This window comes from Phalacrocorax carbo, chromosome 1 (assembly GCF_963921805.1).
Source record: "Phalacrocorax carbo chromosome 1, bPhaCar2.1, whole genome shotgun sequence".
Classification (NCBI taxonomy): Eukaryota; Metazoa; Chordata; class Aves; order Suliformes; family Phalacrocoracidae; genus Phalacrocorax; species Phalacrocorax carbo.
The window spans coordinates 147,555,203-147,698,078 of NC_087513.1; the positions used below are offsets into that span (position 1 = coordinate 147,555,203).

The 142,876-nt window shown below is 41.0% G+C and overlaps 4 protein-coding genes and 1 long non-coding RNA gene across 9 annotated transcripts in view; all 5 read left to right on the forward strand.

Annotated features, from left to right (window-relative positions):
• The first annotated feature begins 4,583 nt into the window (after positions 1–4,583).
• On the forward strand, positions 4,584–8,933 carry LOC135310646 (uncharacterized). Its single transcript, XR_010370729.1, has 3 exons — positions 4,584–4,688; positions 6,153–6,235; positions 8,853–8,933. It is a non-coding gene; the product is annotated as an uncharacterized LOC135310646 (long non-coding RNA).
• Positions 8,934–9,026: 93 nt separating this feature from the next.
• LOC104039648 (interleukin-1 receptor type 1) lies at positions 9,027–32,608 on the forward strand. 3 transcript variants are annotated; one of them, XM_064439271.1, is made up of 11 exons: positions 9,027–9,122; positions 10,212–10,293; positions 11,993–12,224; positions 14,257–14,446; positions 15,525–15,699; positions 16,899–16,964; positions 22,331–22,451; positions 24,795–24,940; positions 26,608–26,751; positions 27,794–27,958; positions 29,195–32,608. In XM_064439271.1, exons 2-11 carry the CDS (start codon positions 10,233–10,235, stop codon positions 29,569–29,571), a joined length of 1,677 nt encoding a protein of 558 aa, XP_064295341.1. In that variant the 5' UTR covers positions 9,027–9,122; positions 10,212–10,232; the 3' UTR covers positions 29,572–32,608. The 3 variants fall into 3 exon arrangements, with proteins under 3 accessions (XP_064295341.1, XP_064295333.1, XP_064295324.1); XM_064439263.1 differs by having other exon boundaries at positions 10,227–10,293; XM_064439254.1 differs by lacking the exon at positions 9,027–9,122 and having other exon boundaries at positions 10,203–10,293.
• Positions 32,609–47,485: 14,877 nt separating this feature from the next.
• On the forward strand, positions 47,486–65,353 carry LOC104041835 (interleukin-1 receptor type 1). 2 transcript variants are annotated; one of them, XM_064439292.1, is made up of 13 exons: positions 47,486–47,915; positions 48,424–48,563; positions 49,319–49,379; positions 50,175–52,239; positions 55,598–55,841; positions 56,163–56,349; positions 57,145–57,307; positions 59,279–59,344; positions 59,930–60,050; positions 62,139–62,287; positions 62,588–62,731; positions 63,941–64,102; positions 64,608–65,353. In XM_064439292.1, exons 4-13 carry the CDS (start codon positions 52,176–52,178, stop codon positions 64,994–64,996), a joined length of 1,689 nt encoding a protein of 562 aa, XP_064295362.1. In that variant the 5' UTR covers positions 47,486–47,915; positions 48,424–48,563; positions 49,319–49,379; positions 50,175–52,175; the 3' UTR covers positions 64,997–65,353. The 2 variants fall into 2 exon arrangements, with proteins under 2 accessions (XP_064295362.1, XP_064295371.1); XM_064439301.1 differs by lacking the exon at positions 49,319–49,379 and having other exon boundaries at positions 52,170–52,239.
• Positions 65,354–88,295: 22,942 nt separating this feature from the next.
• On the forward strand, positions 88,296–117,123 carry IL1RL1 (interleukin 1 receptor like 1). 2 transcript variants are annotated; one of them, XM_009501166.2, is made up of 12 exons: positions 88,296–88,445; positions 93,677–93,772; positions 94,654–94,724; positions 96,960–97,161; positions 97,462–97,630; positions 97,718–97,880; positions 100,475–100,543; positions 102,346–102,478; positions 102,569–102,726; positions 110,172–110,315; positions 112,219–112,377; positions 116,170–117,123. In XM_009501166.2, the coding sequence occupies exons 3-12, from the start codon at positions 94,658–94,660 to the stop codon at positions 116,514–116,516; spliced, it is 1,611 nt and encodes a 536-aa protein (XP_009499461.2). In that variant the 5' UTR covers positions 88,296–88,445; positions 93,677–93,772; positions 94,654–94,657; the 3' UTR covers positions 116,517–117,123. The 2 variants fall into 2 exon arrangements, with proteins under 2 accessions (XP_009499461.2, XP_064295392.1); XM_064439322.1 differs by lacking the exons at positions 110,172–110,315; positions 112,219–112,377; positions 116,170–117,123 and adding an exon at positions 104,324–104,901.
• Positions 117,124–126,052: 8,929 nt separating this feature from the next.
• The window catches only part of IL18R1 (interleukin 18 receptor 1), a 20,426-nt gene continuing 3,602 nt past the window's right edge, over positions 126,053–142,876 (forward strand). The window contains exons 1-9 of the mRNA XM_009509785.2: positions 126,053–126,209; positions 127,196–127,436; positions 133,246–133,423; positions 135,096–135,249; positions 135,765–135,827; positions 138,079–138,235; positions 138,413–138,546; positions 139,969–140,130; positions 141,707–141,865. Coding sequence (XP_009508080.1) covers positions 126,161–126,209; positions 127,196–127,436; positions 133,246–133,423; positions 135,096–135,249; positions 135,765–135,827; positions 138,079–138,235; positions 138,413–138,546; positions 139,969–140,130; positions 141,707–141,865 — 1,297 coding nt within the window. The 5' untranslated portion in view covers positions 126,053–126,160. The remainder of the gene's footprint in view (positions 126,210–127,195; positions 127,437–133,245; positions 133,424–135,095; positions 135,250–135,764; positions 135,828–138,078; positions 138,236–138,412; positions 138,547–139,968; positions 140,131–141,706; positions 141,866–142,876) is intronic.

The window sequence follows — 142,876 nt, forward strand, 5'->3', positions numbered from 1 at the left end:
CCAGCTTCCTCGTTCTTTCTGCTCATGTAATTTTAGTGGTACTCTAGCAAGGCACTGTATAATCTGATTATAGCTATGCAGCCATTATACAGTTTGTCCAGATTTTATTGTACACTCTCCCTTTCTGGCTGGGTGAAAAGGCTAATTTAGAATTCCAGGTTCCTTTTCAGCATCTTGCCCTTTATTGTACAACATTTAAAGACAAACTCTGAGCGCACATTGTACATAGCAAACTGCAAAAGCAGAAGTTAGAGAGCTGCTCCATGATAACAGCAGACAGATCGTAGTCATTAGAGACACGGACATTTTAAAGTCACGCTAGATATATATGATGGATAAACCACTGCATCCATCTTACACACCTCACTGCAAATTAATTACAGCCATTTCAGTTGCACTTCTGCTGACTCCAGGAGCTCTAACCCACAAAACAGGATAAGATCTTGAGGTGGCTGTGTGTCAGGCAGAGATACCCAGTTGTGAAACTTGATTTTCATTTCAATGACTCAACTACCGGCTAGCAAAGCCATCACTTGCTTTGGCTCTGATGAGTATTGTTAGTGCCAACATTACTGTCTCCACCTCAAGGAAGTCCTAAGGAGACCAATAATAACCTTGAAGCCATTCCGGGATCTGCCTTGAGAACTGCTTCAGTTCAAACCAGAACTATTCAGGTAATGTCGGTAATACACGCATGGCTGATTTACTTATGTAGTAATGTGGTAAAGACAAAAAAGTGGGGGTTTGGACCTACTTAGTCACATTGGAAATGAACAAGGCTATAGAGCTTCTGTGTGCTGAAGGCAAAAAGGAAAAATTGCCCAAAACTGTCACCATTGCTCTCAGGAGGCATGGAAAAGAGTCACAGAAAAGATCAAAGAGAAGCATCTTGTAGAGAAATCCACAGTGATTCTGGGTGGACAGGAGGAGAAAAGTGCTCCTAGCATGCATTCCTGGTTCAGTGTTGCAGTGGTAATCACATCATGCAGAGACCTCCTCCACTTAAGCTGCAGTTGCTCATGGAAGCATGTAGAACTGATGAAAGACCTTCTAACCTTTTTAAAAAGAAAAATTAAACATCTATTTTTATTTTCAATGAGATTCCAATTGCAAAAGCTGTCTTTTGGGAAAACTGGTATGTTCAGGTTTTTCACTTACTTAAAATGTCAATTTGAGATCAGTTGCTCTATCTACTAAAAATTTGCTTTAAGTGCATATGGATATACCTGATCAAATATGAACTCTCTCTCTTTTGTGTGGAAATGCCAGACAGTGTGACTGAACATGCTTCAATACATGAAAACGTGTTTCAAGTTACTGCTGTGTGTACAAAATAGGTCTGACATGCCTTTGAAGGAGTAACACCAAAAGCACTATTCTGAGTGCAATGTGATGCCTGTGCCCTTGTGTTTCTGTTGCTAGCCTGTCCTCTCCAACAAGAGAGACCTTTGCATAAGAGGTCATTATGGGAAGGGATCTAGTGGGATATACAGATACTCAGTTTTGATTTGGACTTTGGACTTGGCTGACTAGAAAATCAACCACCTCCAGATGTAAGATTTTCTGAAATGAGGATCTTGGTGGTCACAAGCTCTGCTGTTGTTCTAAAACAGGTGGGTTCAGACTCAGAATTGGTTTGTATTTTCAGGGATCTATAGCTTTTGGTGCTGCAGCAAGGTGTAGCAAGAGTTAATTCAGTATAAATAGGCTCTTTGGCATAAATTTGCGTTTCTTGCTTGCTTTCCACATTAATCTTTATTAAACGACAAGTCCAAAGAGCCCTGTGGAGTACTTCAGTGGAACTACCAGACTGCCTTTGAATTAACTAGCATGACACAGACATCACTGTCAACATCAGTGGTCGAAGTGCCAGGAGCTGTACCTTTCAGAGCCAACTGGAACAACTTACTGTGTTGCTCTGAAGTTCACCCTGGCCAGTTACTTCAGGATACTGAAGGACACAAACCTCTGTCTGGCTTCTTGGTGCTGACTGATGTCTGAACAATTTGGTCTTGCTAGCAGCAATCTGGCATTGGCATAGCCTCAGAGGCCTGCAGTTGGAAGCGATGACGGGCTTTTCCCGATTACGTGTGAACTCGGCACCTAGGTACACTCACACAATTGACTGATTGAGGTAACAGGTCAGGTCATAAAACTCATTTGGGAAAACAGCTCTACAGTGGAACAAAACCAGAAATTAGCAAAATTGTCTCTCTCTAACTGGAGTCTTACTAGATGTTTCATGATCAATTCATCCACAACACTCTTGGGAAACTCTAGGAAACATCCTCTACTCTGAGAAAAATGCATACTTTGCTACTGAATCACAATTTGGCAGTGCTGACACTTACGTGTGTTCTTCTGGAAGTGTACTTTTGGTCTGGAGTGCTTAGTTTCTCTGAAATGAGTGCCAGAGAATGCTTTGGGTTTTTACTTTAAAAGTGTGGTCATGGCAGATATGGGATATCAGAATTATGGAAACAGTGATGTGTGCCAGATTCTACAAATGACCATTTAACCTTCAAAACTTAACAAGTATTAAATACATCCAAGATATAAGTATTACTCTTCCTTGAGGCCGCTGGTTTTCTGGCATGCTCCCCATTCTCTTGCTACATGGTGGAGAGCTTTCCTGGTCATTGCTAGCTACTGGGCAACACTTTGTTCTCTGAACCCCTCTGTGTCACCCACTTTCAAACTTTGTGCAGCTTAATGGGAAGCATTGCTATTATCCTTTGGATATTGTAGAACAAAGTATTGGGCAGATAAATACTTAGAACACTCTAATAGCTTTGTTCTTAAGATTGGTATGGCCTGTGAAGTTCCCCTAATTTAGTCAGTCACCTTAACACCACCCTTGACTCAAAAACAGTGAAGGCAAAAGCAGATTAAATCATTTAGCACTGTTAAGAGAGACATGAGAGTTTGCAAATGCTTACAAGCACACACAGCAACAGGAACAGACATGTGCCCATCCAGCTCATAAAGGGGCCTCTCCCCCTTTATATCATCGGATAAGCTGGTAAGCATTTCACAGCTTTCCTCTCTGAGAGCTCCGAGGCTCAATCCAGCTCTTCATCCTGATATTGTCAACATGGAAGAAGCCCAGTATCCCTCTAATTAGTGTTAATGAAACCAAGAGGCAAACGAACTAGCCCTTCTACCCAAAAACACCCAAGCTTCCCACTTGGGAAACAGTAATGGTTCTGTGGGTCTGGAACAGAGGACCTCCTCTATCATTTAGTAAGATAAAACATGCCTTCCCACATTTTTCCAAACCCTTAAGAAGTTGACAGTCCCTTCACATTGTTTTGGGAATTGTTCAAACCCCAAGGTGAAGCAGCTTCTTACATTACATTATTATGATTCATATTAAAATGTACATTTACTTCAACTGGAATGTAAATAAAGTGCATGTGGATCTTTAATAAAATCAGAGATGGGGATAAGTGATCACTCTGAGTGCCCTACAGTCATGCCTCTGAGGAGTGACTAAAAGTAAGTCTGTGGGAACCACAATGAAGGAGGTGAAGGCAAACTCGAGGAGAAGGCGCTGAACTGAAAACTATGGACGAGGAAACAATTCCAGAGAAACCTTTCCCTATCTGGAAAAATTTGCATTTCTGTGTTTGAACATGTTTAATTTCACCGTCAAGCTAAACAATGAGAACTATACAGAGTTACTACCCAAACCGTGAAGGAAGAAACTATTGTTTGAACTGAAAAAGTGATACCTTAGCGCAGTGGAAGGGACAGCTGACCAAACCAGACAAAAGGTAAACAGACACATGACGGAAAGCAAAGTTCTGCTCCGCATAGAGAGGCCGAGCAACTTCAGGCGATGGAATATGGGAATGCTGGCACCGGGCATGCATTTACGTGTTCTGGTAAATACCAGACAGAAGTGATGGCCCCTTTACTCACTTCGTGAGTGGGGTGCCGGATTCACAAAGAACTGGCTTCACTTGTGCTACACAGGTCCCCAGGGCACGTGCAGTTATGTCCGGCGTGTCCTGGACGCGCTGTGGTGCACAGGTAGGATCTGGTTATTTGAAGACACAAAACATTTCTTCTCCCACTGAGCTGCCAAATGGGTGCTGGCCCCTCGCCGCGGCGAAGCCGGCATGGTGAGCTGGCCACAGGGCCCTCTCATGCTTTGCAAGATTGGCCAGGTCAGGGCTTGCCATGAGGGCATCCTGAGGGAAAACTGGCATCTGCACAGCGCTGAAGTCAGCTCGGCCGCCCCAGCACCACAGCCCGAAGGGAAACTAAACCCATGTGTGGCGGCTTAAGGAAGCGGGTTGATGCTGGAGAAAAGCGGGTTAGCTCAAAACTCGGGGAGATGCCCCACAGGAGGCCACCACGACAGCCAGCTCGCCTGCGCCAGGTGCTCGCACGCCCCCGCGGGTCGGTGGGGGCTGGCCGGCCCGCCGAGACCCCACAGCCATTCAGCCCTCCCCGAACCGCCCGGCCGGGACTCCACAGCCGCCGGGGCGGCGCCGGCCCAGCCGCGGCCCAAGCCAGCCCCACACTCGGCAGCGGGCCGTGACCCGGGCGGCGCAGGGCGGCGGGGCGGGCCGGGGGCGGGGGCGGCGGCGGCGACGAGGCGGGGCCTGGTGCCCGTCCGCCCGCCCGCTCGTTCGCTTGCTCAGTGGCGGCGGCCGGCGAAGCGCGGGGACCGGCTGGAGGTGAGGAAGGGTGGCGGGTGGCGTGTGGGGGCAGCCGTCTCTCTCCCTCCCGGGGCTCGGCGCGTCTTCCAGCGCCGCCGGCCTGACGGGGCGGGCAGCGGGGTGCCGAGTTGCGGCGAGGGCCGGGGTGGGCGGCTGGGCTTTTCCTTCGCTGCGTGTCTCCCGCCGCTCCGTGGGCCGTTTGCCTCGTGCTTGGCAGCGTGGGGAGCGGGCGGTGGCGTCCCCGGGCCGGTCAGGGTGCCCGCGGGTTGGGGCCAAGCGTGGGGGATCAGCTCCCCGGCAGGTGGGCTGCGGTGCCGATGATTTCCAGAAGGAACAACCCCCAAAACCCTCGGTTTGCTGTTAATTTCAGACGCTGTTTGAGGCCGTTCGTGCCGATTGTGCGTTGCACAACGCGGCTGCCTCCGCGCGTGGCTGCTGGCTTTGCAGCTTGTATGGCATCAAATCGCCTCCTTGGAAGTCAGCTCTTTATTTTGCACTAGCGTCTGCTTCCACGTTGCGTGCCGCGTTATACAAACCCAGGTGGGGAGGACGGTGTGAAAATGACGGCTGTCGGAGTGCTGAACGCTACCACATATTTTTTTTTTTTAAGGCACCAGGAAGCAGGATAAAGCTTGGCAAAAATCTTCTTGACCCGGCAAAACGCTACAGAAACTATTGGTTGCATAACCGTGATCAAACGGGGGCTCTTTTTTTTTTTAAACTGTTCGTATGACAAGAGCGCGGTTTTGGGTGAAGGAGCTGGCCGCAGAAGTAGCGGTACCAAACCGAGCGAGGAGCTCTTCTGGCGGTCCCGGACCTGAGCTGGGCGCAGCCGAGGCGGCGCTCGGCAGCGGCCTGGGGAGCCACGGCTTGGCAGGACAGAGCTAACCGCTGAAAGCTGCTGAGCTTGAACCAAGGTTCAGGTTTGTTTCCAGCAGCAGCTCTTAAGTCTGGAGAGTTTTCATCAGGGACTTGAGCAAAATGCTGGATGTGTTTTGTTTTTCTTCTTCATAAATTCGGCAGCTGTGTGCTTGTTTGGCTTGGGCCGTCTCTGCGTGCTTGGGTGCTCAAAAAACAGATTGGAGTTGCTAAATGAACACGCTTGCCTTTCATATAGATTGCGAAAGTGCTGTAGAAGCTGAGAAATTGGCATAAAACTCTTGCACAAAAATTGTTTATTAACGCAGAATCCGTGATTCAGACGTTTCAAATTAATCCTTAAATGAGAAATACCTATTACTTTTGTTTTTACAAAAAACACTACTGATTTCCTCCCTCCCCCCGGAGAGTAATACATCAATTTTTTAATGCTTTGCGTCACTGTATTTTTTGATACATGCAGTTTTATATGCATGAGCCCTTTTGGTCCTTTTAAATGCCTCTTAACTGTACTTTGAAAATGTTTGTGGGAAAGCAGTAGTTTACTTTGGACTTAAAGAAGAAATATTCTACTTTAAAGCCCACATTACTTTATACTGACAGGTATCAGGAGTTGAAATGACATAGAAAAGTCTTCAAAAGTGCTGACTGCGAAATGAGCTCCTTCCACTTGATGCTGAAAGGAGGTACTGTTTTCAATTGATTTGAATACTGATAAGATCGCTACTTTGAAGGTGGTTTGGATGCTCTCATTGCCTCCAGTTTGAGGTGAGGTGAAAGGGGGTGGGTAGGTTGCTCTTCACTGTACTAGAATCAGCTGGTGGTGGCCAGTTATGTAGAGCTACAGATGTCCATCTTTTCTTTTTTTTCCTTCTATCCCCTTCTCCTGTGCTTTGGTGAAAGGTGAGGCACTACCTGTAACAAACACTTTGTCCAGATTCAGATTTAGAGCAGTTAATACTTTGTCTCAAAGTTGAACTGGAATATAGGTTATAAAGGTTTAACTGTTGCAGTCCTCTCTGTGAATATTCTTTGATTTTTGTGACTCCATTTTGATGTAGCTTCAACAAAATGTCTTGGATAATGGGCTTTCCTTAAAGTTATGACTTCTCTGTAGTCCTGTGACTTGCAGGATTGTCTAGAAGGGAGGCATTTAAAGACTAAAGTTTGTGGTCATCACTTCAGTGTCAGAACACCACGGTGGATAACCAGATCCACTGCTAGAGAGTGCTTTTGTGACTGACTCAGTGTTCATGGATACCCCAATAAAATGATCAGCCGCGTTTGTTTATATATTGAGCATGTCAGACAGGAAAGTTGGGACCTCAGGAAAGTGGTAGACTGGAAAAAAGGTACAGTCTGTTAGAAATTGTACCTTGCTTTGCTGTCATAATTTAACCCTGGTAGGCAGCTTAACAGCTTACTCTTGTTGATAGGAGTAAGCACAACAAGGAACAAGGTGTGAGGTGTATGGGTTGTTGTGGTGGGTTGAACCTTGTCTTGGTGGCTGTACTTTGGAGCAAGTGGTCATCCATGGGTTTGGTTCTCCACATTCTGCCCCTCCTTCCTCCATTTCAATTAAAGCGTGTTTTACTTAAAAAGTTATTGCAGTTCCTTCATATAGATATGCCACTAAATTGGGGTACTTTACTCCTCTATGCTATTATGTTGTTTGTAGAGATGATAATGAGTTGCCTTTGAACCACAATTGCAGTGTTCTGTATGGCTCAAAGGCTAAAGGTCTGTCGGTTGCCTTTGCTGTAATAAGTCCCCATAGACAGCCACTTAAATTGACAGTGACATGCTGATATGCAACTGAGGTGCTTAGAGGCTTTCTGTGCTACTGTGTTGAGCGGTTTTTCATTGTGTTTGCCTTTGTAAGGATCTGTCACGTCCATGTATGTATAAATTATTTACAAGTATAATCTTTTAAAAATTGGAGACAGAAAATTTGGAAGACAAAGATACAGTTACACGTTTTGCACAGCTTCCTGAAGGACAACTTTGCTAATTCTGCTGCATGCAGACTTAGGGACCCAAAAGCTCTCTAAACCTCTTCTTATGGCATTTAAAGTTGGCTGTGTCTAAGGCAAGTAAAAGGGCAAGTTCTGCAAAGATAAACATCCCACAAAGAACAAAATGTCAGTATCTTAAATTAGGTCCAAGTTTTCTACTTCTGTTTTCAAGATGGTAATTTTAGAAATTTGATGGAGCCATAACAAGTTGTATTTTAACTGTGGGAAGATTAATATTAGGAATGTAACTTGGAAACCAAACCTTTTCTTTTTATTGTAGCTTGAACCTCAAACACGATCGATTGGTCATGTGGGGTTTTACTTGTTTTTCTTTCCTTATTTCTTAGAAGACTTCACATACATTTTTCCTTTAAGCCCAGCAAGCTTTGAGCTGAAACAGTTTTGCAAACTAAGCGTATAGGCAGTGTCATCAGTGAAATCGCTGTTCTCTCTACCTAAGTGAGATTTTGGAGCTTCTGTGGTTGTATCACAGGGGCATTTCATATTGCTGAGACAGGGATAGAAGGCACTACAAGGCTAACGTTGTTAGGTACGTGAACAAACATCTGCTTTTTAAACAAAGTGCTGTTTCACTTTTGTGCATTTTGGGTAGTGTTTTTCTGTATATTCTGCTTAAGAAAAAGTATAAAAACCTTTTGTGGTCACTTGAAACCATACTGACCAGAATAGAAATGCTCCGTATACTATGAGGTATTGCAACTACAAAAGCTAGAGGCTTCTTCCCTTCCTTCCAGAGTTTTTAAGGTTTACCGCTGCAGTATTTGAAGGGTGTGTGTGTGTGAATTTTGAAAGATCAGAACTTTAAAAAAGTTGAGCTTTAGCACACAATATTAGAAAGACATCTACCCTTGGTACTGGAGACCAGTAATGGGTGCAAAATGTAAAGCTTAAACTGTTGGATTACTTAGTTATTTTTACCTTGCTCTAAATTTAAATATTCTTTGTTTCCTTTTAGTGGTTAAATCTGTCTTCCCAAGTCGCTACTTATGTCTGGTTTTGTTGCTTGCTTCACACCTGTGTAACGTTATCTGGTTTTTGACAGAAGCTGCATTTTACAAATGTCGTTGCTGGAACTCTTGGTCAATCTTTACTGCAAGTTTTGTTGTTGCTCTTTTGTTTTAAGTCATCTCTCTAGTGTAGGTAGAGGGACGCTCTTGCTTTTACATTTAGGGTGTCTGTAGAAAATTTGGTTTTCTGTGTGTATGCTGCTGTCCAAAGGATGTGTTTACATTGTAAAGTCCTTTTTCCCCTTCTCCACTTCTTACAGGTAAACTGAAACTCCAAGAATGATGATCAGCTCATTGGCCAGTTACAGGAAAAACACATACAAGGCAACTAAATAAAGACTATGGTATGAGTGCTTTGTCAGTTAAACTGTCCAAAAGAAGTACATACTTGGAGGCTGTTATATTAAAGTGTTGAACTCTGCTCCCCGGGTTGCTCTGTACTACCGCAAAACTTCTGCATATGAAATGTTTCAAAAGAAGGAGCTGGTGTGGCTTATTTGTCACTAAAGTGAACTATATTGCATATAAAAGTAAGTCAAGGCCATGTGTGTTTTTCAGGGAATACCATCTATTCTTCCAGCCATTTCTAGCTGGGTAGAAGGCAAATATTAACTAGGACCTGTGCAATGAATGTTTTGTAATGGACTGCTATGTGCGAAACCAGAATGCTTTAGAGTGAGAGGGAGCAGCATGCAAAATAGTGAAAAACTGAGGAGAGGCAAGGTAGCTAAATGTAGACCTTAACCTACAAGGAGCTGTTGGAAGGAAAAGGGGTTAAGCGTTTGCCAGCTGGCTGACAGTACAAGGCTTGGGAAGGGCTCTGATGACATCTTGCCAAGAAAAAGCAGGTGCATTATAGAGGGGAGCAGGACTGGGTTAAGGTTTAGAGGTTTCATGGAAGCTACTTGTGGGCCATGAGGGCAGTTGGTGTCTGTTCAGTCATGTCTTTGTGGGAGAAAGCTGCAAAGATGGCCTGAGGTGTGAAGTGAAACTACAATTTTTGAACACTTTGTCTTGTGTCTGACCACACCAATTCATATCAGCTGCGGTTTCCACACAGGTTTAGATTTTAGATGCCAGTTTAAGTGGCAGCTCACACTGGAGTTACAGCATGCTTGTCCTCTTGCAAAGAACTACAAGTTCATCTGCTCTTAAAAGCAGTGTTGCCTCAACTGTACAAGAACAGTTCAAAGAATGAAACCTCATACATCTCTATGATTATATCTCTTGTAAACATGCGGAAAGAGGAGTATATTAATCAAGCTTGGTTTATACAGTATAGCTTACATCACTGTATGCTAGCATAACTTGTCTGTGCTAGAGGATTGGGGGTTTTTTTGGCTTAACTATGCTGGCAAAAGAAAATTACACTTTATGCAAGAGCTATTCCAGTAGAAATTCGGAAAAATTCCACTAGAAAGCTGAAAACTGAGTAGCTTTCTGTGGAGGCTAACAGTTGCTGTAGCTGAAATCTTCAAAGGCTGGGGCTGAATTACCAAACGCATTTTTTTCCCTCCTCAAGATGACTAATGCTTCTCCTGATTTTTCTTTTTTTAAGGAGTAGTGCAGGGTGCACAGGGCAGTGTAGCTTGAACGCTCTTACCACACTAATGGAAAAGTATTCTTCTTTGCAGCAAAAGATGACATCTACGTTTTTGCTCATTGGTCTTCTCATTCTACTGATACCTCTGTTCAGTGCTGGTAAGTGAAATACATTGCTGAAATTGCCATTTTAAAAAGAAAACCTGCAAGAGACAAGTTGTGTGTATTTAGCAGAAAAGAGGTACTGAGAGCAAATAGTAGATTTGGGTTTTTTTTTTTTTTCTTCAGCATGTTGAAGATATGCTGAATGCCTCCTCTTGGAGTGAAGTTGCACTGGGGATGGAATGGACAAACTGAAAAATATTTTTAAATCTAGACACATAAATTTAGAGAACTGAGGCTTTGATTAGCCTCTCCCTGATTCCTATGAAGAAAGTTCAAAGAGATTGTCTTCCTTGGCTTAGCTGTTGAATGCCTTCTTTAGGAGACATGGTGTAGCTCCAGTCCTGAAAGCAGTAGAGCTCAGTTTCCTTTACAGTTAGTTAGTAATATTTTTAATGGTAGATCTAATTATTCAGTGCAATTTAGGACTTCATAAATTAATGGTGCTTGTCTTGCTGCTCTTGGTATAAGCAGTCTAATATTAATGTCTCTGAATTAGTTTAGGCAACATAGGGACCTACTTGTAAACCTCTAAATTAGGTGATGGGAAGGTGGTGGGACTGGAAGGATTACTGAAGACTTTTTTATTTTGAAACTTAATACATTAGCTTTGTACTTATGCAATCATTCATCAAGATATGCAAAAGCAGTTCAGTCAGACGTTTTGCAGCTTCATAGGAATTCAGCGTTGCACATGCATGCAAAAGATTGGAAGCTTTTAAAGTCTGCTTTATAGCCAAATGGCCTGCTCTGTGCTAAACTGGTATTCGCTGAGCAGGTTTTGCTTTTAGATTTGGTTTCTTGATGACTTCTTGCATTATCTGCCCTTCTTTCTCTTGTATTTTTTTCGGCTGGTATTTATAAAAAACAGCTTGCTAAGCTGCATAATTGTATCTTGTCAACTTGTTACATAGCTATAACTGTAAAAATTCTGTTTATGCTCACCATTTATTTGGTGTTCAGATTAATTTTCATAATTCAAAGGTCTTTCTCGACAAAGATGACAGAAATTGCAAATGTAGTAAGGAAATAATACATTATAGTCAAGACTTCTTAATCTAAATACTGCACCGCTCCAAATTCCCTTTGTATGTTGGTTCACAGACTTCTTTGCGTTGAGGTCTTGATCTCATTCCATACTGTCTTTTGCTTCAGGTCAAAACCCATGGGTTTTTTTACACCACCTCCTCTCCCCCCCCCGCCCCTTTCTTTTTTCCTAATTTGTTTTTGGCCACACAGTTGTAATAGTCAGAGTACTGTGAGGAGCTCTGCACTGGTACCGTTTGCACCATGCTTCTCATAGGTAGTTTCGACATTAAGAATCTGGTAATTTTGCAGAAGTACTAGTATGCTCAAATAACAAGGACAGAACAGGTGAGCTGTGAAGCTCATGTTGCCTGGTGAATCCCGTGTATCTTATAGCCTGGTTTGCACTGACACTGTTGGACTTGCTTAGTGCAGACAGCCTTAATAGAGGGAAGTTGTGGCTTAAGCTTTGTAAAATGTGTGGTTTAGATCCTCAACCAGAAGGTGCTAACAAACAAAAAATGGTAGCCTTGTGATGTTTTAATAGTAAATTGTTACAGAAAATTTATTTTCTAATTCTGTGTAACTTGGAATGGATGTTAATATTTGTAAAACATATAAGTGTATGGATGAAAAGCATTGATAACTTTTTCTTGTTTTTATTTAACAGAAAAATGCAGTATTTGTGATTACTTTGTGCTTGTTGGAGAGCCTACAGCTATTAGTTGCCCAATAATTACATTGTCAGTGCTTTACTCTGACTACAATCTGACGTGGTATAAAAATGGTAGTGCTACACCAGTAACCACAGACAGAAACGCCAGGATCCATCAGCGAGAGGGCTTGCTTTGGTTTATTCCTGCAACGCTGGAGGATTCTGGGCTTTATGAATGTGATGTAAGGTAAGGAAGGGAGGAGGGAAACAACTGGGTTGCTAATGCTTACGAACGTGATAATGTGTTCATGGAACTTGAGTGTACAGAATTTTTTGGTTTGGGTAGGGAACTTAGGTCAGTTAAAAGCACTCTTTTGACCATGCATTTTGTTTCTGCATGCTGCCTTTTTTTTTTTTTTTTTTTCCTTTTCTTCCACACACTTATGATTGCAAAACTGGTTTGTACGGAAGACTGTTTATCTTAAAGCATGATAATATTAACAGTGATCTGTGTGGACTGTTTGTTTTGTTTGTTTGGATGAAGTGTGAGGTCACAGGGAAAAGTCTTAACTCTTCCAGGTTTTCCTGTGTACAAATTGCTGTTTGATACTGACAGATCAGAAGAATATTTTGGTTTCTTCATTGGACATGGTTAAATGGAAGAAGGCTCTAAGAGGACCAAACTCTGCATGTTATGCAGTATCACCACATACAGACTTTCTGGAGAGCTTAGCAACTTTTTGGGAATCCTTTTAGAAATTTACAAATTAAAAGGCAGAAAACCATTCTTATGTTTTCTTCTAAAATATTACCAAATGTTAGTGGCCAAACATGAGAATGCATGTACAGAGCAAAGCAATGTGCTAGACAGCTTTAGAGACAGTGAAAGTAATGTGTCCTCAGTAGCGCTCAAAAGACCTGAGTGTACAGAGAAGAAATAAAAAAGAATAGATTCTTTTCACCTCTTTGGTACTTTAAAGCTCTTGCCATATTTACAGCTCAGATTAGTGTACTGGACTTCATCACGTAAGGTGGTCAAATCTTGCTTGTAATGGCTGAAGTTCGCTGTGTGCTGAGCAGTAAATTAATTTTGGAAAGGCACACAGAAATTTTTTTTTCCCCGCATGGTCTTGCCACAGCATGCTGGGAGCAGCGAATGCAGGCTTTGTTTTAGTGTGCAGTTACGTGTACTGGTGTGCATACAGTACACCAGTTATGCTGAAGTGGTTTGGGTTGTGAATGTAGTAACAGTGATCAGCAAAAACTTCCAGCGTAGGCACAGGTCTCAGGCCTTCGCACCTTCCTGCTCCAAAGTCAATAATGAAGCTAAGATTGGAAGCCAGAAGAAATGTAATCCTTTCAGAGCTACCCCGTTAAATAACTTCAGTCTTGCCTGCTATGTTTCTTGTTAATCTAGCTATGAGATGTGTTCCCACAGGCACCTCCTCACATCCCTGGCTTGCGTAATGTCAGCAGGACAAAAAACTTGCTAAAGTTCAGTTGTGTTAACTGTAGGCTACATTTTGTGCATCAGTCGCTTAAACCTTAATTACAGAGCTTGTCAAGGTGCAGTATATAGAAGTTGAAGCCAGGACTGTCAAAACATGCCGTTTTCTCTTCTTGAAACTTCTTCCTTAGCATAGCATTGAGAAGTGAAGAGTTAAGCAATGAATTAGAGAGTATTCCTTTACTTCTGGCATAGGCTTCTGGTTTCCACTCCCATTGTTCCTCTGCTCACAGGCTCTTGTGAGCTCTCGGCGTGAAGTGGTTTCACATTAATATTGCACCTTGATGTATATGTTGTTCGAAAGCTAAGAGTTACAGCCTGCTTGTCTTGATATGGCCCTCCAAGGAATGCTGAGATGAGCCTGTCATCTCTCGTTCATTTGGCACTGAGGGTGTTCCAGTGCATGTATGTTTTGTGTTACCCTGCATTACTGTGTGTTGGCAAGCATAGCACTGAAAATGGCAAGGCTGGGTTGATGCTGTGGGCTCTGCGTAACATCAGCTGTGCGAAGTCCTGGCTTTCCCTCTGGTGCTTGCAGAGCAGACCCCACTTCTGTTCACAACACAGAATCAGAGCTTATTCCCATATCTCTCAGTCTGGAACAAGGGGTGAGGAGCTGAGGGTGGTGTTTAAGAGCTAGGGGGGCTGTAGCGAGGGTGTTAGAGGCAAGGCTAGTGGGGATGCTGAAGTCCTTCTCCGTAAAGTCCCTGACTTGCTGGAAACAAGGAACCTTATTGTTAATGACCTGGCTTGTCTGCTGTTCTCATTACAGGACCCCTAACCACTCTAACAAAAAAACTATAAATTTAACAGTTTTTAAGAACGACAACAATTTGTGCTTTAATGGAAAGATGAAGTTTGAACAAAAAGTGACAAGCACAAACACCGGAAAGATTATATGCCCTGATCTAGAATATTTTAAAGATGAAGACAATGATCAGCCTGAAGTACATTGGTATAAGGTATTGTGCATGTGTATTTCAGATATACATGTTAGAAAATATTCTACTTAAAATGTGTTATGAAGTAACTGTGAAAAGCAGCTTTTGGAAGGGAAGGTTTATTTTCTCTACAGTTTGAGTAAGGTGTGTATCTCGCCACACTACTGGGGAAGTGTAAGGAGGTACGGGAGGCATATTTAAAAAAAAAACACAAAACATTTGTCCATTTTTGGATTGCAGATTTTTTCAGAGTAAAAAACATGTGGTTTCGTGTGTTGATTTGTGAAAATCTAGTTTCTCTGATTATTTTATGTAGATAATAAGTTTAAAAACTTGTACGTTTCCTTAAATACAAGGCTCTGCATAATAATTTCAGGTTCACAGAATATTAGGCTTACCCTGTCTCTTGATCATGGTGTGCTTTTCTTATGCCTCTTGCTCTGATTCTGCCAAAACACTCTGTAGACTATGCAAGCTTAGAAACGTGTATTTTGTCTGTGTTAAGGTAAAATTCCAAAGCGATTCAACTCTTAATTCTGATGCTGGTATTAAAGTAGCTACACGGACCTGTACATGTAAAATAACCTTGGTGCTGCATCTATCTACATTTCTTCTTTAGAGATTAAGTGATTCTAAACTGCTTATAGGTCAGAGAAGAGAAGGAAGTTTTTCACTGTTCGTGCATTGCCTCAGAAATGGTAATAGACCCAACAGCACGAGGCACTGCTACAGCAGCTCTCACTCATCGCAGTGAAGTAGGAATGCAGATGTGTATTCTCAAACTGTGCTACATGCATAATAACTTTTATTACACCTGAGATGTTTAACAGCTTGACAGTTATCTGAAGGCAGTGAACTAAAACACGGCATTTGAAAACTTAAAAAATTGGCAGCAGTGACTTTTAAAAAGTGCAAATGCAGCAAGATGTCATCAGGCTTCACGTTATGGTGTAGTGATGTTTGAATAAGAACCCACATAGTGGCTTTGAAAAAAAAATCAGTATTTGGCAAGTATTTTAATAATCAGTAGAGTTCAGTAACTTATTTAATTATGAGGTTATTAGTTCCCTTAAACCACAGGTACTTTTGATATATTTAGGAGTGCAAGCCTGGATTTCTTGAAGACAAGAGACTTCTTTTGGCAGAGGGTGAAAATGCTGTCTTGATTCACAATGTAACTGTACAAGACAGAGGAAACTACACATGCCGTATGGTATACACCTATATGGGAAAACAATATAATGTTTCACGAACCATAAGTCTAGAGGTTAAAGGTGAGTGCATTGAGGCTATTCTCTTCTCCTTTTGGCTCTGCTGTAAATGTTTGTATGCAGGCATAAGCTATTTGGCACGTTACTTTTCAGGTCGGTGAAATTAGACTTGCAAATCTTCTTTAATTAAATTTTTCCTGAATGCTAAAATTAAAATACAATAATGCATGTTGCTACCCTTAAGCATTGCTTCTAAGGAAGAATTGTCATGGGGAAATGAGAAATGTGGGGTTAGGAGTGAGAATTAGAAGGAAGCAGTAGTTACTGGGGTGGGGTGGTGTTTTTGCTAAAACAAATAATGCACCATTAAATTAGGTGAATTAAAAAAATTTTTTTTTGCTGAGACCATCACAGCAAAACACCTGCTTGTGGCCCTATTAGTGAGCTTGTTTATAAAGTTCACTAGAATCTCATTTGATAGGAAAGGAGATATGACAAGCTGTATAAATACTATAAAGTTAATAAACCTTCCTCTGGAAAGGGTTGGCTTAATGTTGGCACTTGGTTGTGCTTTTCTGTATCTAACAGGACACAGAACTGGCTGTCTCACTCCCCCAGTACTGTCATTTATTGCTGTGATGGTTGTGACTGCATCTTTGTAGGCAATGTTACTGATGACCTGACCACTAACATGATAGTAGTCTTGTCAGAAATGTTGGATGGAGGTAGAGTGTCCAATTTCTTAGATTAAATAAAAATTCTGACTTTAGATAGGTGATACAAGGACAGTGGGTTGTTAGCAGCGTGTCTCTGTATCATGCAGAACGATACAATTCCAGCCCAGTTTAAGCGTGTACTTGTTTACTCTTTTACTTAAATACTTACCTGATCTAGGAAGTCGACGATACAATCCCTCTTTCTCTTCCTTATCTATGTTCCTGACAAGGTTAATGGCATTTTTTGTTTTGTTTGTGTTTTTTGGTTTTGTATTACTTTTATTTCAACTGCCAGTAAATTTGAGATTTTCTTTTTGAAGTATTTTTAAGGTAAGCTAAAGCCTTTTGTTCATTTGGAAGCTAAAACAGAATAATTTGGATAGAGTACAGCAAATATAATGAGATATTTTCTGTTGTAAATTTGAAACTGGTAGTAAGTCTGGAGCTACAATGGTACCAAACAATAGAACAAAAAAACCAATCAGTTGAAGTAAGTTGTGGAACTCCCCTTACCTGAAATTTTAATTTTCTCTTTGCTTCTTTTAGAAGGACCACGGCGGATGAGACCAGAGTTTATTTATCCGAAGAACAATACAATTGAAGTAGAACTTGGTAAGTAGTTACTATTTAAGACACCATTAACATTCAGTAAAACAAATAAGCTCCTGGTCTTTCTGAAATAACGCATGAACAATTCCACTGACTTCAGCAAGAGTGGGAGATAGGCATGTGGATTGATGATATCTGGAAGACAGATGATAAAACATGATTCCCATAAGTAATTTGTGGGGGGAATAACTGTGTGCCTAAGATTGGAGTCTTAACCAGCAGTGTCGGGTGGATGCATATATTTATTTTTGCCATCTGTCCTTTGTACCACTTCTCAGTGTCTGTCTTGACATATACTCTCTATCTGTGGAAATAAGGTTACATATATGTAACGTGGTAGGGTAGTTACCAGTTGACCAATTCAGCAGCGTTTCCCCCTCCTGTGTGTTTCCTCTATCCCTTTCCCCTCCACAACCTGGACTTTATTCCTCATTCTAGGGTACTAAAAGGTTTCAGATACTGATCTTTTGTGAAACGGTGAGCTGCTAGTTGGTGGATATTCCAGGTATTGTTTATCTTGGATGTTTCTTAAACAAGAGATTCTCGGTATAATGATTAACTTTTTCCCAGTGAGTTCAGCCAGGCAGTGCAGCAGGCTCCCCAGGGAAGTTGTGCAGTCTCCTTTCTTGGAGGTTTCGGAACCTGACTGGATAAAGCTCTAAGCATCCTGGTCTGACCTCAGAGCTGGCCCTGGTCTGAGCAGGAAATTGGACTAGAAGTCTCCCATGGTCCCTTCCAAACTCAGTTACTCTGTGATTCCATGAGCCAAGTATATGGTACACAAGTCTTCTCCTAAGCAAACCTATATGGTGCAATCTAAACATGTATGTGGGACACAGTTGTGTTCAACTGATGTAGCCCAGAAGAATGAGTTTTGGAGCTGCTTAAAGTGTAATTTTTTTTTTTTTTTTTTTTTTTCACCAGGGACAACTGTTTCAAACAGTGTTTGATTAAAAAGGGCATTAACTAATTTTGGAGAAGTGTGATTGGCCATTTGCTAGAATTTCCTAGTACAGGATCTAAGCTGCCTTGTAATCTTTTGGGGAAGGATTATTACCAATTAGGTCATTAGAGAAGCTCTGAGGAAAGGTTGCGTTGCGGCTCTGGCACCATATGGTTGCTGAGGCCAGAGCATTGTGGATTATTCTTATGTACATTACATTGCTGGTAGTCCCACATAATGGCTATGTTTGCTGCTGGGATTTTTTTGACATTAAGCTTGTAAATACTGTGTATATCAGGTGTTCTTTTCTCATGTTGAGGCTTCATGTTTCTTTTCACATTATGTGAAACATTTTGTCTGGCCCAAATTCTAACTTTGAGTATATGGTATTAAGCTAAAGTGAACAGCACTGAAGTACTGGTGGGTTTTGTTTGGGGATTTTTTTGTTGCAGTTATTTTGTTTTTTTGGGTTGTGTTCTTTTTTTCTTTTCTTTTTGACCTCAACAACTTGTGAAAGATACCTCATTCTGAAGTTGCCAGGTTCTGGTGAGGATGAGTAGATTGTGAGCAGAATAATGAATGAGCTTTAATAGAAATTATGTTCCTCCAAAGTCCAGAAACCTTTGTTTTAAACAGTGGGAATATTCAGGATCTGACACAAACAGTATTATTTTATATAGTCCTGCAGTCTTCAGATGGTTATTTAATTCTGTTGGAAATATTCAGGAATGGCTCATCAGCCTCTTATTTTTTGGTAATTACATCTTCTTTGTCTTCATTACAATTACATGCCTGAAAAGCTTTGTTTGTGCTCTGCCACTAATAAGGAAATTTGTTCACCAGATTTTAGACTGAAATAGGGAGGCTTGCCACAGTAATTTTTTTTTACCTCACACAAGCCTAATCTTTACGTGTGAAAACTTTTCCTTTTCCTTTGTTATTGTAACTATGGAAGAAATGAAGTGATATTACAGTGGGTTTCCCTGTACTGCGTCTCCCACCCATTAAAATATCACATAAATCTCATCCCCAGTTCTGACTGGCAATTAGTTATGACTTCCCATTTAATTCAAGTCTTATGAGGAGAAGCTGAGGGAACTGGGATTGTTTAGTCTGGAGAAAAGGAGGCTGAGGGGAGACCTTATCGCTTTCTACAGCTACCTGAAAAGAGGTTTTAGTGAGGTGGGTGTTGGTGTCTTCTCCCAAGTCACTAGCGAAAGGACAAGAGAAAATGGGGGAGGTTTGGATTGGATGTTAGGAAAAATCTTGTTAGTGAAAGAGTGGTCAGGCATTGGAACAGGCTGCCCAGAGAGGTGTTGGAGTCACCATCCCTGGAGGTGTGGCACTTCAGGGCATGGTTTAGGAGGCATGGTGGTATTGTGTTGACAGTTGGACTTGATGATCTTAGAGGTCTTTTCCAACCTTAATGATTCTATGAATTCTTACCAACGCAGTCTCTACTCAGGAATCTGATCTGCTTAGGCCCTTAAAGGCTCTTTAATTTACTGCATACATCCTTTAGGATTTTCTTAATCCTTGGTAGTACTTGCTGAGAAAATGGAAAACAGAGCAATTATTAGTCCAGGGGCTGCCTGTGACTCTCAGCCTATATTAAGATATGTTATGTGACAACTTGTTTAGGCTCCTTATTTTAGAATAGCATTTGGTCCATATTTGTTATGGCTTGAACACTGCATTAGTTAAAACTGGATGCCTTAGACCAGCTAAGACGAACAAACCCAGCTTTGATTGCCTTACAGACATTAGGAAAGCAGTCACTTGTGAGACTAAAAGGAGATGGAAAGCCTTCACCCACAAAGTGGGTTTATTGCGGCTACTGGACAACTACAAATGATTCCCTATTACAGGGGGACCATTTAAAGGAAGTTGAAGGTTTTTGTTTGTGGGGTTTTTTTTGTTGGTTTGTTTTTAAAAAAGGTACTGCTATTCTGTATTGGGTTTGCGTGGCAGGATTTTGGGGGGGGGGGGGGGGGGGGGCTACGGGGGTGGCTTCTGTGAGAAGCTGCCAGAAGCTTCCCCCATGTCCAATAGAGCCAGTGCCAGCCGGCTCCAAGAGGGACCCGCTGCTACCCAAGCCTGAGCCCATCAGCGATGGTGGTAGTGCCTCTGGGATAAGGTATTTAAGAAGGGGAAAAAAGTGGCTGCGCAACAGCAACTGAAGCCTGAGAAAGGAGTGAGAATATGTGAGAGAAACAGCCCTGCGGACACCCAGGTCAGTGAAGAAGGAGGGGAACAATGTGCTCCAGGCACCGGAGCAGAGATTCCCCTGCAGCCCTTGGTGAAGACCGTGGTGAGGCAGGCTGTCCCCCTGCAGCCCGTGGAGGTTAATGGTAGAGCAGATATCCACCTGCAGCCTGTGGAGGACACCACGCTGGAGCAGGTGGATGCCCAAAGGAGGCTGTGACTCCATGGGAAGCTTATGCTGTAGCAGGCTCCAGGCAGGTCCTGTGGCCCCGTGGAGAGAGGAGCCCACGTGGAGCAGGTTTGCTGGCAGGACTTGTGACCCTGGGGGGGACCCACGCTGGAGCAGTCTGTTCCTGAAGGACTGCATCCTGTGGGAAGGACCCACACTGGAGAAGTCTGTGGAGTCTCCTATAGGAAGGACTCATGCTGGAGCAGGGGAAGAGTGTGAGGAGTCCTCCCCCTGAGGAAGAAGGAGCTGCAGAAGCAACGTGTGATGAACTGACTGCAACCCCCATTCCCCATCCCCCTGCGCCACTGATGGGGAGGAGGTAGAAAAATCAGGAGTGAGTTAAGACCAGGAAGAGGGGAGGGGTGGGGGGAAGGTTTTTTTAAAGATTTGGCTTTATTTCTCATTATCCTACTCTGATTTGATTGGTAATAAACTGATTTCCCCAAGTTGATTCTGTTTTGCCCATGACAGAATTGCTGAGCGATCTTTCCCTGTCCTTATCTTGACCCATGAGCCTTTCATTATATTTTCTCTCCCCTGTCCAGCTGAGGAGGGGCATGACAGAGTGGCTTTGGTGGGCACCTGGCATCCAGCCAAGGTCAACCCACCACACATTGAAAAGTCATGTTTCTGTCTGGTACCTTTAATGAGATGCTGGGGAAAAAAAAAAAAGACTTTGCTCCTCTTAAATGCCTGCCTGTCGGGGCAGAACCTGGAAAAACCTGTATTTTTGAATGAGAAATGGCAGGAGAAGGTTGTGCAGAAAGTTAACAGTACATTCATGAATGTATAGAAATCGAGGGCATGGAATACTTAAGGGGTTTTCTTCCCTTTGAAGATTGTGCAATGTACTAAACCACATCTTAAGAAAGAAAAATTACTTTTGTGGTGGAAGGACATGAGGGAAGAGATTGGGGAGCATCTGTGATTTCTTTGTGAAGTCTTGTTCAAGTAACTGCTTTGCATGTGAGCTAAAGGTTTATTCCATACTTTTGGTAGAGACTATCCCTTGGTGGAAGCTTCTAGATCTGATGTGGTTCTAGAAAAAGAAACACTGAGATCTTTACATAGGTGAACTGAGAGCCCACCTTCTCCTATCAAATCATAACTTCCATGGGTAAAATACAGAAGGAAAGGACTCCAAGAAAGCTGCTTGCCTTCCTGTAAATGGAACCCTCTGAGGTACATTGGCAATAAATATATGCTGCAACTTGGCTTGCTTTCTTAATACTGAGGCATTCTCTAGGTTCTGGACTGTTGATGGCAAAGGAGCTGAGTGGCAGGTGAGCTTGCTCTGGGAGCAGAGCGTGCGGGTATTCAGAAACCATCTCAGTGGACAGCGTTTGTCAAAAGACTCTGATGTGGAGTAAAGATGAGTGGTCACTAAGAATGGGATTCAGCTCCAGGGTGTAGTTGTCTACACAGGGGTACCTGCACATGAGCTAGGGGCCTTAATTCGTACTATTACCAATGGGGGCTCCATTCAGTTGCCTACACATACATGTCTAGTGCTGTTTTGGGTGGTCTGGCTACTCTAGCAGTGCAGGTTTCTTGAAGATCTGGAGTCCTATCTGCCAGCTCCATATGGATGCCTTGGATGCTGGAGAGCGTCTCAGATGTCACCATACTGTGTACATGCAACTGATTGAAACCCTAAGGTCTGACAGTGGAGTGTGGAGAGCCATTCGGTTGATAAGATCCAGGTGTCTACTTTTACTGTGAGTGGAATCCGGGAGAGCTGAACTCTGTTACTAGCTTAGACATCTAGCTCGCGTGTAGACATAACATTTAGACACCTACATTTAGGGTGAAATTTACATCCAGATTAGAGACACCCAAGTACAGATTACAAATGAATGAGTTTTAAGGACTCTGCTTTTCATAAGGTAAGTGGGTTTTTTGATATCCCTCCTTTTCCCAGCTGTTCCCTAATCACTTGATCCTTCTTCTGTTACAAGACGTTCAGTTGCTGTATTTAAATGTTTTTTGTAGGCTCTCATGTAGTTATGGAATGTAATATATCAAGTGGCATAAATGGCTTGATTCCGTTCTGGCAAGTTAATGATGAGGATGTTGATAGCTTTGATAGCACCTACAGGGAACAGTTTTATGAGTAAGTATCCTTATACGTTGAATTGTAAGTCCATTTCTAGGTGAAGCAATCTGCAATAGTTTGCAGTGAATTCACCATACAATTGACTATTGGTCAAATGTCAGTAATCGTTGAAAGACTGATTAGAAGTCTGCATCAAGTACATTATATTCTTATTGGTTGGTTTTTTTTAAATAAACACTTTATTATAAATACATCAGTATCTGATACAAATGTAGTGAAGCAATCATATGTCGTTTTTTATAGTGCCATTGCGAAACATAATTTTGTAAGGCTTGCTTATGCGTTTGTTCTTATGTAATCCTTTTTGCTAATAGATTAAAGCCTGCACTCTATCATTAATATGGGAAGGATATATTGTTCCAGGACAGAAAGTCACCCCACTTACTTTTTTTGTGAAGTTGGTCCTTTTCTAAGTAGACATAGCTGCTAATCCTCAAGAACACAAAGCAGAAGTTCTTGTTGCAGGATATTTAGGGCTTTTTTATGTTCAGGAAAATTAAACACAAATTAGGCTGATAAAACCAGTAATTTATTTCAAGAAAGTAGGACTTCTGTTACTCAGTGACTGGCCTGTGCTGTAGCAGAGTGTAGATGTACCATTTGCTTTCTCACTGTATCAGTCACTGCTGTAAAATAGAACCCTTAAACGTAGTGCAAAGGATCAGTTCACACTGGTGCAGAAGTATTGCTGTCTCCACAAAGTGCCATCATCAGTGCAAAATATGGCTGCAGAGTTAGGTTGAGGTTGCAGAATGCTTTTAAAATTATCTTTTTTGTTCATCTGTATCTGGCTTCCAGAAGGAATCTTAGTTCTATTTTGTCCCCAGCTTCCTTTAGGGGGAATTATTACTGTCATTATAGATCTGTGTACTTGGTGGTTTGCCTGTAAATATGAGGAACCCAGCTTATGGTCTCTAAAGCAAAATTAAGTCCATTATTCTTTAGGGAATGAAGTTTCTCAGCTTCACCAGTTAAGACACATGTGCAGCTCTGCGTAGCTATGTTTAAAGTTACTATAACTGCAGCTTCTCCTGAAACCAACTTGGTGCTGCTATTAAATAAATCTTCCTGAAAATCATTTAATATACTTAACTTTAAAGGAATTCTTTGTTAACAGTTTTGGCTTGCATGGAAGTAATCTCCATTTCTAATCACTACCCTGCCTGATAATTTTCCCATGCCAGAGACGGAGATGTGCAAAATACATCCTGTGCAAATTCTAAGTAGGATTAATAGCTTGAAGTAAGTTATCAGAGAAATTAATCTAAATGCAATCAGAATGTTTTATTTCAAAAAAATAGTAGCTATTTCTCAGCAATTAAATTTATGGAGCATTTGTTAGTTGCAAAGCACACTGTAGGCATGGCCAACATTATGGACTTGAGGGCTTACACCTTGGAGGCACCTCTGTCCTCTGCTGGGAAGAAAGTTAAAACTGACTTGAACAAATCTGAACGTGTTGCAAAATGATGAGGTTTGTATTGGCATCCCATGAGAGAAGTTGCTGGCAATCATACACGTAATAGAAACTGGTTTTTCCAGATGTTCTGCAAAATGAGTTTCCCTCCTTGAGTACGTAAGGTCAAGTCACTTTGGTATATAGGGTAGGATGCCAGTTTGTAGGTACCTTCCTAGTGTGGCCTCTCCCACCTTATACTTGCACACCTACCTTAGAGCAGGACTGTATTTAGCAGTATAGCATATTATATCTCTAAGCCTCCTGTGGCAATAGATATCAGACATTAAGGCAGTATCACCATGTTTGTTGTCATTTGACACCAGCGTTACCCAGCTTTTGTGAACTTTGTACATTATTTCCCAAGTTAGTTGGTGCCATTGACTGTGGACAATGTGGGCTTGGGGAGTCTGTTAGTACGCTTAGAAAAATCTCTGCTGCATCATCAGGATAAAGAATCCTGGAAGATTATTTTCCTCTTGACATTTTTATTACTAGTTATTACTTGTCTGAATAGTCTTTCATTCACAGAGTCATTTCAGTTGGAAGGGACCTCTTGAGATTGTCTGGTCCACCCACCCCGCTCAAGCAGGGTCAAACAGAGCAGGTTGCTCAGGGCCGTGTCCAGTTGGGTTTTGAATATCTCCACAGGTGGAGACTTCACAGCTTCTCTGGGCAACCTCTTCCAGTGTTTGACCAATCTGACAGTTACAATCTGCTTGTTACAGGGGTGATATTTACTGTGCTTCACTGGCTTCTTGGGTTTATAGAAGTAAAAAAAAGAATGTTCTTGTATTTGTGGATGAATGAATCTATCCCATATTAAGCACTGGTATTTCAGTTTCTTTACAGATGTTTCCTTTTTACTCTTTTTTTAATGACAGAGAGGCGATGCCTCATGGACTTGCTGTATCTGGAACAAAATTTAATATTTCAGAAGTGAAAGTAAAGGATTATGCTCATAAATTTTTCTGTCACGTCATATATGGTTCTCAACAATTTACAGCCTACATCAAATTGGATCGCCCGGGTAAGAGATCGCATCGTGATAAAATGGTGATCAATGATGCTTACTTCTCAGTTACTTTGAGAACATCCTACTTAGAGCTAAAACTGCGTGATGTATACCATTGTGCAAAATGGGCAATGCAGCTTAATACTTTCTTTGATTATTTTTTTGTCATATTCTTAGCAAAATTTAAAAACATAGCACTTTTAATTTGCTTTGTCTTCTCTCGTTCAGTGTTTTAGGAAACACTAATGAAAGACTCCAACTTATTTGAAGCAAGAATGAGACCTCAGGGAAATATTGTGCTTAATTTTACACAGTTGTATTGAAGAAGCATGTGGATCAGAGGAGGTCATGTGTCTAGAGCAGTGAAAATGGCCAATTCTCTAAAAGAGCTGGGGGAAAGACATAATTAAGTGTGGAACAGGTTGTCAAAAGGACATGAATATATATGTGGCCCGGTTGTCCTATCCTTCAGTAACGAATAATGGGCTCAGATTGCGAGGAGAAAGAGGAAACATCTATTTATATAGTAGGAGAAACTCTTAACACGATGATAATGAAGGAATGAAATAGATTGCTTGGAAAGGTTCTGAACTTTCCATTACTGATGCAGGTGCTGTGTTATCACCTTTTGGACAGGCTCATGCATGTTGATTGGGAGCATCCTGACACCTGTTGGGAGACCCCAGTCTTGTGCTCAGAGACCCCAGTCTTGTGCTCAGAGACCCCAGTCTTGTGCTCAGAGACCCCAGTCTTGTGCTCAGAGACCCCAGTCTTGTGCTCAGAGACCAGTTTGACCTGTTGCTGGCTAGCGTTAAATTTTCTTTTTTAGTAGATGAACTTAAAGGTAAAGTGAGCTTTAAAAACTCAAATGCAAGGCTGAAGAAATTAATTTGTTTCATTTAAAAACAGATACACAGAAAAGCAAATCATCAGATATTATAAATGCCCATATTTTTTTTTTTTTTTTCATTTAGCTGCAGAAAAGCCTCTGGTCTATTGAGCTTATATTGAGCTGGCTTTGTCAACTGTGAGCCAATTCTTTGACAAACGTTATTCTCAAACTTACCTTTAACTGGCCACATTGTAAGCAAATAATTGACTGAAAGTGGATCTGAGGTGTAGCTCTTGACTTAAGTTCTTCATAAAGATTGTCAGAATAGGATCTAACCTCAGAAATTCTTTAGTATGCATAAACTAAAAAAGGTAGTTTGTGGAGAGTCTTTGTTTTAAGGATAACAAATCTAGTAAGGACAACAAATCAGTAGGTTCAGTGACAGATCTGCAAAGAGGCTAGAGACAATGGGAAGCTGGTTGGTCTGGGGAGAATAGCATGGCCAGGAAATCACCTTCCCGCGTCTGACTTTCCAAAGTTTTGTACCAGAATTCTCACTCTACTGCTGCACTGGGATGTAGATCAATATTTTGGTGTTTCAGCTGAAGAGCAGCCTCATTTGTCACATTGCTAAGGTATCTTTTCTTTGAAAGATAGAAGTAGGGTTGTCAAATAACCATCTTTGCAGAAAGCATACATGAAAAACTTTCAGTCCTATTCAGTCATTTCTTTTTTTTCCTTAAAAATACTTCAATGACTAAAGAATTTTGAACTTACCTTGTCTTTCTCTGATTCAAGGGTGTAACTGTGTTTTGTTTGTTTTCTCTTTTCTTATTCCACTCTACTGCAGCTCAGAACATTCAGGGTTACTTAATTGGAGGAGGAGTTTCTTTGGTATTTTTATTATTTTTTATTCTCTTCATCTACAAGATCTTCAAAATTGATATTGTGCTTTGGTATCGGGACTCCTGCCACCCTTTCCTGGGTAAAAAAGGTAGGTTTGTGTAACAGTGCTGTGTGTTGTAATGAACCTCCACCTTCCCTTGCAAAGCAATGAGGTAACCTCATGGAGTGTGATTGGTCTTCCCTGGGATATTTGAAAGGATGACATGTTTTTAGGATGTTTAGAATTAGTTCAGATAACAAAAGCATCTACAGGGGAAAAACCAGCAACTTTCCAGGAATCCAGTACTATCATTCCTTTCCCTGAAGACCCACTTCAGTGGTTTGAATGCTGTTCTGACAGCAGTTGTTCAGACTTCTTTTAATTACTTACAGAAAGCAGTAATACAGTGGAATTGTTGTGTGTTTTTTATTTTCCATACATGAACCAGGACAAATTTCACTTTATTTTGTTTTTTATTGGAAAGCACTTCTGATTCTTTTACTTTCTGTAAATTCCTGTCATTCAGAAAAATGTTGATAGGGGCGCTGTCTATGAGAGTATGCTGAAGCATGGGTCATTTCCAAACAGGAGAGGAGGTACATGGCTAGAGAAACAGAAGATATCTTCTAGAGGTATTGAGGTTCTGTTAGATTTCTTTGAAGTCTTTTAAATTTGGTCACTCTGGAAAGTTTGTTCCAAAATATCTAATACAATTCAGACCTTAAAGTTTGTTGAATACTTTGGCTTTGTTTTCATGGCTAAGTGGTTGCTGTGTTTTGAAACTCCAGGTTACAAAAATGACCTGAATTATGTGGCAGCTGGAATTTTAAGTATTCAGTTCTACTGGAGCTGCTATTTTCCAGATAATTCAGTGACAACATTTTTTTACTTAGAGTTAAAAAAGAATATTCAAACCTACTTTTGCAGGTCTCTTGCGTATTCAGATCCAGCATACTGTATTCTAGAAGGCCTGATGCTACAAATATTTCAGGCTTAGTATAATTATACATGCTTAGATAATAGCAGGATTAGAATGTAAAACAATTATTCAAGTGAGGAAAAACCAGTTTAGAGGGTTTTTTTTGTTCGCTTGCTTGCTTTTGTGTCTTTATAATACATTTTTATATTACTCCTATTGCTCACTCTTTAGTTTCAGATGGGAAGATCTATGATGCTTATGTTCTGTATCCAAAGAACAGAGAAAGTTGCTTGTATTCATCAGATATTTTTGCTCTGAAGATACTGCCAGAGGTCTTAGAGAGACAATGTGGATATAGCCTCTTCATATTTGGGCGAGATGATTTACCAGGAGAAGGTAAGCTGTCTGAAGACAAATTACACTTGAGGTGTCTCATTGGCAGCTGCAAACACAACTCAGAAACAGCCAATCAATCCAATGTGATTCTAAATATCTCTCACCATCGAATGAGCTATGATTTTGTATTATCTCTGATGGAGAATGAGAAATACAGCACTGGGTGCTCCCGTGAAATCTGTTTATCTCAGCCTTTCCCTTGTCATTATTTAGCTATTTCAGGTTTTTTGTGATGTCTGGCTAGCCTAGACATCTGGAGATGGAAGGATGCTGAGGGGAAGAGGAGTTGAAATTGTGGTTGTGAATGATCACTAATTGCAGAAAACATGGAAAAGTATGTCTCGCGAGTGGTGTGCAAAGAGCCTGTTGCCTTGAGCTGCCACGTGACAGGATGACCTCTCTACTGTTTCATTGGTACTTGCTCTGAGAACTGCTGTCAAACCAGCAGGATGCAATAAAGGGTATAACGGATGCTTAGACAGTGCAGGTGGAAAAAAAAAGAACACAAAGCAACACTAAGTTATCAAGAACAATCAGCTGTATCAAAGACTACTTGTCCCTAGTGAAAGTTCTTACAAAGCATTGCCTTCCTTGCTGGGCTTTAAAATCCTTGTGGCGGTTTCCTCTCCGTGCGTAAGCGCATCAAATTTAAATTTCTAGCATCAACACTGAAAACTGCAAAGTCTGTCCCACTGACTGCTTATGTGAGGTGAAATGATGAAAGTGTCTGAATCCTTCCTGGTCTTATGGCTTTAAAAATATAATACTGAGACTGAAAAAAATTTGCAGAGCAGGCCTTAAATAGAAGTTGGGTTTTTTTTAAAAAAAAAAAAGTTGGGTGCAAACAAACCTACATGAGGTGGTTCGTGGATTGCTTTTTTACATCTGAAGGCTTTTGGTAATGGTTTGAGAAGGAAGGGTTCCCTGAGAAGTAGAATCTAAAGTGCTGCTTTATTTTTCCTGCTTGAAAAAACTTGGTTTTTTGCAATTGCACCTACAATGGCAATAAAATGGCATTCGCGAGAGAAGTAGTAGATATTAGGTTTATGCAAAACAAGAAGATAGGGTCAGATTGTGTTGCACTGGCCAATTCTCTGCTTGCTCTTATTCTGTCCCTTTTGGTGAGGTAAAGTGTGTTGGCTCAAATATCAAACAGTGAATGAACCAGCATCAACGTGTTGGTAATAAAAAGTAGGAACATACAGCCTTAATTTTGCACAACCTTTTTCTCTACAGCTGTGATCAGCGTTGCTGATGAAAAAATCCGTCAAAGTAGAAGAGTGATAATTGTGTTAGTACCAGAACCTTCCTGTTACAATATTCTAGAAGATGTGTCTGAAAAGCAGCTAGCCATGTATAATGCTCTTATCCAAGATGGCATTAAAGTGATTCTCATTGAACTTGAAAAAATACAAGATTATGCAACCATGCCAGAATCCATCAAATATGTTAAGCAAAAGTATGGTGCTATCCGCTGGAAAGGGGACTTCTCAGAAAGGTCTCACTCAGCAAGTACCAGATTCTGGAAGAAAGTGCGCTACCACATGCCATCCAGAAAAAACGGATCTTCACCAGGATTGCATTTGTTACCACGAGACTTTAATTCTCCCTAAATAACAAAAGAAAAATGGCACTTAATGACTAATTCAGTTCACATAGTAAGTGATGGATTGATTGAAGGTCACATGTATCTGTTTTGTGCAGACAATCTTATCCAAATTTTCTGGATTGAAGGTACTACAACTTCGTCTACAGAAGTGGATATTTTTTTCTTCTGGCCAGATCAACAGACCGCCTTGAAATGTCATCAGTAGCACAGCGATGACATGGAAACCATGTAGGAAGCACATGAGGCCTTTTCCAAGAATGGCACTGTGATTTGTGGAATTCTGTTAGTATTAAAAATGGAGGGGGGGAAAAAAACCCAGAAAACTTGCTTTTTTTGCAATTAAAGGTTGAATATGAAGGGAACGATATTAATTATGATTGTGATACTATGTAATGGGCACTGTTGATGCCAGTATATTTTTTTGTTTCAATTTTTGTAATGAAATTACACAAAACTTTTGTTACAAGTTCATTATTTGCCTAGCTCAGTTTGCTGAAAGATAAATCCCTCTGTTACTGAATCAGTATGTTATCATCCAAGAGAAAAGACAGAGGCAATCCTAACCCCCCCCAAAAGTGCTATTGAACCTGACAAAGCATAAATACTCTTTCCTGATCTTTTTTACTTTTTTAGTCACATGTCCCATGCAGACATTGTAAAAATACCATTGTAATGCTGTACTGAGCCAAAAAAATTAATCCCCAGAGGATGTTTTTTTCCAGTTAAGTGGCTTAATCTATTTGCTCTCATTTTACCCAAGTGGAACAATTAGCTTATGACACAGACTCCCTCATGGGGAGTACAAGACGGTCGGCTTCATCCGCCTTTACCTTAAGGACCAGACCAAGGGGCTTCAGGGCACCCACTTGTCATGGGTCGCTGTTGCTGAAGAAGAGCAGGTCTTCCCTTCTGTTCTCAGCCAGAGTGCTGGCTCTAGCATTTGTCAGCTCTGAAACCTGAAGCTGGCTGAACAGACTAATGTGGCAGAAATAATTTTTTTGCTTGGGATAGTTTTCTCCCAAATTAGTGAGTTTATCTGGTTCCCAGAGGTTTCAGAGTGCAATGGGAGAAGAAATGGGTGGTGGAACCATTCCTTTTGGCTCCAGATGTGTTTAGAAAGTAGACCTAAAAAAGCATTGTACTCCTTAAAGTGAGAGAGGGAGGGAGAGATGCCCTGTGTTACCCCCTGCAGCTGCTTGCTTTTCTCCTTTCTCTCTGCCTTGATGATATAAGGAGTCTGAGCTGACTGTACTGAATTTGGCTGAGGCTGGATGAATTGAGGCTGGAGTCTCAGCTTCCAGACAGCTGCTTGGTAAAGGAAGTTGTTAAAACTTACCGTACATGTTGAATCCTTTCTCTTGCCATGTTTTTGTTTTGGTTTTTTTTTAAAAAAAAAACAAACAAACCCAAACCAGTATTATGTATGCCACAACTATTAACTCTGAAGTTATGTTTGACTTGTGTGTAGGCAGTGATGTAGTTTATAATGATCAATTCTTTTTTCAGGGGAGGGAATTGATTTGACTGATTTTAAAAAGTTTTCAAATCTGTTTAATACCATGCTTATAGCTATGGATTTTGCAGGAGCAGGAGATGTGAGAGCCAAAATGCCTCTACTTTTCAGTCTGTCCTTGAATGTTACATTTTTAAGTTATGAGATCTAGTTGTATATGGAAGCCTCAGGATTTGACTGTTACTGCCCTTAACTGCTGCTTGCAGCTCTGAATTCCTGTGTGTCCTATCAGCTTCTCTCTTGCTGCACCTTTTGCTCTGTCTTTTCCTGTGCAGCTCCATTATCTTGGAACAAGCAATTTACTATTGTATCAAACTCCATCACTTTCCAAGCTGTCCTTGAAGGCTGTTGCTAATACAGTATTAGGCAGGAATTTTCATTTTGAGTTGGTCCTTTGATAACACCACTTGTTAATCTGAAAAAGCTCAGGTTCTGCATTCTTCACAATTTGTCTCCTCATTTTGACGCTGCAGTGTTGCCTTTTTCTTCTTTCATGGCTCAAGCATTTATCATCTTGTGTCTTTCTCCTCGACCAAACAAAACTGAGAGTGAGGTGCCATCCCACAGAAGAACTGCCCAGTGAATGTGGGATGGTGTAACTCTCGTGTTCTGCCTGATAAGTGACAAAACCAGTGGAAATAGGTTCCTCTCCTGCCTAAAGTGCTTTGGTTACCTCGGTGTATGGTGGAAACTTGAAACTCTGGTTTTGAGTGCCTTTGAGCTGTGTGAGTTGAGTGTGTGTTTGGCCAGATTGGAATAAGAATCTCTTCATTTCAGGATAGGAGGGGGAAAAATGCATTTGAAACATCAGACTGTTTCAGACTGTCATGGTACTGGAGTGTTTTACTGATGACTGGCATGTGTGTATAGACCAATGCACGTGCTTGTGTTCTCTTCTCATTCTGTGCTTTAGTCAAGACAGAAGTGTCAAGGGAGGATCAGTTCTGGTCATGAAGTGCCACATTCACTTAGCTGTTGCACACAGTCTGCTTTTAAATACAGTGGTGTTCAGTGACAGCCTGTTGTAGGGTAAGAGAACCTTGAGATCCATCTGAGCAAGGCCAATTGTTACGGTTCACACTGATAGAAGAATTTATTAGGACAGAAGCTGTACGGTTTGGTCACAGAACTCTTCTGTAAGAAGATCCCTATTTCAAATGTGAAGACTAGACACTGGAAGTATGGTATTTGTACTCTGACGACTAGGGTATAATACTGACTTTGCGCTTCCACCATGACACCTCGCAGTATGCAGGCCGACCAACAGCGTTCCAGCGACCTCGGGCCTCCTGAATTATTTTTGCTGACTGGAATAGATGAATGAAAAACTGCTACTTGTTATCCCTACTTTTAGGGATAGAAAAGTTATTTTACTGAGCCAAAATACTGTTTTTTATAAAAAAATATTTGTTCCTTTTGATATATTTATACAAATGATGCTAAAGTTTTCATGTGTGTTATGTAAAGGCACTTTGAAGAAAGGTCCATTTTTTAATTCAATAAAGGCACTACATATTTTTTTCTTACAGCACTGCTGTTTTTTTTTCCTCATTCCTCCACTAAAGCATGCTGAGAGGGAACAACAGCAAGCAGCACTCTTGACTTGTGTCTTAAACAAGACTGCTATATTAGGTCTTTACTCAGGCTGCTGAATATGTGTTGGGGAAAGGGTCTCATTAACCATTTTGTTCATCTGGTCTTGGCACGACATTAGGACTAACCACCTCGCCCTGCCTGGGCTAATGGGAGCTGTGAGCTTGCAGTGGGGTGAAGCTAGAGCCGCCCCAAGGCTGCTGCCTCACTCTCTGGGACCAGCACGGTCCCCAGCAGTGCCCCACTGAGTGACCTTCTGCTGCAGCTCCTCAAGAGCTGGGGAGAATGCAGGAGGCCTCAAATGGAGGAAAAGTGAAGGGCTTCTCAGCAGTAGCAGAGAGGCAGCCTTCCCTGCTTGTCTCTGAGCAAGCCCTGACTCTGATCTGCTGCAGGAGAGCCAGAGCCTTGGCAGTGGTGTAGGGGCTGGTCTCGTACGAGGTGTCATGTTGATTTCAGAGGGGCTAACGTGCTTGGCATAGGGTTTACAGAATAATTTTCAATCCTGATAGATAAAAGGAGCTTATACAAGTGAGAGTTTTAAATTTGGTCTGTACTTTTTGCATTCTGATTGCTTTGAGTTTCATGAAAGCTGTTACTGAATACCAGTTCTGGCCCTTTTTCTAGTACAAGTAGTGCCAGCTCTGCTTACTTGCTAGTTTAATCCTGGGCTTGCTTTTTCTTGCAAGACAGGTATGCAGATAAGAAAGCCAGTAAGGACTTCTTCTGAAATGAGTTTTTATATACCTATGTAACTCTCACAGTAGTTGTTTTTCAGAATCCAAGAACTTTTAACTTCTGTGTAACCAGCAGCACTAAGTCTGATTCTGTACATAGACTCTATCAGCATTTTCATGTGAAATTTCCCAAATTAAGTATTGTCAAGACCTGTGCTGATAATGCTTTTGCTTTTTTCAGGCCTAATCTATACTATACACCTGTCTAAAATGCAGGCAAGGGTTCAGGCTGTGAATTAATGTGTGTTTGAAGGTCCTATGCATTTGTTTCTTCCCCTTAGGAAGGGGATCACTATAAGCATCACTTCCATGCTGACAGCAGCACAGCACGAATCCCTTTTAAACAGGAGGTGGTGGATGATTTGCTTCTGCTAAGGTGCTCTTCATTCCCTACCTCTTCCAAGATACAGCACCTTTGAACTAAGTCTGAATACTTGGAGAATAAAAGACTGCGGTGGGAAGAGTCAAGCTGGAGAAAATTACTGTTCCTTGGTAACTGGACTCAGCATGGTTTACTGCGAGAGCTGAAGCCAGCCTGACCAGCAGGTTTCCTGCCTAGACTAGAGGAACAGTACGAATGTGGCCAGTACTGTGACAAAGCCCTCCCATGTGAGCTTTTCAACTCTTCTACATTAGTTTAGCCCTGTCCTCCTCAAAGCCATTGCAAGCAAAGCTCTCCACTCAGTAAGGAAAATAAAGACCTCCATGCGAGGTGAGTAATGCTAATGTAGTTCTTGGATGTGTTTACTGGTAAGTCAACCAAACCCTAAGCTCCTGGATGAAGCAAGAGAAAGAAAGGTGGGTGGAAAATGAAACGCTGACTTCCGGAGGACACTAAAGCAGACATCCAGAGAGTCAGTCTAATTTCTGCATGTAAAATGAACTCGGACCTCAGCTGGGAGGGAGCTGTGGGCCCACGAGGCATCCTGGAAGTTAGGTAGTGAAATGTCTCATTATCAAATGAACTTTAGCTTGTCTTGGTACAAGCCAAATTCCTGTGGTGAGAGGGAGCCAGGCCAGAGCACATCCCTGTGAGACACTGCTTTGGTTTGTTCTTGCAGGTGCAGACTACAGAGCCTGTGCAAGTGTCACACAGGAGGGAATGTCTCTCCCTCTGATTTAGATTTTGTTCCTAAGTACAAGAAAGTGAAACAAACCACCACCAACAACAAACCCCCCGAAACCCCCCCGAAACCAAAACCAAACAAAAAAACCCCCAACTCCCAAAAAAACTAACAAAAAGAATTCTACCCAAATGGATTTTGTGGTGGTAATTCAGGAATGCTGCTGTGTTTCTGCTCCCAAACACTAGTGGAGCCTTCTGTTCTGATTTTAACACAGTTAATTTTGCTGCGGCTGGTACTGTCAGAGATGAGCATCTCTGACTAGCTTAAGAATTAAGCTGGCTCTATGGTGAGAGATGTTTGAGCAAAGTTATGGTTCCAGCAAAGCTGTTTAAAATTAAAGGTGGTTTTATTTATTTTTATTCCTGGCAAGTTTGCTATTGTTCTCCTGATTGTTTTAGAAAACCAGGAGGAAGGTGATGACTGTTATGAGCATTTAATTGCATACTGGAGGTTTGTGTCCCATTTTGTGAGCATGCAGCTTCTGGGACATTCCTTGGGAGCTGGAGCTCTCAACTCCCAATCTGCCGTTTGATAGGCTTACATGGTAAGCTTCAAAGGAATGTGATAGATGACTAGCAGACTTATCCAAAACACCTTCCAGTCATCAGCAGCCCAAAGAAGGTAGCCCCGATATCAAGACCATTGCTCGCAGGAGACCGTAGCCTCGGACCGACAGACCAGCAAGGACAAGCAACCTGGCCAGCTTGTCCTTGCCACCCGCCAGCTTGAATCTTGCACAGGGTCATGCAGCTTGCACAGCGGCTGCGGTGCATAAATATGGAGCAGTGCAAAGGAGAGTGCTGCACTACTTCTGCACCTGCCTGCTCTGCAGAGGGTTTCATTGCAGGATTCAGTTTTCCAAGGGGTATGAGCGGTTTATCCCAAGTTATACCTGATCCTGTTTTACTTCTTTTGTCTGAAGTTTCTCACACGATAGAAAAAAAAATAATGTAGTGAAACCAGAAAAATGAAACTGTGAGAGGGAGGGCAGGATGGCAGGAATGGTAATTACTCTTTTTTATAAGATTGCTTGTCTTGTCTTGTGTTGGTACATCAGACAGCAGAGAATTTGCTTTTGAATGCAATGCTACTTCCCTAACCTTGTGCGCTGATGTCATGAGAAGTTAATGACAAGACAGTATTTAGGAAACAAGGATGCAATAATGCAAATGCCAGAATGCTAATTCAATGGTTTTGTTTTCATTACATGACAAGCAGTAACAAAATATGTTCAAATGTCTTAGTACTTAAAAATACTGCTGGCTTCTGTTACCATAATGGATTTTATTATGATCAAGTGATACCAACACTGACAAGCTTGAATGTTGTGTGTCCTTAACAGCACTGTTTCGGAGATGAGAAAGAATACTTCACCCATTCCCTGTTATAGGGTGTAAGACATTACTGTGACTGCCCCTACTCAATTTTTAGTTGTGGGATTTATTTTATGGTGTTTAGAACTCGAAACAGGGACAGCAGGGGAAATGAATAATCATATGATTTTTTTTTTTTATAAATAGTAGAGTAAAATATTTTAAATTATTTAAATGCATTGTGATTAAATTGAAACTAAAGTTATTTTCTTTTCAGCTTATGCTTAAATAGTAAATGCATCCTATTATAAAAGGCAAAGATGTTGATGTAAGAGGGGACTTTGTATATCAAGTTTTTATATGTCTGGTTTTTTAGATATGCTCAGTTATTTTCTCTGCCCTCTTCACTTTCTAAATTACATTTTAAAAGGACACCTTAATTATATGTACATATACCTACACAAATGTGGGTAACAAAGTGCTACTCCCCTTGGCTAGAATGGCTCTAGAAGCGAAGGCTGCTCAGTTCATCTGGGGCACATCACTGAGCCTCAGTCCCCTTTCCCACATGCCTTGTCTTGATGGACTGCTCTGGCTTTGCAGAGTTTGTAGCAGGTTTGTCGGCACATCGTAGGCAAAACCAGCAATTATCTATGATATGCAAAGTGGAAAATAAGGGAAAAAGTTTTCAGAGATGTCTTAATGTGAAAGGAATGATATTGTTACCTACAAAATTACTCTCTGCATTCTTGAGAAGGAATGTTCTAGATTTTGAGTAAAGTTCTTTATTTGTATTATCTTTCCCTGTTTTAATAATTAATCATTATTGCATTTAGGAATATAATCCACTTAAAGACAAAAGGGCTCTTAGATTGAGAGAGGGTCTTGTACTAACCAATATGACTGTAAAAGGAGTGGAGGCAATTAAGCAAAATCACATATGGTTGCTTGGGAAAACAATATAACAGTTATGTAAAAGTTATCAGTCTGCTTTTCAGTCTTTTGTGTAACAAAGTAGTGCGATTCTATGGATTTTCTATCATTTCTTTATCTAAATCCAAAAGTTGGACATGATGATTCTCTGTATTAATGAGGGATATTGAATTGAAGCACCTAAGAAAATGGTTTTCTTCAATTATAGGAATCCTTTCTAAAATAGGAAGTTATAATAGAATTATTAACAGTCTGTTAATAGTATTGTGTTTTGTGTGTTTAGAACCATACTAATTCTCAAATTCAGAGCCCAGGAACCCGGCCATTACCCAGTTACTCTTATTTGGTGCTCTTGTTAGCAGCTACTCCTTCCTAGTCAAATGATGTTGGTTATGAGCAGAGCGTGAAAATTTGAGGTGAAAATCACCAGCCTGGAAGTTTTGTCAGTGCTTGTGTGTTCTTTGAAAGCGAGTGTGCTGGGGAAAAGGCAGGTCAGAGTTTGCAGCAGTTCATCAGGCTGTGGAGCGTGAACATGGGCAGCTTGGACACCTTTCTAGCATGACATAGCACCTTCTTTGCTTTGGGAACGGAAGAAATGCGAGTACAGGCAGGTAAGTCTTCTGGGGACACGCAGAAGGGAAAATAAAACCTTTGAGAGCTCTCCACAGCAATAGCTGTATTACAGGACATGTTAGTTCTTCAGTGCTATTGAATCTAGGTGCACACCACAGCTGTATCCTGACCCCACACTGGGATGTAATGTAGATTCAAACCTGGTCTTTGTCTATCCCTGGAAGAAAAGCCAGTCTGCAGCTAGAGGGGAGTGATGAGCACGCTCTGCCCAGGTCTCCAGCAGAGCCCCAGCACGCATCCCGGTGACGAACAGTCAGTGCTTCGAGAGGCTGAACTGTTACGAGAAGTTCCAGTGCAAACACTTTATTAATATTGAGTTAAAGTTGCCAGCCCACGCTTCCCTCTGACCCCAAAGGAACAAGCAGCAAAGACATGTTCTGTTTGCTGTTGGTGCTTCATTCTACAGTTCCTCCTTTCAGAATAAATTATTGCTTTTATTCACCCAGGAGCCCTGGATGTTATTCCTTCCCAGAGCAATCTCTGTCCTGCCTGGGCTACCAGCATAAATATAAATATTGTTACTGTTCCAGTGTCCTGGATTTTTTTCCAACAAAGGACTGCTATGATCACAAACTTTGAACAATTACTAATGTAAACCAGCTGTTGGCAAAAGTCTTCCTTAATATTACAGAGAGCACGCGTGTTTTCAGTTGGATCGTTTACATGTAGCTGACAAAGGCAACAGGGTGTTACAGAAGGCTGCACGTTGTATCGGTACCGAAAACCAGATGATTATTCAAACAGTAATGGATGATGGTAAAGGTGCTTGTTTGTTTCTGGCTTAAAAAGGAAATTATGGAAAGGCAGGAGCTGGGTTGAGATGATGACTGATGAGCAGTTGAGGTACTAACCAGCCAAAAGGCTATTTTTTTAAATTTCCTTTTTTTATTATCTGAATAATTTGAATATTTGTCTGCTACACAGGACAGGTATTTCACAGAAAACTTTATTTTAATTGAAAATTATATTATTCAGGTATTTCTAGTAATATAACAATGCTTTCTTCTCTTCTTCCCTAGTCCACAATACTCGTTAGACAACAACAGAAAAAGAAAAACAACACAAAAAAAACCTCGATATGGTTGAAATTACACTTGGTAACTAACTTATTTCTTCCATTGGCAGGTCATAAGTTATATTTATCTATTTCAGTGATGCACTTGATACATTTATTGTGATAGTTCAGACTTGCTAATATTAGAAAACCTTTTCCATAGTCTTTCCAAATTCTTGGATTTCCCTTTGTGTTCACAGATAAAAAAGGTTTCTTTGATTATGTATCTTGTGACATACATACAAAGATAGGGCATTTGTGTAGGCCTCTTGCACAACAGAAGTATCTCCAAGACATCCTTCCCTTGACAAATCTTCTCTAAAGGCCAGATTTAATACTCAAACCTGTTAAATGGGCTTATTTGTGCATTAACTTCAAGAACTGGACAATGTTTGCCTGCACAGATACTAAAGCAAAGCAAAGCTAGTGATTTTAAAACAGCCCCATTGTATTAGATGCTGAGCCTGAGAATTTATGCAAGTAATTCAGGTTATGTGTTAACGTATTCTTTTGGTCAATCTTCAACAGCAGCTACTTGTACTAGGATGCTCGTGTTTGTGCACAGAAACCCTGGGTCAGTCATGTAGGATTAAAGGATTGCAAAAATTCAGATTAGAGTGTTGGGCTTCCTCAGTGTCCCTTTAGCACTTAGCTACATGAATACCATTGGTTCTGGGTTAGGTGCCAAAAGAGGCTTTCTGACTCTTATGTCAAATAGGAGAGCAATTTGTGGGACTGGGGTCTCAAAAAGCAAACATAGTCTGACAAGGGAGCTAGAAAAGCCTTGTATTTCTAAAAATGGTTCCTTTGTTCTGTGAAATTCCTCTTCGGCTTCTTGCTGTTTCCTATCACTTGAACAGCTCAGGCTATGGAAAATTAAATATTTTTTAAGACCACACTCTAATGGTGTTTTTTAGAGTATAGTCTCTATAGTATATACTCTATGGAGTATAGATAATAGAGTATATCCTCATAGATGGCAATATATCAAGCTTCAAAGATAATTTACTTGCTGAAAAGTCAATAATATACTCATCAATTTTTTTGTAGAAAGGAGAGTCAGAGAGGAAGATTTGTAACTGTAGTTGTATGTGGTTATCACCTGTTTCTGAATAAAAATATTTTGCTTTTCACTTTTGTCTGTTTCACAGTGTTTGAATTGGAGAAACACCATCTCACTGATTTATAAGACTCCAGCAGAAACTAACATGATACTTCAGAAGGTGTGGCTTTATAAGAGGGCATTTAACCAAATAAAGGGTGCGACTTCTGTGCATTATCTTTCTGCTCTGCCTTCACCCTTCTCACTCCGCCTCCCTCACACATTCTGTTAGGCTTTAGCAGTCTGACACTCCTCTTCATGTAAGGATTTGGTTTGACATTTGCAGGCACAACTCCTGTGTACAGCGGGGCAGGCAGAACAGCACTGGTATCACCAGTTCTGGTGGTGCTATTTACCCCAATGCTACTAGCACCAGCATGCAAATTATTTTTAATCTGACTTAAATAAATTATTGTAGATTTGGATTCATTTGTCTTCAGATTAGCGAGCATCAGCTGTCCACTCAACTTATATTTTTAATTGTTTGTTTGTTTTTTTAAAGGAAAATCTAGACACATTTTGTTGTCTTTGAGAGAGAGAAGAAATTTCTAAGAGCTGGACATGTGGTGAAATCCCAAGAGTGTCAATGTTGCACAAGACAGTTTCTCAGTCTCTTTCATCATTGGAGTACGATAACCTGAGACTTTCGACTATTTTGAATGCAGTCTGTCTGAGACAGTGGCTGTATGCAGCTATGGAGTACCTAGCCACAAAAAGCTCTGCTCATGGTTAATTACTTGTGGGTATACTACTTTAATAGAAATATTTAGTATTCATAATCTTGGTTCTCTGTTCTCAGTATGTTGTGAAGGGATTTGAGTGATTTTCAAGTACTTAAGATGGTAAAACATGTCTTCCCCACTGTGCTCTCAAAACAGAGCCATTTTCCTAGCATCAACTTAATTGCTTTCCTTTTTATATACATGATTCTTTTCTCGATAGATGCTGCTTCTCTGCAGTGAAGCTCAGTATCACAGTATTGCAGATAGAAGACCACAACCGTTGCTTTATGTGCCATACTGGCCATGTTGCAGCATACATTGCTTTAAAATGACTAAGTTATTAAAAGAGTGAACACTTCCCTAGTTAGGAACAACAAAGTTACCCCTAATTCTGCTAGCGTAACTGAGAACAATTTATGTGGAGTGTTGGGCAAGTGGACCTCTAGAAGGAGTTTTAATGAAAACCAGAAAATTTTAAGTCATGCAGTTCAGAATAAGTATAGACAGAAAGCATTGAAGTTGTACCAAGCACTTGATTCTAAGTCTTATTTTTCCCAGTAAGTGAACTGAAACACTCTGATCCTTTGCTTCTGCTGAAGAAGCTCACGTGTTTTAATGACCTATAGTGAAGTTCTTATAAAGGAATTTCTTGACTACTTTTAAATAATAAAAAACGCTACCACAAGTGGGAGATTTGACTCTCTATGAATTGCCCAGAGAAATCCCTTTAGGCAGCTTAAGGAGACCTAAATTTCTGTGTCTTGCATTTGCTCGAAGGTTCCAGTGAGTGATGCAATACTTTCATTATGTCTTTCTTTTCCTTTGCTGGTTTAGCTCAAAAATTCTTGTGGTTGTTTGGTTGCAGGACTCCTTGTACCGGCATTTTTAACTGTTACAAGACGGAAGTATTACTCTCCACATTTTTAAATGCTGATGTCATACCTTGGCATTAAAACCCCTGTTATCTTTGCCTGCAGAAAGGGGGTATGCTTGCATAATCACAGAGATAAAGTGCAGTATGCACTCCTAGGACTGCTAAGAACTTTCTAACAAAGTAAGCAATTGTGAAGACTTGCAGAACATGACCTCATGGGAGAATTCTGTTTGGACTTCCCTGTGTTACCTCTTCACCAGCTAAACTGTAAGGCCCCACTCTGCCCTCGAGTTTTTAGAGGGCTTCATCTCAAGCCCCCTATACACAACTTTCTGCCAGTGAGTGTCACACATATGTAATTATAAATACATTTTTTTCCTTGTCTTTGACCAAGAACTTGGTTGTGTATACCTGTGCAATGTATATGTAGCACCTAGAGGGCCTGAACTTGGGAAACGCAAAATGGGAAGGGGCTTCCTTTGCCCCTTGGCTAGTTCATTCCCATTTCATGTGTTCAGTTATATTGTTCTCTCTGTGATTTATCATGCTTAATACTAACAAAGTATTTAGGTTTCTCATCTCCATTACTGCTGTTTAAGAATCTCATTCCATCTGATTCTTAGAAAATTAAAAACTTGTAGCTTTAATGTATTAATTGACAGGTGAGACATATTATTTTCCTTCATTGGTATCTACCAGATGTATTATTTATAGACAGCACACAGAATCAGAGGTTGGAAGGGACCTCAGGGGTCAGTAGTCTGTCTTCAATTTAACCTAGACAAGTCAAATTAACTTAATCCTTCCTGAAAGGTAAGCTTCCCATTTTCCCTAGTATACTAGAAGCCCTCCTCCCATAAGAAGTCTCTTCAGATTTGTTAACATGTTGACCAGTACACCACACAGCATTTCAGCCGAAGGTGGCCCGGTACCTTGAACAGCGTTGTCGGGGTCCTAAACAGCAGACCTGTGTGCACGGAGGAGTTAGCGATCCACGTGAGAGCCCATGCGAGTAGGTGCAGGCCTGAGCTGTGCGGCGCAAACCACGTGGCTGCAGGACAACCTGAGCCAGCTCACCCTGATGGAGAAGCCTGTAGGCAGCTCCCACCTGGCACCTGGCGATGACTCCACCTGCATGTCTCAGCTTACCTTGAAAGGATACAGCCTGTTTTCATCTAACATCCTTTGCTTGACAGTAGAGATGATGAATGGAGTTGTCTACGTCTAAGGATACCTCGTAAAAGCTCTACGGGCTTCAGCGCTGGCAAATCTCCCCACAGACAGGACATGCGCAGCATGCCATGCCCTGACTAGAGGTCCAGCCAATGCTGCACAGCTTCAGGTTCCCAGCACCTGAAGTGACATAACATTATCTGTGTTATCTCCTTTAACCTTCTCAAGTTATCTCCAACACACCAAATTTTAATCGATATCCCATGGTGTCTAAGCGCCTTTCTTACTGGGATCTATAATGAACACTTGCATCAGTGCATTACAGGGGCTTTAGGTACTTCTGTAACTCTACTGGAAATAGTTCACCTGATTTAAGACAGCATTTGCTGCTTTTTTTAAAAATAGATATACTGGTGAGTCATGGGAATGTTGACACCCAATTCTTCTCCTTAGTCTGTGATTCTGAATGGCAAGCTGTTGTTTAAATTATATCGGAAAGCTTCAATATTTTTTGTGCTGACAGCACTGATGAAAACATCGATATGAAGGCAATGCAGATCCCCTGGTGAGTTCTCTCCATGACAGTAACTACTGCCACACCTTGGCTCTTCCCTTTTCCAGCATCTCCCATCATCTTTCGCTAACTGGCTTCTCAGTCAACCCTGCAATTCTGGTTTTACAATATAACTCAGTTTTCTCCACTCTACTGTGATGATCATTTTCCAAGATGAAGGCGATAAGGGTATTGAAACAGAACAACAGACTAATGTGATGTAACTGAACGCTACAACGCTACTTCTGTATTTTCCATTTCCAGTTTCCAGCTCCTGTTCTAACCTTTCTGAATCAAAAGTTTCTGCATACCCTACAGCTTATGGTTTGATTGCTTTTGAATATTTCTTCCTCAACAGAGGATTTTCTGTTCTCCAATTGTATAATATATACATTTTTAAAAATTACTGTAGAATGTTTTTTTCCTGCACAAAAGCTTGTCTGTTCCTCCAGCTATTTTAGATGAGCCAAAGAAAGATATTACCTCTTGCAGAGGCTCTTGCCATGCTACAAGATATCTAGCTACTGGGTCTGCAACTTCATACACCAGTTACTCTGGAATTTAGGATAGAAACTGCTTGGCCTCCCTCAATGAAATATGCAGAAAACTTAAGAATTTTGCTTTCTTCTCAGTTATTGCAATTTCCTGGATCATATCTCTATTTCTATTAGCCTTGCTGCCTTCTCCTTCCATAGCTGCCACTATATTTCTCAAAGGAGAGGATTGATGTGTTTTTGTGGCCATACGTAATTTGCTCAGATTGCAGTGAATTCCTATTTCATCGGTCATTTTTATAGCTAAAGAATATTTTATAAAATGTTTTAATTTACCTTGTGAAACTAAACTCCGCCTGACTTTTGCCAGCACTCGTGGTTATGACCTTGAAAACAGATCTTTGTTTACCAGTCAGTCTCACGTCCCATTTCTCTGATGTTTTTTGCCAAGACAGATTCCTCCAGCTAAGTTGTAAGCCTTCCAACCTGCAGGTACAGTAGGAGAAAGTAAATTTGTTGGAAACATGAAAACCAATGAGCCTGGGTTTTTTTTGAGGGGAAAAAAAAGGATAGATTTTGCCATAAAAACTGTACCTGGCTTTTGTAATAGAAACCTGCTAGAAGTACAAATTACTTCCTATGCTCTACTGGTGAATAATTTGTAATTGCAGGATGTTTGATTACTACACTTGCAAGCTCAGAGAAGTTCTTGTAAGATGGATGTCTGCAAGATGTAAATGCTAAGCTAGTTTATTAGTGTTAAAACTGAAAGTGGGATTGCTCAGTAAAATGGAATTACACATTCTCAGCACTGCAAGCACATTTAGATGGCCTTGTCACTCCTAGTATTCTGGTTTGGGATGACAGGTATCAAAACAACCTGTTTTATGCAGCTTTAACTGTATCTAAAGAATTACCTGCCATTACATATCTTAATTTTTTTTCTTACAGCTTTAAAAGTTTTGTACATACAACAACACTCTTAATGTCTTCATTAAAGTTATCTTGTGCAACAAAGCTTACAGTAGAAATGGCAGAAAAAAAACATATACAAAGGGCTTTAAAATTCTGTTAGGTTTTTATTTGCTGGGCTCAGTTTCAGACAAAAAAAGGTATACGGTGAATATGTACTGCAGCCAAAAACAAAAAATAAGATTGTGGCTACAAACCACATAGTATTGCCCTAAATATACTTCCGGGTGTCTTAGAGACACAGTGTGACCATAGTCTCTTTTCACATAGAAGGGATGATTTACCCGGAGCAGGGAAAACACAAGATTACTGAATTCTGTAATTTCCTTTACAAAAGTAGCAATTACATTTGCTTGTCACTGTCACTTGTCCTAAAAAAACCACCTAATTTTATCAGGTTAAGTCGGTGTGGAGGACCTGGTGACCACACAACGTGTGCTTCAAGAGACTTCATTTCAGGCTAACTGCTGTCAGGTACTGTTGACAACACACCCAAGTAGCTGGAGCTTGTCTTTGAGCTTGGCCTCTTCTGAAAGGAATCTGTTTCATGGGCTCCAGGATTATTTGGTGATACAAACTGTGGGAGGTAGGGTTGAGAGGGAGATCAGCTTTAAAAGAGCTCTCCTGATCCAAACAAAAACGCTAATGCAGCTACATGCATACGCCTAAAGGAGCTGAATATATGTGAAAAGGGAAAGTTGCCAATATTATACATTGAATAAGACAAGTGATCCTGAAAGCTGGAAGAAAACTACTGGAGAATGTAGAAAAACAAGAGGTTTGTGGTAATGAAAGGCAATGGTCTAAATTCATGCCAGACAACTTCCATCCCATCCTTACCTAAGTGAAGGCTCTCACTCTGATTTCCTTCTATGCACAAGTCAAAAGGATTGAACTATTTATTGCAGGTAATAGTCTCCCTTCATTGGCTATATAACATTTATCAAATAAATAAAGCAGATGCATGCGGCCATCTGATGGAGAAAGGACTTCACAGCGATACCTTATTTAGCAAACGCATTTTGGAAAAATGCGATACACCAAGTGCTACCCCCAAGCCCAGTCTCTTCTTTTGCAGAGAAGTAGCCTTCTTCGAACACGTCCTCAGTTGCAGAAAGATAGGCCATGTCATGATCATTGCTCTGCTGCAATCCACTCTCAAAGATGGTACTGATGAGTTGTGTTACGGTCCTCCCTGTGCTAATTACAGCAGAACACACTATCTTAGACCTTCATGAGACAAAATACTTCTGAACATTTGTGTAGGTTTAAAACAAAAAACTTAAATTCCACTGCACAGATCTGATCAGGAGCATTTTGGAAAACTTGTTTAGCACCACTTTCATTGCTGGAGCTAGTGGTTCTTTGTCTGCTTTGAAGTGTTCCTGGTGACCACATCAAATGTTCAAGCAGACTGGGGTTAATGTCCACTTTCCTTGGACACCACACTTCTCTGCTCTTCCATGCAATTTTTGTCTTGTGACTGCCATATTCTGTATATTTTGATGTCTCATGAAACGCAGTCATTTCATTTGATATTCCTTCAGCTTTACTATAACATGGTTTTTCTGAATTCTGATTTACATCAGTCACTGAATAGTTGAATGATTGAATAATTCTCATGTTACCTCTTCATTTTGGTAATGTTTTAACACCATTTTTCATACGAGAAATATTCTTGCCAGAGACATTTTTTCCACGATTAGTGGTATTATAATGAAGATATGAGAAGAAAAATATTGTATGCAGCAGAACTTCTAGTGTGTATGACTCAGAAAGAATTATTAAAAAATGTTTTGGTTGTTTTTTTTTTTTAAATCAGTGCTTCTAGAAAAATGTAGTAGAGCAGGTCAGGGAACACCTCACTTGCCTTTCTGATGATCAGATTTAAACTCATAGATGTTTTGTGGTGGCAGAAAATAACAATACAGAAACTAGAAATCTTGCATAAAAATTATTTGACCTAATGCAGCGGGCTCATAATCAACATTTCCAAAATGAAGTACGGATATAGTTGCTGACTGCATAAATCCTGTTGTCTTGCTGAGCCTGGAATGAATTAATGAATTCATTCTGTGTTCCTCCCAACAGCATAACGTCTGGTGCTGTTACAACGTGCCCCCAGCCAGCACTACATACCTTGTATTGATGGAGGACAATACATGCAGGCACAGCAGTGCATAATCTCTCAACTCTGCTTATCTGTGGCTACCACTTGGTGGGCAGGATGGCTGAACATGCTTCCATTTGGTAAATAAAGTAGTACCAGAAGGTGGAATGAAAGAAGTACCAGAAGTAGAATGAAAAATGAGAGTGGAAGGAGCAGGACATATCTGGATTATTCTGCAGAGTTTTTGCAGAATACTTGCAACTTTCTTAGCAAATGTGTTTATGATGTATTTTTAACAATAATGGTATCACCTGCCTTGATAGTTCTAAAAAGTCCATGATTGCTGCCTACTTTGGGAGGAACCCAAGAGCGAGCATTCCCCTACCTTACTATTTTAGTAGTTAGTCAACAAGTAAATGACAACGCAGCCTTAAAAATGCCCATATCCGACTGCGTTCACTATGACACATTTGAAGAACAACTGCTTTGAGGAACCTGGGACTCCAGCCATGACGTGCGAGTGAAACAGAGAACAAAAACCCAACAGATTATAGCAAACATACTGTTCCCAGAACAGCCACAAGTTAAGTAACCTCTAAAAAATGTCAGGGCTACTCAGTAGTTGTTAAGTTTGTAAGTAAAAACGTAGGGGCTAAATGGGACTAACCCTATATGTTCAAGCTTCAGAGCCAAATATCTCAGTGACATGTGGCTGTCTGGGGACTTTAGACCAAACTGTGAAAGCAGCCTGTGGAAGCAGCTCGTAAAACTGTCGATGGCCCCGAGATGCTCCTGCCAGGAGGCTCCGCAGCCTTGAGGGGACCTTTCTCTTCCAGTGACACGGTCTCCTCAGCTGGGGATGTCTGCAGGTGCCCGCACTACAGAAGGAAATGGGGGGGGGGGGGGGGGGGAAGTCAGTCATCCCAAACCTTGCAATACTTACTTGGAGGATTTCATGCCAGTAGCCCCCGCGCCCGCCCTGGGCGGAGGCCGAGCCCGGCCGCCTCACGGCGGGGGCACGGCGGCTCGGGCGGTGGGGCCGCGCGGTGGTTGAAGCGAAGCGGTCGCCTCTCCGGGCGCCTTCCCCTCCCCCCCCCCACAACAGAAAGCGGCTTTTTGCTCAAACACCATTTTTTCGCAGCCTGGGTTTAATCAGCACGTCCTGCCTGCGCCGGGACACCTGCCGCCCTGCGCTGGGGCGGGGTGGGGAGGCGAGAGGAAGCAGCTCAGCTCCGCCCGGCCCGGCCCGGCCTCGACGCGGGGCCGCCTCACCGTCGCGAGGGCACCCAGGTTTGCAAGCAGTAGCCGGGGGAGGGCGAGGCCTCGCCGGCAGTAGCGAGGAGGGGAGAGCCAGCAGCGGCGCTGCCGTTCACGGGCTGCCGTGACTGCCTAGGAGGCGGCGGCAGGGGCTCCCCCCGCCTCGCTCCGCCCCGGCAGCCGCGCAGCAGGTAAGCAGCAGCTGGGATTCCCCTGAGCGCTAGCCCGTCCTGAGGGAACCTGCCTCCCCTCAGCGACGGCCCTTTCGCACCGGGGGCAGCCGGCGAGGGTGGGGGTGACCTCCGTGGTAATGCCGGCCGGTGGGGCCAGGCCCCCCCCCTCCCCAAAGCCGGGGCGGGGGAACGACAGAGGGCGGCGGGGAAGGGTCTGCGGTAGCAGGGACAGCTTTCCTCCGCCGGTCGTGTAACGGGGCTGTCGGGGTCTGCCAGCTTGGGATAGCGCGGGAGGAAAATCCGTGGAGATGCGCCGACAGTCGTACTTTGTTCCGATGTCCCCTTTTTGGGGCCGTGAGGTGGCTCAGCCCCAGGTGGTTGGTGTCTCTTGAGGGACCTGAGGGCTGGGGAGGGTTTAGGAGTGGGAGTGAAGTTGTTTTAAAAGGTCAGCATTTTCCTCTGCAAGCCGTGCGTGTGATGAGGCTCAGTTTCTAAGAGAAAGCATGAGAGCACCTTTCCTTTGCAGTTACGTCTTGGTCCCTGGGTCTGGTGGATGTCCTGCGAGCTCACCGCGACTGGCACGCCTCGCCCTGCAGATGCAGGGACCACGGTTCCTGCGGCCCTGAGGAGCTACAGCCCCTTTCCAGTCGATGTTTCCAGGAATACGTAAGAATTTAAATGAAGAATACTGAAAAATGTTTTGCTGCCATACCTGGTGAGGTGGTCACCAGGTCAGGGTGAGCCTCTCAGCCAGCGATTGATAGAAAAAATGGCTATCGAGGTAGTCTCAGTGCTGTAACTACATCCCAATGGGGTGGCTAGCCCAGCTGTTCAGCACCATTTAGGTGTGCCTCAACACTAAAGGAATATATGTATTTGTTGTAATAATTTTTCCTAGATCAAAAATGAGACACTTGATTGAGTTCTCTTGAAGAGGCATGGCATACCTTGCAGTTAATAGAAGGGTTTAAGGTAATATGAATATGTATATTTTTATGATTTAAAATGTTAATAGGCTTATGTAAAAGAAATGGTGCAATACTCTGACTTTCTGTCAGTTCTCTCAATTCTGACAACAGGACTGTTGCATGTTTTAATCAGTCCATGTTTTTGAATCAGACATTGAAAGAAAAAAGTGCTACAAGCATGCAAAAATTAGGGAAAGCCATGGTTCTTCAAAGTTCTGATGGGACTAGTTTTTTTTTTTAATTGAGTAGATCAACTTTGAAAGGACTAGAGAGCGGAGGAGAAGGTGGCTGTACCAATTGAATGACAGTTTTTAATGAGAATTATGCTTTACTATGTGCTATCATGGATGCTGTAATTGTAACTCAGCTGTGTGTATTACTGAAGACCTCTTTCAGACACTTGTCCTTTTCTATTTTTTTTAATCTTTAATTGATAGAAATATTTCCTTTCAGGGTGAAACTTTATGGACATGGCCTCAGATACATGGAATTTTTTCCCCTCTGGAAAATTTGGGTAAAGTTAACTCCAGCTGCATTATGTCCTGAGTGGTAAAGGTCCACAGGTTGATTGCAGGCTCAAGATGTGGACAAAATGGCTGGGAAAAGGGAGAAATTTAGCTGTTTATCATGGTGGAATGTGGTAGGAAAAACATTAGCACTTGGCTCTGCAGTCATACGTTTTGTTATTTTCATCATGAATTATGTGAATGCATTCACATAGCAGAGACAAATTTTGCTGTTGGATATACCTTCCACAAAAACAGGTTTTGTCATTGTGAAAAGTCAGAGACAAGAAGGAGTGTCATCAGAGTAGTTTATGTGGATGGTTTTACACATGGCTGTATATATATGCAGGTCTTCCATGTTAGCAAAAGAGCAAGTTATGAATTTAAATAGATAGGAAGAACATTGAATTTATAGAGAAGCAGGAGACTGGAAGATTTTCCTTCAGAACATGGCAAAATACTTCTGCTGTGTTTACTGAGTCTACTGATAGGGGTAAAAAAACTGCTTCAGAGAGTCAGAACAGTAGAATAAGGTAACGCTGTAATGGAACAGAGCTTATGATAAAACAGTGATTTAGAGAAGTCATAAGGAAAACAGCTGGTCATAAGCAGAGTCTATTCAGTCCCATTTTCTCTTTAAATTATTTCCATTACAATATTTTAATCTTCTTTAAAACTGAAAACTAGAGATTTTAAGAGTTACTGTCCATCACAGTTAGTGAAGAAAGTTAGAGCTTTTGTACAAACACACATAGGCCTCCTCTAGTGATTTCAAAGTTATGTGCGTTTCTTTTTATGCTCAGCATTCTTGCGGGGACTCATTTCTTCATTCAGCTAGGCAAGAAAAGACTTGCCTGGTAATTTGCAATGAGGGAGGAGGGAAGAGAAATGGAGGAAGGAAGAAAGCAGGCAGTGGAAGAAGCGGTGTGGATGACTCAGTCTACGGCTTCTGAGTCAGTTTGATGAAGTAAGACACATCAGCCGGAAGTGTCACCTTTGACTATTGTAGAAATTGGTGATCAGCTAAAGGTTCTTCACAACGTCCTTCAGTTTGAAGAATTGCATTTGTCCTTTCACAATGCTGTGAAAACTGTGGTAGGCTGAATAGGGAAAAAAAGAAAAGCAGTAAGGCAGGCCAAGGTAAGGAACATCTTGTCAGAGGCATGGAACTAATAGATCCTTCTCCAGACACATTGGGGATAGCAAGCCTGTCAAAGAGTCCTGAGAGCCAGTGGATCATTCAGGTATAAGAAAACCCTATGGGATGGCCCATGGGAAGATAGGAACGTAACATGCTGCTCTTGGAAGAGCATGGATTTCAGTGCCAGTACCTTTTCTTAGGGCTAATCTTCCGTGGAAGGATCTGTCTCAAATTGAAAAAGTCAAAGGCAGTTATAGAACAAAATGATCCATAAACAAAGCACCATGACTGGCTGATACTCACTCTTCTGTTCTCTTGTTGTAGATGTCTCATTTAAAGGAACTTTGGGACAAAAAGATCAGAAAGTAATAAACGTGGTGGTGCTTTTTTTTTTTTATCCTCCCGAAGTGATTAAAACAGAGCCAGGAAAGTAGAGACCAGTGAGCCTGTTGTCTGCAGCAGGCAGCTGGGTAGAAACTGCTTCAAAGAACAGAACCAGTGGAAGTGAAGATAAATTACGTAAGGAAGGAGTCAACAGTGACTTTTTTAAAGGGAGTTCATGGCTCTAAAATACTAGAAGTGTGTTAGAATTGTATGCGTGCATGTGAACACATTGCATACAGGACACATTTTTTGATACAATCTGCCTTAATTTCCAAAAGGCATTCAGCTGCCAGTGAAGCCAGACTGCCATATAATATACTTATTCTCACATGTGTAAACAAGTAGGCAAAAGATAAATGCTCACTTTTTCAGGTGGAGGAAGGTCACTGTTGGAGTCCCAAACAACTCTCTTCTGCTCAGCATATATTTTTAATGATCTGGACAGAGGGAAACTGTTGCAGTGGCAGAATTTGCCAACAATACAGAGCTATTCAGGCTAGAACATGGAGGTGTTAATTGCAAAGAGTGGCAGAAGGATGTCGCGTTAGTGAATGACTGGGTAATAACAGCAAAAGAAATCTGTTGTAGATAAATGTAAAGACAATTTATAATGGAAATATGGGCAAAATCCTAACATCATGCGCTCAGCGGCTGTCTGGGTTTACCTGATTTTTAACGCTCAATGATTAGATCGTGGGAATTTACTACATATGCCCATGGAAATATCAGGTCAATACTCAGTAGTACTAAAAGAACAAATAGATGGTTAGAAAATATTAGAAAAAAAACCAGAAAAATTATTGTTTTTAGTTTATAAATCCATAGTGCACCTACGTTTTGAAGACTGTATGTAAGTTCTCTTCTTTCTCCCCACCTCAGACAGGCTGTAGCGTAACGGGAGATGGTACAGAAGAGGGTGGCAAAGATAGTCAGAAATATGAAATTGGATTCCATCTAAGGAACAGTTAGATGAAGACTGTAGCTTGGGAAAGCAAGAACTGGGGAGGAGTGTACTAGGTCTGTAAAAAATCCTGAGTGCTTGACAAGCTGAATAGGAAATGTTCACTTTTTTTTCCTCTGGTATAATTAGGAGCTGTCAGGAAAAACAAGCCGGTAACAGGCTCAAAACAGGGCAAAGACAATTCCTATATTTCCCGTGTCCTGTATTAACTGTGTAATTCCTATTTTAACAGTGTAATGCAAATGTTGACTTCAAATTGTGGAAGTTTTTATTGGAAACCAGTAACTGAAGGTTTTCTTCCCATTTCTGCAGGGAAACATGACAGCAAAAACATTGTTTTCATGTAATATCACAACAGCATTTCTGTCTTTAATTATTGCAGGTAAGTTTATTGATGGCTATGGAAGGTCTCATTCTGAAACTTATTTTTTTCACGGAAGTAATGCCATTTTCACAGAAAAATTAGTTGTAAAAGTCAAGTTTATGTGCATGCCAATGAGTTCTTTAAACAGTCCTAAAAGCAGGAACTTATAAAACATCTAATATGTGATATTTTATGTACTATTTTACCACAGAATCATTTAGGTTGGAAGGGAACTCTTGAGACCATCTAGTCCAACCTCCCTGACCCCACACCAGGACCAGCTAGAGCAAGTTGTCCAGTACTGTGTCCAGTTGGATTTTGAACTTCTCCACAAATGGAGACTCCACAACCTCTCTGGGCAACTTGTTCCAGTGTTTGATCACCCTCACAGTAAAATAATGTTTTCTTGTGTTCAGATGGCATTTTTTGTGTTTCAATTTGTGCTCATTGTCTCGTGTCCTGTAAGTGGACAACACTGGCAAGAGTCTGGCCCTTTGTTCTTAATTTTGCTCCCATCAGGTATTTATACACATTGCTAAGATCCGCCCACACACTCCCCAACCAAGCCTTCTATTCTCTAGGCTGAACAGTCCCTACTCTTTCAGCCTCTCCTCATGTGAGAGGTGCTCCACTCTCTTAATCATCTTTGTGGCCCTGTGCTGGACTTTCTCCAGTAGATCCGTGTATCTTTTGTACTGGGAGCCCAGAACTGGCTGCAGTACTACTCCAGATGTGGCCTCACCAGTACTGAGTAGAGGGGAAGGATCACCTTCCTCAACCTGCTGGCAGGTCCTGATGCAGCCCAGGACAGTGTTGGCCGCCTTTGCCGTGAAGGAGCTTTGGTGGCTCATGGTCAGTTTGTTGTCCACCAGGACACCCCAGTGTTGTTCTCTGCAGAGCTCCTTTCCAGCTGATGCCTGGGGTCATTCCTAACCAGATGCAGGGGTTCGTGCTTGCCTTTGTTGAACTTCATGAGATTACTGCCAGCCCACTTCTCCAGCCTGTTGAGGCCGGTCTGGATGGCAGCATGACCCTCTTGTGTATAAACTGATGAAATGAGCTGTAGTTTTAACTTTACAGAGCGTGTCCTTAGGATTTTTTTCATATTGGAAAATACAGCCATTTGAAAATAATATAACCTCTAGATGTTTGTAAAATTGCTAGGCTACTCAGTTGCAGCTGCTTGTTTCAGCTCTTCAGCTGTGAACCAACAATCCAGTTCATATTTAAAACATTTCAGATGGTTCAAATGAGTTGCTGTCATCTTCTTATCGTTCCACCTGGAATCTTGCAGCAATGCCAGACTTAAAAGAAAAACTTAATTGGTTTCCCTTCCTTGAGTTTCTAGCAAACTATTTTGTTGGAAATGGTTTGGTTTTGGTTTGGTCTGTTTTTTTTTGCCCATGGATGGACAAGCTGTAAAGTTTACCAATCCATTGGATAGTCTGTTTTTTGGCTATGCAAGTAATCATATGGAAAGGTGATTATTTGACTGCTCTCCCACCAATAGCAGAGAGTTCTACTACTGTCTGTTTAGTTATGTGTGTACCTTGTAATTCTTTCTTGCTCCATGGAAGTAATGGAGGGCATTGGGGGAGAGGGATTTCAGGGAAACTGGGGCAAGAAGTGTGTGGAAAAATGACACTGTTTTGGAATATTAGCATTTAGTGGCAGAAAAGGGTTACTAGTTCCTGCGGCCACAGCATTTCATAGCCATCAAAGTTGTTATGGGGCATTCAATACAGATATCTGAGCAATTCAATGTTTTGGTAAGTAATTTGGAAAAGATTTATAGTGAGGTGGTGAGAACTGTGGAAGGTACAAATGATGCCTTGGTGGTCAAAACTAATGCTCAGTATGAAGAGAATGTCTGGATATTGAATATCCAGAATTTAGTGATAGAATGTCAGTAAGTAAAATCAAATGGATGTGGAGGGGCGTGGAAGGGTCATGCGTGTATAGCAGAAACATCTATACCGTGTGTGTGATGTGAGCATTAAGTTAGTTAATAACCACTTGGGAAAAATACTACTTTGACATTTCTGGGTGCTGTCTGGAAGCACTAGCTCTGTCATCAGTGGTGGCCAGAAAAGCAGAATTTTTGGGATGCAGTAGAGCAGAAAACAGAAAGCTTCGTTATGCTACTTTATAACCTCATGATGAATGTGCATCAATTGAACTCTGCAGTTCTGGTCATTCCATGTCAGAAAGACTGTGTCTGAAGAGGTAGAGAGATGAGTGACAGCATTGTCTGATATGGGATGGCTTCTGTATGAGAAGTCATTAAATGAACGAGAACTCCAAGGTAAAGAAAAGAGGCAGCTGGGGGAAGATGTGATGGAGGTCTATAAAATGATAAATACCATGGAATAGACAGATGAGGGAAAGTCAACTTTGCCATTTCTCATAACAAGTAATACATGATACCCAGAGAAATTACAAAAGCCAGTGAAAGGTTTTTCATGCAGAACATAAGAGGAAAGGAAGGGGCCGAAAGCAAAATATTACTTTACTTGTTCTGCCCTATGCTCTATTTTGTGGAAATAACACATTTGCCACTTGATGTTATCAGAGGCAGGGTTTTGGGCTAGACAGACACTTAACATGGCTCTGTGTGGCTGTTCTTATATTCTAACAAAACAAGGTATTTCAGATAAATATAATACTGAGTCAGGAAAGTGGCCGTGGTATCCAGAGTTGGTACCTTTTTCATCATACTTTTTTTCTCATATATTAAAAAAAAATCTCATGGTGTTGCTCTTTTTATTCATGAATCTCCTTGGGTCAGGAGGAAAAAAAGAGAGCTCATTGGTAAGTGCTTGTAATAATTCCTCTCTAAATGCTCATAAAATGAAGGGCAAGTTGAAATTTCCATAGTAAACTCAATATTTGTGCAGCAGCAACTTTAACTTCAGTGTCCTCTTAGGATATTCGGGTACTAAAAGCATAGTCTGTCTTGAAGACTTAATTTGACTACAGTTAAGTGAAGTTAACAAAGACACCAAATGTGAAATTTGTGTGTGCATATGCGTGTTTGTGTACATGCACATGAAAGAGGAGAAACACAAGTCCTTTAGTAATTTGCATCTGAACTAAAGCATAGAAATGACAGTCTGCTGCAAATGAAGAGATTCTACTGAGCAGAAAGGTTGCATTCATAAGACAGCATTTCATTCCAGTGGCGTAACTATATGTGTATATTGCTGAGTAGTACTCTCAGCCGTAAAGATAAGGGATTATGATTGTATTTTTAGTAGATGACTTGAGCATGGAGATGAAAACTCCAGTGAACTTTGTAAATGTAATCAAGAAATGAGTTCAGTATATCCTTTTACAGTGTTTGAGGTTTCCTTTAATGCTTATCTCTTTCCTTTAGAGAAATGTGAAGCCTATGATGTGATGTTGAGGCAAAGTCTTGTGCCTGATGGGCAGCCTCTTGCTATTAAATGTTCACTGGAAAAGACCTTGAAAAGTGGAGACTACAACTTAACATGGTATAAAGTTGGTAACCGGACAGCTGTGCCTAAAGACAAACTTTCTAGAATTCATCAGCAGAAGAATTTAATTTGGTTTCTTCCTGCAATGTTAGAAGATTCTGGAGATTATGAATGTGTCATAAGGTGAAAGTTAAAAAAAATATTATGTTGTTCTGGAAACGAGTTGCAAAGGGAATAACTTATAGAAAGCAAGTAGAATTTGGGGGGTAAGAGAAATACTAATGAAGAAGGGAGAGTGCGTTCACAGAAACTAACTTTAGGTTGGGGAAAGTAAGTCTAGTTTTGGGTTCTTTTACCTAGAAGACAAAAGTAAATCTATTAGACAAACTGTAAACTTCTCATCCTCTTCTCATCCTCACTCTCTTCTCCAAAAAGAATACCATATATTTTTGAGTTGGAAAATATGGCAAATAGGTTAATTTAATTATGTTATATTAATTGCAGGAATTTGACAAGCTGCAGGAAAATGCGTACGAAAGTAACAGTTTTTGAGAGGATTGATGGCTTATGCATAAATGAAAAATTTGCTGTAGAGGAGGTGATATTCACATTATCATCTGCAAAGGTTGTATGTCCACACTTGGATTATTTCAGGAATGAGAAGAATATTCAGCCTGTTTGTTGGTATAAGGTGAGAATGCTGTGTTTTGTACTCTGATAATTGTCCATTATTTAAAATACAGATCACTGATATTTGTGAATTTTAAGGGAAAAGCTAAAGGATGGGAGAAAAATGCTTTTAAAACAAATTGGGAGGGGATTAAGACTTCTTACCTTTTAAAGGTTTATACAGGGGTTTTGATTAGTGGGTAGAAATTCAGCTTAGATGTAGGAGACGTTGACCGATGTATCCACCAGGTGGCATCTTTTTACCTGCTGCTGAAACACACTGTCGTGAATTTCTTTTCTGCAGAAACAGTTTTAGTATGTCATTTGTGAGAGGTGGCACATCCGTTATGTGCTCAGTGTTGTTCTAGTAAATAAGTGCCATTTCATATTGTTCATGCTTATTTAAAGGCTCTTTCTGTTACAAGAATGTAGTGCCTTCTGCAGCATTCCTGCCTCGTGCCCACACAGTCGTGTGGTACCATGACTAAATGCTTTAAAAAAATTAAGTCTAATTGTTAAACGATTCTTCATTGATGGATACTTTTACAAACCTGACACCTGCATTTTACTTCCTCATTTCTCTAAAATTGAAAACTGTTTTGTGTAGGAAATTAACTGGAGTTTCTTTGAATTGAAAACTCAGAGCCAAAATGAAGTATGTTTTGCTTTTTATTCCACCCCACTCACGCTTCCACAGCATCTGCAAGGCACCCATCCTTATGCTGTGGTCCATTGAAAGTTCAGATTGCATTAAAGGGAGGTAAACCATAGAAAGAAGTAGTGATATGAATTAACAGAGTTCTCTACACACGTTTAGGACTGCCAGCTGCTGCAAGGGAAAAGGTTTGCCATCTCAAACAGTGATCTTATAATTTTCAATGTGACTGTACATGATCAAGGAAACTATACATGCAAAACAACATATACCTACAATGGAAAACAATATAACATTTCACGAGACGTCAGCCTGACTGTAGAAGGTAAGTAGATAATTTCACTGTGTTCATGTTCATAACAGTGACTGAGAATTTTTGTCTGAGCTTCTAAAGACTAAAGCTAGAAGACCAGATTTGTAGATAGACATGCTTAGGGCTACTAGTTTTCCTCTAAATATGAGGAAAAGGAATGCTGACTGCGACCTTAAATATTTTTGTCTGTAGTTGCCACTGTATTGGAGATCGGTTCCCCTGTTCAAAGTTGCAGTATGTCAAAGCTTCTCTGCCCAGACCAGCTGCCAGGGTCCTTAAACAGGTGCCCTGTAAGGCTTGGTAGTCATGATACTGTCTGCTGTAGCTGTACCCTCTACCTACCCCTCTTACTTCTCTTTTTGCATTATCCTCTTGCTGCAAGAACAACAAACTAAACCAGCCCAAACTGTAGTGGTATCTTGACTCCATGTGTCTTATCTGTTTCCATCAAACCTTTCTCTCTTCTGGTTTTGGTTTTGAGCTCCTCAGCACAAGAACTGCTGATCTCTGATAGCATGTGTCTAGCTCAGTAGACCCTGATTTACGTCAGGGGGCCACCAGCCCAACAAAAAGTTATTGAAGAAGTCCTAGCTGTAAAATGTGACCTCCTTTGCTAGTACAGCATTATGAGGTTGGTATTAGATTGCTGAAAAGGCTGTGCTGTATCAAGGTATGAAGTGCCAATACTGTTTTTACATTCCAGCTGATGAAAGACATTTCAAGGTTTACTAATAGATTGCATTGCATTGCTTTTAATGATCTCTCTTTGTGCTTGCTTATTTTGCTCTGTGTGTATATACATGCATACATACATATGTATAGATATGTATATGTGTGTATGTATAGATATGATATGAATACTTATATTCACATAATGTCACATGTATATGATGTGGATAAACAAAATACGAGGAACATAAGGTCAGATCAGATGAAATTATCATTCTGGTCTTAAAATCTGTCCCTAGAACTTCTCTCGGGGTAATTTCAGCTCCCACTGTTCAGAAGAAGCAAAATCATATCACTCCTTTGCCATAAATGAATGAAGGCAACTCAGTTGTTTTTAAAGTCTCCAACTGAGCAAGTCTACACTAAAAAGGGTGTTTTGGGGTCCAAACAATAGTGCAGGCCCAGTTTGCAGAAGGGGAATCCTCTGTGCTTTGCTAGGGTGCTAAAAAGGGATGCTTTATTACATGATTTCTTTTTGTTAATTTGTGCTCTTGGAGAAACTTCCTTGAGCTTTGAGTATCTAATAGTAAATGTTCTGAAATGTCCTACAGCTGGAAATGTTCGGTGTTCAGTGAGGGACCCTCCAAGTGGGATTCATTTAGCCATACTGAGACATTTTTAACGTAGATGTCTAGATCTCCACCTGTTGATTACTCTCCCTTTGTAGCCTGTAGAAAGAAATAAGCTTTTCAGAGTGTCACATATCTAATCCTAATGTAAACATCTAAACGTGGCCACTGGCGTTGTACTTCCTTATAGCCAGTGATGTGGGAAGAATTGTAAGGCCTTCTACTATAGTACAGAAACGAAAATCCCCTTTATAATAGTAAAAGTGTAAAATAGATGAATTGTACTCCTAAGTGTTTGGATCAAGTTTGTATGTGTGGGGTGCTGGGTGACAGGCTAGAGGGGTGTAGAGGGGTGGTACTGTAGATATTTACCCATACCCTTCTCAGCACCTGTGAATGCAATATTATGTGATTTTTATGCTATGGAACACCCAGTCTACCATGAGCGTGTTATTTGTGGCACCGCATTTTGGAAGAGGTGGAGCAAAGAATACTATAGCTTCAAGTCAGAAGAAATAACTACCTGAGATACAGTACTTTCAGTTTGAGTGATGTCTTTTATGAAATTGCTGACAACCTTGCCCATAGGACAGGGGATTTTTAGGTTGTACTTGGGTTACAGAGCACAGAACAGGCTACAGCTGCCCCAGGTTTTCTGAAAAGAACTTTCTTTTTTTTTGGTTAGTGAGCCCACCAAAAAAGCCCCCGGAAATATCTTACCCAAGAAACAACTCCATTGAAGTGGAACTTGGTAAGTAGTTTTCTCTGTAACAAAATACAATTTTGCATCGCAGTGAAAATTCATACCCACTGAGTGACCTATTCTATAGTTTTTTGTATTTGCTTTTTGACAAAAACTAGTTCAGTGAGCAGCTCAGTTTCTGTATGTTGATCTCCTGAAGGAGTGTTTGGGCTGAGAGGAAAAGAGATGAGGCATGTTGCTTCCTTGGAAGCAACTTAGAAGTCCTTGGAAACCTGTAAGGAAATTTCTCACATGCAAAGAAAATTATAGGGAACCGAAGTGATTCTCTATCACATTTGTTGCTTTCCATCACTCTGAAAGAGATTCTAAGAACAGATTCCACCTCTGATTCTGCAGGGAAAGCGATGCCTCAGGGAGAGGTGGCGTCTTCCTGGTTTTAGCCTCTTCCATCCTACCAGTCTCTTTCTGAACCTGCAGATCACTTAAGTGATACAGACCCTTTGTTAGAGTAACTTTTCTGAAAGGGTGTGGGACCATCCATAGCTGGTCTGCGTGCGAGTCTGTGAACAGAATTGTATAGAGTTTAATTAGAGTATGGAAATTAACTTTTCACTTTGTAACACAATTTTGTAGGCTCACAGGTTACAGTGGATTGCAATACAACAGGTGCTGATGGGTATGAGGTGTTTTGGACAGGCAACGGTGTGTATATTGATGTAATTTATAAGAGCAGAATTTTTGCAAGTCATTATAAGTAAGTATATTTTCAGATTAGAAAATACCATGTTGGCAACCAAAGTGGAATTTTCTCCCTTTGACATTAAAATATTTAGCAACATTTTTCACTTGCTAAATAGCTTTCTTTTTAAAAACGCTAATGCTTTGCCTCTTCCAATTCACTGTCTGCTTTGAAGTAGAAGCTTGTTACATAGTAAGCACATGGACTTCACATGTGATTGTGCACTTTTTGGTTGTTGTAAGAATCTGTCTTAATTTCCAACCTTGGGCAAAAGTGTGCTGTAGACTTAGTCTCATAATTGTAATGATGTCTATTGAGCAGGCTCTGGCCTGGCAGAGACCTCTTTCAGTTGGATCAAGCATGTCCAGGCACATGATCTTCAGACTGTCTCTTTCTTCTGTGTTCTCCTTTCCCTTACATCTGCCTCTCTGAAAGGTTGCAGGAGGTCAAACCTGTGCTTTACAGGAGAAATTGAGACTTCCAGGTTTAAGAGCCTTGAGTTGGAGCAGTATAACTGAGATCAGGTGAAGAGCTAATGGAAGACTGTTGAGGACATTTGTAGTGAAGCTTAGTCGGGTGAGAGAAGAAAAGGGAGACAGATTTCCAGTGATGAGTTGGGGGTTGGGAGGAAAATGGACTTGGACTGAGTAAAGCATGAGAAGGGCAACTGGGAGATAAGGTGAGGGTGAAAAGCAGATTAAATGGAATTAGGAGAGAATAAATTAGACCTGACTTGAAAAGGCAACTAAAATTGGAGCAGAAGGCAATCTGGCAGGTTGGGAACTAAAAATTGCAGGGTTTTTTTCACCCCTCATCTCATGGTGGTGCTATGAAAACAAAGTTATCTTATTTTTAAAATTCTCAAGCACTCTCTAGGAGTGAGAAACTGCTAAAGAAATGAGAATGATATCTTCAAAGTAAGAATATAGTTATAAGTCCTTATCATAAAACAATGGGGGAAATAAAATGCTGAATTCTTTGTGTGCTTTCCAAGAGAAAATCCTATACAGAAGTAATACATTATACTGTCATAAAGAATTGTAGTGCCATAAACAGTTGGGCCATAATGCAGAGGTACATGGTCACTGAACTGATATCATAAAAGCAGCGTTATTTTTTGTACTTCCTAGCATTTAAATGGTCAGCTTTGCAATCATTAGTCATTTTCATGAACGATGATTCCTTAATGCTTTGTTACAGTGTTCAAATTGCTGTAACTTTTTGCTCAGGAAGTGATTCATGTGGACCTATATGCCCTTTATGATATATCTCAAGCTTTTATTTTGCATTTTAAATGGTAACTAGAGTATGTTTTCAGGAGAGAATAGTGCTCGGCTAAGTAGACTAGATAGTTAATTTTGCATTTGAGATCTACTGTTAACATGGCAGTGGTCCCTCATTTTGCCGGTGGTCAAAAAGTCGTTTAGTTCACACATCAGTTACGTGTCACAGTACACAAGACTAACAGAATGTGCAGCTTAATGGGCATTTTTGTGTCCTTGTACAATGTATGGGGGATAATGGGTGTCTCTTACTAGCACAGCCTGGCACTAGCTGTTAGTAGTCTGTTCTGATCCGTGGGGTGAAGCAGCAGTCTAGACTGCACTCTGCAGCTGAGTTGGTGTTGTCCACTGTGGGTCACCACCCTTGATTTCTTCCCTGTCCCAGAGCTGCTTACCCCAAGAAGATGCCCTTGTACAGCGGCCTCTTTCTGTGTCATATCATGTTGTGGAATTTCTCTTTCGCCACGCACTGGGACTCTCCACCTTCTCTTAAAGGGGCTGGGAAGCCCGTAACAAGGGTTTGCTTAGATTTGTAGGGTATATTGTTGTACTTTAGCCTATAGAACACCTTATATTCCTTTGGAGAAACACAGGTCCAGATAAGATAAATTCTTGATGTTTTCCAGTGTTTATGCTAAATGTCAGTAAGAGGCCTGAATGTTGTTTGGATTTCCTTCATATAATGTAATTGCTCATCTATTCTGAAGTGTGATTGACATTTGCAGATGAAAACAACCATTGTCTTGCTGCAGCTGTTAACGGTGAAGCCATTCCAGAAAGGGCAGTGGTTTTATGGCTCTGTTTGTTGCCTTTTGGGTAGGGAGGAAACTTCTTATGATGGACGCCCTATGCATTCTGTGAAGCTAATAATTTCAGAAGTGAATAGTGAAGATTATGAACAACCATTTGTCTGTCAAGCTTCAAATGCTTTTGGACAGATTGCATCTTATATTATATTAAAACACAGAGGTAAGAAATACTGTTATTTTTGAGGCCTGTGTTTGTCTTGACTTCCCCAGAGGGGTTTTGATACCAAATGCTCATATATCATGTTGATAGAAGACAGATGGATTACAGTTTGCTGTATGTACGCACGTACCTGTGCATAGGGGAGGGGTCACTGTAGTACTGTATTTATTATTATTAAAATAATAGTTAGATGGAAGTGAAAAATACGATACTCAAATTTGTATTACATCTGTGTAAAAGATCAGATTTGGACAAATTCAGCCTTTAAAAAAAAAAACAACTCTCTGTATTTTTGTGCAGTTCCTGACATACGAAGATGGCTGACTGGAGGGCTAGTCTCTTTGTTAATTATAACATTTATTACTTTAATAATCTACAAGATTTTCAAGATTGACTTGGTGCTTTGGTACCGTAATTCTGTCTGTGCCTTTGCAAGTACGGAAGGTATGTGAGTGTTACCAGGTATTTTAGTGTAACTAGCCTATTGTTTTTTTTTCACTTGCCATTACTTCTAAGCAATAATGTGATTATTTAGTTGAATGCTTGTAGAATTTCCTTGAGGAATTTTCAGATACACAGAAAGACATTTTGGGGGGTATTTTTTTCAGTGACATGAGTAAAATACATAATCATAGTTGAGGTAATAAACACTGCACAATATTGAAGGCAGTCATGGTGAGATAGGTCAGAAAGAACTCCAGGTTTTCCCCAAATTAGCATGTTGGGGTTTTTGCTTTTGGGTGAAGTACTTTCTTTACACGTAGATTTATGGTCACTCTGCTGATGATCAATAGGTGTCAGCAGAGCTACATCCTGTAAACTAGCTGTTTAAAGATGTGCATTAAATATTTATGTTGAAAATCAGACACTTTTTCTCAGAGATTAAGCTAGTTGGGTGGGGGGGTTTCTGTCTGTTTGGTTGTCTTTTTTGCAACTTCTGTCTTTTACCCAGTGCTTTCCTTCTAAATTCTGTCAGTTATAATGGTTACATGCCAAAGAGAAAAAACGCTACCAGTTCTCTATTCTGTGATTCTTACATGTTTTTATTGCTGTGGTGTAGACAAATACATTGGACAGGTATGAAAATGAAAGAAACTATGTTTGTAGCTTGTTGAGCTAAACTTGTTGAGTTAAATCTGATTTTGGTTTGTTCTCTTCATTTCTGTTTATTCTGAAGTTTTAACTCTCAAAATGTCAGCTGCCTTCTGGCCTTTTTCTTCTACCTACCTTTCCCTCACAGAATTATTGCAGGAAAGAGTTGCCATTTTCCACCTTCTCTCTTGGTTAGTCAGAAGTAGAGAGAACTGCTGTTGAGTTTGGTTCAGTAGGGGTGGTGAAGAAGGTCCTGCAAGAGGACACGTTCTTAATGTCTTGGCACCTCTGGGGCTGGGGGCTCCTTCCTGGAGGTCACAGGTCCTGTGTCTAGCTCACTTGCTGGCACACTTGTCCCCATGATGGGAAAAGAGGTCAGGTTCTGTGGCAGCTGATCTTTCTTTTGATTTAAAGAGCATTTCAGTGCTTTTATGTTATTCTGTCAGACAGGTGAATCAGCCCCCCATTACTATTTTTAAACAGTCCAAAATGAAACCTTGCAGTAAGGGCATGTTGCTGAATTTTAGTTTTTTTAATTATGAACATTTGTATTTGTTTTAGATGGGAAAATCTATGATGCATACGTCCTGTACACAAAAAGCAGTGGAGGCAGAAGCTTCTATCGTCTGGAAACCTTTGTTCGTAGAATACTCCCTGATGTTCTAGAACAACAGTGTGGATATAATCTCTTTATATTAGGAAGGGATGATTTACCTGGAGAAGGTACGCTTCTTTAGTTAGTAGAGTTAATAGGTTGTCTTTTGACACATTGTTCTCAGGGTAGAAGATTACATATACAATTAAAAAACACCTATTTTTGGAAAACAAAGCTATATTTGTTTATTTTTAATGGATAACTTGTCCATTTGTCCAATGGGCCTTTTTATTTTAATTTTTTTTTGTTTCTTGTGAAAAATTCTGTTCTGATGTTAAGAGGGTCTGCACTTTCTTTTTAGTGATGAACAAATGAGGATCCAGCAGCATTAATAATGTTGAGGTTCTTTGAACAGTATCTGCTCCTGGGGACTGAAGAAAACAATTTTTATCGGGAATTTCATGCAATGGATCATGAATCATGAATGACAGTTGGGAGATCTTAAACCTACCAGTCCTCTGAGCTAGCTGCTGCTCCATATATATATATATCTGCAATTTTAAAATTAAGAAATATTTTACATCAGTTGTAAAGTTTCTATGCGAACTTTGATTGTTCCTTCATTGCTTACAGCTGTGGTCAGTGTTGCTGATGAAACCATTAAGCAAAGCAGAAGACTGATGATTATTTTGGGATCAGAAACATCTAGTTGCTGCCTGTTAGAAGACACCTCTGAACAACAACTAGCTATGTATAATGCTCTCATCCGTGATGGTATTCAAGTGATTCTGATAGAAATGGATGAAATACAGGACTACGCAAGCATGCCGGAATCGATCAAATACATTAAGCAAAAACATGGAGCTATCCAATGGAAAGGGGACTTCTCAGAGGAATCTTGTTCAGCAAATACAAGATTCTGGAAAAATGTGCGCTACCAAATGCCATCCAGGAAAAAAGTCTCTTATTCTGAAGTGTGTTTGCCCCTAACTTTGAAGAATTCTGCAGAAAAGAGAAGTTAAAATGCACTTACTAAAATAATACTGAGAAGGTAATTCTGAAACGTGGGGTTTATTTTACATAAATTCTTTGTAATATAAAGCAAATGTTTTCTTCAAGGTGTAAAAACTACTCACCCCTTCCCCAGATTACACTGTAAAAGAAAAACTCTGTGCAACTTCAGTTTTGTTCTGGGTTTTGGATAGTGACACCATTTGTTGTGTTAGTCTCATGCAGATAGGAGAAGTAAACGCTGCCTGTGGTGGTAGGCGATTAAATAGTCATGGTCCACATAAATGTAATATCCAGTGAAAAAGCAGGCGTGAAGTCCATTTTTTAAAATTGAAACTACAGCTGATAAATTAAAAACCTGTTTCTATGTCAGCGTTTTCCTAGTCGTTCTCTTCCTCTTCTTGTTGCGTCTCCACGATTGTCTGACTTCCTCATTACTGCAGAAATCTGCACTGTGCAAACTTTGGGGTCCCCTCCTGAGCAGCATGCCTTACTCTTGCTTCTTGAAAGGTCTGGGGAAATACATGACAGAGCAGGTATATTTAAAATACCTCACAACACTAAATGTGTTTTAGCTGAACAGTTGGTACCAAATGTGTTCAGCAAATTCAGGGGAATCCATGGCCTTTTAGACATTTGGTGAGTAATTCTGTGATATCTGGTCTATGTGGTGTTTCTAGACTTAGTCTCTTGAAATGGTCAGGAAACTGAAAATATTTCAGATTTCTTGCAAACTGGAAGCTTTCCAGACTGTGCTGCTACTCTGGAAACCAGATGTTCTCATTCCGTGTCTCAACTGTGCTAACTAAGCACAGAAATTCACTGAGAATTTATCGAAGGGCTGCGCTTGGGCTGGGTATCCTGGAGGGAGTGGAAAATGGCCAGTTCTGAAAAGTGACCAGGTGCTAATGGGAAGAAATAACGTCTTGTCTACTTGTAAAAGAAAAAGTTAGAGGCATGTGGCTATGTCAGCCTGCTTGGGAGTAGCTTGGTGTTTGTGGACCCCCATCCATTTTTCTGTGTGCATCACGACGAGAAAACGACATGCTGCTGCCTCTTCAAGGTGGTCTGAAGTGGCAAGAGTTTTCACTCTCCAGATTTGAAGAGCATCATCTGAATGCAAATGTGAATTTTGCTTGCTTTTTCTCTTCCTTTCTGAGGTTAGGAAGGTTCTTACAGTATCGGCTGGTTATCAGAAGTGTGTATGCTGAAGATGATGCTCTTTGGGCTGTATTGATGGGAGAGAAAGTGAGGTGCAGGAGTGCAACATATGTTTAAAGTGAAAGGCTTGCAGTAGCATTTCGTGGTACCTTTTTCTTTGGGAAGGGTTAGAAATACTCCTTGTGAGCAGTGTCTCATTCTCTTGCTGGACATGAGCCAGCAATGTGCCCTTGCAGCCCAGAAGGCCGACTGTATCTGGGGCTGCATCAAAAGCAGCGTGGCCAGCAGGTTGAGGGAGGTGATTCTGCCCCCATACTCGGCTCTGGTGAGACCCCACCTGCAGAGCTGCGTCCAGCTCTGGAGCCCTCAGCACAGGAAGGACATGGACCTGTTGGAGCGGGTCCAGAGGAGGCCACAAAAACGATCTGAGAGCTGGAGCACCTCTTCTATGAAGACAGGCTGGGAGAGTTGGAGTTCTTCAGCCTGGAGAAGAGAAGGCTGTGGGGAGACCTTATTGCGGACTTCCAGTACTTAAAGGGGCCTATAGGAAGGATGCGGACAATCTTTTTAGCAAGGCCTGTTGTGACAGGAAAAAGGGTAATGGTTTTAAACTAAAGGAGGGTAGACTTAGACTAGATATAAGGAAATGAGGGTGGTGAAACACTGGCATGGGTTGCTTAGAGAACTGGTAGATGCCCCATCCCTGGAAACTCAAGGTCAGGCTGGACGGGGCTCTGAGCAACCTGATCTAGTTGGGAATGTCCCTGCTCACTGCAGGGGGGTTGGGCTGGATGGGCTCTAAGGGTCCCTTCCAACCCAAACCATTCTGTGATTCTATTCTCTTCTATTCCTGGCTGTGGGGTTCACAGCTGTGTAATTTTCCACAGCCTCCATTGACTGGAGATGTTGCCATGAAAACTGAGAACTGGATAGATCCACCAGATGAGGTGCTATTGTTCTAGTAGATGTTGAATCAGTCATCTTTGGAAATGCACGATGTTTAGGCTGGAGCCTTTTAAAAAAGAAACTTAGGAACCTAGAGAGTTTAGATAATCAATATTGTCAAATTTTTACATTGTGTTTAGACTTGCTCAGCAAAGTGTTGAAAACTTCACTTTTCCTTCAAAGACTTTTTTTTCACGTGTGTTTAAAAACAGAACCCCCTTATTTCCATATATAATGAGAGAAATAATAAAGAAAAGGTGTTGAAACTGTGGTAGATTTTTTTTTTTCAAACTTCCTAATTTTACATGCTCTGAAATAAAAAAAAAACCTGCCAGCGACTCTAGGGTTTGCAGGACTACAGATAAGTACGTTGATTTGCCTGGAGTTGTGCTGGTAGTTTTTGTTTCTCCTGTGAATGTGCTGTTACGATTTCTGGCCACGTTTTTCCTTGATCTTTTCAGAGGTTTGCTACAATATTCAAGCCAAACCTTATCCCACTCTTCGAGACTCCTAAGGACTCTGAAGTGAAGACAGATGATTGTGAGTCAGCGTTTATCTACCTCATACTTTCTTTTAAACAACCACAGTTGGTATGATTATGTAGGCATTTTAGTATTCCTGTGTGAAAATGAACGTGGGAGAAAGGTTTCAGTTATCGTGGTTAATTGTTAGCTAACTACTTGAAAGTTGCATGACACGAAGTGGCTTCTGCTTTTATCATGGGGCTTTATTCTGAAGCTGAATTTTCTTCTCATGTTTCTTTCCCTTGGAAACTTTTTGCGAGGCAGATAGGAAAACAAGACTTTTTGTGGTACAATAAAGGAATTCCCATAGAGACAGAGATGTGCTGATTGCACTTTATTTAAAAAGACCTGATTAGTTGGCCAGAGGTCTGCTTCTGGAAACTTGGTAGCTTCAGAAGGAAAAGGCAAATGCAATATAATCTGTGAAAAAAACTATTTGTTCACCACAATGTGGTAGATATGTTTCAGTTTATTGTATATCTGCGCTGACAGAGAAAACAGTCGGAATCTTATGTGGTGTAAGATTCACTGAAAGCATTCTCTGCACCATTTTTTACTTTTCAACCATAACTGTGTGATACCTCTTCTGTTGGCTCATTCCTGTCAATTTATTTGGTGTTCCAGATTGCCCCTTTCTTGCCTGGTGATTAACTTGTCTCAGATTTTCTACTTCCACTGCATCTTTCCATCCGTACTGCGAGGCTAGTTTTTTCTGGGAGACTTTCCTCCTGTCGTAATTTTCCTCCTACATCCCACTAGTGCCAAGATACAGCCTGTTTCATGTTTTAATGTACACATCTATGACCGTATTGATTCATGGACAGAGGCTTCTGTAATGGGGAGGGTCACGTGCTCTGAGCCCAAACCCAGAATGAGTTGTCGCAACCTGGTGGAGCCTACGCGACGGCCCCAGACAGGACAGCCCTGACTGACTTTTTTCTTTTTTTCCTTTCAATTTACCCCTGTGCTGCATCCTCGCAGGTAGAAAAGCACAGACGTTGATTTCACATTTCCCCTTTATCTTGCTGCCTTGAGCTTCTGCTCGACTCTTATCCTACCTCTCACTCCTAGGGAAGCGCACTCTGTATTAACTAGGGCTGTATAGTTTCTGGGTAAGGTGTGTCACAACCACATCATTTTAAATGGAGCACAGGAGAAGTGACAGGACAAATGCATCTTTGCAGGAGTAAAGAAGTTACAGGCAGGTGAAGGAGGTTATAAATTCTCCCACTTCTGAAACAGTGAATAAGCAGGATATCTGGCCGTTACAAGAAATAAGATTCATCTATCCCTTTAAAACAAAAAAAAAAATTGGCAGTTAACTCCCCTACATATTGCCTACAGGAACAAATAGTGAAAAAGCTAAAGAGTTATCTTGACAGGGACACTCACAGTAGGGAAGAACTTGTGTGCCATATGTCCCCCTACCATCTGTGTACGCTCTCTTCTGGGTCGTGACATCTGGTTCTGCTTGATATCTGGCTCCGATTCCTGTATTTTTAGGGTAAACGGAACTTGATTCTCCTCAGAGACTGAAGAGAATAGAACACATGCCGACTTCTGCAAGAAAAGCCAAGTTTTTCATAAAAAAGAGTCTCCCCAGCCTAGATCTGAATGGCATAATACACGTATGTCTTTAAATGAGCCAAGGACGTGCCACTACCGTCTGCTGTCACTTTTTAAAACCCACTAACTTTGGTGTGCTTGACATTTTTGGAGGGTTGGCCCACATAGTTGGTTGGGTACCTAATTTAGGAGAGCTAGCTTATTACTGAGGAAAGGGTCGCATCCAAGAGAGCAAACAACGGAGGATGGGAAAAGATGAGGGGTGCCAGGGTGAGGGCTGGTGAGGGAGTAACAACATCTGCCATAGGAAGTGGCTGGGGGGATCCCCAAATCCCGCAGCAGTGAGCCGCACCGGCGTTGTGCTGAGCAATGCCTCCACCTAGTGATGCTTGAGAGCTGGGCGGGACCGAAGGTCTCCCCTCTTAAAAAAAGCCACTCTGTTTACATAAGATCATAACAAAGTTCTGTTGCTAATAATATCAAGCCACAACATTAAAAAAAAAAAAGAAAAAAAGCTGCCACGAGGGAGTCAAAAGAAGAATATATTCTGACAACTGCTGTTCTGAATCATGCTGTATTTATGATTTTTAGTGCTTTCCCCATCCTTTGTAGGAACTAGCAGGGATTTTAATGGAAAATTAGATTTTTGGCCTTTGAGTCTGTGCATCTGTCAATCTGGTGCCTGAGAATTAATTGGGAAATGGGGAGGCATTGTCCTCTGTAGAGCTGTGTTTCTTTATCAGCCTCTAGCATATGTCAATTAGACCTGACTGCTTTATGTTGAGCAACACTTCCCATTGATTATTCCAAGAAAAATACTCTGAATGGAGACCACTTCTTCTGGGATCTGCGTTCCAGCAGATCAGCCGTGCGTGATGGCTGGAGGACCGTTACCAACCGTGTGCTCCCTAGGCGACTGGGAGTCCCACAGCTCACATGACACAGTGAACTATGGACAAGTTGTGCCTCATTTAACTGTCCAGCCCACTGATCTGGGAACAAATTGATCCAGTGGTCACATGGTGAGAAAATCTTGTGAGTCTGGGGTGCTGAAGTGTTTGTAGGACCCTGGTCTGCAGCTGCACAGTAGGCAAGATTCAGTGGTCCTGGAGTCCTTGAAGAAGAATTGCCTCAGGGCTTCCAACAGAGAGGAGCTGTTGGGTACATCATGAAGACCATCGGAAACTGAACATCACAACATTCCTCAGAGCAGGAAGCACTGGCCAGTTCTCCCTGGCTCTGAATATTTGGAACTCTAATGTCACAGGCAGTGCCTTTGCCACCTGAAATGATCAGTCCCCAGTCCTTTCTTGGATGATGTGCCCAGGTTTCAAGGGACCCTTTTCACTGCTGGTATATAGTCCTTTTTTTTTTTCTTTTTTTTCTTTTTTTTTTTTTTTAAAAAACCTACAGCCATATTATTTGTCAGTTGAAGAGAACTTGCAAAATGGAAGTGATTGGGTGATTTCAATGCCTATCTAGAGCCTGTGCCATAATCTCTGCGAGGCAAAATTTTTTACTGGATTAATGCCTGTCTTCAAAATAATAATGATAATAATAGTAGAATTAAAAATGCAGCTATATCAAAAGATCCTGCCATCAGGCAAAACTAGTTCTGGAACTCAGAATCTATATGGTGAAGACGAAACTTTGCAGAAAGTGATTAAAACAATTAGCAGAGGAAGGCTGGGGCAGAGTGGTTCATATACTGTCATCAGTTCAAGGAGCTCTCAGTAGTAGCTGGATTTTGTAGCAAGCATTGAGATGGCAATTCTTAAAGTGTTATAGTAGTGCATGCTACACTACTGTGTATGACTTCTTCTTTGGCAGCTAAATATCATCTCAACTGAGTAAGAGACTAACTGGAAAAAAAAAAATCCTTGTAATGCTTTAGAAGTGTTTAGCCAATTTGACCTACACCTGGCAGTGTTACAGTCTATGTGACCTGGCCTGGGGGAGAAGGAAGGAGGTGAAGAGGAATAAAGCCAGCAGCACCCTACATAATTACTGATTAAGATCATGTGTAGCATTTTGAGCTACTTGTGGGACATGTGAAGCAGCACAGTGCTGTTTTATCGTTGTACGTACCTCTCTCTAACCGCAAATGTACTTACTATGGGCATATTTCACTGCTCTTGGCTTTTCTCTTTGAAGATAAGTCCAATCAGCCTGATGATCATCTTTTGATTTCCTGAGCAAGGCCACCTCCCGTATCATCATGTTCCTCTCACAAGACCCGGTGTTGTGGAACTTCCCTTGCCTTAGATGCAGAGTAGATTTTTAGTTCCCCTAAAAGCTCCTGGTTTGTTGTCAGCAAAGTATTTTCAAGCAGCAAGTACAGAGCACTTTTGAGGGGTAGGAAAGCAGAAACTTTACAGACTGTGTAAGGATTCAGCTATGGAAGCAGTAATTTTTGACCTGCACTGAAAACCTGTACTGGTATTTCATAACGGAGTGCAGGACATACCCACCTGCAGGCGATTCTAAATGCCTCAAGGATGAAAATGAGGCTTTTGATGTGCAATGAAGTTTGGTTACAAATGCTGTGAGTCTGTGTGTTCCTCTGGCTAGGGACTTGTAAGGGCTGGAGCGAGACTTGCTGGCTGCAATAAATCCAGCTGACCAATTCCTCATGCCAAGAGCTGTCTCACAGCCAAAGGACCCAGTTTTCTTACGAGGGCTGCTGGGAAAAAAGAGGAACAACAAATGCTGGGAAAGAGCACAAGGAATACTCTGAGGGTCAGGCCAGCAGCTGGCCAAGCCAGGCGTTTTATCTTCAACAACAGCAAAAGGAGCTGCTGAAAATCTGACCAATGTCTCAACAGCAGCCCAGGCAGCTGCCCCAGGCCAGGGCAGACAGGTAGGTTTCTGCTACCTTCTCCCCTCTCTGCCCAGCCTCAGTGTGCTCCAGCTTTGGGTGACATTTCTGAGGGCTTAGGTGGGCATCCAAGCTGAAGCTACCCTGGCTCTGGTGCAGCACCTGCATGGGCAGCCTCCCAAGGGCGTCAGCTCCAGCTGCACCCCTTGTCACTGTCAGCATGGGCCAGCTTGGCTCCTGTGCCATGGCCTTGTCACTTCTGTGCTGTGCCCATCCTATAGGCTGCTCGTGCAGTGTCTTGGGTCTGATTCTGGGCCTGTCATCCTTAGCACTTCCTCGTGCACTCCCTCAAGGCCAAGGAAGGGAGCCAACAGCAGGCAGCTCCCTAGAAAGAGCTCTTCCTGTAGACCAGAGATGCTCCCATGTGATGTCTCTCTCCTCTTACTTGATCTGGCCTCACCAAGCTGCAGCACTGGTTGTACAGACACCTAGTGCTGGCAGGCTAATTGGTTCTGTCCCCAGTAACTAGGGTGTTTTATTCTTGCAAGTTTCAGAACACTGTGGTGGTTGAACAGAAGCGAGTGACGTTGTCATATTAGCACTTCTGGGGATCTTGGGGTGCTCTGAGCTCTCAGTGTGCTTTGGTCTCCCATCTGCCTGATCGTCTACAACGATAGCCCAGCAGGGAGCTGGGCACATTTGCAGCTGCTGGGCCATGGCTAATTCAGACTACATGGATTTTTATCTCCAGCACTCAGGATGTGAAATCTGAGCTCCGCTGAAACCCTGGGATCAGGATAATGTTCTGGCATCTGAACCTGAAGTTACTTTAGCATTTTTGCTTCTTTTTCCCCTCTCTAGCAACAAACAAAAACCCATGTGAACCTGCTGGGTTTTGTGTAGCCTGTTTGGCCTGTGTTGCCCCAGCGTTTCATGGTATTTTGCCACTGCTTGTAGCAATAGGTGTCAGATGAAGCTGTGTATTTACAGTGAGATACTTTTATTGTGCTTACTCAGCAAATATTGAGACTTGGGCAGGCTGTTGACTTTCTCCCTTGAGAGTGAAAAAGAGGTTTTTGTGCTTCCTGGAAAATATGTTGCTATTGGTGGGAAAGAAAGTCCTGGGGGCGAAGTATCACAACCCAAACTGTTCTGTAAGACTGGAAAACCACACAGAGCGGAGCTTATTTCCATTCAGATATAATAATGCTGTGTTGGTCTGCTGTTATTGCATAACAGGATAAACCACATCCTCCCCCAGAAAAAACAATAGAGCTATCTCTCCCTATTAAAGTGACTTTGGACGCTGGGAGGTATTAAAACCTGTCAACTTTTCTCTTGAAGAAAGCAGTGTTCCTCGTTGGTTCTTGGTTAGCAAACACTCATGCAACAGGAAGTTACCAGAGACATATCTGCAGGCACCATGCCAGTATGGCCATCCAGTGCAGCTGGATATTAGGAGAGTTGTGACACTTTTTTGCTGTTCTTCTGGTACGGTCTGACAGGTGCTTCTTCCCTGCCCTCACTAGTTTGGACTGTCCTGCTCCTTCTGTCTGCCCATACCTGCTCCAAGGCTGCCTTTTCTATTGTGCCAGCACAGTTGCCTGTCCATGAAACCTGTCCAAGATCTAAACCAGCTGAACAACAACCATGCTTTTCTTGTTCCTGTTGGCCAGTTATTCCTTAGGCAGGTCTGTTCTCTGAACCATCTACCATCTAGGAAGACAAAACACTTTTTTCTGCCACAGGAGAGACAGGGAAGGCAAGGGTGGATGTTTAGGATGGCATGAGAAGCACTGCTCCTAAAGCACAGCCTTGGTAGGGTTAAGCAGCTGTTTGATGATGTGTGTTCTTGTGGCTATACCACTTCCAGCACCCAAGTATGGTCCTTCGGGGCCTTCTCTGTAGATTGCAGTACTATGCCAAGAACACATTGAGATAATGCCTCTCTTCTCTGGCTACATGTTTGGGTTTTAAGGATTTTTTCTATGTATTCTGTCCAATGGACTTTCAGTTGCCCTGGCCAAAGGGTTGAGCAAAAAAGGTCGTATCCCACAGTAAGCAGCATGGTCTGAGACACCAGCTTCTAATGAGGGGTATTTTCTGCAACCAGCACAACTTTTCTCATATTTTTATCCATTCCTTTATCAAGCTTCAGCACAATCTCAGTGCTGGCCATCCAGCGTAATAAAGAGTAAAAGATGATGGGTCTTCAGGAAACAGATAGCAGTCCTGTGTAACTCCTTGCCAGAGGTCACTGCAGAAGTAGGAACACGGGTTCCTGGAGAGACTGGACTTGGAAGAGAGATCCAGTGGGAGGTGAATGAACAGACAAAACATAACAGGCTCGGGAAATTCCTGGTGCTGACAGCAATTGGAGGCTAGGAGAGTACTGAAGTGGAGTTATGGTGTATGTATGTATCTTACTCTTTACTTTCTTAATAATCCTTTCTATGGAATAAGTACTGAGCTAGTAGGTCTAAACCAGCACAGCTGTTGTCATGTTTCTACGACTTGAACTATAAAACCGTTACAAGCATGGAGCTATTGCATCAAAGTTTGCTACCACCGCTGTTGACAAACATTCTTTCACCTTTTGTTTTCATGTCATTTATTGATGGTTTAATTCCATAAATGACAAGTCTTGGAAGGAATCATCTTGTCTGAATTGTAGACTCTTCAAAATTCATCATTGTCTATTTCTTTTGTCTATCACTGCCTGTTTCTTCATGTCGATAGTTTGCCATCATCGCCTGTTACGTTGCCTCAACAGGTTCTACAGTTGCTTTTTATTCTTTTGAAAATTTGTCATTTTTCCATGATTTCAGTAACCCCATCTTGAACCAAATAGTTGATTCAAGATGTGAGATTTCCAGGGTTTGTCACAGTAAATTTATTCTTTATCTTTTCAAGATTTAATGGACCATTTGAAGGGACGCTGTTGGTGAAAATCACCTGGAAACTTTTTGCTAGAGCAGGTTCTACTTTGTTTGTCATCACTGTTTTGCCTTAGTCTTTGGAATGTAAATACTTATTTTGTCTTGATGCAGATGAATCTTTTACTGCTTCCTATTGGACGTTATGTTTTGACTGAAACTTCTGGGTGCTTCTTCCTTCTCGTTAATTTACCCAGAATTTCAGTCATAAGAAATTAGCTCCTTCTTTCCAGACGTTGTTCGATTCAAATGACCAAACCAGAAGAAACAGGAGGTAGTAATAATTGAGTACAAATGAGCAGTGAGTTCAGTTGACTCTGACATATATAAAGAATGGGAAAAAATGTTTCTGTAACCTCAAAGACTTTTCTGTTGGCATGGTGCAGGGAGATTCATGGACTAGACATAAATGCAGTTATAAACATGTATTTGGAACGGAACTTCTCCTAGAGTCAGTATGAGCCTCTGAATAGTTATGACAAATACTAGTTAAAATCTCCTTAAATTCTACCTCCCTAGCTAGGATGATAGGTGGAATTGTCCATAATAATGATGTGCAGAGGTTATTTAATGGTAAGATTTTCATTCTAGGCTTTCTGTTCTCCAGCTCAACAGAGCAACAACAACAACAAAAGGAAAACAAAATTTAAAAAAAAAATCAGAATTACTCATTTCCACTTTAGCTGGAACATAGGAAATATTTACTGGCAAATGGACTTTCCAACAGGGAGTTAGAGGTGAAGTTGGTAGAAAAAAATTGTTACAGGTGGGAAACTGATTGGTGGGTTGGCTGATTGACTGAAAGGAAACATAACTGAAAAGTATGGCCACTGAAGTGTACAGTCTCAGGGGTTTTTTTTGCACATAATCTCATTCCTCTTCATGCCAATCAGAAGAGGTTACAGTAACATTTGTTACAATAGTTAGTCATGAATTTGGAAGTTTCTTCTTCTGAAATCTGCAGACCAGAGATGTGTCCCTCCTTTCCTTATGCTGTTTCTTGAAAATGTACTTGAGGTGTGTTCTGTTGTGCTGGGTTGATATGCTAATCTTCTGTTGTGATGAATATGCTGGAAAACATGCCACAATCTTGTTCATTTTCTATTTATTTTTTTCTAAGTGTATGTAGTTTCCATCTAGATCTAAAGTGTTTACAGAGAATTAACTTTTATTTGATTTAGATTTTCTCATCAGACACATTCTTGTAATGTAGTTCAGTATTTTCTGAAACTTCTGGAGTTTCTGAAAACTCCAGAAAGAAAATGCAAACTGAATAGAATATTTTTAATAAGACTAATAACCAAAGGACTTTAGTATCTCCCATCTATTTTTCAGAGATGTAGCAGTTACTTTACAGATACGTTTCCTTCATTGGCTTATCAGCTACAGAGTTGCTGTTCTACTTATGACTACTTGAAAACTGTCTTTCCATCCTTAAGCATATGGGTTCACAGAAAAAGAGTTATTTTGGTAGTGATGTGCAGGGAGATTAAAGCAATTTTCTGGTTTTATTTTGTATGATAGACTGCCATTTCTGCTGAGGTCTTAAAATTCAAACTTTGTGGCTACCCAAAGGTCAGATCTGACACCTGAGGTTTTGCTGGGGAAGAAAACCGACCTGACAGAAACTTTACGCTGACTTTACAGTATTGATAAGCTTTGTGATAGCAGCAGGAGGAATGTCTGTGGAAAGAGCTCTCCACACAAGCACTCTCATTCAGAAAATTTCTGGTTGTCTGCACAAATTAGGATAAATTAATTTGCTTCTGTGATATCCTGCAGAGCTAGAAATATGGGTAACTATGGGCAATGCCCTTGCCCGAATTTAGACACACACCCCCCACAAAGGGAGAGGGGTGGTCTAATACACCTGTCTGGTTAGTGGCAGAAGGTGAGGACCTCTAAGACCTTCAAAAGGAACTCTCCCTAAATTGGCTACTCTTGACCCTTGCTGTTGACTGTAGAGAGAACTAATAGGAAATGCTTAGTTCCACCCCCAGTAATGATGTAAGATGGCTTTCTTCTGAGAAGAGATGCTAACTGAGCAGAAACAGCTCTGATGATAAAAAAAACCTGAATGCATGGTGCACCCCTGCTCCGTTCTGCATTCTCATACTAGCCTTGTGGTTAGAGCAGTCATCAGGAAACTGGTGACCTCTCTTGCCATGAAGGTGAATGTGCTCCCTCAACTCCTCCCAGGACATTTTCTGCTTCTTCTGAGGTACCTGGGCCAATTTGTACCTGGTAGTGCAGTTTTGCTTGTTGAAAGCAAATGTGAAGGAGCTCAACCCACTTAAGAGGAGTTAGAGCCTCAGAATACAAATTTCTTATTAATGTTCACACTCCCAATGTAGCTAGAGTCCAATTCACTCTTGGCTGTTCTCTGTCTTCCCTATGATTTATAATCCCCAACATGTAGCATCTCAGTTTCAGTCGGCAGGGTGAAGCATTCTTCCCGTGACGTAGAAGCCTCTGGAGACCTTAGAAGTTGGGTCTTCTGGTTTCTGGATAAGTGTTCTGACTGAAAGCCTTGTCTGGGCATTGTGGATTGCTCTCAGTCTGAGTTGTAAATTATTTTTCATTGGAGAGAAATCCTTGCCCTTTCCAGAGGATGGGGTTCTGAGTGTGCAGAGTGCCTGTCTTAAGCATAGAAGAGACCTTGAATGAGCTCAGGCAGTGCTGGGCATCAGAGGTATGGGATTTTTGCCTGAGGTGTGGGTCAGTCCTGTTTTCTAAATCCCAGTTCAGGCAATATTTAGCTAGGAATACATGACAGCTGGAGCCTGAATGATAAACAATTTGTGGCCATGTCTGTGTTGTCTGGACTTGAATGGCCTTTGGGAACAGAAAACTGACTGTATCCTCTATAATGCACAAACATAACCCTTTTCATCGGTAATGGAAATGCATACCAGGGAAGAAGTTTCCTGCTAGTCTGCTACTTCTTTAAGAAAATAGCAAATCTTATTACTCTCTGGATGTGCAGTGTCTGACCCAGTCACGTCCATGACACCCACCTGTCCTATCACATCCACAGCAGCGTGGGCACATCTGCACTGGGGCTGGCTGAGGCAATATGGAGCTGGCCAGGGAGCATCCTTGGCTCGGTGGCCGAGCCTATGATGTGTTACATAGTGTGCGCATATGTAATGTCACCTGAGGATGTCAGACAGTTTGTTTAAGACATAAGAGCCTCAAGATCATTACTGAGCTAATAAGTGATCTGGAGACAGGCTGTAGCACTCGGTCAAGTGCAATCATCTGAATCAGCCATGCAGGGTGGGCTGGCACTTGCCTGGGAGCCCAGTACACAGTGCATGCTCACTCCATGGAATCAAGGGTATGTGAGGGCTTACACACCATGATTTGTCAGTCTTTGCAGGACAGGTAATCACTGAACTCATGGGCATTTTTAATAACTGTTGATAGTTTTTATTATTTACTTGTACTTCTGTAATAGGGATGTTTACGTACCCTCACAGATACCAACATGTCCACATTAGGTAATAAAACCAAACATCCTTGAATTTTCGTTCTTTTAGGCCTACTTGTTGGTATTGCTATTTTGTAAAGATAAAAGAGGTGGAATATGGTTTATCTTTGACACCAAGGGGTAATTTCCCCAGAAATGGAGAGGCCCAAAAATGCCCAAACCAGCTGGTTTTGTATGCATGGGTTTTTTTCCCAGACCCCTCACTTTAACACAAGTAGAGACTGCAGTTGACATGGTGGCCTTATCAAGCCGTGTACTGTGTCTACAGTCTAGACCTTACCTCTGTAGAACAATGTTAGCTTCATATTTCAGTGGAAATTTGAACACAGGATAGGTTTCATTTTCTATTGCACTCACATATCGCTGAATCAAGAGTTTAAAAAAAACCCAAAACAAATGGTGAAGTGATAGTCAGTGAGGTAATGCCTATGATGGAAGAGCATGGCTCTAGAACTGTAGCTCATGTGCTGCTGACCAGGATGCTTATGGGCCCCAATATCTATCACAGGTGAGTGAACTCAGTGAGGTTTCAACAGAGCTCAGTGCTGCGTTACTTCAGTGGCTAGTAAGAAACACCAAAGAAGAGACCGTGCCAGGAAGTCTGTTTGCCAAAGGGGGTTTGACACTTCAGTGAAACTGGGATTTGGAACAGGAAACAATCTCTTGACTTAAAATAATAGGTTTCTTTGCTTAGAAATGCAAAAACTTGCCCCCTTAAATTTATTCTTAGTGCTCAAAATCCATCAGTATGATTATCTCCTCTCTGGAGGAACATTTTTCTGCATATCCATGTTTCCCTATATTTTGGAGCCACAAAGAATGAAAGTTTGTAATTGTGAGCTGCTTTTTTTTTTTTTTTTCTTCCAGCGGGTTTTCTGCTCCAGAGCAAGGACGAAGCGGGGGAAAGGAATGAGCCTTTTCAAAAAGCAAAACTTGAGACCCTAGAGGAACAGATCTCCAAGCTCTGCAGGAATTCCTGGTTTCAGGGAAGGAAAATGGCTCTTTTGGCTCTTAGCATAATTATTAATCACAGTATTTGTGAGATGAAATAAAATCACTCACACACACAGAAAAAAAGAATTTGAGCTCAGGTAAGAGTTACATTCACTTTTATGTTTCTTCTATTTCTCTAAGTAAGAAAATGTAAGAAAATAAGAACTATCATACCAGCTTGCACAACACCCCACACCCCTAGGTCTTTATCTTGTTGCTACCCAAAAGCACAAGCCATCAAAAACAGGCAAAGGAAAGGATGATGAACCCAGCCAGTGTCAATCATGTGGGCCCTCAGGTTAAAGTAGCTTCTCCAACAGCATCTTAAATGGTGATCAATGTATCTCTCCTTCCTGAGTTCGAGTCATGCCTTTTGAACACATTTGCACCACTACTTTTGACAGCTTGAAGTGGCAAGTAGCTTCCTTTTTTATGTGAAAGCGTACTGCTTTAACCATGTGCCTGATAATTTCCCTATCTCTTTTCTTATGAGAGGTACTGAAAAACCATTCCCTATGTAATTTTTTCCTAGTACCAAATCTTTCGTTTTCTCAGCTGGAGAGTGCCGGTCAATTTGGTTTGTTTTTGTAGCAAAGGGCCTCTGTACCTCTGACATCCTTACTGCTCCTTTTAATAACTTTTATTGTTGTTATATACTTTTTGTCACTGATGACCAGAATTACATCCAGTGCTCAAGATAAGGATATGTTGCATCAGTATAACAACATTTCCTGTTTTGTTCTCTGTTCTGCTAATAACTCCCCACAAGCTGTTTGCCCTCTTGGCAGCTGCTGAACACAGGCTTTTTTCAGAGAAATTCCAAAATGATCCCAAGATGTCCTTCCCGGGTAGTGAAAGCTGATTGCTTTCTATGTGTTCGTAAGATTATTTCTTCAAGAATAGTGTTTTGTGTAGATAAATGTCTAACAATACTGAGCCAAATAAAGCTAGAGGTCACCTGGTCTCATGGGATTTCCTGTGAAAACTTATCTGCTGTCCAAAAGCAATCATTCTGCTACAGAACTGACTGACAGAGTGGCTTTTGCATTTCAGTTAGTTTCACAGGAGCTATGAAACTTCCAGTATTTGGGTCCTGTCCTAGACCCTTAGTCCTGGACTGGTGTGCCTGGGAGCCAGGGGTGGTTAGTATGGTTGTCAGGCTCCGGTGTGTGATGAGGCTGTGGCGTGGTGAGGAGAGGAGAGAGAGATGTACCTGCTCATGACATACAATGCAGATCACGCACTTCACTGCTAATGTGGGAGGTCTTGAGCAAGTTTGCTTCTGTAGGCTATTAACTGTAGAGCAAGAAGTCCAGGAACAGTTCGGCCTCTGGTCATGGACCCTGAGAGCAAACAGACAGGAGTGTTGAAATCTGTAGCTCTTGAAGGCACTGAGGTCCTCAGAAGCTGCTAGGAGACCATGCAGGCTCTGCCACTGGCTGTAGAAATGAGGTGGAACAGAGATGTTTCTAATCAAACACTTTTGGGTAAAAAATCAGACAAGAACTGACCTCCATTTCTGGCTGAATCCATGCTGAGAACCTGTATTTCTACTGTAGACATTAATTAGCTGTGGGTTAATCTCCTTACAGAGGCTCTGGGGGAGATTGTGCTGCAGTACCTCCAAGAGGTGCTGCCCAGAAATCATTGATAAACCAAAAGTCCAAAGAATAAATGGCTTTGAAAAATGTTTGCCTAATGTGAAGGGACTCCACCATTCAACACTGAATTCCTGTGTAGTAGTGGGTTGCCCATATTATACCATCTATGTCCTAGAGGGAAAGCAGAAGAGGTATGGCTCTTCCTGTACCTTCCCAGCAATACCTGCCTTTTACAGGCATCTCTTAGGCCAAATCATTGTACACAAAGACCTCTCAAACCTGTGAAGTAGATCTGGTGAAGTCCTGTCTGGAATTGCTACAGGCCATAGTTACATACAGGTTGTTTTCCGTGTAGAATCCTATGGAAATGAGGAGTTTCACCTGGGGGTGAACAGAAAGGCGAGCAATTGATACACCAAGACTGTGTTATACAGGAGGAGGAGGCATGGTGACCATGGATGAGAGCAAATAGCTCATTTTTAGATTGATGGGAAGGGAAGCTTAGTTCCTGGAACAGCTCATCTCCCAAGAAGACTTGCAGGAAATCATGTGGAGAGCTACAAGAAGGTTTTCCATAAACAGAGGAGTCTTGGTTAGTGACGGGAGAGAAAAAAGGTTGTGTTGAGTTTATATTTTCATGGTGAAAGAAACAAGCCTGAAACATTAGGTAATAAGTGCTAAAAGGAACTCTGCACGTCATTTGGTGTCTTTACAGCTTACAGAGGTAGGCAACTGTCTATATTCCCAGAATTTTTTGCAGCTGGCCAAACTGGGTACATACAGTTCTACAATAAACAGGCCAATTGCTGACATACTCTGTCCTAGTTTCCATGTATACTAGCTGTGGGCAGCCAGGGCCAGAGAAGGTTTTCATGCTCATAGCACTCCCTGCTTTGACAGGTGCTCTAAGGATTTCTGAACTCTAGCAGATGTCCTTGGGGTCTGGACATCTGGCTGCTTCCACTAGATAAAAACTAACAAAAATATTGATTTTTTTTTATTCTAGTAAAAAGAAGTTGGGTGACATTTCCTTTTCATAGGAAAAGTTCAGAAGTTCTAGTTTCTGTGAGAAGCCTTGTTTTAATTTCCAAAAATAATTTAAACTTTCAGGGTATGCAAGCTCCAAGTTGCAGCCAGATCTGAGAGTAAACACAGTGAGATAGTTATCGCAGAAAATGTTCTTCTAAAAACCCAGTCCATAACCTGTAGACAAAATAAGACATTTTTCTAAAATATTGATATTAACAAAAATATAAATAATTTTTACAACTAAAACTCTGCTCTTGCATACTACCAGTATGTCATAACCTCCTTAATCAGTAAGACATCAACTTCCAGTAATTCTGGAAACAAGACTATTTAGTTAGAAGTCCTTATAAACAATACTCTTTGTCAGCAAATTATCTTCAATGGCTTTCTGGAGAACCCCAATTAATTTTAGTTATGTAAATTAATAAGAGCTGTGTCTTTTGCATCTGTGTGATGATTTCCAGAATGCCATGTATTTGTAGAAGTTTCTTCCTAAGAAACTGTGTAGAAAAAACTCATTCACAAGGAAGAGGTCAGATATGAACAACAAAGATGTGCTGAATAATCTTCTGTTTCCACAGTAATGGGAAATAGAGTGGGTCCTGCACAGGAGGAGGTTAGCTTCCTGTGCACTTTGAGGAGAGGGCTGACTGTAAGGGTCTGGGGCTTCTGGAATTAGCCTATGTTGTTGCACCAAGCAATAACCTCTTGGATCTAGTGGTTTTTGGCTTAAAATTTGGAAGATTTTACTTAGACGCACCTTGTCTGTGCCCTGAAGTTATATGAACACAGGAGAGTTGGTTTATTCAGCTTTTCTTTTGTGGATAAACTTTAGATAGTTTTCTTGCCCAAAGGTACTTGCCTGCTCAGATTCACTTTCACCTCTGTACGGTAAGTCACTCAGGCATCCAAAGACAGGACCACCTGTGGAAGAAGAAGATCTTGGGGACTCCGCAGAGTGTTTTTATTTCCATAAGAGCAACAGATGTACTGCAGTGATCCTCCCTCTGGTGGGCTTTGTGATGTCCCCATGGGGATCCTGCTGGCGGTCTGGTGACATTCAGAACAGCTGCTGTTCTTTTCATTCTGGCTGGCTGTATCCAGCCTCTGTGGGATGGTGGTGCTGCTGCTTTCCTTTTGGGGCAAGGCATGGAGAAGAGAAATTGAGAATCTCTTTAGAAAGGGAATCTGTTTTTAAGATGCAAAGGCTTTGGTGATGGCGTTGAGATTTTTGTTGGAATATTGTCCTTGGCCTGACAAGCATAACTATCATTGTTAAGACCTTTTATAAACTGCTGGTGATCAAATAACGTCCCAAATAACATACCAATGTGCAACCCAAAGGTAAATACCTGCTAGCCACATTAAAAAGAACAGATATAATTCTTGCTAGTTTAGCCAATTGCTTCCTACAAGGTACTCTTACCTCTGTTTTGTATCCTCTGAACTATAATACGCTAGCTGCAACCATAGTGGGGCTGAAAACCTGATAAGAGACTTAATAGCTCTGCCTTGGTGGGATGAAGGAGAAAGATGAGTATGATGAAAATACTGATGGCTTTATAACATTTAAATTCTTATTAATCCTTTTCTATCCACATGCACGTCCTCACCTACTGTTGTGTGGATCCTGCCATGCCCATTGGCCTTGGCTAGCTGCCAGGTGCCCACAGAACCTCTTCATCACTCCCCCTCTTCTAAGGACAGGGGGAGAAAATGCTACAAAAAGCTCATGGGTCAAGATAAAGACAGGGAGGTCACTTACCAAGTACCACCATGGGCAAATCAGACTCAGATTGGGGAAATTAATTTAATTTATTGCCAATTAATAACAGAGTAGGATAGTGAGATATAAAACGAAACTAAAACCACCTTCCCCCCACCCCTCCCTTCTTCCCAGGCTCAACTTCACTACCTCCTTCCCGAGTGGTGCACGGGGATGGGGAATGGGGAGTTGCGGTCAGTTCATAACATTTTGTTTCTGCCACTCCTTCCCCTGCTGCAGTGTGAGGTCCCTCCCATGGGAGACAGTCCTTCACAAACTTCTCCAACGTGGGCTCTTCCCACGGGCCACAGTTCTTCACAAACTACTCCAGTGCGGGTCCTTTCTATGGGGTGCAGCCTTCAGGAACAGACTGCTCCAGTGTGGATCTCCTACAGGCCACAGGCCCTGCCAGAAAGCCTCCTCCTGCATGGATTCTCCATGGGATACAGCTTCCTTCAGGGCATCTCCACCTGCTCCAGTGTGGGGTCCTCCATGGGCTGCAGTGTGGATATCTGCTCCACCATGGTTCCCCATGGGCTGCAAGGGGACAACCTGTATCACCGTGGTCTTCACCACAGGCTGCAGGGGAATGTCTGCTCTGGTGCCTGGAGCACATCCACCCCCTCCTTCACTGACCTTGGTGTCCACAGGGCTGTTTCTCTCACTTTATCTTACTTCTCTCTCACACTTGCTGTGCAGCAGTTTTTACCCTTTCTTAAATATGTTATCACAGAGGCACTAGAGTCACTGATGAGCTCAGATTTGGCCAGCTGTGGGTCTGTCTTGGAGCCAGCTGAAACTGGCTCTGTCCAACATGGGGCAGCTCCTGGTGTCTTCTCACAGAAGCCATCCCTGTACCCCCTCAAGATTTGCCACATAAACCCAAGACATTCTGGTTAGGCACGCACCCCTCAACAGTGCCTTCTTCAGATAACTGCCTCAGACTTCTCAATGAAAGGAACCAGCAGAGCTACTTGGGGACCAGCCCATTCTTTTTTATCACAATGTGGGTTGTAATAGGACTGCATGATTAATGATAAAGACCAGGGACAACACTTACCTTGGGGGAAGAGGAGTTCATCCCCATCAGAATAATATAACCCTTGAAAAAACTTTCTAACTTCCCTGTTGCACAAAGCCTGAGGTGTCTATGCTAACCACAAGTAAGGCACCAAACCGCAGAGGAACAGGAAGGACACTGCAACCTCAGTAGGGTGGATCCCCACTAGCTAAAACATTAGACCTACCATGGGAATGGACACACCCAAGGCCAGCTTCCCCTGCCTTCCGACCATTTGCTGAGTCCACCATTAACTTGCATTCTTTTCACAGCTCAGGAGTAATTTTGCTAACACAAATGAGTTAAGTTCATAAAGCCATGCTGCACCAGAACCAACCACGGAATCACAGACAGCTGAGTCGAGGGCCATTGACTCCTAGTGCTGGTAAGGGCTTGTGGGGCCAACTGCAGCATCTTGACACCAATACCAGTTGGTTTTTTTTTAACGTCTAACACCTAGTGCCAGCTCCTCTATGTTTCCAGCAAACTCTTCCAGTGCTTCACTACCTTTCCTGTTAAAAGATTTTTCCTGCTGTCTTGCCTAACTATTCCCTGCTTCAGTTTAAGCCCATTACTTCTTGACCTCTTTGCTTGGAGAATGGATGATTCTCTTGCTTGCTGAAGTGCTATGCATACAGTTTGCCAAGGGAGCATGATGCAACTAGCTCCTCAAAGAAATTTCTTGACATATTTCTGTAAGCAGATTTTTCCATATGCTTATCAAATGGGAATTTTTTTAGGGCCAACAATTATGAAGTCTTCAGCATCAACTGTAGTTTTTTATGAAAGCTGTAAAATGGCATTTGCTCAGCTGGCAACTATCCCCTTTAGCCAGGAGCTCAGTTTCCCACTTCCCTCATGATCTGGGAACAACCTGATCACGTGGAATGTACTACAGGATGAAGGGCTCTTCTGAGGTATGGAGCAACAGAATGTGCATCTCTGTTCTAAGTTTCAGTGGATGTTATGATAGAAGAACTTATCCTGTATCCAGGCAATGGAAAGTTAGCTTGAACAGAATGTATTTAACCTTCCCCTAGAGTAACATGACATGTTGTGATGAGAGGATGCTGAATCTACCACTGAACGCAGATCGTTACTCCAGACTTTTTGTCTGAGTCTCTAGCATCAGAAAATGAGGAAGGCCTTGATTCTGATGACACTGCATGAACCTGGGCAGGGAGGGGTTTGTGAGCTTTTCAAGGTAGTGATCTGAGCTGACCCTGAATGGTTGACCAAGGCATTGTGAAATTTCATTGTTGCAGGGTTTTTTTAGCTCTTTTGCATTTTCTGTGTCATGTGGGGAGTGCAAACCCTAGATCACTTCTAAGGAAATGCTACACCAAGAACTGGGGGAAGCATGGGTGTGACATCAGATTTTTGCATAATGGTGTATAATTGCTGCATCTTTGTGTAGGGATGTGGGGTTGCTACATGCTGAGAGCAGAGTCCCAGGAGCACTGGAAGTTATTAATGGTATTCATAACTCTTCCAGGGAAAAATAAGGGTTTGAATAACCGTAGCATAAAATCTTGTTTGGTTAAAGAAAGAATGAACAGGTGATTCTCAAAATGTTGTAGAATCATAGAATCATTAAGGTTGGAAAAGATGTCCAAGATCATCAGGTCCAATCATCAACCCAACGCTACCATGTCTCCTAAACCATGTCCTGAAGCGCTGCTTCTACACGTCTTTTAAATACCTCCAGGGACGGTGACTCCACCACCTCTCTGGGCAGCCTGTTCCAGTGCCTGACCACTCTTTCAGTAAAGAAATTTTCCCTAATATCCAATCTAAACCTCCCCTGACGCAGCTTAAAGCCTTTTCTTCTTGTTCTATTGCTAGTAACTTGGGAGAAGAGACCAACACCCACCTTGCTACAACCTCCTTTCAGGTAGTTGTAGAGAGCTGTTGTGGTTTAGCCCCAGTCAGCAACCAAGCACCATGCAGCCGCTTGCTCACTCCCCCTTGGTGGGACGGGGGAGAGAATCAGAAGAGCAAAAGTGAAGCAAATCGTGGGTTGAGATAAAGACAGTTTAATAGGTAAAGCAAAAGCTGCGCGTGGAAGCAAAGCAAAACAAGGAATTCATTCACTACTTCCTATGGGCAGGCAGGTGCTCGGCCATCCCCAGGAAAGCAGGGCTCCATCATGTGTAACGGTTACTTGGCAAGACAAACGCCATCACTCCAAATGTCCCCCCCTTCCTTCTTCTTCCCCAGCTTTACATGCTGAGCATGACGTCATATGGTGTGGAATATCCCTTCGGTCAGTCGGGGTCAGCTGTCCCGGCTGTGCCCCCTCCCAGCTCCTTGTGCACCTGGCAGAGCACGGGGAGATGAAAAAGTCCTTGACCAGTGTAAGTGCTACTTAGCAACAACTAAAACATCTCCCATTATCACCACTGTTTCCAGCAAAAATCCAAAACAGAGCCCCATACTGGCAACTACGAAGAAATTTAACTCTATCCCAGCTGAAACCAGGACAAAAGCAATAAGGTCTCCCCTCAGCCTCCTCTTCTCCAGAATAAACAACCCCAGTTCCCTCAGCCTCTCCTCATAAGACCTGCTCTCCAGTCCCTTCACCAGTTTTGTTGCCCTTCTCTGGACCCATGTCTTTAGGAGTTTTTCTGCTAAGATGTACAAAGCTGATTTGTCCCCTGGAATTTTACTGATGTGGTACTGAAATTACCCCCTTACACTGGCTGCTGCACAAAAAGGAGATAGTTTGGGACCTTTGGTCTGATGGGTCCAGGTGTAGTGCTTGATGGTTAGAAGGGTGCTCAGCAGTCTTGAACAGTGCTCCCTAAAAATGTCTTTAAGACATTTGGTGGCCCATATGGCCTCCTGAGTACCTTCTATTGTGTGTCACTGTACACTGGGTCATGTCCACTGCTGTGGACTTCTCTCACTCCCTCTTGCTCTCCTGGAGTTTCTTCTGGATTCCCTGTGGACCTGCTCTATCCCTCCAAACTTTCTTTCCCTCAGAGACTTAATTTAGCTGCTGATGTATCAGCCTTTTTTATCAACTTAGCTTCAGTGAAGCAGTTTCCTTAACTAAAAACTGTTCCTCGTGTTCCAGTGACTTTTAGAGCTGTTCTCTGGGAGCTGCTGCCTAACTAGACCAGGCAAATCTGTCACTAGTTTTCAAACAAAATGGGTTTCAAAGCACCCTCTGTCGGCTGTGTTTTCCTTCTTTGCTCTCCCCAGGCACGCGAGAAAGCCAAAAAACAGCCGGCAGATTTATTGCAGTATAATCATGCTAAAATGGAATAATTTGTGATTAATGGAAAACCTATGCTATTGGTAAAAGATGTCTGATTAATTGGAACTATGAGATGGCACCTCTGATAGGTACTTAAGGTTACCACAGTAATTTGCATGTTCTGCTCTTTTCAGTGGGAGGTGTCTCAAAATGAAGCTGTATGTCTTGCTCCTACAGATATGAATTGCACAAGCCAGTTAAAAAGAGTTCCCAGTGCTATCTGGTACAAGCTACAGCAGAGAAATCAGTGCAAAGGACCCAGCCACAGAGACCAAGCCACTTCTCTGCTTTCTGAATTTTCTAAATGGTAGGTCAAATTTTTATATTATCATTTAACCCAAAATAACTGAAGTATTTTATAAGAAAGTTTATTTCAGTTCACTTCTGTGCTTCTTGATCACAAGAAAAAAATATTAGATTAAAATAGTGGATGCACTTATGTGATAGACAAATTTTCTCATGACCAACATAAAGATTTACCTCATATTGAAGTGTATTTAGAAATGGATTTGCCCTCAGTTTCTGGCAGATACTTTTACTATTCATTGACACAGAATATATTCACTGTGCAATGGATTTTTAAGAGTTTAGTACATTTATGTACTTTCTTGCTTCAAAATGTTTTGTAAGAATAATGTGTACACCAATTCTAGCATTTCTGTACTTTAATATTGAAATTTCTAAATTCTACACTTAAAGCTGTATCTAGTGTAGGCATTAACTACTGTGAGGTCTAGTTGGAAATAAGTTCAGCGTTACTGTTGCTATTTTAATAGCCCATTTTCAGTCAGAATAAAAAAAACTTTCAAAAGGTGAATGAATGAATGAATTCTATGTCTACGTAAACAAATCTCACACAACTGCTATTTCATGGTATGTTTATGTTGTTAAGTCTGTTAAGCTTTTTAAAGTAGAAATTGTAATAACATTTCCAAGTTTTGTTAGTATGCAAGGTATGGTACTTTTATAATGTTTGTTCACTTATATAAACAGTACTATAAACACTTTGTTGTCAAATACAATTTTGGAAGAAAAATCACAAGTATGTTACTAACAGCGTTGCCTTTGGAGAAGCAAGGAGTTAAGCCCTACAGGCTACTGCTTCTGCAACATAAGTAGGGGGTTCCCAGTTCTTTCATCTTCCTTTGATAGTGGATCATTAGGGGCTAGATTTTGACATACTCAAGTAGTTATCTCAAATTTCTGTATTTGGATCTAGTGCTTTTTCAGCATCATACTGAAGTTCTCCTTCACAGAGCTTAGAATTAAGCTCATAATATACAGTTATTGTGAGCTATAGGAAGAAAGAGATTTATAGGAAATGTCTCCTTATCTTTTTTCCCCTGAACATTAGCAGCCCAAATTTATAGCATCATTGAATCTTAGAATCATTTAGGTTGGAAAAGACCTTGAAGATCATTGAGTCCAACCTCAATGATCTTGCAGAAAACTCAAAAGTGTTCACAACTATCTTGAAAGGTTATCAAATCAAGGCAAAACTGCAATTCTTTTGGATCCCCCCCCTCCAACTTTTTGCCTTTCTTACATGTTCCTATTGGGAGCAAATATGTGACCTGTAGGCACTGAATAAAGAAGGGTTTATTCTGAATTTCTTGTCACAGTTCAAAGAAAGCATTGTTAAAACAGCAGTTGATATTAGCTTTTGCGATTAGGAATTCTACAAGCTGATGTCCAGCCAGTATTTTTGGATTCTATTTTCAAAAAAAAAAAAAAAGTAATAAACAAAAATTATATGTGCCACAAAGCAATAAGATAAGCTGATGTGTTTTCTTTTAAATGCCATGGCTTGTATTAATTAGCCAACACCATCACTTAAGATTAAGTTTTTCCTAAGAGAACCTAAAAAAAAGTATGAACTCTTCCCATCTATTGCAAAATTAAGCCTTTCTGTTCACAAATATTCTAGTTACTTTTGTAACGATTCTGCGCTCAAACTGTATAGGAGCCAAGGCATCACTATGTACACATCACACTTCTCAGATAAACTTTAAAAGTGTTGTCCCTCAAAAATAAGAGTATTTTAATAAGCTTCCATCCTTAGATAATCTACCCAGAGAAAGAGAATAAGAAAAGATATATAGGAGGACCGAAAAATCTGCTATGCAGGTTTTACTTCAGACAGATGTAATAAAATGTCAGTTGTAAATAAATCTGCAAAAGCAGAAAGAAAACTCATAACTATTTCCAGAACTTATGGCCTTTGTCTCTCTGTGCTTCAAGCTACAGGAACTTCTTCCTTTTGATTGTGGGAGGTGAGGTGTCTTAGTGCCTTTATCTTGTGCCTCATAATAGCTTTTTTATTGACCTCAGTATCATGGCTGTGTGGATGCTTTAATTTTGCTTTGCTCAGAGTAATGCCACAAGGCACTAGTGAATCAGTCCCTCTCTTGCTATTTGGTGCCTAGAACTGCAACCTCAACCTCAGTTTTTATTGAGGTAATTTGGCAGTTTGGCGATGACTTTGGAAAATGCAAATAGAATCACATTGTTCTTTTAATTGCCCGAGCTCTTCGTATTTTCAGGAAACATTCCTCTTTAATTAGAGCCCCGTATATTGCATGTATTCACACACACAAACCCCAAACTCTCCTTAAACTGTCACCAGTGCATGGCAACTTAAAAATGAGGGGAAAATTCAATAAAGCAATCATCAAAGTTAGGTGGGGAGAATCTGTCCTTTCTGCACAACTACTTTACACTGTTCTGTGCAGGCTGGTAGCCCAGTATGTGTAACGTTTCCCAAAGACATGCATTTACAAGAAACAGAAGGCTAAATACAACAACTGGCAGGAACAATGATAGGCAAATACAAATTTCTTACTGCTGGATCATTCTGGCACTTGTCAGAAGAGTTGGTGAGGGCAAGTAATTGGCTGTCTTCAATCCTGGACAAAGCTCTATCTCAAAAATGGAGAAAGCACAGCTCCTTGCAACTTTTTGTTAATCACCAGCCCTCCATTTCTAGGGATGCAATAGTGCTGGCCGTAAGGAACTCGCCAGCATCTCCAATAGTGGTATCAGTTGTGGCCAAATACAGAATAGAAAAATACAAAGAAAAATACAAATAAAACATCAAATGAGAAAGAACTTAATTTCAGGCAGTCATCAAATCTAGTCTGTGAAACTGATTTTCCTTAAAAATCCATCACTTCACTTTTTGTCCCCATGTTGAAGTATCTGCTTGCTTAAACAAAATAGCTCTAAAAAGTAGTAGGACAGTTAGTATAACAGCTGATATACCTCATTGTGGGGAATGCGTTCATGGAGCAGAACCAAATGCTTGGAGGCAAAAGGCTCCCAGCAGAGAAGGAATATTCTGAATACTCTTTTTGTCTATTTAATTACTCAAATAATCTAATGATATTAAATTTTATTTATTATTCAGCTTAGAGTTCTTCACTTAGCTGATTCATAGGGTATGTTTCGAGACTTCACTGCAGAGTCTCAGTTGATATAGCTGTATCCAATCTCAGTTGTATGAACCAGCCCTGCTGCAGCTAGTGTTTTGCATATCATGTTTGCTTATGTGTATACACATACATGTATTTTGCATGCTGTAAGCATTCAGCATCTGATGGCACAGTGCTCTGGGAGGCTGCACAAATACCCTTTGGGGGATTCACCTTCCCTTGCTATACCACTAGTTCTTACTATGTATATACCCTGCTGCAGTCCCAGGCGTGTCAGTCAGTGCGTCTCCGGAACAAGTGAGCCGTTCTGAATGAATGTGGGTACCAACCAGTTTGAAGTCAGCTTGCAAAACTGGCCATCGGGCTGGAGAGAAGGACCTTTTAGGAAGAAAAGGTCTCCTGTGCATAGGCCGATGCTAAACAGCAAAGTCACAAGCATCTGGAGATGGTGAATGGCTCTTGTGAGCTGCTTGTTGCAAGTGAAAAAAAGTCATTTCTGTGAGAAAAAAAAAAGTGAGACATAATCTAACCAAAGCTGCTTTGAACCAGTAAGATTAGGTACAGTAACAGGTGGTGAAAGACAGTTAACTGGAGTGCAAATTAGTGCAGAGAATGAAGTGGTGTTTCAGAGCAGATCTGTATCATAACAAGGTTCAGTGAAACCAAGTCAACGAAAATCAGTTCTCAGAAAGATTACAGCTAGATGGCAGTGTTTTGATTTTACACAGAAAGACAGAAAGGGAATGGGTAGATATCTCATGGACTGTGGAAATGAGGTGCTCACTGCCGTATGCCAGAGAAACTTTTGATCACTTGCTCTGGATGCGCTGTTAGGCAGATTGAGACCCCACGTATCTATCAAATGTTGCTCATATCAGCTGAATAGGGAACTGTTTTCCAAATATGTGCAGGGCATGTGCATCTCCCGTTTATTTCTCAGGAGAATATGAAGCCATGAGTCCCCATATCATTTTTCAACTGTGATCGAAGTAGACCTTAGCTGATGGATTAAGTCAACAGAGTTACCGGCAAATACAAATCTGTTTAGGTCCTGAATTGGATCCAGGCATCTAATAATCAGGATATGAGAAACTCAGCTCCCAGTTCCCACCTGCCTAGATTCCTCCCTGGTAGTGTCAGAAATAAGTTCTAGGAATAAGCCTTCTGCTCTAAAGGATGAATAAAGACAAGTGCTTTACTGTGTTGAAGCTGTGAATTTTGTTGTGTGCTGTTTTGCTCTATATCTTTCTTCCTAGAGGGCCTACCCTGTCCCAGGTCACTCTTGAACCTTCTTCCTGACCAGCTTATTCATTCCTCCCAGGGCAAAACTCCTCATGTTTGTTGTGCTGAAAAGTACCTTCTAAAAATCTATTCACCTAGCCTAAGATTTCCTTAAAATTAAAGAAGTCAATAGATTGCCTGTGCTTGTATGTGGTGATAGGTTAGCAGTTGGACTCGATGATCTTAAGGGTCTTTTCCAACCTTAATGATTCTGTGATTCTACAGTGCTCTTCCCCAGCTCTAACGAAAGCGAGCAGGTGCACATGCACATTGTTTCTAGGAGCTCCTGGCTGGTCACTCGCTTCCTGTAAAAGGCATGGCACCAGCCTTGCGGTAACATTAATGCTGGGGTGCTGCTTTTTCAGTCTAAATTTAATCTTTTCTGTGATTTGTGAGTATCCCTGCAAAATACCTACACGGAAATTCTCATGCTTTTCTCTTCCAACACTTAGTTTTGCTGTTATTTTTTAAGAGTTTAAGAATAAGCCTCTGGATTTTATTAAACCTTCTAAAACAAGAAACTTTCCGTATCACTACAAAGCCGATAACATTTCTGAAAGCTCAAAATTGAGCTTGTTCTGAATTTCAGACTTGGTCTACTTTGGCCTGCAAACATAGATCTTGATAAGGTTTGTCAACGTTTGTTTAGTCTGGAAATCTTTGGCACTGAAATAAAAATTCCTTGCAGTAACTGTGATGACAGTACTTACCCTGCCTGTGCGTTTGCTGTCTATTTTTCACTACTCCTCCTGAGCTCACTATCTGCAAGATAAATTATAATTTTTATTAACTTAGTTTCTCTTGAAAACATATCTTCTATCTTTAGTACTACGGGACTGCTTCTTCCTCATACACGATAGTAGAACCCACCACTCTGTGACCCGCAGTGAAGGACAGCATTCAAGTGAAGGGTTTATTAATGGTAAGTAGAATGCTTACAGCGGCATAGTATAACTGGATTGCATGTCTCTTGTCTCCTGAAATATTCCTAGGTTAGGTCGACTTAATGTGCACAGACAAATAGCCAGTTTCTTTAATGAAGGGGTTTGCTGGAGAGTGCCTGAGCCACCCTGTGAGGTGTGAATTAGAGCAAGGGCATATCAGTTAGACACATATGAAAACAACAGTGAGGCACAGGATCTGCCTTACTGCTGTTAAACGAGTACAATACGTGTTCCTTTACCTACCTTTCCAGTCTATTTCTTCAGTTCCCCTTCAGGTTAACATTGCTGATGGCACTCATCTGGTCTGTTCTTATTGCTGAACACTTACCTAGAGAAGCTGCCACTAAAAATACCTCCACTTCCATAGAAAGCCAAAAAGGTGTTGTGCACCTAAACAGTTGATTAGATGTAAGCTTAATTCAAAGCCAGGGTATATATTTTCAAATCCAGGATCTATCCTTTTCTAAATTGGGCTATAATTTTTCCACACGTGACTATGAAGAGAGTGCCAATGTACATTTAGCTTTCTTATTAAAAAAAGCAACCAAGCAAGAAGAGGCTTCTGTCTGAGGCCCACCATGGCAGAATAATCCCCCCACCCCCATTAAGCAAAGTTATAACAGAGGTTTCAATGGAACATCACCTATTGCATTGATTTTAGTATGAAGAAGATCATCTCAAAGCTGCAAAACCACTGCTACACCCCCCCCCCCGCCTGTAGAGAGCAGCTGATGTGATGCAGTTTATCACTGTATGATACTGTTATCTGTTCGTAGATGTGCATCAGTACCATGGTAATAGCATAACTGATGCAGTCAGAGTATATTCTGAGATATTAATGTTTTTCTTTTTGGTTTAGAAATATGATGGGGTATGTACGTTTGATCTTCCTATCTACCTTCCTCTCGGTTTCCATGACATCTGAAACATGTAAGTCATAGTTTAAAAATACTTTCTGATGAGGTTTACTCTGTAGAAATGTGTACACTGTTCCCAGGTTGGTAATTTTTTTTAAACCTAAAATTAGCTAGTTTACCTCAAGCCACAAATCACATCTTAAAAACTAGCTTTATGTGTTTTCTCTGTGTATTAAAATGCACCGGCTACCGTTAATTTCTGTGACATTAAGTCTGGGTTCTACCTCTGCTCCTTGGCATCTCCGCAAGCAGAAAGAAAAGGGTTTTTTTTTGCAAGGATTCGAGAGTAGCTGGTGTTCCAGGTCCCAGCTGGGCGAAGTCTCCAAGAGCATGCTTAAATTGTACTGAACAGGTTATATGCGTATGCACCTTGCTGAACCAGGGACGTAACTGGGAGCTTTGATCATGAAAAACACTTTTTGATGTCCTGGGTTTGGGGATGTTAAACCACAAATGCAATGCAACAGCAACACTTCCTTGCACGGGGGGATATTCAAAACAGCAAGCTCTTTCTGACAGGTCAGCTTTGCTGGCTCTGCAGTAATTTCTACCAGTGACACAGCATTATATAGCACTCACATAGTTCTAGTCTCCAGCTGAGCTTCTTGTTTGTCTGAAAAATACTGTAATATATTATGTCTAAATATTTTCCCATATTATCAGTTTTACAATACGAATGCTAAGTTTCAAATTAATTAGATACATCAAGAGGCCAAATTCTGCTGAAGGATTTGCCAAGATAATTTTCACTGATGTCACTGAGTTTAGATGAGGCCTCTTATTTTCTGTGTCTTCCCTCTCCTCCCGTATTTTTCCCTGAAGAAAGCTGTATTTTCTATGTGTTCCTCCTTCAGTGGGACTATGCGACCTTTCCTAATACCCCAGATACATCCCACTGTCTTTGCAAGGCTCATGGGTAGGAATGCTGTTAAAATGATGGGTTTGGGAGTACTTGGACCTGATGTGGGTAATGTAGGTGCCTGAATTAGTAAGTGAGACAACATGTAATGTCAATGGAGATGGACCGCTTCTTTAGAAAGAACCAGAACAAAAGCCAAGTGTTCACCATGTAGAGAGACTTACCACCTAATTTGCGTACCTACGTGTTGAAAGCCAGGTGGTGGCAATACTCCCACCAAGTGTCATTTTTGATAGAGAGTCTCTATTTTGGTTAGCTATTTGGTTAGCTACTCTCATTTTCACGCTCCCTTATCTACTGTAGCTCCCCTGCCAATGTCCATCTTTGCCCAGTCTCCACCCTTGCTTATTTTCTCATCTTTCTATTCTGTAAAATGCGATTTACCTTCCAGATTAGTGCTTCTGTTTTCAGCAGCCAATTCATTATTCAGGTGCCTGGAGACTTAAATATCTGTCAAAGTTGCTCGATACAAGTTTCTCTGGACCAGTTTCAGTATTCAGAAGTAGAAATAGATTCAGTTACAAAAACGGTAAAAGTTAGTGCCTTCCTCCAAACTCCTTCCTCTTTTTTCTTTTGTGTGAGTATGTGTGGTTTGTCTTCCTATGCTTCTTATTTGTCTCTCATTCCATTCAGGGATCTTTTAAACTTCCCGCCAGATTCTTCTTTTCAGTCAGTTACATTTCTTTCATTATTTTTTTTTTTTTCACATTTTTGTGAACGTCGCAAAGAAGCTCTTCTGGCTTTTGCCTTTTTTGTTTTATATACAGGCTTCCTCCTTCTACTAGTTTTTTCTTCAGTGAAATGAAAAAATTCTTTATTTCCTTTTTCTGTATTAAGAAGGCAGAGCAAGAGCTCTTTTCTGTTGTATAAGTAAATATTAATTACACTGAAGTAAGGAAAGATAACTTCATAGTACAGTATTAAAGACAATGCTTTTCTTTGTGTTTAAATTCCTGTTTTGAATAAACCAGGATTTCAAGCAGAGATTTGCACAAGAAGTTTATATCAAGAAATTAATGTTTTTCAATTAAACCCTCATATTTTTTAGTGTATCTCTGGTTTGAATCTAGGGTTGGCTTTTCTTTTCTGCTGTGCCATACATTAATTACTATTTTTGCAAACAAATGGCTCCATAACTCAGGGTAAACAGATTTTTGTCTTGAAAAAAATCCAGTGAGAATAAGTTTGCTGTTCTAATCTCTAAAAACTCAAGGAAGGTAGTTAGAGGCACATGACTGGCCTACTGACCCAGGAATGCCACGTTCTCCTCTGTCTCAGTGGGGCTAAGGTTTAATTAATCTGTGATTTTTCTCTTTTGTTCATTTGCAGTTGATGCAATGGAAGGTGAGGCTTTAGTCATAAAATGTCCCCGACGGAATTCATTTGTGAAAGTCACCTGGTATCACACAGATACTAACAAAATAATTCCTGCAGAAGAGGAGGGATCGCGAGTATTTTCTTCAAAACTATTTCTTTGGTTTCTGCCAACCTCTACAGAGGATTCTGGAAACTACACTTGTGTTATACATTTGTAAGTGCAACACTGAAAAGTGAAAGGCATAAGACTGGAAAAAAAAAAGTACATGTTTTAATAATACAGTGTAATTATTATCTATGGAAATTATGCCATTTTTTCATGGTCTACACCAATTCATGTAACTTTTCATTCTGCGATTGCCATTTTTATGACAGGTTGTTAAAAATCAGTCTGTGACTAAACAAAATAAGCATCCATATGTTTATGAAAATCAAAACTCACATTTGTTGCACATATTTATTATATTCCATATAAAAATACTATCGCTGACATATCCTTATTTCATTTTTAAAGTTCAAGTAATCGCACAAAGTCATTCAACATGAGTGTGTGGGTGCATCCATACAAGAAAGGAGTATGTTTCCCAAGTCAGATTCGTTACCCAAATGACACTGGAAGAGGAAAAATCGTTTGTCCTACAATTGACAATTATAAGAATGCTACTCTCATCCAGTGGTATAAGGTAACTAAAACCCTGATAGTGCCTGTTGTGGATCAGATTACCGTGAGAGGCTATTTGCAGCTAAATAAAGGAAGTTTTCTTTTCCAGGACTGCAAACCTCTTCAGGGAGAGAGATACTTGCAGAAAGAGAAATATATTTTTATTAACAACCCAAGAAAGGAGGATGATGGTCACTATACTTGTCGATTCATCTACACTCATAAAGGAAATGTGTTTAATGTATCAGCAACAAGGATTTTCATAAGTAAGGGTAAGACAGTAGTTTTGTAGCTTGCTAAGATAAAAAAGACTGATATCTGCTTAAAGCAAAGGAAGCTCATTTTGCACATTAAAGAGAAAAAGAGTTTCTGTTGGTTTGTTTTATCTCCTTAATGAAACTTTAGCTCAGCTTTTTTAGGTGAGTTTTATGGATGGAGTACCAAATGGAGTGAGATGGGGGTAAATTCAGGCCTGGTCACGTTCAGCTTTTTGCTAAATGTCTCTGACGACTCTGGTTACGTACTATGGTTGGTAGAGCTGTCTGGTAGCACTTGTTTCTGAAATGAAGGGTTTCCTCAGCGGGATGCCACAAACCTCTGCTTTCTATTTCTTTGAGGGGAGAAGAATTTGTAGCTAGCGAGGATCATCTAGTGGTTATTGGATCACTGATGTGTTGATGGCCTACAACTCAATACCTTCTGGTCCATCCTGATTATCTAGCACTTATTTGATAGTAGGTCTGAAAAAACTATTAGATTTGTCTTTAATGAGACAAAATGAACAAGATATATAGACAGAAAATGAGTGGAGCTCAGTGATTGCCATGTCTTTGTTATTTTGAATGCAGCCAACATGGCTGAGATGTATGGATTTAGGGGTGCCTCTAGGATGCAGTCTACTCAGGGTTGCTTTGCATTTGGATGGTGGTCAGGGAAGAGCATGCAGCAATCTGCAGTTCCAGATTGTATCAACTTGCAAGACTTAGAAATGTGTCTTCAGTTCTACAATCAGATCAGTAGAAAAACAGTCAGAAGGGTTACTGGGGGTTTGGGGGGCCTTGGGTTTGGTGGGTTTTTTTTTGTTTCTTTGGGTTGTTTTTTTTTCCAAAATAGATGATGTTGATTTGTGAAGAATCTGACATCGGATCTTTTTGCTGTGGGGAGGCACCCAGCTTTGTCGGCAGAATGCAGATTTGGAGTGTAGGAGCCTTGATTGCTGCTGTGCCCAGATCTCAGTAGCAGAGTTTGTTTTGATTTTTCTGAGCTGGACAGAAGACAGATTTGAGCTGAGACCTTGTACGGTAGCTTAGGAGGTGTTGTGCCTTTTCTCCCCCTCTTTCCTGTAATACCCTATTGGTCTACATGACACTTCTTTGCCTAACACCAATTTTTGTTTGAATGTACTTTGATCAAAACTTCTCTAACTGGTCAAGAATATTGTTGTGTCTGGATTATAATGAAAATTGCTGGGGTTTATTTGGTACAAAGGCATCCAGACTTACAAAAGCCTTTTTTACATCCAGGCTTCATTACCTCATTTCAACATTAATCTGCCTTTTTCTTTTCAAATCATTGCAGAAAGAAGGGATTGCAACATAATATGTGAAAGCTGAGCTGGGTCTGTCATGTCTGCTCCAGTTTTTACTGGACAACTTTTTTATCAGCCCTTAAAATTAGTATGCTGATGACTGGAGCTGTTATGTTTTGATGATATTGGCTTGTGATGTACATTCCTGCTGCCTTGCAGATCCACACTGATCCAGAGGACCTTCTGCCTCTGAATGCTGGCAGCTAAGAACTTAGCATATTCAGCTAGCTAGGAAGTTACTGACTTTCTCCTGACTTCTTTTTAACCAGATCCAGCTAATGAAAATTAGAAACATTTAGGACGGGTAAAGAGAACTACTTTTCTGGCAGCCTGGGAAGCAGTGGTTTAAATGAGTTTCTGCAGATTTTTTAGGGAAATATGGTTATGGGTTTCACAGAGCTGCCTTGAGATTGAAAAACTTAATGAGGAAAAGGATAGCAAGCAATGTGTTTTGAGTGGGAAACATGAGACAGTATAAAGGGCAAGAAAAGAAGAAAAATGCATCAAGGGAAAAAAATCTTAAAGATCTGAATACCTAATTCAAGTCAAGCAGCTGGATGTAATTTGTCCATAACAATTATTAGTGGGGACAGAAAATAAATATGTCAAAGGAAAAGTAGTATTCCTTCTAAAAGGTAATGATAAGCGATGCTCAATGTCATGGCAGACCGGTGTAACGGGAAGCAGTTGTGCGTAGCAGAGGTGGATGTACAGTGGAGAGAGAGGCCTGGGAACCAGACGTGCTTGACTGTCAGGCTGCAGAGGTGGGGGAAACAGGGGAACACAGACAGGCATCCGTGGGCTAGAGGGTCCCCAGTTCAGACACTGCATGAAAGTACGTATTTGCTATTTCATATCATGGATATGAGTAATTTCTCAAATATCTGAAGGAATTTCTTTATCTCTTTTGGAAAACAAAGTAAGCGACTGTGAAAACACACAAACGTATAACTGTATTTGCTTTTTTTTCCACTCAGCAGCAAAAACAGTACTTGAGAAACTAAAAATTTTCCTTGCCTTTTATGTAAAAAGGTAAAAATTAAATAAACTGGGAGAAAATACTTGAACTATTCACATGAACAGACTCCCCAGGAATATTTGTTCATAGGAATGAAATCAGATGATCCCAACAGGCAGTGAAACGTTGCTGTAGTGTCAGTTTGCAATTTTGCTTTGGGATCTTAATATATTAACTGTATAGATTATAATAATTATCTTACAAAATGCTCTTTCACAGCTTTCTAATATGTGATTTCTTTCCCTCCTTAATTTCCAAAGCAAAACACTCACCTCTACCTCCTCAAATTTTATTTCCAAAAGATAAAGATGTAATAGAAGTGGAGCTTGGTAAGTATGGACTTTAAATTGTTTTAAAATTAATATTTTGTGATGGTCTAGTGAACATGGGGATCTTCAAAAAGATTTAATAGTGGAATTTTTCATTACATTTTCGCACCATAATGTTTACCAGATTTAATTCACCCCAGGCACAGTGATGTGAAGTTCGGTATAACTGATGGGTTATTTAGGTATTAAGCAGCAGTGTAAGGGGATTTAAATAACTCATTCTACCCCTACTGGGATAGACTAGGATTACTCACACAGTCAATTATTACATCTCAGCTGAAGGGGTGACAGCTTCCATCCACTTCAAAGAGGCCTTTAACTAAATCCCTTGAAACTGCTTGATTGTACCCCTGAGAGAAGGATGGGCTATTCTTGCAACTAGAGATGCTCCTTGTTACTTGCGGTTCCGGTGTGGAGACAGTGGCTGTGTCTCTGTTGAGGAATGAAGGAGAGCAAGGGACTGGTCGCTGGCTGTGAGGCCGTGGAGCGCTGCCTGGCTCACGTCCACATTGGTCAGCATTCATCAGACCTGTCTAGTTGGACGATACCGAGAAGGCTGAAAGACAGGACCGAGGAGTGAACTTAGAAATAGCAGGTTGGAAAGCCCACAATGTAGAGCTTGCTCCCTGACTCCCTTTCATTTAGGACCATGGATGTTCTCAGTGATTTGGATTTACCCTGCATAACTTGCAGCATCAGAGCAACGTGCTTGTGGGTAGGAGTGAGAGCCATCTAGGGTTTTTGTATAGTCAACAGAGAAAGGTGGACCTCTCCAGAAAGTGACTGAGCCCACCTGAAACATAAATAGGTAGCCCAGGATACCTGTCTCCCAGGGCAGGTGGGATGAACCTGGGCCGCTGGGAGAAGGGATCGCAACTGCCACTCCACTGTTTCTGTCCTACAGCCCGGGGCCCTCTCTGAGGTGCCACATACACAGAGTTGCCCTGTTGACTCTCATTCCTCTTCTTTTTTCCCTCTTCCCTACAGTTGCTTTGTCACTCAGAGTTAGATGATCAGTGCTTCAGGACCACCTTTCTCTAACACGATAGTCAGTCTCTAGTGCTCTGTGTGCGCTGCCCGCCCCTCTGGGACAATGAGTAATCTGGCACTGCCTGCAAGGAGCAATTTACTTTAAATTTAAGATTTGTTAATCTTATCTAAACCCTGCTTAGATGGAGATTTACAAGGAAATAATTTAAAGTGTTTTAATCGTGCCTTCTTACAGTGCAATGGTGACTCTTACTTTAGAACAAATATTTCCTAATGACAAATACTTAATAAGTAATTTCCTGTTTTAGTTTTGCATGGACTGGTTTACTTTACTTGTATCCAGCTTGAATAAAATCCAAGATAAGAGTCTGCACACAGGATTTATGCAAAATAGTATATACTGAAATTAAACTATGTTATTTCCATGTACATTTGTGTGTAAACCAGCGTTTACTTTCCATGTTCCTCACTAGTTGCTCACATGGGTTAGGCATCACAAGTGAAGTCTACATTGCCTTCATCATAACAAATAGAAATAATTCCTTTTGTAATCCTTGGTGTTGTATTAGATAATTTGTTAAAATGTCACAGAATCACAGAATCACGGTTGGAAGGGACCTCAGGGATGTCCTTTTACTATTTCTTTTTTAGTCTCTTCTATGCATCATTTTCTCAGCAGAAAAATATGCCAAAATTGTTAAGGCAGAACTCACAGGTGGTATGAAGATTTGAAGAAAAAGTTGTTATGAGAAAAATCAAATTATACTTGTTTTTCATCAAGGAATGTTTACATCTCTCTGTATCTTGATTAGGTGCTGCTTTGTCTCTGAAATGTCAGGCCCGCCTGGGGATTAAGAAACAGCCACTGGATGTTGTCACATGGGATGTGAATAACATCCAGGTGAAATACTTAGATTTTTCAAGATTTCATGAAGAAAGTCATTTGTAAGTACATATAACATAGAAAAATCTTTCTTCTATGCAAACTGTGCCTAGCCATTAAAGCCAAAGGTACCAGCTCTTTCTCCCTCTTAGTTTTGAAGGATATGAGCAAGAATATTACAGAGAGACCACTTTGCATATTACTGAAATAAGAAAGGAGGATCTGCAGGCAAATTTCACATGTGTGGTGGTGAATGAAATGCACAACACAAGGGCCACGGTGAGGTTACAACTCAAAGCACAATATGAGGGTAGGATATTATCATTTTGTTTTCTTACACTTTGCACTCAGTTTGAAATATGTTGGTGATTTTATTCAATTATTTGTTTCTGTTAGTAACAAGGTTTCTGCTAGTAAGAAGAAAAACCAACCTGCTTCCTCCCTACGTATTCAAGCCAGTGGCAAAATCCTCATGGCTTCATTAGGTCATGAAAGTCTTTGGGGTAAATTGTGCTGGAGGGAGGGCATTACTCACATGGTATCAGTGAGAGATTAAATATGCAGAGCAGGACAGGGTATCAGCCCTGTGATAAGAATATCCTGTTTCTAGGATATTTCTGCGCAGTGGAAAATTCCCCTTGCCTTAAAGGCATGTGATGCACTTGGATTTGAAGCTAACTGGTATAGTGCAGTCTGCTCTGTAAGACAGAGCATCAGGCTGTAGAGGATCCTCTGCAGATGGGAGCCGGGCAAGAAACTGACCTCTCCTTTGGCCGTCAGCATTACAATGCATTGTGAGGAGCAGAGATTCATCTTCTGAGAATCAAACTGTTGTTTCTACTGCGGAACCATGGCATAAAATAGGGAAACGTTAAAAGCAAGAGTTTCAGCTGCCAGCTTACCAGTTCGCTTGCCTTCCCTCCCATACCACATCCACTGTAGTTCCTTGGTTTTTGACTGAATGTTAAGTGGCTTGACTAAATACTGTGATGTCTGGCTTTATCCTCTCTTCCTCAGAATACCACTGTGTTCACTGTGTGCCACACAGAGGTGTCAATAACACTTCGAAGGCTTTCCCCTAGTTTGTTGGTTTTTTTTTTTCTTTCTTTTTTTTTTTTTTTTAAATTAATGGTTCTAGTAATTTCTGCCAGAGAAGGAAAACTGAGGTCAGTAAATGGTGGGGAGTGGGGTGGTCTTTAGCTCCTATGGGAATTTTTTTTTTTAATAGGGATAGCCAAATCCCTGAGAAAACATTGTCACCAGCACCACTGAGTTTGATTCTTAATGGCAGAAGTTGTTATTGTGTCTGTGAAGGCACAACAAGAAGCTATGCTGAACCACCGAGGATCTTGAGAAGAAATCCCAAGGTCTTTAGCAGGGTTTAGATAAGAGAATGCTGGAAAGAGTAAACTCAAGTGTATTGTCTTCTCAGGGTTTGCACAGCTCCGTATTCTTGACTGTTCATAACTTCCTACAGGATTATGGCTTCAAAGTATAAACTTATTTCCTTGCCATTGCCTAGACTAGAAGGGATGTAGGTAAATTATAACAGAGGATGGGTCATCATCCAGCAGGACAGCACTGATTCCCCCCAGAGGAAGGTGGTAGGACATGTGTTGGTTGGATATTACTAAATGAGCGCGAGCGCAAGCGCAGCATCACTCAAGAAGCTGGAATCACATCAGCTCTGCACTGAATAATCTGAGTGTGGGAGTGTACTTGCAATTAGAGGGAAGGAAACTGAGTAACTTCCTGCTCACTCCAGTTCAGGCAATACAAGTCCTTTATGGGCCCCATATTACAAACTACTCAAGGAAAAGAGTGTATTTTATATTCTGTATCATCAAGTGATTAATTAAATCTGATTTCTGTTGTAGACAATTCTTATTTTGTTTTTTTATCCATAGGTCTTCAGTAAATGTTCATGAAAGCTCTTGACTGTGACTCCCTTTTGCTGCTGCCTGTTTTGTGTGGATGTCTGTCCCTTCTCCTTGTTGCTGCTATTGTCAAGATGCCTGCTTCTGCTGCTCAGCACTGTTGGTGTAAGCAATGCTACATCCAGAAATGGCTGTGCTCTGCTTTAGTTTTCTTCACTCACTCCTCACACAGCCAAGCAATATATATGCTAAAACAATGACAGCTTGCCTCTGAGTATAATAAAAACACTGTAGGGTTTTTCTTGTGCCTCACATCTTGTAAATGTGTAATAAAAATGTGTACTCTACTTCTTTTTTGTGTTTTCCTTGTTTGTTTGTTTTTAATAGAAAAAAACAGTTGTGGCTTTTTTTTTTTCTTTAAAATATGTGGTTGTTTCTTAGTGCGTCCACAGCACAAATTGTGTCTGCTAGCTACCATCCTGTTAATGTCCTTTTGCACCAGTTCCTGCTCTGTATTCTGACTCTTTTTTCAGGGTGTTCAGTATAGGTTACGTTCTCATTATTTATAGCACAGACCTGTAATGGGAAGTAAGAATGAATAGGTGTTGTGCCACTTACTACTCAAATCAGTCAATTTTGGGGGCATTTAATGAACTAGATAAATAGTTTTTAGCTGCACAGTGACAGATTATGGGAGGAAGCAAAAATGCTGTAGGCAATTGCATTATAGTTGCTGTTCAGTCTTACAGCAATAGCCTCTGTCTTCAAAAACCTGCTGAATGAATGATTTGGCTCACCACATGGAAATTTTCAGTGGGAATCAGGGATTAAATCTATTTTTCTGAGTCATAATTAAATACTTTAAGTCCTAGTTCACTGTTGGCAATATCATTGTAATTAACTCTAGCATGTTTTTTTTTTTTTTTGCTAACAATTGCAATCCACGTAAGAATAAGAAAGAAGAGAGAAGTAGCGAGAAAAGGAGGAGTTTCTTTCACAGTCAAGAGTGGTGACAGCTGTTTGGTTTTGTCTCCATGGAAAACAAAAATACTCCCTTAACACTGCCAGGAATGGATGTCATTGGCAATGGCAAAGTGGCTTGACATTTCACAGGGAAAAAAAAATGTTTTCCAGTTTAGGATATATGCTGTGCATACATGTATGTATTCACATACGTGTGTGAAGAAAAGTGCTGTACTATGTTCCAAGTGTCTTTTCACTTATCTTTTTAAATAGGAAATAAATGCTGCTAAGAGAAGCTGATCAGCTCTTTAGAAATGAGCTAAATGACCTGAGTACCTCAGTGATCAGGAGTAACGTAATGCAGTCAGCTCCTTTTGGTGTGATTTGGTGGTATCCAGACTATGCACACAATGCCTTTTAGGCACACAAAAATCAGGCAAATTCTTCCTTTGTTTTAATAGAAGAATTTAATGAGGATTTGGCTATGAATTTTGACAGTGTCTGCAGCTACAATCTTGCCACCATTAGGAGGTGCTAACATCCCTGCATCTTTCAGCTGCTGCTGCTGCTGCTACATTCAGACGTTTCTTCTCCTCCTGCTGAGGAAGATCTTTCTTCATTTTTTTCTCATCCACCCCCTGCCTAGTCATTTTTCACCCTCAGTCAATATGGAACCCATCCTTCCACACTATTTCCCATCCTTTCTCTCCCCTCTTTGCTTGAAGCTGTTTGATATCTTCTGACTCCTTCAACACTTGTTCATAAACACATGCTTCATGTCTCATAGTATCTCTTTTCAGAGAATATAGGCTGTTTCTTTTCCTCCAGATCTTTCAGTCCTATATCTCTCTTTTTAATTCCAGAGGTGGTGATCATCCCCCACTTTATATCCGCTCTCTGCCATAAGACATGTCCTCTCTTGTGCTCTGAAATCATCTGCATAACTTGCTGTGTGGTGTGCCTCTGGTCACTGTAAGGCTAAGAAATTGGCATCAACTTTTAATTCCCTTTTCTTCTACCTTTCCTGACAAAGATGCCGTTCTACTTGCTGGACACCCGGCAAGAGGCAGCGACTCTGCCTGCCAGAATACACCCAGTTGCCCTCTACGGCTGCTTGATATCTCTCACGCTGGAAGATGCTACCTCTCAAGAATGAGAAAACTAATGGGCTACGCTGTTCATGCCAGTTCAGCTCACTGATAACTGCAGTGGATCAATGCTCACAAAAGTAGCTCTGCTGGCAGAGGTGGGGAAGCTGTTAGCTCCTGAGCCAGAGGCAACGACAAGTAAACACCGGAAGTGTTAACTCCTTCTACCAGTAGATCTGGGTCAGGACAGGAACATTCCTTCAGCATCCCCTTTAAGCTGTCTGCTAGGGAATACATGTGCTGTCTGAATGCCTTCCGAGTCCTTTCCTTTGTATTAATATATACTTTGCCACCAGCTTTTAGTTCCTCATCTTGATTCAGGGCTGATTAAATAATTGGAGGCGGTTTTTAATATGTCTGACCCATAAGCATCATCTTATTTCTCCCTGAGAATTCCTCAGTTCTCATTCACAAGGAAGTGTAAGATGCCCAGAGGACCACAAATCTTTCTGGCTTGAACTGTCTTATCTGGAGCATGCCAGAAATTCCAGTCATTTGGAGCAGAGGTAAAGTTCAGCCCAGAACATCAGCTCTGTTCTTCCTCAAAGATACTTAACGCCAAACCTAACCTTTTGACTCATCTTTGGTAGATGGATGTGGACAGGAATTTGAGACCCAGATCTCCGCCTTTACTGTCTGGTAGTACATCCAGCTTAGAAACAGAGGAGTTACAAAAAACTGCTGTTCTTCTGGAGTTTGTCAGGAAATCCTTCAAATATTGCTTTCTGACTTGTTTTCTCTGGCCTCTCCACTATTGTTTCTTGTGAGCTGATAGTTCTGTATTCATATTGCTCTTGAATATAAATAAATAGTATTAGAAGACAGTCTACTTATGAACCCTCTGCAACAAAGTCAAACAGAACAACATGATCTGTTCAACCTTGTTCAGGGCCTCCAAAAGTGGCTTCTGGCCCTTGCCTGCATTGTGCTGAAGATGATAGCTGATTTATTCCAGAGAAATGAGAGGCTGAGTCAGCCTTACCGGGAACTGAACCTGTTCTTCCAGGAAGACCCCTGAGGCATTCTTGTCTGATGCTTTACAGGATGTATAAGCACAGGAAATCTATCACTTCTTTTCCAACCTTGATCTAATCAGTGCAAAACCAAATGTAAACACTGTTTTTAGGCTCGTAGTTGCAGAAGCTGTTGCTGGAATCTGTTTCTTTTCTACATGTTTTATAGACACTCAGTGCATTACAACCATATTTGTAATGTCGTGGCAAGCACAGTCAACAAATGAAGCAATAATAGTGGCAATCTCTGATCCTTGGGTCATCCTGAACTGATAGAGGAAGAGATTTCCTGATTTTGTCTGTGTTTGTGTGCGTGCATTGACCAGGAAAATGGATCAAATCATAAAATTTGAAGGGTTCCACAAGGACAAGGTTCCTTCATGGGCACCACATGATGCTGTTAAAAGTACAAAATGGCCAAACTTCACCATAAAAGAATCTGGTTGTTTTCTTGCCCACTTCAATCTTACTGGAAGGTGGTTTCCCCAGATCTCCTAGTTCTGGTGAGGTATGCTTCATCATGTGCCTGATGTTTCTTTCTCCCTTTAAATGGCAAAGAAAGAAACAGTAAGAGTGTGAATATCGTGTCAAATGTACCTCACATCCTTCCAGAGGAAAGGGAAAATGTACTTGTAAACTCTATATTTATATACCTTTTCAGTGGAATTTCTCAGGAACTAATATTTTTAGGTTGCCACTGTAAGTACTACTCAATATATTGCCTTATTCAACATCCCCTGGAGAAGCCAGGGAACCTGCAAATTTCAACATAAGAGACGCTTCACAGCTAAATATTTTACCCTATTTCATTCACCTAGTGCCAAGTCCAAGCAAAAGCTCTGAAATTGCTCCTTGGTGGTGGTCAGTGCCTTCACCTGTTAGGGTACTTCCTGGCTGCATGCCATCTGCAGCATTTGTCTTGCTGCCTCTTCTGTAGAGGAGATTGAGACTGGCTTTTCAGCCTGCTGTAAGACGTTGGTGCAGGTGCTGGTGCCGGTGCCATTCACCTCAAGTGCTGGTGAATGGCCTGCCGCTGCAGCCACAGGTCTTGTGCGTGTTTTGCAGGTGGGGGGAAAAAAAAGCCCTGAATGTCTGATCCCCGCTGTGAATGCACAAGGCTTGGCTGGGTGGAGTTGCTACCAGTACATACAATCACCGTCCATGGGTTAAGATGCTGTGAGGACACCAGAGCTGACCTCCATGTCTGTATTGCCAGAATGCTTGTATTTAAATTTATATGTGGTCAACATTCAAAGGAATATTGCTTTCCTCTGCTAAGATAATTCTGAAATTGCAGCATACCTCAGATCTCACTGTAACAATGAAAGGATACACGCTTCTAGTGGTATTCTGAGCCAGGGCATTGCATCTTGCAATTACTATATTTGCTATATCATATTAAAATAAAAAGAGATGGGCCCTTTTATGCAGTTGTGATGCACAATCTGGACATTTTCATGAGCATTTGTTTGGGGTAGAACTCCATTCCCCAGTCTGACACCTCTGGGGGGATATTTTTTAATCCAAATCATTTCAGTGATCTGAATCACAGAAAAGCCCCCAAAGCAGAATGTACAGAATGACCTTCCTTCTACCTCCCATGGTCTCTTACTGCAGAAGAACTAGATGCTATCTAAAGGATGCACGTATCTAGATTGACTTCTGCTCTGTGAATCACAGAACAAGATGAAAAATGGGCTATTACAGAAATGCAGCTGTCTGGGATACGGTGGAAATGTAGTTCTCCCCTAGAAGAGCGATAATCACAATCTTGTCCTAGACTAGCTGTGTCCATACGATAACACAGAGCTGGTGACTGCCATCCTTATAGAATCATAGAATCACAGAAAGGTTTGGGTTGGAAGTGATCTTTAAAGGCATCTAGTTCCACCCCCCTGCAGTGAGCAGGGACATCTTCAACTAGATCAGGTTGCTCAGACAACCCGTCCAGCCTGACCTGGAATGTTTCCAGGGATGGGGCATCTACCGCCTCTCTGGGCAACCTGTGCCAGTGTTTCACCACCCTCATTGTGAAAAATTTCTTCCATATCTAGTCTCAATCTATCCTTGGTAGGTCTTCATCTCTGAAGTGGAGGTGGTCAGATTCAAGAGCTCTTCCATGACTCAAGCTGGAACTAAAGTGGGTGGCTCCTTTCTTTCCCAATTTTCCTTACTCGTCATTGCTATTTTATTGTTCCTGACCCTCTCCAAAGGAAAAGGCAGGGGAGAACATAATCTGCCTCCAGTATAGTTTATTTTATTTTTGTGACCAGGACACGTTCTCCGTTCCTGCTTGTTTTTTGTACTTTGTGCTTATGTTGCAGATTTCGTTATTTGCACATTTTTCTCTACCCTGTTTGTGCAGCTATGCCAGAAACCTCTGCTTGTCCTTTTGTGGACACTTATGGTTGTCATGCATAGGCTTAGATGCCTTGCAAAATGCCTGAATATTGTGGCTACTTGTGTTATTAACAGTTTTACAATGTTACAAAATACTCAAACTTCATTGTCAGCTGTGGTATTTAGTGTAAGTAGGTCTGGATGCAACAGAAGTAAATATTAATTACATACTGCTTAGTATTCTTCTAGTTTAGGGGTCTCTGTGTTGGCTACACCATCTGGGGAAGGAAAAAGCTTTGTCCTCTCTGTTGTGAGCTCATTAAAGCTGTGACAGTAGTAAGGTTATGAGAGGCTGAGGCTTCAGCCCATGGGTTAATTTCTCTACGGCTAACAATATATTCCTTTCCTTTGCAGTGGGTCTTCCTAACATCCTCTTGATTGTAGGATCGCTAGTTCTGCTAGTTGCAATAGCAATCTCTGTTATACTTTATCAGTCCTTCCGAGTTGATATAGTCCTACTGTATCGGGAGATATTTCAGCCCTATTCACTCAAGGACGGTAAGTAAGAATTGAGCAAGAAAGTTTAAAAAAGGGAAAAAGGCAATAATTTGATAGTTGCTTACTGATTCATATGACACCTGAGCCTGATCCTTCACTTTCTCATGCCTTCTGATATTGTTTAGGTAAGAGAGGACATACATAGTTCTGGTAGTGCTTTATATTCCCTTGTTTCCTGGGTTCTATAGCGATGTGTTACATAAAAGAGGGATTCAGTCCTGGTTTCATATTTTTTTCACAAAAATATTTGCAATGAAACATTGAACGACAGTGAAAATCAGATTTACAGTGCTATGAAACTGTACTTGTTATGTGCTCTCTAGAGTAAAGGAACCAGCCTGCTGGCTAAGTTGTTAACAGGCGTGTGTTAGAGCAATACAGAATTTGTAAGCCAAAGAGAAAGGTACCGGTATGGTGGGAGACACTTTTGAGGGGAATACATCCCGTCCAGCTTTAGGGGTGGACTTCAGCTCAAGATTCAGACATCTAAATTTAGTTGCATGCAATGAAGGTGCACACATGCAAGTTACCATCATAGACATGAAACCTGGAGGCCTGCGGCTGGGTTCAGCTGTCTAACCGTAAGCAGCCGGTGCTGTTGGAGCTCCCTTAGGACTTAGGAGAGACCTGAGCCCCTCTGCAGTGGCAGCTGAAGGACAGGCAGTGCCTAATGACGCTATGTGGCGGATGTCTTTAGGTGACCAAATCCAGCTCCTCATCAATAAAATCAACTCAGCTAACCAGGCACTGGGACCTTGCATCAGTGGCCTATACGTGGACATCTAGAGTCATTTGGGATGGCCAAAAAAATGAACAGATAACACTGATCTGCTGGATGTTGCAGACTTCTGTAGCAGGGTCTGGAAATCAGGTAGGGTACCACAGGAAGTCTCAAGTGGCACTAGATGCCCATGTTTAGGCAACTCAGCTGGGCCCCTGGCATTTACATGAGAGTAATCTGAATCACTCTAGAATACACTGATTGCAATGGCTAGTTCTCCACTGATTGTAGCAGGATTTTAGACACCTAGCTTTCATGCAGACACCTAAATTCACATTTGTAAAATCTGAAGCTGACTCCTACCACAAATGTCTGCATGGTAGATATCTAAAGCTGATCTATTAACTTATGTTCCCTTTAAAGAGGAAAGAAGTACGCTTTCTAGGGCAGTTTCCACCTGAGTGCATTTTATGATGCAATGAATCAGACTCTGGAAATGGCTATTTCTTTTTTATTGTAAGGATGGTCTGGAAAAGAACCTCAGATAGCAGCAAAAGAAGGGATATGGCCATCTCCACTGGAAAGAAAGAAATGGAACATTTGGGATTAGAAAAAACCTGTTATAATGGAAACGTATTTGAGATAAATGAAGAAAAGAGCAAAAGAAATATTTGACTTTGTACTTGGTTGTGACTGTAAGACTACTTCCTGAGTAAAGGAGCTTTTCTCTTGGAAGTATGATACGTTGTGGGAATGATGAGTAATTTCTTCAGGGTGGAAGAATTTAAGTGGAGTGTCTTGTCCTGAAAGACAAAGGCTGTTAACAGCCTATTGTATCACTGAAATAACAAATGCTGAGCTTCATCTCTATTTCATGCTAATATGCATCAATCAATGTAACTCTTACTCTATATACTTTGGGATACAGCCTTCACAATACAACGGTCAGGTTCTCCAGAGTAACAAACACACAGGACATAAAAACTGAGCGTGGAAAACACCAAATGTGCACAGTCTCTAATTTCCAAACATGCACCCAATGATGTACACTATTCAGATTATCAGGAACTTCTACTTAGATATATTTCAAAGACTGATATTTTTATTTCTCTTCTAGCTTTTGCAATAGATGGCTCTAATTCATGTTAACAAAATACACTTCCTTCTTGTTTGGCCTTACAGATGGGAAGATATATGACGCATATGTTATCTACCCCAGAAGCCACACCAATGAAGCTAACTTTGTGGAATATTTTGTTTACCAAATCATGCCAGATATTCTAGAAAATAAATGTGGATATAAACTGTGTATTTATGGGAGAGATATATATCCTGGAGAAGGTAAGTTTCAGACCAGGTAATGCACAGAATGACTTACCAAGCTTGAGCAGATTGTGGTTCTAGTCCCTTTTAGGGGTATAGGAGGTCCCTTTATGTTCCTGAGCTGGCTGCTCATCTCCTCAGCAGCTGTGTGTCTGCTCTTTCAGGCAGGGTGACACAACAGCACTCTGTGCCTCTGTGCTTGCCGGTGTGCTAAGAAAAGCAAGCTACAGGGCTGGGGGACAGGTTGTTTATCATCTTCTAGGGTCATGATAGAAATTTGACCTCAAGTGTGACTCTTTTAAATAGGCAACTGCTCTTTGGGTAGTGTAACTCTACATAGCTGTTATCTGGGCAAAGCCACAGCCAAACTATATGTGAGCACATCTGCAAGACACGGAAGAGGAGAAAACCACAAAGTAAAACCTAAGTTGAGGAATTAACCTTGCTGTTATCACTCAGGGGTTTTCAACCTGTTACGAGGTTGTTAGAGTCACAGGAAGTTCAGCTTCTCTTCACTGGCATGACCCACTTTCACTTCACACAATTCCCAGCACTAATTCAGAAGACAGTTGGTATTCTTTATTCCCGCTTCCTTGTCTTCCAGAATGGAAACATGTTAAATACTCTGTGCTAATTTCCATATGGACACCTTCTACACTATCTGTTATGACTGCTGTCATCTAGGTGCTATCTGCTTTCCTTCAGAGCTGACTTAGCACTTTTTTGCTCTGATTATTCTATGGACCAGATCTTCTCTCCTGTCAGTAAGCAGGCATGAAGTCAAAGATGACACATTTTCTGTTATGCATTTCTGAAATCATCTACATTGGGCCAGGTGTCACTCACCTGCAAAGAGCTGGGCTGAGATCTGGGCCTGAACCAGGCCATTCCCAGCATGCCAGATCCAGAACAAGGAGCTAATAGTAGCTCACAAAACTGTCAATACAAAAACTTGTGCCACCTGTTCAGGTGATTAGGGCCAGGGCAATATTTTGTTATGGGACACTGTCTCAAACTGTCTTTTATGGATGGCAATCCTGAAGAAAACTGAGCACAAAATGCAACCGAGCTGAAGACTGTGGGACTAAAAAGGGCTCTAGTAAGTTGGCTGAAAACAAAGACATTTTCACTGTACAAAGGCATGAATGGACGCCTGTAACCCAGGAGTGACAGACAGAAGACTCACCATGCCAGCCTTGGACAGTGAGTAACTTTTGTTTGACTTGTTCGGTCTGATTTAATCAAAACTCTAAAAATGCCCTGAGCGTTGACCATTGTCCTTCCTTTTATCTTCTTGCCTAATTTCCTGGCCTTCTGTTTTTCTCTCCCTTGTCTACTTTCATGCCCCAAAATGCTTCCACTTGAGTGAAAAAGCTACTCTGAATCTGCCTGCCACTGGGAGCACTTAAAAGTTCTCTCCGTCCATGCAGATCAACTTTACCCATATGTTCCCTACTCTTGTTTGTCTTCTGATCCTGAGCCTTTGTTGCCAGGTTTTGAAATCCAAAACCTTACAATTAAAATATGCTAAGCAGAGTCAAACAGGAAATGCCACTTCAGGCTACTGTGGTCTTTCCTGAACACACGTCATAGCATTTGATGAATCATATTTTTCGCTGTAAAACTCCATGGAAACTCCCAGGAAAAAAAATGCCTTTGAAAATAAAAAGTTATTGGACTATAAGATTCAATTATTATTTCAAGACAGGCTTATGAGATTTAGTTCCAGAGCAGAGCTTTGTTACTTGAGACTTGTGTTCTTCCAGTAAAAAGAATAATTAAACAGACTGATCCAAGTGATAAACAGCACTGCACAGCTGTTGGACTCCCATTATGCTTCCCTACGTTAACATTCTTTTTGTTTCCTCGTCTTACTGATTAATAGTATTCTCTACAACTTAACAGTTGCCTGAAGAGGTACAAATACAAGTATTATCCAGCAAAACAAAAATTTTCGCTATCACCTTCTCCTCCATTCTTCTCATGGTCTTGTCGTCCTGTCAACTGCATTCCTTGCTGTGGTATCCAACTAAACACTGCTGGAGCTGCTGTATCTGTAATACATAAAAACATGAGCAAATAACAGAGGAACGATCATACCTCACCGGAGCAATGTTCTGTGTAGCCAAGTGTCCTATCTTCAGCAGTGGCCATGGACAAAGGACTGGAAAAGACTTTAAAAACAGGGAAAGCTTATATTTTACTATCACTAATGTACTCTCCCAGCAGTACATGGACTTCAGATGCTCGATTTTTCGTGTGTAATATCTGCTGATGGATTTTTCTCTCACAACATTTTCTGTCACTTTCTGAACTCATATAAACTTCTAACATTCACAAAACAGGTTGCAATGAATCCCTCGGTTAAAGTATTTACAGCACGCAGTCCCATCTTTCCTCTTGCCACGAGTATGGCATCAGAAATCCAAATGGAGAAGTGAATACCTCCCCAAGTCCATGGTCTTTCAGTCCTGAGCACAACGGACTGCACCTCAAAGCCGAGAAAGATGGTTTATTTAAAAGTGTTGTTATTATTGGAACTAAACATATGACAGTTACCTTAATTTTCCTTGCCTTCCAAAGAATCTATTCTCCTAACATCAGAAAAATTTGATGAAAGAGAAGAAAACTAAAGGAGTTTGAATTGGTGAACATGATAAAAAGGCAAATTTTTTTCATAGAAAACTCACAGAGCCAAGAAATAGGACAGAGAAGCCACTGAAAGGGATCTCTTCCTGACCCAGGAACTGAAAAAGCTGAGTGTTTCTGAGACTGAGAAGACCCTTGCAATGGGGTGGCAGCCCCCAGCAAAAGGAAAAGAGGATGCATATGCAGCTGGCTGATGATATCTGCAAATCAGTGGCTTTGTAAACAATTGTTACGTCAAATTTCCTTATCTCAGCTCCCACCTCCTTTCCCTTGGCCCAGAATGACATGCTCCCACCAAAACAACCCCAGCTTTCGTTCCACAGACCACAGGAAACTCTTCTAGCTGGGATGAGCCTTTTACTGGACAGGCATTCATCTGCAGTGTTCCTCCCATAGACATCACAGCAGGTCATTGAGAAAAGCAGCTCCTGGAGACTTGATGTGGAGCTTTCCAGGTCAACCCAGAAGTTTCTCCCACAGCATGCTGGCTCTTGAGTTTCCTAGGTTCAACACCTCCAATATGACAGCTGCAGTTGTGGTTGATCAGCTCTCCATAACACGGCAGTGGGAAAGAGAAACATCTTTAGTCGTGCTGACATACAAATGCCCTGCAAGCCTGGGTCCACCCCTGCAGGGCAGATGCCAACCCATTGCCCAGGTTAGGATATAAATTAGCATGCTATAGCTCAGGAGAATTAACAATCCCTTTGTCAGTAAGCAAGCCTCTTAGAAGTAAGCCACCCAAAATTCTTCAAATTACTAATTTTCATGGGTCAGTATTGCAAAATCAGTCTGTAAAGCACTAAACTTTATAGAACATGATTCCTTATATGGACACAATTTATCAAGCACAAGTTTGATGCAATTCAGATCTACTGAATTTGACCCTTGGTTGCTGGATTAGAAATTGTTAACAATTCTTAAGAACAGTGAAAATATTAATGTTTCAACAAAAGAAAACATTTGAGAGGAAAGCTTTGGGGTATGGGTTTGGGTATTTTTTGCTTGTTTGTTTTTTTTAAGCTCTTTTTCTAATGAATAAAGTGTACCAGACTGAAGTGAGACAGAAGTTATTTCTGGTTAAAAAGCAATGAAAATGAAGTGCCTAAACACAAAAGACTTTATAAAAGTAATTTCAGGGTCTCATAATTTTCTTTCTAGATATAGCAAGTGCAATTGAGAAGAGGATCCATAAGAGCAGACGGCTGATCATCCTTCTAACGCATCAGCTGATTAATTGTAAAGAACCTGCATATGATCAACACATTGCTCTATACAATGCCCTCATTCAGAATGATACAAAAGTGATTCTGCTGGAAATGGAGACAATTGGGACTTATGAGAAGCTTCAGGAATCTCTTAGGTTTATTATTAAGCGGCAAGGTACGGTCAAATGGAAAGAGCGGCACACTGTGCACCCACAGTCCTCCAATTCTAGGTTCTGGAAACAGGTGAGGTACCATATGCCACTGGCACTCAAATCCTCATGCTCAGCTAATGCTGGGTGAACAGTGAGTCTAAGAAATACTGGTAAACTGTCAGGTTAAACCATGGGCCTGCAGTTCCTTTTCCTTTCAGTAGGTGCACGATTTTACAGTCTGGAAGTCTGGCTGTGTTTCTGAATTTTTTTCAGTCCTTCAGTTGAATAACAATGAGGTAAACTGGAGGAGGTCTGGGGAACTAAGGGAAGTTTTTATAGGTATGGGAGTTCTGTAAATAAATCATTATAGGCTGTATGCAGAGCTCTGCATGTCACAGGAAACAAAATGTACCTATACTCTGTCTATATATACTTGTACATATAACTGGAAGTTTTGATTCTGAGTAGCTGAATGTTCTGCAGGTTTGCTTAACCTTTCTAATGCAGTTGTTCAAACATAAACTTCTTCTGTATTATTCAGCTGGAAAGCATAATGTGTATTATTCAACTAAAATGTATAATGTTGTAATTTTGTTCTTTTTTTTTCTGCCACTTATTCCTTTATGATTCAATAATAATACTCATACTATGAAATTTTATTCTTCCTTAGTAGGAATACCTCAGTAAAGGCTCTTTTGAGACTGATGTGAATACAGCATTAAAAAAAAAAAAAAGCTGTATTAAGGGAAATAAATGCACGCTGGTATATACTTATATGCTTATATTTATATAGGAAAAATGTGTATGTAATATATGTACAGATTTTTTTTCAACATTAAATTAAAAGATCTATGAAAAACTAAACAGCTTTTCACTGATGAGTTATATTTTCAAGTGTTTGTGCACTCATCGCTCACTATAAAACATGTAATGTTGCATTTTATTATTGCCTCATTAGATTGTGTACAGTGTTGCGTCCTGTTCCTAAAGATCCCTGTAGATAAACTTCACTGTCGCTATGGAAGCACCACAAAATGGATTCATGCCAATGTAGGAGAGGCTTGGTTTATTCCTACAGTGCCATTTCTTCCCACAGAAAGAATACAAATACTAGGACAAACGTAAAGGCAGGAAAAGCCTGTTGCTTTTCACTATAAAGATTTTTCACAGCAGCTTCTGAGCAAGACAGACTATTCACTTCCAAAATTATTCCAAGATAAGTTTTTAGTAGAGTTTGAATCCGGGGCACTTAATGAGGAAGAAAGGATGATAACTGAGTATCTTGGGAAAGAAAACTGTAGGATGGATTTTGAAGCTGGAAAGTGATAAGAAGACAAGGTACAATAAGGAAGTGCGTGGGGTCAGCAATGTACCAAATTACTCTGAAACATACTGATATCTCATTGAATTCTGTTAGCCAGCCAGTAGTTATGACAGTGAAAACCAAACTCATTAAATGGTTCTTGTGGTGACACACCTTTTGTATCAAGCCTCATCGTCAACCAAGGAAAAAGAGGAAAACAAGCAAAACCTGACAACTTGTGCTGTGCTTTACCAGCAGTGAACAGTATGGCCTTGACAGAAAGAAAAAAGGGGCAAATTCTGAGCATGGCAAAGACCTTTTACAGGACCAGGGAGTGAGTATGTGATTGTAATAAAGACAAAAAATTGCCGCAGTTGTCACTTCTTTTTGTATTCTTGGTCATTAGTAAAGAAATCTGAGATATGCATTAAAATTCATGTCTTTCTACACATGTTATCACATCTGTAGTGTTAAAGAGAAAGTACAAAAAGAATTGTGGAATATTTTTAGAACATAATTACAACATCAGCACTGCTGAAGCCACACCTGGATTCCTGTGTCCAGTTCTGGGCTCGTCAGTAGAAGAGAGACATGGATATACTGGAGACAGTCCAACAAAGGGGCATGAAGGTGGTGAAGGGACTGGAGCATCTCTCCTATGAAGAAAAGCTAAGAGAACTACAACTCTTCAGCCTGGAGGAGAGAAGGCTCCCATCTGAAGGGAGGGTGCAAAGAAGATGGAGTGAGGATTTTCTCAGTGGTGCCCAGTGACAGGACCAGAGGTAATGGATACAACCTGAAGCACGGGAGGTGCCCTCTGAACATCAGGAAACACTTTTTTTGTGGTGAGGATGACCCAGCACCGGCACGAGTTGCCCAGGGAAGTTGTGGAATCTGCATCCTGGGATATAGTCAAAAGCCACCAGGACACGGTTCCAGGCAACTGACTCTAGGTGGCCCTGCTTGAGCAGGCGAGTTGGACCAGTTAACCTCCAGAGGTGCCTTCCAACCTCAACCACCCCGTCTTTCTGAGAAATGCAACTCAAAAAGAATCTAAATTTTAAAAAACATATTTGTAAAGAAAATTGACAACTTTTGTTTCATATTGCCTTGGATACAAACAAATACACTAGCCAGGCTGCCTTAGTGGAATAACAGGAGGACAGCGTGCCCTGTGCAAGAAATATCACCTTTCACCATAGAAAACTTACAGAAGAATCAGTTTGGATTCTTAAAGCTTAAACTATACAGAACAAATGTAATTTTGTTGCTGAATTAGAACTTCCACGTAGAGATTTAATGACCTTTAATTTCTGCTCTGTGCTTTCTCGGTTTTGGTACCTACCTCAAGTGACTCCGGAGAGCAGATTTGCTTTCACTTGTTAATAAAGCGGAGTCATCATGCCATCTAGTGGATAAACAGGTGTCGAGAGTTTCAGACCAGTTAGAAATAAATCCGTTTAAGAATAGCATTAGAATAAAACACAGTGAAATTTTCAGGGTGTGCATACTGCTGTAATCTCCTGAAACCCAAACAGCATTACCTGTAAACAGTAGCTCAGAATCTGGCAATGAGACTACAGTGCTGACTCTCTTATAATGACATATTTTGAAGGAACAATGGTGTCTCCTTGCCATGTAACTGCCGTCATACAGAGTTGTACGTCCCCAGTTGTAAAATCTTGTCTCTGGATACTTGATATCTGAAAAGTATATGATGCATTGCTGGCAATAAAGAAAAATAACAAAGGAACAGAAATAAGCATTGACTTTACTGACACTGATGTCAGTGGTGAAGCTCCTGGTGACTTCCAAGGTATGAAAACCAACTCCTGCTAATATGAAGTAGGATAACTGCATCCAGCACTTATGCATTTAATATGCACTTAATATACACCAGCACTTTGTGTGAACACATATAGTAGTTTGGCCTTGAAGTCTCTTACACTGTTGAGATTTGATGTTCCTACAGCTCAGTGATGCATGACCGCTGCTGGCTTCTTCACCTAATCCACAGTCCTAAAAAGCCAGCCTAGCTACTGCTCCTGCCACGTGCAGGGAGACAGTTTTACCTATATTTGCTTCACATAGTTGTGAAGCCCAAGAGACTGACCACTAGAAGGAAGTTTTTAGAAGTTTTTGTAGCAAGCTATTATTTGTAGTGTATGCGACATTAATTCCTTACAGCATTGGACAGAGGTATGTTTGGAAGATTATATGTAAAATTGATAGTATATTCTATTGTAAAATTGTACATGTACACCCGACTCTTTCAAGGGTTGAAAAACTACAGCTACAGTGTTAGAAACATGTGCTCGTGTATTCCCTTTTCCCACTTCAAAGCATGAGTTACATGCCTAATTTATATGAAAGACATAATTTGTTGTATAGCAGTTTACTCTTTAAAACTGTTTCCAGTCTTTATAGATCTCCTGGGAAGGTACGAAGCAATCCTCCTTGAAGCCATTTCAAAGTACATGAAGGAGAAGAAGGTGCTTGAATTTACAAAATGCGTATCATACATATCCAGCCATGCTGTGGGCAATGGGAGAACACTGGATCCTGCATGCCTTGAATTGAGCAAGGCCTTTGACAGTCTCTGTTGGTGAGATATAGATAAATGGACAAAGGTGAGCGGAAGAACAATGGGACAAAAGTCCATGCAGGATCAATGTGTTGTGCTCAGTATACTAACGTCAGTAAATTACTAGTGGCATCCGTCAGGGACTGATATTGGTACCGCTACTGTTTAGCATCCTTATTAATGATATTGGCAGCCGGACAGACTGAACAATCAGCATATTTTCAGACAGAAGAACAAACTGGGGAAGGATAGTTGACACTTTGGAGGGCTGCTGTTTTGGACGGAAACAAGCTGGAGAAATGGACTTGTGGGAAACTCACAAGGTTTAACCCACATGCAAAGTGCTGCATCTGAGATGGAAGAAACCCATTCAACAACACAGCTTGGAGGTCAACCCAACACAAAGTAGCTTTGCAGAAAGAGACTGGATGTCCCGGTTGACACTAAAGTGAACATGAGTCAGCAGTGTGTCACTTTGACAAAGGCAACCAACTGCACCCTGCACCTTTCCGGTGAGAGTGTAGCTGAGGAAAGTAATTATTCCCCTGTATTCAGCATTTGTGAGATCACCTCTGAAGTCCTATGTCAAGTTTTGGGATCCCCCAGTACAAGTGAGTCACTGCCATACTGGAGTGAGTCCAGGGAAAGGTCGTCAACAGCAAAGGACATAGATGGAGAGGACAAGAGGACCTGTTTCTGCCTACAAGAATCTAATGGAAAGATAGAGAGAATGGACGGAGCCAGGCTTTTCTCAGTGGAGCACAGTGATGGTTAAAAAAAGCCATTTAAATTTAAATTTAAATTACATATTAGGAAAAAAAAAGTCACTGTATGGATGGCCAAATGCTGGAAGATGTGCCTGGAGAGGCTGTGGGATCTCTGTCCTTGGAGGTGGTTGGGTCTCAGCTGTACATGCCCTGAGTGGGGGCTGGACCTGATGACCTCCAGAGGTCCCTTCCAACCTAAATTATTCTGTGATGCTATGATGTGGAGGAAAGATTGAAAATGTATGTTGCATATTTTAAAAACTCTGAGAAACATATGAGGCTCTGACAGACGTTATCAGTCTGGAATTGGCTTTTTGATATCAGGGGCAGGTAATGCTGAAAAAACTATGGAATATAACTTAACCTCTGCTAAGAATTAATATAACTGGTATACAGGGAGGACAGAAATAGATTAAAGAGGACTGTTACCAGCTAGAAGCAAACGGGCTTAGACTGTGGTTACAAGAGTTGGATGTGTTGCTATTTATGACGGAAATACTATCACAGTTCAGCTTTTCAGTTAGCACCTCTGTGTAATGTATGTTGGATGGAAAGGAAGGTGTGAAAAACTGTAAGAAGTAACTGGTATTCCCTAGTTGATTGGTCAGGTGGCCAGACCTTCATACAGAAATCTGTTTTTCAATATTAGTCCAAACTTCCATTTTCATCATGGCATTTTCATAATGAAAATCTGAGCTGTAATTATCTTTGATTGAGTTTCTTCTCTATTATGGGGCTATGACTTCTCCATTAAAATTGTGTTAGTCTGAAGACTAAAAAGTGTTAACTTTATTCTCCTTTCATATACGTTCATATACCTCAGAGCTAGCCCTGACATGAGCTGCAAGGACTAATTGAACACAGCACTTTCTACAACACAGATGAAAGTTCAGAAACTTGAGAGCATTTCAAAAGGATATGAAAGTAAACGAATGTGAGAACAGCTCACGGAAAATATTGTTGTAAAAGAGCGAAGAATAATAATAAAAAAAAAGGTATTTCCAAACTGTCACTAGCAAGACGTAGCCTGTCAAAGTAAGAAGCTGGTGACATTTTACTTTACCATTTCATTTGTTGGCTGCTAAATTGCTTTTGGACCATCATTGTAAAATAATTCGGCTAGAGATAACCGAAAACATCACGTCCTTACGCTTTTTCCCCCCCTGGAAGATTGTGAGAGGGAAGACCCCCGTCTCCTAAGAATTGATCTCCACACACACACGCCCTTTGCTCGCGGGGGGGCACCTCTGGGTTTCACCCACGACCGGGTGAGCGCCCAGCACCCTTTGCCAAGCCTGGTAACACTTCAGCCTGCCTCCTGGGCGCTGCTGCCCGGCCCCAGCCCTCGCTCCGGCGCCGGGCAGCGTTTCTTTCCAGCCAAACGGGGAAGCGGCCCGGCGCGGACCGCCCGGGCCCCCGCACCCCGGCGCAGGAAGGGGCGGCGCGGCGCGGCCCGGCGCGGCGCGGAGCTATCCCGCCGAGCGGCCCGGACCGCCGCCCGCCGGCCAGGTAGGGCCAGGTCGGGCCCGGGGGCAGCGGGGCGGCCTGGGGAGGGAGAGAGGGAAGAAGGGCAGGCGGGCTGGGTGAAGCGAGGCTCGGCGCGGGAAGCTCTTTCTTCCCTCCCTCGGAGGGACCGAGCGCCTGCCTCTGATCGGGCACCTCCGCGGGTGGGCGCGCGTGTGCGTGTGTGTGGGTTCCTCGCTTTGCCCTGCCAGCCCCTGCCAGGGGGCGGCAGTCCTTGTCCGGGGTCGTGGCTGCGGCTCCGGGGCACCCTGCCTATCCCCCCCCAGCCCTGCCTATCCCCCCCCAGCCCTGCCTTTCCCCCGCCCAGCCCTGCCTTCCCTGCTGTGTTTCCCCTGCCCGTGGCACCGCGCCGCGCTCCCCCCGAGTTGCCTGGCTCGGCCACCTCTTTCCAACTCTCTCCCGGGCCCAGGATATACTTGGTCCTTTTTACAGAGGTGTCATAAATAAATTAGCTCTGAAAAGGGCTTGTTTCAACACCCAGCCCCTCACTGGAACTGCAAAATCGCCCTCCCCGGGCTGCCCCCAGCCCTGTTTCCTCACACCTGGGTGGTTTTGGAGCAGGACGGGCTTCTTAAATGCTATGGTAGATGTTAGCAGCAAAAGATGATGTGTATCAGCCCTCAAATGCCTCATTTAGAAAGGTTAATATTGGTAGTTTGCCAACATTTCCATTCATGCTAGTAAAGGTGAATTTCTCACATCTACCTTTTCTGTTTTCCTTCCTGCAGTCAACAGTTCACAAAGTAAGAAATTCCACTCTTCCTTTTTCAGGAGGTTTATCAGACTGAGCTATCTGTGTACTGACTTAGTTACTGAGGGACATCACACTCTTTCAGTGATGAATTAAGTTCAGAAGATTTATAAGTACAACTCTCTGGAGTTTGGTTGAGGACTACCTCTGCTTCTGCTTTCCACCTAGCAAGACTTGCATAGTGAGTAAACAGCTTCACTTGTGCTATTTGAAATGAAGATGGATTTTCATTTTAACCAATAAATAGCAACCCTATCAGATGGTGATTAAACCTAGTATGGTTAAGGCAACTGTGTGCTAGGTTGTTTTGTTCCCTTCATGAATCTGTATGGTGATATTTGAAAAAGCCTTGCATTCTACAGCAAGCCATCCTTGAATAGGTAAGATGAGTGCTTTCCTCCCTTGACCCCATAATGTTCGTTCAAACAGTCTGATGGTTTTAAAAAAAGGGAGTCACAACCCTTTGGGACCAAATTCAGGTTCCCAAAAGTGTTGATCAAAATGAGCTACTTAACCAGAACTGATGATCACTTTGATATGTCAGCCCCCTTTCATTCCCAAATATTCTGATGATTCTAGGAAAATGAGGAATAATTATGATGATGCTTAAATACACACAATTGTCTAGTCTATGAGTTATCATTAATGTACTTCATAGAACTTAAACCTTCAGTTTGTTTAAAGATTTTGTTGGCTTCACAATGGCACAATGATTTTTAAGAACCATATTATGGTGGCTTTAAGCATGTATGAGATTTGAAAAACATGCTTAAAGCTATTGTTGCTTTGGGCCTTATAGATAACTGGGGTTTTTTATACTTTTTTGCATTGAAACTGTTATTCCCCAGTATTGCCATAGCATTTTGCCCATTGAGTATTTCTCTACTGCTTTATTAGGCAGAGTGTCTTTGCATTTACTTTAAAATATCTCTCCATTTCTTTCTGAAAATTAAAAATCTTATTCTGTTCCGTGAAGAATCTCTTTACATTAGCCAAGTTTCACCAAAAACTTTTATCTTTCCTTTTTCTTCGGCCCACTCCACCCCCCTTGCCCAAATGTTTCATTGAAGAGTATGCAAACCATATGGCTCAAATGTAAATATTGTTAGCCTGGAGTAGAACAATTTCAGGCAAATTGATCAGGTTCAACAGCAATGTGAAAGCAAGATAAAGTGTGTTTTGCTTGTTAATAGTAGCCACTAATCTCAAACCTGGTTATTACTAAGTAGCTTGTATTATAATGTGTTCTATAATCCCTGTTAGAACAATGAAGGGCTCTGCTCTGCATTCATTAGAACTTCCACTGTGTGCTGATGTGATGTGCCAACAAAGAATAGGATTTAGAATTAAAAATCTGGTGATGAACAATTTTATCTTTATGTAGTAGATCATAGTTTCATAGTCTGTAACAGCTGTATTTCTTCTGGATGTGATAGGGTGAAAAATGAAAAATTAATTCAAGAAATGAAAATAAAGAAAGAGGTCCTTGTTTCCTTGTAAAGTGTAGCAGTTTGAGTCTCCATGTGTAGAAGGGAACTGAAACCAGGTCTAAGGAGTTTACTGTATGACCCTTTAAAGTTGCTCGTTGCAGTACCCATCCAACTTCTTTTAGCTGCTTTCTAAATCTGGGTCTGTTTACCACTCAGTCTGCAAAAAGGGGATGTGAAACAATTCTTTCATCTCCTTACAGTGATTTATGGGAGGATGGCATATTTTTAATGAACTGGGGAGAATGATAAGAGAGGGAGAGCAACTACACAGTTTGATGTCGTTCTGGAATATTGCTGGAAATGCAGTAGCCTCCTGCCTCCGGCCACTTTAGATCATGTGAAGTTTCTGACTGTAAATCTCAGGGAGGTGTCCTACAACAGTAAGTATGTGCTTTCTCAAATGTGAGATTTCTTTTGGCAGCTGTCTGTGAAATATCTCTCTTGTGTGTGAGTCTCATTTGTCCGTGCATGCTCAGGTCAGTGACTAAGCAAGGTTGTCTGTCTTGGCTGCAGAAGTTGAACTGAACTTATTATATACCTTATCTGTCTGTTTTGTAAGCAACACTGAGGCACAGTCTTGGGACTGGCTTTGCCTTCGGTTGTCAGTTAACCTGCTATTCTGAGCAATCTCGGAGAAGGTACTCCACACTGGTATTATTTAGTGGTGTTTTCCATTTGTCTTTGAAATGCACAGTTGACTGCATATAAAGCAACTGAATGTGAGCTTCTTCATCTCCTTTCAGTCGGGAAATGTTAGCACTCTCAGCTGGTGCTTATCAGTTCCATAGACAAAATTGTAATCTCATTGTTTTCCAACAGGCTCAAAATTAGCCACCAAGATGCCCGACTGATCAACATTGTGCTGTTCTCATTGAAGACAAGGGAAGTTTCTACTAGCTGTTTTCTGTAAGGTCCAGTCTTGCAAAGTTTATGCTCTTTGTGGAGGAAAAACCACTGTCCTGTCCCGTGGTAGGCATCTGCTGGCTTGGGATGTAGGTTTGAGTGCTTCTATAAGATTGTCAGTTTAATCAGAAATGTGAAATACGTCTAGTGAACAAGGAAATGGAGGAAGGAAGCCCTGCAGCGCTTTCTGAATTTAAAATAAACTTGCCAAGAAAAAGCTGATAGATGTTTTATATGTATGTTTTATTAACATTACCTGATGTATGATAAAAGCTGTTATGATAAAAAGATGTAACTTTCCATTTGGAAAGCCCTCTGAAGTACTAGATGAGGGTTGCACTCTTCGCATGCTCAAAGGAATCCGTTTCACCACAGTTGTGATGAATTGTGAATCTGTTTTTCTTTGGGTTTCAGTACAGCAAGAACAGTTTCATTTTTTCTGGAGAAGTAGTGAGAAGTAACTCAAGAAAATGACTCTGATGATTTTTTTTTTCGTGTTAATCATTGAATCTGCCACTGGTAAGTATAAATCCTCATTTCAACAGTAGAACCTTCAAAATCTTTGCTGAATATGTGTCATCTTCCTGACAGTTGCTTAGAGTGGGGAAAGTTTTCTGTTTTGCAGCTAAGAACAAAGTCTTAAACGTTTTGGCAGTTTCAGCCCAGCTTCGAACTTGGGAACTTTGGTCCAAAATACCAAAATTATGAAGTAAAAAGAGTACCTGGAGACACCTGATGCTGTTGATTGGAGCATAGCTGTATGAAGAGCCAGAATGAGTGCTTCTTTTTGTGCCATTCAGAACTGTGGTCACAATAGTTGCTAAACGGCAATAATCTCAGAGAACCTCAGGCCAAATAGAGACCAAAGGCTTATTTTATTCTTGATTATTAATGCGAGACCACAGTCCCTTTTCTGTATGTTTTATGACTTCTGTAAGCAAAGGTACATTTGGGAAATTTGATCGGAAAAGCAGACTTTGAGATTAAATTTTACACACATAATCTCATTGCAAGGCAACTTTTCTAAATATATCTGAAGTTTTAAAAAATCTAGCCACTAATGATTTAGTTTTAATTAAGAAGGTAAGAACATGCAAATGTTAATTCATAAGATCTCTGGTTTTATGGCAGTTGACCAGTTCTGAGGATTAGCCATATCTGTCAAGTCAAACCTTATGTAAGAATTTCTCCTTTCCCCTTCCATTTGCTTTACTGTAGAGTAAGGCCAGATTCTGCCATTTGTGCCCATTTGATTCTGACACTGTTGGACCCTGTTGTCCTCTTTTGCCTTCTGGTTTTCCTTGGGTGAGGTAGAATAAAGACTTGTAAAACCTAGTTCTTAGACTGCAACAAATATTGCTGGAATAAGTACATACTGCCAAAACACTGTGCAAGACACTATAAATCACTAGTGGCACAGCAAATCACTTTAAAGTCAAGCTAATGTAGTTTTCTGAAAGAAGTACTTGGCTTCCTAATGTATCTTTTTTCCTCTTTCTCTGAAGAGAAGTTGTGTCCTCTTCGTGCCTCCATTGACGTGCTAGAAGGGGAATATTTTTTCCTTTGTTATCTTGAGTCAGTGCAAGAACATTTTCAGGAAGAAGCATACACAATAAACTGGTACAAAGAAAATGCTGGGAAGCAGCAACTGATAAAGGCAACGCATAGAATTGTTTCCCAAATGAATTTTCTGGAGTTTTGGCCAGCTGAACTCAGTGACTCTGGGAATTACTCTGTCACTCACAGGTGGGTACACAAGCCGGTGGGTGAACATCCTGCCTTTGCACTTGTCTCTGAAGAAGCTAATTTCTTTGTCTTGCTTTTTATTGATAGTGGCATCCGTACAAAGGAGGTGCAAGGAACTACATTAACTGTGGTGTCATTTACCACATCATTTCACAATAACCATCCAGACAGACCTGTAATTTTTACAAATAGCTATAGGCAGGTGCAGCCTTTTAAAGGTTCTGTGAACTTTTTGATAAGGCAGGTAGCATTTCTGCTGGTTTGTGATTAATTACCTAAGCAAAATGAGTGATAGGCAAACCTTCTACCCACTGCCAAGTAAAAGGAAACATTTGCTTGTCTTCTCCACCAGACTAAAGTAATAAACAAAGAGTGGCATAGCTGAACTCTGGTTTCTGTGCAAACCTCTGCATGCTTGGAGCCATTCAAAGAAAAAATGAAATAATTGGATTTGGTTTCTTACCGCTGTAGAATGTCATGAGTCAAAAGGAGATATAAGGGTGGGCCTCAATTGTTTGGTGGTGATCTTCATTAGACCACCATGAAAGACTAAAGGACTAAGTCAAATGTTTGCTGCATGGAGTTCTTATGACTAGCTTGCACCAAAATTCAGCATTTACAGTTGAAGCAGTAATTAATTATAAGCAGATTGCCTGTAATGATTTGTGCTGTTCTCCAGGTAATATTTTTAAGGTTCTTGCCTGGTTTGTAAAGGTTATGGGACTGCGAATACTGAAGAATGCTCTCCACATTTCTCTAGTAGCATCAAAGACACAAGTTTGATAGTTTACAGTTTTAAGCTGGACTTCAATTGTTAACTTGGAAGCTGAAAACGTCATGTTTTATTTTTCCATGTATCATTATTATTATCATCTTACTGATATTATTTTAAAAAGCATGGTATCTGAAATCCTAAATATTATAAATGACAAGTCTGCTGGTAGAATATTTCTTTGGGGTTTATGTGGTTTGTTTTTAATTGTAGGGCACTCTTTATTCAAATAGTAGGTAAAGCTTGAGAAAAATTTCACACATGTATGTTGAACCCAATCTTAAGAGAACTGTAGTTCGGGGCGATGAGCATGGTAGTTTGGCTACTTTATTGAGCAAGGTTGTGCAAAGGTAGTATATTACTGAGCATGGACATTGTTCTGAAGTAGCACAGGTGAAGCCAGCTGCTCAGTTTTGGTGTGTAGGGGTTAACATTAGATAATACCTGACATAGGCTTGTCTGTTTTTATGGACCTGTACTTCTACCAAGTCTGAATTTGACTTTAAATTTTGGCTTTATTGATGGCCTCGATCAGTCATCTGTATGGTCACTTGACTAATTATAGTGCTAAAAATCTATTCAATCTAACAACTCGCTATACTGCCAGCACCTAACCAGTGGTATAAAATGCATGGTCTGACTTATTTTGGCATGGGGAAGGATAGGTGGAGAGCATACCTGAATCGCTGGGCTACCTAAGGAGGTGGTCATAAGAAGTCTAAAATTAAGGACAAAAAAGAGGAAAGCTGTGATAACCTTAATTCACCATCCTTGAGGTTTTGTGATTGTTTTAAGGACTTGGAGTAATGACAGTAAATTCGCTGTAAATTGCAAGAACACTGTAAAATGAATATGGAAAAAATGTAAACTTCAAAACTGAGGGAAACGGCCTTAGGTATAGAAGGAGGAGATGAAAGGAAAAGACCTGAAGTAAAACTGTTAGGATAAAGTTTGTTAAAATAAGAATTTGTTAGAAAACACAAAAACACTGAATACTTTGTGAAACATCTTGATTTTCTGATTTTCTTAAGCAAGAAACTCAGAAGAAAGGTTTTGATTACATCAAAGCATTCATTTGGAATTAAGAGTTTGGATTTTCTGCTTTTCTGTTTTATTTTATAGGACTACATTATGCAAATACATTTTAAAACTCAGTTTTGACAGAATGCAATTTTATTTTGGGGAAACAAGAAGTTTCTTAATTAAAATAATATATTTTGATCATGCTGAAACAACTTTTCTTTTTTCATTCCAAAAGTTATTTCTGTTAGGTCTATACAGATACTCATTTTTCTGTTAGAATCGCAATGAAGGCACATGCCAGAATCTTGCAGTCCTCACATGGGAGCTCTTTACAGTTCTCACCACTGGAACAATGTACAGAAGGGGATTTTTTTCATGGGATTTTAATGGGATCTTGGGTTTAGTTTATATGACCGTTCTCAGTATTGGCAAGCATATTAAAGCAGTTACATTTCAGCAAATACAGAAGACTATTTGCAAAAAGTGTTCTACAGAGACAGAGGACTTTTAGTAGTCTCCATTGATAGGGAATAATTGTGGGCTACTGTGGGCTACGGGATTGGTTTAAGATTTAATAAGAATAACAATTAGAATGGAATTAGTTTCATTTCAGAGCATTTATAATAAGTTAAAGTTTTGGTTTTGAAAGCAGATATTCTAAGTTATTTCTATTTCTATTTTTTTTTTAATTTCAACTATTTAGAGGTAAGATTTTATAAGCTATATGGGAAGTGATTTTTAGAGTGCTTATAACTATTTAGGCAGTTTTATTGAACAAAGTGCAGAAGTTTGAGAAAAGTAAGACAACACATGTTGACAGATCTTGCAAACTAATTAAATTTAGGGATTTTTTTCCTGATATGTTAAAACTGACTATGCAAGAAGTGAGAGGTGCATATGATGTAACAGTGTGTTTATGATGTAGTATCCACTTATTCTTGACTTAAAAAAGAATCAGAGATTTTCCAGTTAAAGCAGGAGTGTGCTGCTGAGACAAAGCGTAAATAGCTAGAGTGTGTGTATGTGTGTGTTGGTGTGTTTGTTAGTACAGTAGGCTTAGGATATAAATTCAGGAATTAATAGACATCACCTGTAAGCCTGAGTGTCTCCGTCTTCAGCAACATTTCTTGAAAATAAAGGGTTTCATATGTACTTGTAGTGGAAGTGGTAAGCAGAAAAACTATGTCACACATCTTTGGCAGGATTTCCAATCTGTGTGTTTTTTCACAGCCTATATCTTGTGGTTATCAAAGAAAAAATGAAAATAGAAAAAAGCAGGTCATCTGGTTGCTCTGCATTGGTAACTTTAAACTGAGGGAACTTACAGGTTGCTGAAAAAATGGAAATAAAGGGATCCATGATAAATACATGATACATGTTAAGATCGTAATGCGGCTCACTTTTTCAGTGTGTTTAGAACAGTTGAAAGCAGCGGGCACACACACCTTTAGAGTTAATAATTTGGTTTGGAAGGCAGAGTGACAGTTTCTTGCAGTAGATTGAAATATTGAGATAACACTGGCTTGTTGCAGTGAAATTGGTAAGGGTTGGCTATGTATCCAGTAAATTTGGTTTATATTCTCCAAGTGCTTTCACTTCCCTGTTGTTTCTTCTTGGTGAGTTTGGCAGGGGGAGTGAAAGGCTGTTAAGCCAGAAATGGCTTTGATCCCCACAAATTATTGCTAAAGAATCTCAGCAAGTGAAAACCAGGATAGAAATATAACAGCTCAGACATTAGCAGTTCAAACAATACAACTTAATGCATTTTTTTTTTTTTGAAAGTCATGTATATGGCAGACAACTAGAAATTATGTAAGCCAAATTCATCTTAGTTTGCATAGGTATGGTTTTGTCACCTTCCAGGGAGCTGCTCCTTGCCAGTTTTTGGATCATCAGGTAGAATATCTTGATCCACTTCAGGTGAAATCCTCTTATTTGTTGAAGTGATTTCTCCAAATATGATCACAGAAGAAAGTCTCTGTGGAGTGACGGTGCTGAGTAGAACCTGTGGCTTTATTGATCCTTTTCTTCCATCTGCTGAATTTAGATAGTAAAATCTTATGTATTTTATGGCTACATTAGTAATTGCCTCTCCAGCAATTTATATACTAGTGTAACACCTAAAGAAACACACAGACTTGGTGGAATTAATTGGAACTAATGTTTACGGCTGCACCTACACTTAGGAACCTTTACTGTCAGGTAGAGACAGAGGCCTTTCTGGGGCACAGATTATCTTTTCATAAACCAAACATATAAAATAGGTCAGGTAAACTGCACTCTCAAAAGGTGACTATTGACTGTGGTCCCACTGCTCACTATGATTAGTGGCTCTGATTTAAATGTGTAAATGTAATGTCGAAGAATAAGTGAGAAGGACTCCACCCACCATGAATACCCATGCGAGTACATCTCTGATGGGAAAGTTTTGATAAGGTTTTTCCTGTTTATGACACCATAGTTAGTGGTTTGGTTTCTCAGTCAGCTATATTTTCATTTAGATAGTCAATTGCAATTATGACTAATGAATGTCTCAGGTGAGTAAGGAGAACAAGGAGAATGTGTAAGCTGAAAAAGGGCTACAATGCAAAGAAGGTGAGCAAAATACATAAATACATCTGTTTGGGGAGGTTAAAAAGGGAAGAACAGACCAAAACTTGGTCTAAATTCATCATATAAATGGTGTCCTAGTAGTTCTTCTGAGTCTTGTAACAGTAAAAGGCTTGTCAGTCAAGAATGATGTTTAAGCTGATACACTCGTCAGGCTTGCTTCTCCATTCAAACTGCCTTGTCCCCTTAGCCCTTCTCATCAAAATGATTCTTGACTAGTTTCAGTTCTCCTAGGAATGATTCTTTTTTTCTTGGAGACAGAAAGATTCAAAAGTATTTGTGAAGATATGACTGACGCTGGAGGGAAGTGGTCTGTGATTGCTGCTTTTGCTTCGTCAGACCCTACTTGTTCAGTAAAAAATGAGATCTTTATGCACTAATTGTGAAATCCCACTCATTAACTTACAGCAGCATACGACTTTCTCTTAAGCCCTAACTTTGCAAAAGTTAGGCAAGCTTTGCCAAAGTTGAGCCAGAAGTCCTCCAGCTTCTTTTACCTTGGTAGTCATGTATCTGGACATATCCAGCAATGAAATAACTCACAGCTATAATCTGATTCTTTAGAGGAATATGTGGATGGAACATAGTAGATATCTGAATGACAATGGTCAGCTCCTAGATACTCAAACAAGGCATTTTTGGAGCATATTCGCCTGATCTTCTATAGATACTGCATGGGACGTGATGACTCTGCTTCAGGAGCAGTAGTTCCTGGCTCTTCCAGTCAACCTAAGGTGGCCAGCTACTGTAGATCTTTGGTCAGTGCAGACTGAAAGACAAAGAGGTGAATCCATTCCAAAATGCCTTGTTCCGCAGACATGCTTGAATCCATAAGTGGTTGTGTAATTTATGAGATTTGCATAGTTTAGAAATATTTCAAACATATCAGTGACTATCTGCACAGTATCAAATAATAAATAATGTTGCTTTATGAACAATAACAGAGTCACCAATCTTATTTTGGGCATATTTTACAAATATATTTTTCAGTTACTGCTTTAAACCTTAGCAACGCATAGGAGATTAAACCTGCAAAACCACTAGCTGATTCGAGGTCCTAGAACTCTTTTATGCTCACTTGTAACTATACGTGATGCCACAGATTGTTGCATCCTTGTTCTGGTTGATATAGCATATATTGTCAAATTTTATTGATATAATTGTATTGTCAAGTGTTTTTTGATAGATGATTTGGTTTAGATAACCTCTTTTGTTATGGGAAATAACACGTATTTGGGGGTGGAAAATGTAATAAAGGAGAATATAAATAATTAGGTCACTGTAGATGTACTTTTTACCTAACAGATGTATTATAGAATTTATTTGTATTTTGTTGTGTAACTCACTAAGCTACATTCCTTTAAAAAATTCCTAAAACTGATTTTGCTTATTTTTTTTTCATAGCAATGGAAAACAAAATTTCACAATTCAAAAGTGGACCTTGAATGTACTTGAAAGAAATAAAAGCAGCTGTTTCAACAAAAATCATTTAACTACAGAAATTAAAACTGCTGGAACTGGTCATTCACTGAAATGCAGTGATTTGTCTGTCAACGAAAATGACAGCATAACATGGTACAAGGTAATTACTGAAACAGTGTCACTCCAGTCATTGGCTACACAAACAAAACATCTGATTACAGGAAAAAGTTAATTACAACCAAATTTTTAGAAGCATCTACAAACCTTGTAAAGCTTTAATTTCTCAGGTTACTAGGAAAAAACCTTTAGATATATATACAAAAGAAAGTTTTTCTCTGCTCTCAGAATTGTTAGAAAATTGTAACTGTAATCAGAATTTATTAATAAACTGGTGGTTTGGAATGGTAAAAGATCTGATGCGCATCTCTGCTGATTGGGCCAGCAGCTGGTTTAGCCAGTTCCTACTTTGCTGATACAGATTATTATCCTGACACTAACTGAGGTGCCAAGATAGGTTTTACAGTTGCCATATGCTTGCAAAGTAATTGCAAACTTTTCAGTTTTCCTATTTCTGAACACTTTCTACAAAATGTGAAACAGATCCAGTTCTGTTCATTTTAGGCAAATCATCGGTGTTGTCTCTACCAGCTTTTGTCAGATCGTACATGATAGTTGTGTAAGCACCTGTAACTGTTGGGTGTTGTGCTCAACTGTTGGATGAAGCACCCTGAATAGATTTCTTCCATCTGTCCCCTATGCATCACCTTGATCAGTGCTCCTTATTCCTCTCAGGTGTCCTGGTTAGAGTAACAGACCCCGTTCACTCCATGTTGAATCCATTTCAGGAAAGCATTTTGGCAGCTTAAGTACAGGCATCTGGATTCTGCCTAGCAGATTGAGCCACAGCCCTGCTTCCTTGTCCTTCAGGGCCTGGGAGGATAGGACCATTGATGGATAGGGCCATAGGTGGATGTTTTCCTCAGTAAAGGACCGTACTGCAGAGTGACCGCTCTCATGGCTAAGCTGAGTATACTGGTGCCTAATATGTTAATGCCTAATACTGTGTGAGACAGATGAAGCAGCCATTCTTGTGCCTAAATATCCTTTGGCACTTGATTGGGTGAAAATTTTTAACGCCTTCCTAGGAGGCGCGAAGCTGGGATGGATAAAACAGAGATGGTCACACATGGCTTTTGTATAAAATCCTGGTAGTAAGCATATGCATCTAGGAAATGTCCATTTCCTGGCCAATTTCCAGCAGTGAACATTTCCCCTCTTGATCTAAAGTAACACAGACCAGAACCAAATATAGCTGAGTTTTCACAGGACATTTCACTTGTGGTGTGCTATGAATTAAAAAAACCCCAAACAAACAAAGTTTGTTTTGGGTGATAGGGAGGGTGAACAAATGTGAGGCCAACTCTTGTCACCCTCTGAGATGGTCACTTTCCCTATAGCTGAGGCATTTTGCTTTAACCTGAAAACTCCTCCTAAGTCTAGACAACTTTTGGCCACAAGCAGGTGACACCTACAGACCAAAGCCATCATTATGAAAAAAATAGATGAGTGCATTTAAATTCCCGAGACAGTATTTTTATACTCGGATGCTTACTTGTAATTGCAGTGCTTTCCACTTCTGATGGGTTAAATGTTCAAATTATGCATTTAAGTGACTATGAAAATTGGGTCCCCCACCCCTTTTGGGTCAGATAAATGTTATTAAGATAGTGAAAGAGTGATGGTGACACTTCGTTTCTAAAATAATTTTTCACTTCTTTACGGTTTTGAATGTATATTTGTTAGAGTAGTGTTTTCTGTCTTTATTGATGCAGGACTGTAAGAAATATGAAAATGAAACAGAGCGGGAACTGGATTTTAAAACCTTAACAGTACAGCACTCTGGGATATATACCTGTAAAATTTTAATCAGTCATGAAGGAAAGATATACCAGAGCACAAATACAATTAATCTGGTAGTAGAAGAAGGTAAGAAAGCTTTCTGAAATTTTGAAGCATGCTTTTTTTTGTTCTCCTCACTATGGGGATTTTTAATTACAGCTCTCATTTGATAAATACATAGAAGGGTGATCAAATCTGGTAGTCTGAACTATTTTGCAATAATTTCAAAAATAAAAAAGCAGCAGAGAACTTTATATGACATATTACCAGTTTTGGAAAATTTATTTAGTATGTTTTCCCTGCAGTTTTATTTTTTTTCAAAATTAGCTGCTGTCAGTAAGTCATACAAATTTAGCTAGAGTTTTGGGGAATCACCTGTCCAACCACTGTAAATTGTGCAGTGTATACATATGCATGAGAAAAAAAATTCAACAGGAGATACTGTGTTTTAAACTACTCAGTAATTCCAGAGTCCAGGTATTGTTCTTTGAATTAAATGGGTTCTATGTGATTATTTTTAGAAATAAAGCAAATGTGTAATTTTTACTGTGGTATAATTTAAGAAGCTGTTACTTCAATAGCAGTACTTCTTTCTATTTCAGATGCACCAGAGGCTGTAACTTTGGAGATAGTTGGACGCAATGAAGAAATTGAAACAGAAATAGGTATCAAATTAGTCCAAGAATCTTTGTAGTAGCTACTGTGTATATATGCTTTTCTTCTGACCTCTTTATGGTGATGGTGTGGTTAAGTGTAATCAAACTAAGAATTGTCTGTGCACCCTCCTGGATCTGATCCATCTTCACCTCTGGTTATGTTTTGCCTAGTGTATTCCATGATTGATGTAGATATACAAGTACACTAAATTTACCCTTTTACAGAGGCAGAAGCTGAGGCTGCTGTTGTGACCAGCAAGCGAAAGTGGTGGTAATGATAAACCTGCTCTCTGTGGCTGTCTATTGTAGACAGCAAACCCCACGGAGTGATGTGTGAAAGGTGTCCAGTTTGTTCAGCGAACAGCAATAATGAGTAATCCCCTTAGTACTTGATGCAGTTGAGGATGTTATTCCGCAGGAAAATGAGAAGTGTGAGGGCTAACTGTCCTGGCAATGAGGGCATGCAGATCTGTCACTGCCGCAAAGACATGGTTAGCTTCTCAAAAGCCAAACCCTTGACTGTGTTTTTAGCTGGGCGTAGGTTAGATAACATGGTCTGCAGGCTTCATATGGTGTTGGACAGGATCCAGGATTTTGTGACTGAGGCTGTAATTAATTTTTAAAAACAGAAATTTACCTGTCTTTTTCCTTTCCTGTGCCTGAGGGCTTCTCCCATCTGGTTATCCAGTCCTTCCTTTCCAAGTCTCAGAAATCACATTTACCTCCTCTGTTGCTCATATGTGCATCTCATTTTCTCAGCCAGGAACTCAGATGCTAATTTTCCTTACTTTCTGCAAATACCAATTGGTAGGTCCTTTTTCCGATGGTGTTACCCCAATCCTGTGATGCCTCGTGTCTCCCAACCTCCCAGTACACCCGTCCTGCACAGTTCTTCCTCTTACTGTGCTTGTCCCAACCCTCAGAAGGTAGCAGCGTTAAGCATTAAATGTTTATGAATCATCTGTCTTCCATCTCTGATCTGCCATGATAACATAATTTGATAAGGTCATTGAACTACCTGGGGAGTGATGAGACAGAGGGAATGGTAGAGAGTGAAGGGAATTTTGGATGGCCTTTCAAACCTGTCATTGCTTAGATGGCGTTCTATAATATTTCCCCGAAAATAGCTGTTGTATATGTTGAAAAGGCTAGAGTTGCAAGGTAGATGATATTAGAAGTTTAGGTCTATGGTTCAAACTGTGCAACTGTGATTTGGATTTCTGAGGTCCGAATTGAAGGTTCTTAAGCTGTTCCACTGGAAGTGTCCACTGTGATAAATCTCAGGAAGGCAGCTTGTAGTGTGTGTCCTTAGAGAATGTGGGGGAAGGCCTTGCTTACTGGAAAGCATTTGTGCACAATGGCCTGAACAAGAACTAACATGCAGCTTTTGTGGCTTAATAAAGAGCATTCTGGATGCTGGAAATGATGCTGGCATAGCCTAGAAATGGTGTTGTAAAGTTGCAGATATCCTTAGGTCAAGCTTCCCATTACAATGTTTAAAATAAAATGCGTTGCAAATCATCAAATCTCACGCTGCAAAGCTGCAGCCTTCTGCCTTTATTTTCCCAAGTGTACAGTTGTCTTTTTACTTTTGGTCTTCCTTATAATTAACTGTACTCTAAGGGGTGGTTCCTGTCACTTCCAGTTAGTGCTCTGAAATGGTGCAAAGTAGCTGGCTGGTTAGGTGACTTACTCACACAGTCAGGATTATGGTGATTTTCAGGTGTGGAGTTGGGATGAGAATTTCTCTGTGAGACTTCAGCAGGGGCTCTAACAGGTTTTGGGTTTTTTTTGAGTAATAGTGTGTACTTTAGCTGTTATAATCAATTGGTTGTAATTCCCCATACCAGTTACTTGCTTCTACCTGGCTGTGGGGCACTGGTGATAGGTTGTCCTCTCCTGTTCTCTGCCTGCAGCAGAGAACAGTTTATGAACAGTTTAGTTCATAGAATCATAGAATATCTTGAGTTTGAAGGTACCCAAAAGGATCATCGAGTCCAACTCCCTTTAGTTCTCTAAAGCCTGAAATGCTCTGGCCTGTATAAACCCTTCTGGCTGTGACAGAGTTTATCTGAGAGAAAGCAGTGGATGACTGTCACTCTGCAGCAGGATGCAAGAGGTAGAACACACATTGAACATTGTCAGTCCAGAAAGGGACACACAGCTCCTGGGATACATTGCCTGGAAAGCTGACATTTTACCCCACTGTGAGTATGAATGCTGCTTCTGACTAGACGTTCTTATGTTATGCTTTGTTTAGGTAAAGAAGCGATACTCAATTGCACAGGTTTCTTGGGTTATTATATGCGAGAAGATGCCAGCATCTACTGGTTAATTAATCAAATGTTTCCAGAAAAATGCTCAGGTATCCCCGAGAATGAACCTTCAATCTGTGAAGAAGAGTTCAAAAAATTACAGTAGGTTTCCTGAAAATACTGCACTTTTGTTTGTATGTGATAATGTCCTGTACTTTGTGGACTGCAAATTCAGTAAAATGTTTGAAGTTATTTTAGAACTTTTTTCTCAAAATCTGCCTCTCAGCTGGGTGTAGGTTTCTGGACAGATAGTGTTGCTAACACCATTCCTTATTGCAGGATGGGAAACAAGTTCTATGTCACAAGGCTACTACGGATTAAAAAAGTAACGGACAAGGACATGCAGCATAATTTCACCTGCATGTTGCAAGCTGATGAAAGAACTCAAATAAAAATAGTGAAATTGAAGAAAGGTACGGTATAATCTATGAATCATGCTCCTCATACATAACTGTGCCAGCCTTCTCAATCCTGAGGGCAAGATACTGATTTCAGAACATCTCTCCAGATATGTCTCTGTGCATATGAAGGCCCTCCTCTATCTAGTGCTGGACCTAACAGCGCCCCTGGGTGATTCCTCCTGCTCTGAGATCGGGGCAGGAGGGGCTGCTGCTACATTTGCTAGAGCAGCTGTGTAAGGGCTCCCAAGTTCAACTGCTGCTGCTGTGGTCACAGCTGGGGAGGCTGAGCTATGCTCTGGCTGACAGATCCCTGGGCGGCACTTTGTTAGATCCCATGACAGAGTGTTCCCTGTGCTCTCCTACTCCTCAGATTGGTGGGATCACAGGGGTTAACTACCCAAAGCTTGGTGCAGTCCAGGGTCTGCTGTTTGGATCACTTTGTTTATTAAGCAGCTCTTTTTAAAATTAAAATCTGAGGTTTTGGTTGGGTTTGTGGTTTGGTGTTTTTTTAGGTTGGTGGTTTTTCTGGTTTAGGTTTTTTTTTTTTCCTTTCCCCTGGAAAGTTCAATCTTTTATATTCCTGATAATGCCTGAAATGTTCTGGTTGACATTTTCTGTCTTGTCAGGGACTCTATCCTCCTAGCTTTGCGAAGCTGACCTCTACCATATAGTAGTACTTCGCATTTATGGTCCAGGCAGCCTGGAGATTCATGGCAAATGGGCATACCCTTCTTGTTTTCCATCTCTGTCAGACCTTTCCAAGCTTTACTGGGAGGAAATATGTGAAAATAGACTAGTCAAGAGGTGATGCATATAATAAACCAAATGAATTACAGACTACAATGAGTATGACTTGATAGTGCCTTCAGAAAGACTTCATAAAGATTTAAGGGTTAAAAGTCTGTATTTGGAACTAAAAAGAGAAAGATAAAAGAATAATAAGTAAGAAAAAAAAAGCATAAAAGAGACTAGAGATGGAAGGAAAAAAAAAGATATTGGGTAAAGAGATCAAAGGGGACATTAAGGACTGTCATGGATGGACTGAGAGAGGGGTGAAAGGTAGAGAAGAACAGGAAGTAATAAAGAACCTAAAGAAAACTTGTGCTAAAAATGTGTGCCTACCAGTTTGGGATGCTGTACATCTATGAGGATCTGTAGTGTCAGTCTTGATCCCACATACAGTTCATTTATGTGTGTGGAGGGTGTGTGAATGAAGATTATTTCTCCAGTTTTTTAAGTAACACACATTCTGAAGTTCTTCTCCATTGCAGGACAAATGGCATGCATATGTGCTTGAAGTATTAGCAGGAAAGGATTCACATCAGTGTTGTGATTTTTTGGGGTGATTTTAAGAAGCCATCAGTATTGAATACAGTAATCTTGTCATCTAATACTCTCGTTAAGGCTATAATTTCCTGGGTTTCTGTTTTACAGGGAATGCCCGAGATCTGCCTGTGCACATATTTACAACTGGAATGGTCCTTGCCATACTCTTTCCATGTGTTGCTGTAGCTGTGGTGTTTGTCTGTGTGATGTTTAAAGTCGACTTAGTTCTATTTTACAGGAATGTATGTAGAAGAGACGACACTGCTGGAGGTATGACTTGGCTAATGCTGACATTGAAATAAGTGTACTGATTAAGAAGTAGTTTCTGGTAGGTTCTATAAAACAATCATCTTTAAGGAAGAGACAAAATAAATCCAGGAGTTTCGTGAGTAGAAACAGCAAAGAATATGTAAAAGAGAACTTGACGGTCAGGTGCTGAAGTGAGTTTGTTATACACCTAGGGCAGTAACAGCAGATAAACACAGTGAAGAAGCTGCCACTGGAGCAGGTAGTGGAAGGAACACGGTTAGATGCTGTTCAGATGTGCTCTGATCTGCTGCATTCTTCATCACAAAAGTTGGTGAAAGTGGAGAGGTTTACAATTACCTATCTGTAAAGAGGATGAGCACTCTGGAGTGGTCAAACAGGCAGACTGACAGAAATCTGTTTTCACCTCACCGATGCCCTTCAGTGAGGTGAAGGTTAAAATGCTTCCTTGACTCTAGAGGCCATTGCAGTGTTTATAGGTTTGTTACTAAATGCACTTAAGGACAGCAGGAGAGCACGCTTCCAGTATCTTACCAGGCAGCATTGCTGTGACCTTGACTTAAGGAGCAAGCCTGACAATTGCCCAATTCTGGGTATAATTTTTCTGAAAATTGTGTTGAAGAAGCTTTCTGTATATATGTACCTGATTTTCTTAGCCCTCCTTCATCTCTAAATCAGCGTGAATATAGCTTGAATAAACTGCAGTGGTTGGAGACTGCTCAGAAATGGGTGGATGTAACTTATTACTGCCAGTGTTATATATCTGGCTGTTGATGTTAGCTATCGCTGCGTACACTGGCTTACTCCGAGAACCTGGACTAGGCCCCCTGGAGGAACTGATTGTCTGATGCTAAGCAATGGATTTCCTACTCCTAGAGCTCTTGCATGTGTAGGGTTTCATAGACTTTAGTTTGTGCTCTCTCTTATGTAATAAAGTATCCGGAAAGGAAAGCAAAGAAGTACAGTTTACGATGCAAAGCTGTGTGCACTGCTGTATCAATCCAGGTAGTTCTGTGGAAATGTTCAGTGTTGCTCAGTGTGGTAGACCTGGCCTCTGAATTGGTCTTGGACTCAGTGTTTGTATACTACTGCCCAAAGCATGAGCAGACATGGTATACTCCTATAATTAAAATAATAAATTGGTTTATTCTCTTTTGCCAGTACCCATTCTACAGAGCTACTTGATGGTCTTAGACAAAGAGTAAAATAAATATGGAAATCTGCAATGTCACTTAGTGTTCTTATAATGTTACAGGCACATTTTTTGCTTCCCTTCATTTTCTTGATCATCACGAATGTGATATTAACTGGTTAAATTAATCTGGTTTTTTTTTTTTAAAAATGTGGAAAGGATATGTTATCTTCAAATATTTGCCAAATGTAATCAGAATCTTTTGTATCAAATTTAAATTGATTCAGGATTTTTTTTGTTTGAAGACTGTTCAGGGTGTCAAAGGAAAGAGCAGGAGTTTCTAGATGCTTTGCTACTGAGACAATAACTTTGAAAGCCAGAATGGTGGATCAGATACTGTATTTCTGATGGTTGCTAACAAGACAACAACTGGTGACTCCTTTCCAGATGGAAAAGAATATGATGCTTTTGTGTCTTACCTGAAAGACTGCATTTCTCATACTGAAGAAGAGAGAGAATTTGCCTTGAAGATATTACCCATGATATTAGAAGAAAACTTTGGGTACAAGTTATGTATATTTGAGAGGGATGTATCCCCTGGAGGAGGTAAGTCTATTGAATATTCTTGTCATTAAATAGGCAGATCATTTTCACGCAGCGGTAAAAGCCTGTAATTAGAAGGAATTCTGTCAAATGTGTTGTATATTGAAATGCTACATGTTTCATTTAATCTACACTATGTGCATGCAGAGTTTGCCTGCACACACTTTACATATTTTATAGATATATTTATGAATTTGTATACACTTACACACACACACATTTTTAATTACACAGAACCAAGATGAACAGATGAAAAAGCTAGCATGGAGAAAGTTAAGGTGACAACACAGAAGATGTCAATGTCAGATGTTTCACAGTAATAGTGCTCTTGCTCTGCTTTTGCTGAGAGCAGGCATCTATGAATGAACTTGCATTTACTGCTGCACAGAGTCTCTGGTACTAGTTATTCTTGGGTAACTTGTGTGTTTGCTGCATCTTTGGCATGGTGGTTGAAACCATTTTGTGAATGTAATGGATGCCGTAACAAAATGGAAGTGAGAACACGGAATTTTGTTTCTCTAAATGGCATAGGGATAGATGGCCTTTTGCACATGCTTAAAAAAAAAAAGATACCGGGGGATTCCATTTAGTCCAAAGATCTAGTTGAGGAATAGGATTTCGTTGTTAAAAACACAGAGCAGTAAGGTCAGTTGCCCTCCTTCACAAGGCAGGGTTTTCTCGTATCCATTCCTGACATACTTTTCTAACCTGAGAGGTGCCACAACTCTCCCAAGCCATTTTTTTTGTTACTAGTTGTCAGTTATTCTCTCTCCTTAAGTATTAAAAAAAAGCTTTCTAAAGTGTTCAATCTGATTCTTTCAATAGTTTTAGCTTATTTCCTTTTCGCTGATCTGATCCATTGTGAATGTGGAAAACAGATACTTCCTTCTGTTTACCTTTGGTGTGTTGTAATACCCTTGTCAGCTGCCGCCTCCTCTCAGTTTTCTCTTTAGGTTACTCCTGCAGTTTGCTTTGCCTTCCTTACAAGGCATGCTGTCTAGATCTCTGGTTTCT

What these genes read in the sequence shown, in the direction of transcription:
- LOC104041835 (XM_064439292.1), top strand. Translation starts at nt 52,176, where the DNA reads ATGACAGCAAAAACATTGTTTTCATGTAATATCACAACAGCATTTCTG. An exon ending in CTCCATTGAAGTGGAACTTG is followed by an intron (nt 59,345 to 59,929) that starts GTAAGTAGTTTT and finishes ACAATTTTGTAG; the next exon opens with GCTCACAGGTTACAGTGGAT. An exon ending in ATTTTTGCAAGTCATTATAA is followed by an intron (nt 60,051 to 62,138) that starts GTAAGTATATTT and finishes CCTTTTGGGTAG; the next exon opens with GGAGGAAACTTCTTATGATG.
- IL1RL1 (XM_009501166.2), top strand. Translation starts at nt 94,658, where the DNA reads ATGATGGGGTATGTACGTTTGATCTTCCTATCTACCTTCCTCTCGGTT. An exon ending in TACACTTGTGTTATACATTT is followed by an intron (nt 97,162 to 97,461) that starts GTAAGTGCAACA and finishes TCATTTTTAAAG; the next exon opens with TTCAAGTAATCGCACAAAGT. An exon ending in AGATATATATCCTGGAGAAG is followed by an intron (nt 112,378 to 116,169) that starts GTAAGTTTCAGA and finishes TTTTCTTTCTAG; the next exon opens with ATATAGCAAGTGCAATTGAG.
- LOC104039648 (XM_064439254.1), top strand. Translation starts at nt 10,203, where the DNA reads ATGGAAAAGTATTCTTCTTTGCAGCAAAAGATGACATCTACGTTTTTG. An exon ending in CTGAAGTACATTGGTATAAG is followed by an intron (nt 14,447 to 15,524) that starts GTATTGTGCATG and finishes TGATATATTTAG; the next exon opens with GAGTGCAAGCCTGGATTTCT. An exon ending in CCCTTTCCTGGGTAAAAAAG is followed by an intron (nt 26,752 to 27,793) that starts GTAGGTTTGTGT and finishes CTCACTCTTTAG; the next exon opens with TTTCAGATGGGAAGATCTAT.